The sequence below is a fragment of the Polyodon spathula genome, chromosome 13 (assembly GCF_017654505.1).
Source record: "Polyodon spathula isolate WHYD16114869_AA chromosome 13, ASM1765450v1, whole genome shotgun sequence".
Classification (NCBI taxonomy): domain Eukaryota; kingdom Metazoa; phylum Chordata; class Actinopteri; order Acipenseriformes; family Polyodontidae; genus Polyodon; species Polyodon spathula.
The window spans coordinates 7,995,790-8,133,061 of record NC_054546.1 but is presented as its reverse complement, the minus strand read 5'-3'; the positions used below and the strand labels follow the sequence as shown (position 1 = coordinate 8,133,061).

Sequence of the window (137,272 nt, the reverse complement as noted above, 5' to 3'; positions counted from 1 at the left end):
TGCCAAGGTGCAGGATAGGGGTGAGAAACACAGATTACTTTACTGGTTTTGATCTTCTTGTTGCTTTTACTGTCCAGGGTGGCCCATGTGACAATTCACCATGATTAGGCCCATATTTTCAGTGTGTTCCCTCAAGTCTGTAATTAGCTCCTGTTTTGCCTGTGAATTTTACAAAACTAGAACCAAACTACTAAGTTATATTTTTCAAGTTCTCTTAAGCACTCTCATTGTGTTTGGTGTCTCGTTTTGTAACAGTGACTTAAAAAGTGAATTAAAGACTGGAGTAAACACTTTTATAAAAAGGCCCTTAGCTTTAACCGAGGGAATAGAGGTAGAAGTGAACTAACAGAGGCTTGAACAGAGACCTGTTTACACACTGCAGACAGGAGGGGATCTGCACCACTGCGCTACACTGATGGGCGTTACAGGGTTAAAACATTGGGATATTTCTAAAACATCAGGAAGAGTGCTGTAAAGCACAGAGAAGCATGCTAGAGCGCACGGTGAAGCATGGTGACACACAGCGTGAACGGAGGAGCGACCTCTAAACTGTGTAATGCACTTGGGGGTTAGCGAGCTCTGGCAGCAGCAGATTGTTGTTTGCAGTGCTGCTCCAGCCTTGAGAAACACGCTGGCAAATCATTAACCTGCAAAAACTCTGACAGGCCGGGGAGATAACAGGAGCCGCGCAACAATCACATGATTTAAACAGCATGTGTGGGGAGCAAATGTGCCTCAGGAGACTAACCAACAGCAGCTTTAAATAGAAGCTGTCTCTGTGCTCTCCACGTCACAGTGATACTGTACTCCTTCCTATCTCCGGGTGGTCATTGTGGAGGTTTCTCCCATGGTTCCAGTTTGCATTTCCATGGTTTACCATGTTTTTAACATGCTTTATCGTACCTCTCTAGCTGTGCTTTTACTGTGAGAAACATTTAGAAGGGATCTGTCATTGGGAATGTCACAAAGACTGATTGCTGCACCTTAAAAGGCCCAAACTGACTTTCAGATTGAGGGAGAAGCGAGGGCTCGTTTTATTAGCCAGTGAGAGATCGGATCAGGAGGTTTATTCAAAGACCTAATTATCGTCTGGGTTGCTCTTTGCTAGTTTCTGTCTGTAGCCATGCACAGCGAGGAGCAGTTATGTACACAGGACTCCCTCGATAATTCATTAATTCCTTAATTCCAGGTTAAACCACATTCACAGTATTGTACAAGTACTGTGGAACGTCATCTGTAGATGCTGTGGAGACTGTGTTGAAGATGCAACTGTGAGAGCAAAGAAATACACAGAAGTCTTTGAATGTCTGCCTGACAGTGCTTTCTCTCACCCCTCTCCCACCCCCTCTCTCCCTCTTTCCTCTCTCCAGCTGCAGTCTCGATGGCGGCACGGGGGCGTCGCCTCTCAGATACCTCCCTGATGGAGGGCTGGCCCGACCCCTGCTCTGTCTCCGGCTGTGTCTGCAGCTTTTTCCCTTTGTCCAAGAGCTCCTCGGCCATGTTGCAGGGCCCTGCGAGCTCAGAGCGGCTCCTGGGAACCAGGGCCACCCTGCAAAAGAGCCAGAGCTGCACGGTGTGCCACCAGCAAGGAGTGCTAGAGAGCAGCAGAGAGTTAACAGCAGCAGCACTGCTTCACCAGCAGAGGCAGCTGGAGAGCAAACAGCAACAACAACAACACTCTACACCTCGTTATAAGCAGGGGAGCGGTTCAGTAACTGTGAAGCACCAGCATCCCAGTGGTGTGAACTCGACTCCCCCTACAGTGCGGGAGGAGGTATCACAGGCCAGCCTCAGTGATCCCAGGGAGCTGGGGGGTGATCTCCTGAGACTGCCCCCCAAACTCACAGTGCAGAGGAGATGCTCTGACAGCCTGGGCACAGCAAGGGAGAGGCACCAGCAGTGGGGGCCGGCAAGCCGCAGCCAGACCAGTCACACCTGCCTGGGCCTGGGGCCCTGTCTTCGGAAAGGCTCAGGCTGCTCCACCGTGCTGTGCATGGACTCCGGCCTGCTTCAGCGACAGGACAGTGCTGACCCCACCTGTAGGGGGGGCCCTGACAGTACCCCCCTCTCACAGACCCCGATAATCTGTGTGGACAGCAGGGACAGCGAGGGCCTGGGACAAGCGGACAGGGGTGTTCACACTCACAGCCACACCCGCTGCAGGGACTCGATCCTGGGTAACAGGTTCCAGGACCCCTTACCTGCCTGCTGCCACCCCTTGCCTCTGCCCAGCCCAGCCCAGCTGCTCCCACATGTGCTCAGCTTGGACAGGGGGTGCTGCCCCCCTCACTTATCCCCCAGCTCCCTGCCCTTCCCACGACTCATCTCAGCTATCAGCGAGATGGGGCTTGACGCCCAAAGGCTGCAGCAGTGCTGCCTGGACCTTGGAGCCTCTAATCAGGAGACTCCTCTCCCCTACCCCCCCCCCCCCATCTTCTGGGGTACCCCCTCCATCCCCTGCCCCTTCCCTACCCCCTCCTCCTCCTACCACTACTTCTGCCCCCTTCAAGAGGGAGGGTGCCACTATAAGGCTATGGGCCAGAGCACCAGGGACGTAGGGACCATGACCTCACCAAAGGACCTGCCGTCTCCGTGGCAAAGGGAAATCGGGGTGCAGACTGTGGAATCAGACTCTACTTACCCCTCTCATGCCTCTCACAGGGATCATGTGTACCCCCAGGTCAGCCTCAACCAGCATCAGGGCTCAGTGAAAGGAAGATCCCTGGCGACTGAGGGACAGAGAGAGGGAGGGGGGGGAACAGTAAAGGATGGTGGAAGAAAGAGAGAGGAGAAAGGGAGTAGAGCAAAGGGCATAGAGAAGGAGGGAGGGAGGGGAGGGGACAGACCAAAGATGCAGGGAAGCAGGCAGGATCAGGGCTCAGGGCAGGACTCGGGGCAGAGCTCCCCAGTGAAGGAGGTGGCTTGGGATGCCGAGGGGATGACCTGGGAGGTGTATGGGGCCTCCCTGGAGCCCGAGATCCTGGGACTCGCCATCCAGAAGCACCTGGAGCTGCAAATCCAGGAGGCAGCCGGGCGAACCAGCAGACTGTCCCAGCAAAACACACAGGCCTCCCAGTGCTCCCAGCACTCCCAGCAAAGGCGGAAGTGGGGGAGCAGCCAGGGGGGCAGGGGGGTGATGGCCTCGCTTCGGAATCCAGGCTGCTGCATTTACTCCAACACAGCTGCAGACTGAGAGACACACACTGAAATACCGCCGCCTACAGTACAGACACACTCACTACAACTTACAGCAACCAGCTTGTACTCAGGACAAGAGTACTTTACTGCACTCCTGCCTGCAATGCTAACACTGAGCTGAGCTCAGACTGCCCCCTACCGGACATGCGCACTCCAGCACTGACAGAGACACAGGGAAACAAATTAGAAACATTGGCCATAACACTGTGAATCACATGTGGGGCCCAGGTGTTCCTGAGAGATGCCTGACTATTCCTCGGTGATCACCAGCCTCTAGTTCCTTCAGGGAAGTTGTATCGCACTGTTTCGGGGCTGCTGAATGGCCAATTTTGGGAGACATCAGTAATTTGTGCAGTCCTGGAGACAGAAGCCAGCTGACAGTTAGTGAGAGAACCCCGAAGATGTGCAAACTGAGCTGCGGTTTTTCTACAGCATGTCGCGGATGCTGCGAGGGACAGTCCGTCTACAAACACACAAAAGGGTGTGCTACATATGAGAACCGGTCAGGGTTGGGGGATTCATTTATCCAGGGCACAGTTTGATTGACCTGTACTGGTATTGTCAAAGGAGTGTTAATCAAGGTTTTGAAATCCATGCCCATTCCTCTTATTAGCACTCGCAATACCAGCACTAGCTTCCCTTTCTTCTGCTGAAAAACTTTAGTTTATTTGCTTGTGTTTTACAGTTCAGTTTGAAATATGCAAACAACACTACAGATGCTGCTTCCTGGTACCTAGCCACTTCCTGTTGTGTTGTAGTTCAAACTCCAGCCATAAACTGACCATGTGACCCACAGTAAAGTTACCAGGATGCAGTAGTGTATCTGTTAGCTGAATCATGAATAAACATGCAAAGAGCTAAAAGATTCTTAGCACAATAAAAAGGGGAAGGGCAATAAGAACGTTAGCCCAGCAAATAAGAGGTAAGAAAGGTGTCAACAGGGTCTTTAATGTTGTGTGAGCGGACAGCACCCTGTCCGCTCTGCATCACAGCGCCCCACGTGTGTCCGGAGGCTCAGAGCTGGCTCAGAGACTCTTGAAATGCAATAACACCCCCAGTCTCCACCAAAACACTGTCAACACGGCTGTGCTGTCTGCAGTCCTTCGCGGCTGGGTGACCCTTTAAAATGATGCTGTGTGATGCTGCTTAATTCTGGACCTCAGTAACAATTTTAATATGTGCGTTTAAACCAGAGAGTCTGAGGCAAGCCTTTCAAGAGCACGTCTGCTAGATTCATTCATTAGATCTTAGTCTTTTAGTTTCCAGTTTAACTGGGAATTATTAGCACAGCCAGTACAGTTAAACTGGGAATTATTAATACAGCCAGTACAGTTAAACTGGGAATTATTAACACAACCAGTACAGTTAAACTGGGAATTATTAACACAGCCAGTACAGTTAAACTGGGAATTATTAACACAACCAGTACAGTTAAACTGGGAATTATTAACACAGCCAGTACAGTTAAACTGGGAATTATTAACACGACCAGTACAGTTAAACTGGGAATTATTAACGCAGTCACTACAGGTTAACTGGGAATTATTAACACAGTCACTACAGGTTAACTGGGAATTATTAACACAACCAGTACAGTTCAACTGGTGAGCCACACAGCATTTCTAAACTTTTGAGACGGTATTCCTGTGAATTTGCTGCCAAACCTCCCTCTAAGCCAGCACTGGTTTTGTGTTCATATATCCAGGTATTTTACTATGTTTCTAGTTATTTTGTATGTATTTTTGAACTACAATTAGTACAAACTCACAGTGAACTCAATGTCTTGTCACTGAAGTGTGGACTGTCTTCACACAAAGGTCTTTTTCGTGCTGTCTGTTTGTGCCTAGCAGGGAGAATGTGGGTTCATGCTCAGGCTATGCTAAAACAAACCAAGTCCTAATCTTAACCCTTGCTTATCCCTTCCCAGAGGCAGCCTGAGTGAATTTCAGCCCTGCTGAGAATCACTTGCTTTTCCCTTTGACTCCAATGAAGTGTACTCATCCTACCACAACACCATCATTTCACTTCCTGTGTTACTAGCAAAGTGACCCGGTGTTGCACTCGCTGTACCTGGGGTTCTAATTCCTGTAACACAGGAAGGAAGTGAAGGAGGAGGACAACAGTGCTGTGAAATAGCCTTCCCACTCTGCCAAAGCGCTGTCCTGTACAAGACAATAAATACAAGCATTTTTTCGGAGTCACATGCAGGGTGTAACATCTCTTATAAAAGTTTGCTTGATAATTAATTTAGCAGTTTTCCCATTTACAGAATTTCCTTTGGTTATACTTTGGATTTTGTTTTCCAAGATATTTTTTATTATGCTCTGCCACACCCCTCTGGGCTTTACCATGCTTTCACAATGATTTATTACACTTTGCTGTGCTTTTACTGTGAGACACATTTATAAGGGGAGTGTTGTACATTGTGGGAATGATTTATAATAATCAGGTGATGTTTTGTGTGTGTAGGTGGGGGGGGGGGGTCCCCACTATCTAGCAAATGTAAACTCTCTGTTACTCAAGTTATTTGAATGCTGGTTTGCAGTGCTACAGGGAAGGGATATCAAGGCAGATTCCCTCACTGTACAGATTGCAAGCCTGCACACCTCACCCCTCACTTACTTTGCATTCCTCATGTATTGGACCAAAAGTAACAATGAAACTGCAGACACTGTTATTTAGTTCTTTAATGATATGCCTGCCGGACACTGTGTCGCACACCCAGAAGCCATGTTGGTAAGGGCAAGGCTCTGCATTGTCCAGTGACACTGCCTGCATGAGCTGCTGATTGCCACTGACTGTATTATACCACAAAGCCACATGCTTTGAAATTACAGTTTCTATTTTATTTCTACAGTATTCAACTTATGTCTGTCAATATACAGTATATATTAGATTTTTGTCAAAGCTGGTGTTAAGAATAAGCTATACGACTTGACTTTGGCGTGCTGTAGTTCTATTTTGTAGTGGTGTCAATCATGTGAGCATTGCTCTTTGTAAAGCATCGTTCTGTTTGCAGATGACAATGGGAAAGTTGGGACTGTCAGGAACCAAATGTAATGAGTCTCCATGCATTATATATCGTATAGAAGCACAATTCATTTGCTCAGCTCCGAAATACAGCCTCTCTCTCTCTCTCCAGTAAATCAAACAACCTGTATTCTCCGTTTCAGCTCATGCATTTTAATTCACATTGCAGAGTGATTTATTGGTATTACATCTGCCTCACGGATTCCATGTCAAACAGAGGGAGATTTTCTACAGTTTAAATAGACCTGGAATAAGTAAGTGAGTCAGTCTGCCCCCATGCTTTCTCCATGGTTATACTATGCATATACCATAGCTGTTGCCATGGTTTGGCATGTTTTTTAGTGTGCGTCACCATTACTACATGGACTTTACAATGCTTACATATGGCACGTGTTCACTGTGCTTTATTACACTTCACTGTGCTGTTCCTGTAGGGACTTTTATCAGGGCAATAAAGATTAAAAGAGTGGCACTGTTGAGATCATGAAAATCGACCCCTAAATGAACAGTTATATGTTATAAAATGCCTTGAAGTCAATGTATAAACCATAGAAATCTATATAAGTATATGTATGTATGATCCAAGATCTCTGTTCAGTCTGGCACAGGCAGAGTTGCAGCCAACGAGCTCCTTTGCAGCCTCAGTCTGTGGGTTGTTATTAATGTTGTTTGTCACAAAGTATAATTTACAGTGTTGGATCTAAAAAGGGAAACTCTATCTCAAGTGCTTTTTCATCGTGATGCATCAGGGAATCTGTGTGTGAGCAGCTCTGGTGTTACTCTGTGCGTGCGTGTGTGTGTGCGTGTGTGTGTGCACGTGCGTGTGTGTGTGTGCGTGTGTGTGCGTCGGAAGGGGGGACTGCCCAGTGTAGACGTTTGGATTCATTAATTACTCGTCTCAGACTGGTTCAATCAGGGTGAAACTGACTCAGTCCTTCGTAGTGATCTGAACTTCACAGAAATGTATAGCGTGGGGGTCGAGTCACATTTCCAGTCCGCCCAGTTGTCCAGCTCAGTCTAGCTGGCCTCTATTTGCAGAGTTTGGCAGATAAAACACTTTGAAAAGTTTACCACGGTAAACACTTTATCCCATTCTTTTCCCATGGTTATACAATGCTTTTACCAAGATTTGCCATGTTTTTAATGTTTTACTATCCCTCTCTGTGCTTTCCAATGCTTCTCTCTGCTTTACCATGCTCTCACTGTGCTTGTCACTGCACTGTGCTATAGGACACTTTTTGAAGAGTAAACCATGTCAGTGTGTTCGGTTGTCATTTCAGAGGAGTCAGCACATTGCTCAGTATTTGCTACAGGAAGCATCTGCTCTGACTGAGTTATTGTGATCTTTCAAAAACCGCACACACCACCAGGCAGCGGCATTGTTATTTTTAAATTCTTAAAGCCTTTTCCTCCAAACTCTTCACATCAATACCAGTTCCAGTAAGAAATAACTAAGCCTCGCTATGAACTGTGTGGGTCGTGCTGCTGTGAACTGTTAAACACATAGTATAACCATGGGAAAAGCGGAAGAAAACTGCACAGCTACTTTCACTGTCGTTGACCATGGCAACGGTTTGTAAGGGAAAGGCAAATATTCCTTGGTGGCACTGTGTGTGTGTGTGTCTGTGTGTGCGTGTGTCTGTGTGCGTGTCTCAGTGTGTGTGTCTCTGTGTGTGTGCGTGTCTCGTGTGTGTGACTTCACCATGCCAGAGAAGGGAAGGCATGTTTTGTGTGCATGTTGGGATCCCAAGCCAAAATATGATCCATCTGCTTGGGATTGGGGTTAGGGTTAGGGTTAGAGTGAGGGTTAGAGTGAGGGTTAGGGTTAGACCATTTAAATGATCTGCTATGAACCCCAAGTCAATATAGTTGTGTTTCTACCTGGGATCCTAACAGACACATCTGTATTGAGGCAGTGTGAGGATTACAATGATCTGATTTGAGTAAGAACTCAGGAGTTGTGTTTGTGAGTGTGTGTGTTTGAGTGTGCGTGTTTGAGTGTGCGTGTGTCTCCTTGTGTCCTGTGAGAGCGCTTGTGACCCCTGGGAGAGCACTAGTGACCCCTGTGAGAAGCCTCATGACCCCTGTGAGAGCCCTCGTGACCCCTGTGAGAAGCCTCATGACCCCTGTGAGAGCCCTCGTGACCCCTGTGAGAAGCCTTGTGACCCCTGTGAGAGTGCTCGTGACCCCTGTGAGAGTGCTAGTGACCCCTGTGAGAGTGCTTGTGACCCCTGTGAGAGCCCTCGTGACCCCTGTGAGAGCGCTCATGACCCCTGTGAGAGCCCTCGTGACCCCTGTGAGAGCCCTTGTGACCCCTGTGAGAAGCCTCATGACCCCTGTGAGAGCCCTCGTGACCCCTGTGAGAGTGCTCGTGACCCCTGTGAGAAGCCTTGTGACCCCTGTGAGAGTGCTCGTGACCCCTGTGAGAGCCCTCGTGACCCCTGTGAGAGTGCTCGTGACCCCTGTGAGAGCCCTCGTGACCCCTGTGAGAGTGCTCGTGACCCCTGTGAGAGCCCTCGTGACCCCTGTGAGAGTGCTCTTGACCCCTGTGAGAGCCCTCGTGACCCCTGTGAGAGTGCTCGTGACCCCTGTGAGAGCCCTCGTGACCCCTGTGAGAGTGCTCGTGACCCCTGTGAGAGCCCTCGTGACCCCTGTGAGAGCCCTCGTGACCCCTGTGAGAGCGCTCTTGACCCCTGTGAGAGCCCTCGTGACCCCTGTGAGAAGCCTTGTGACCCCTGTGAGAGTGCTCGTGACCCCTGTGAGAGTGCTCGTGACCCCTGTGAGAGCCCTCGTGACCCCTGTGAGAGCCCTCGTGACCCCTGTGAGAGTGCTCGTGACCCCTGTGAGAGCCCTCGTGACCCCTGTGAGAGTGCTCTTGACCCCTGTGAGAGCCCTCGTGACCCCTGTGAGAGTGCTCGTGACCCCTGTGAGAAGCCTCGTGACCCCTGTGAGAGCCCTCGTGACCCCTGTGAGAGCCCTCGTGACCCCTGCCCGCACCTGTTCCCTTCTGTCTGAATGTTTCGAGCGACGGATTGGCCAGCTAGCTGCTCGCGTGGTCACCTTCTTTTTAGCGTTTTTAGAAGAAGAAAAAAATCCAGTTGTGAAAAAATGTATTTTGGAATTTGTTTGGTTGATTGTCTATTTTAAATGAAAATTAAATAAACTTATTACAAACAGATCCTAACGGAGGCTGGCTGGTCTTTTATTTATTCATCAAATAACAGGAGAGTTAAGAAAGTGCGCTACAAAATATTGCTGACCACCAGGCCTGACCCTGCTGCTGCTGCTTAGCTTTCTGGTTCTGAGCAGATCCACAATCCCTGTGGCAGTACTGCCTAAGGCCTGACCTCACAGCGTCCAGCACTGACCTCTCCCTTACCCTGACCCTGGCCTCTCTCTGGCCACACTCACGAGCCGGATTGAAACTGCTGATTAGACTTTCAGCTGCTCGGTGTGCCAGTGGCAACCCCTCCTGCTGCCTCTCCAGCCTCCTAGAACAATCCAGCGCTCTGTGTGTTTGTGTGGCTGCTCTTTGTCAGCACTGGCACGCTTTGAGAGAACAAAGGCTGGCCCCCGACCCCCTGCCCACCTCAGTATAAATAGCGGCTGTGCTCCGGGGCAGTCCGCCACACTGAAAATGAACATCAAGAGACTGCCTGTGCTGCTGCTGCTGCTGCTGCCCACCCTGGCTCTGCTGCTCTCAATCTCGCCCACACGCCACCGCCAGCACAGAGTCCAGCACCTGGGTGAGTGAGTCTCCATCCCTCCCTCTCACTGCACCAGCGCCGGTGCAGTGAGATTTAACTTCACTTAAACAGACGCAGAGGAGAACAGGTTAAAAATGCGAAAGCCGTAGATTTAAAAAAGTTACTGTAGCTGTAATAGCCACTATGGTTGCTTTGACAATGGTGTGGAAAATTGTATTTTGTATTTTGTGAGGGAGGCAGTGTGGTCTAGTGGTTAGAGCTGGGAGGGAGGCAGCGTGGTTCAAGTGGTTATAGGTGAGTGACTGGGAGGGCGGGAGAGAGCTATTGTGGTCTAGTCGTTGGAGCTAAGGGACTGAGATTCAAGTGGTTCAAGTGGTTAGAGGTTTGGAGGGATTGGGAGGGAGGGAGGGAGGTGTTGTGGTCTAGTGATTAGAGGTGAGATTACAGGTTTGCTGTCTGCTAGAGTCTTGTAGTCTTGTTGTGTCTCCCCCAGATTGGCCAAAGGACTGTGGGATCCCTCACTTCCAGCCCAACACCGCGGAGAGGATCATATCGGGTAACGAGGCGCGGCCACACTCCTGGCCATGGCAGGTCTCACTGCAGGTACCCCGAATTACAGCGACCCCTCACTGCACACTGGCTCCTCCCCTACACAAGTTTACAACAGTAAAATCATAGCAACGTGTAATAAAGAACAGCGATAGCATGGTAATGCTAAGTAAGCATTACAAAGCCCAGCGAGGTATAACAAAGCAAATGAAAAAGCATGGCAAAATCGTGGTAAACGATAGTAAATCCATATTTTAACCATGGGAAAAGCTACACAACGACTGTGGTGAACGCTTCGAAAGACTCCTCTCTGATACTGCAGACTACCCCCTCGCTCAGTTTCTTCCTTGCTTGATGAGTCTGTCGTTCTTTGCAGGTCCGTCCTCGCGGCGCTAAGAAATACATCCATGTGTGTGGAGGGACTCTGATCCACAGGAACTGGATCCTGACTGCAGCACACTGCTTCCAGAAGTAAGAGCACTCATAATACGACAGATGGAGGAAGAGAGAGAAGGGGAGAGAGGGGGGAGGGGGAGGAGAGAGAGTGAGGGGTTGTTTGTTTGTTTCTCTTGGTTCAGGGGCAAGGCAGAGGAGGGAGTCAGAGGGTGTGTAGAGAGAGAGTAGGGGAGGATGTGTAGGGTCAGTAGGGGAGAGGTGTGCAGAGAGTGGGCGGGTGTAGGCAGAGCGAGCCCCGATGCTGTGCGTGTGTTTCAGGGGCAAGGCGGAGGATGCCGCTAGCTGGCGCATCGTTCTCGGGAAGCACCGGCTGAAGCGCTCGGAGACAGCGGAGAGGGTGTTCGGTGTGCAGAGGATCTACCGGCATGAGTGGTTCCGTTACCCGTTGCTCAACGAACTCGACTACGATATCGCCCTCGTCAAGGCAACCCGCGACATCCCCACCAGCCAGGAGATCCGATATGCCTGCCTGCCACGCAGAGAGAGCGCGCTCCGGCCAGGACACTACTGCTGGGTGACCGGCTGGGGGGACACGAGAGGTGATACACTGTCCATACACTAACCCCTAACCATAACCCTGACCATGACCCCTAACTATACAGTGAGAGGGACAGGAGGGAGCGGTATGGTACAGTAACTGTATTCTCTGCTGTTTCCTCTCAGGAGGGAAGGAGAACGTCTCTCTGGCTGAATCTCTCAACCAGGCTCGTCTCCCCATCATTGACTTCAACACCTGCCGGCAGAAGAAGTTCTGGGGGAACCGTGTCCGGGACTCCATGATCTGTGCGGGCTTCAGAGACACAGAGGGACCCCCTGCAGCCTGCCAGGTGAGGGGAGGGGAAGGTGGAGCCACAAGTTCCACGTTTAATCCATTTCTTTCACCTGTCTCTCTCAGGGATCCAGTTTGGTAGCGATCGCTGGGAGGGACACAGTTCTAACTTGTCTCTCTCTTCTCTCCCTCAGGGTGACTCTGGCGGGCCCCTCCTGTGCCAGCTCAGTAGAGATCGCTGGGAGGTGCACGGCGTGGTGAGTTTCGGTCCGATCGGCTGCACAGTGGAGAACAAGCCTAGCGTGTTCACCAGGACCTCCACCTACATCCCCTGGATCGAGGCCACGAGAATCCGGGACTTCTTCTTGCACTGACACCCAGAACCAGAACAAGACACCAGAACTGGACCTGGAAATCAAACTCAGATCGGCCATCTGGAACGAGAGGCTTCTTCCAGAACTGACACCACATGTGGACTCTGATACCAGAACCAGACCTTTATGGAGGCTTTGAGCACCAGTGGGGTCTTCTGACAGCAGTACCAGAACGCCCTGATCACACTGACAACAGGACCGGGTTGAGTTCTTTCTACACTCAATCCAGAACCTCATGGTGAAACCAGTCCCAGTGGGTTCACCAGAACCACTGCGAGACGGAATCCGTGACTTCTCTTTACACACTGCCTCCAGAACCGGACTGTGGAATCACACACCCTAGGGAGAGGAACAGAGACCCAGTCCACATAGAACCACAGCAAACCCACACGGATCAGAACCACACTGTCAATAGAGCCAGGATTAAACCCAGTTTGTCCACAGCCTCTGTACAAGCAATAGATTGTAGCATTATACAGTAGTGACCTGATCACTATACATTACTATAGTATTCAAACTGATATACTGCACTAAACTATAGCATTTGGTCACAACTATAGAATACTGTAGTATTTTTTTTATAGGTGGGGAAACAGTTGCATTTACGTTGGGGATGCAGTGACTTCTTCTCTGCTGCTGTGCACATGAATACAGAGCCACAATCAGGAAGCTTTAACTCCAGAGCAGTTTAATAAATGATTTTGTTTCTGCTTAAAGACGCCAACGACATTCTGTAACACTTTCATAAATATCAAACTTTATTCAATTAATAAAAAACAGGCTTTGTTTGAAATTCCCATCTTGTGCTAATTCTGATTGCGCTCAACAGTCAATGTGACACTTTGATCACAACTGCATAATTTTACACACACACACACACACACACACGTGGGGTAACTGTCTGAATCTGTATTAAGCATTGTAAATAAAATTAAGATAAAATGGAATTCATCAATGTTTTAGTTAAAGGGTTTGAAGAGAGTGTCCGCAGTTTGAAGAAGACCTTTGGTTTGATCAGATTTGCAAACGATGCTGGTTTAGCCAGATGGTTCTCAGTTTACATGTTGAATACATCCGCTGTGCAGGAGTTTCCAGAAATCAAAACAGATTACCGCAATGCGCTCGTTGACCACTGGAGGGAGACACAGCCCAGCTCATAAACCATGTACAGTAAAACCTGTATTAATAAAACTAATTGGGATAATTCTGGGTGTAGATCTGTTTTTTGTTTGTTTTTGTTTTTTTAATGAAATCTTAATCATTTGGATGTTCTGAAAAACATGTTTTATTTTATTTATTTATGTATTTTGTTCTGTATCAACCAATTCAAATAAACCTCTCCATGTGGTAGTATTTCGGCTAGGGTTCTTTCTAGGATGTTTCTTGATTGAGGAAAGTCATTTTCACAGTTCAAAATAGTATCCAGTTATCCGAACACCCCCCAATTAGTTTTGTTAACAGCGGTTCCACTGTGCAGTTACATGGTTTATACCCCCTATTGAATAAACCCGGGTTCAACTCCAGCGCACCGGGATCCTGCACCGCCGCGTCACGCGAGACCTGCTCGCGGAGTTCCACTCATGCCCTTGGTAGCGTGGCCTTTTGTCTTCTCGCGAGATCTCACCGTGGGTGGCCGGGTCGCTTCACAGACGAAACTTTCACAGGAAAAAAAATTAAAACATCGTTAAAATACACAACCAGACCCGGGACCGTGAGATACCCGCCACCCACCGGTCTGAAACCACTGGGAGAACTGCGACCGTCCAGGTAATGTCGTTACAAACTCACTGAACTGGGGGGGGGGGGTCCGTGTTTTAAAATGGTTTAAAATGGTTTAAAATGGTTCGTTATCTGTGTGGTTAATCCGACAGCATGTATTTACGAAATTAAAGGGCTTGTGCTGATAATTAATCGCTGTGACTGGACACTGTTTTGCTTTTAGTTCACATTTAAAGGCAGTCTGGGGACTCTGCACTGCCGCTGTCTGAGAGAATCCAGTCGGAATTGTACTGATGTATTGAACGTGGCTGATTCCATGTGAATCCTGGAGATCTGATAGGAAACAGTAAAGGGACGCGTATCTAATTTAGCCTTCTGTCTCCAGGCTATAGTAAACAAACCCATTGACATGCTCCTGGCACTACAGTTGGGAGAAAATGAATTAATTGAAGTAACACATGTTATACAGAGAGATAAAGAGAGCATAGAGCAGTATGGGTTAGATACTCAAAGCTATTTTCTACTGTAAAATCTTTTTGTTTTTTAAATGTAAAACTCCCAAGTGTGTAACTGGTTAATTTACAGCTCCAGCTCATACTTGGGTAATGCTAAAATAAGCAGCACATTATACCAGCTGTAGCTAGAAAGTAATTTGGTATACTGTGCATGCATATAATTATGAAAATCCCTACATTTTTTCTCTGAGTACCTGAACAAGCATGTTGAGTTGGGGTGCACCAGCTCTGTCTGTCTGCTAAACACTCCTGCTGTTCATGCTCCTGCAAAGAGCAAGAATCACTGTCATTAAAACAGTCCTGTTGGATTATGTGGTTATCATCATTATAATAAACTTGTGTTTGTGTTTGACATGTGCAGTCCTGCAGCCTTGCTAATGTTGCATTCCCCAAAATGCAGATCAGCAGTGTGGGTGATCCTGTACCTGAGCTAGTGCAGAGCATCTCTCAGAAATAGGTTACAAAATTAGACAAAAGCTTTGAGACGTTTGTAATAACCGTCAGTGTCTTTTAGTCCTACAGTCCGCACAACCATCTAACACTGGGCTTGAGCTGAATGGTTTGAAAGCCGTCCGGTTCCTTTACATTGGCAGCAGACAGACCGACCAGCTCTTAGTGGGACTCTCTGGCTTGGCCTCACTCATGATTGCAGATTTGTCCTCAGCGCTCCCGCTCTCTGACAGGGAGGAGATGAGTGTGCGAGAAGGACAGGCTAGAGGGGGCTGGTGTCAAACGTCTAACAGCAGAAAAGAACATCTGTAGGCCAAAGGAGAGCTGTCAAGCAATTATACTGACAGGCACGTACAGTAGGTCGTGACAGGTGATTTTAAAAGTTACAATTCTACAAAAAAACAAACCTACAGCATAATTTTTGTGTAACATCTGGGTGCAGATTGTATTGTATCATATTGTAGGCTGCAGTGAACAGTTTGAGACCCACTCCAGTGTTCCCTGAGAGCCTTCGTTGTACGTACCCTGTACAGGCTGTGTGCGGTGTGTCTCATTAAGCGTGCACTAGAAGCTGGACTGGCTCAAACTGCTTTGCAATGGGAGTCTTTAATAACAATCTGTTAGGCAGGCAGGCAGATCCAGTTTTATATAGGGAATGCAGTGAGATTGGGTTTGTGGCGCCGATGGAAATATCCAGTGGATAGACTGACAGACAGGTCTAGCTCGTGAAAGCCAGATTTTACAAACAGGTGTGATCTTTATTCCATTGCTTCCTCTCGTCTGTCAGTGACTGATGAGAAAAATGCCAGAGAGGAGTGTGTGCTGCCAGTATAACAGGTACTCATGACGCAGAGCTGAATTGTATTGTATTGTACTGTATTGTCGGCCTCCCCTTCAATGTGCTGTAACAGCCGGAAGAGCTCTTCTATGGAAGAGGGTTAGATGAAGGGCAGTGAAGTGACGCAGCAGCAAGCACCTGGCTGCACAGCCTTTCCAGAGCTCCACCATTCAGAGAGGAGTAGTGCCTTGTGTAACTCAGGGACAGGCTGAGGTTCTGTTTCAAGGAACTCATCATGTAGGCGGGGGGGGGCATTTACACTGAACTCAGATCTACTGAGGCTGCTGTTTTTTTTTGTTTTTGTTTTTTTTTTAAATTTGGAATCACCAATTATTTAAGACTGCTATACTGAGGTCATTTGACTTGGCTGTATTCTATGATTCTTCCCATCAAGTTTCATTACTGGAGCTGACAAATAAAAAAATGACATTTCACTGCCAAATTGTTTTAAGCTTTTGCAATATAAGTAACGCAGACCATTTTGTACACTGCTGTATTTTAGGATTCTCTTTATCAAGCTTTGTAATGGCCATTAACCAGTTAAACAAACCATTGTGCTGCATTCCTATCTGAGATATAGACTCTTTCTTTATAATACAGTATAATAGCCCATTATACTGTTTGTTTCACATTACAGCCACACACGTTGTTACCTGAATCTTTTCAAACCAGTTTCCCTGTATTAAAGTGGCTGTCTAATCTCAATACAGCAGACAAGTTCGTATCTCGGATTCTACCCTTGCCTTTTCTTAGCCACAAACATTCATGGCATCTGCGAGTGTTTGAAAGGAGGAGTCAGTGTCGAGGAAATCGTTCTCGTTTTCACTTCAAAATGAAACCCAGCGTTTCTGGAAACTAGTGCCTTATATAGTCCAGTGGCATGTGCTGAACTGAGCTGTTTCTGGGCTCAAGTTGTTTTTTCTGTAAGTTCCGTATTCTGTGATGCAGTTTCAATTCCTAATAGCGGTTGTTCATGTGTTTATGGTTGTGTAGTATTTGGTACCGCTGCGCGCAGACCCCCTTCGCAGCCCCCTTTCACCGGTGTGTACGTGCAGAACGCACAGCTGCTTGTGGCGGACCGGGACGTAGGTAATGACGTCAGAATATTCCGAGATAGAGAGGAGGGAACAGTGCGGCAGAGACACTGACACAAACCAGGACACAGTGCCGCGTTTATCTGTGCCTTAAGAGAGACCTGTCCTACTGGAAATAAGGTACGGGAAATATATAACAAGAAAACTGGTACTGTCGCAAAGCTGTGAACCGTGTTAATGTGTTATATGTGTGTGTGCCGCTTCACAAAAAGAAACCCGGCGTCCGCATGCTATGCAGACTCTGCAGGGGGAAGTGCGGTCGTGATGTGTGTTGTTGTTACACTTTATTTACTAAGTCTGTTTTAAATGTTGAACTGAAACGTCTGTTTTATTCTAGTACGTTATTATTAATTATTTAACAGCTACCGTATTGTCTGTATGTTAGATAGCAGAATCGCGTACAATATTTCGTTTTTTCCCGCACAGATGACTGCCTCTTAAAATGCTCTGAAATGCATATAACTAGTGTTGTCAGTACAATAATTGAAAAGTTATGACGTGTTAATATGCATTCATGCTTTATTGGGGTGATGCACACTATATTACAATCTGTGGATTTGCTGCGAGAGTTTCTGCAGATCGGAACTTGAAGTGTAGCCTGTGAGTGAGGGACTAAAGCACTTGTGTGGTGCTTGGCATGTGGAAGGCGCTGTATATGGAAGTGTATTGCAGTGTTAGTGTGAGGTGCTGGATGATAAAGGGGCGTTTGTCACAGGGTTCAGATGGGTGGAGATAAGGAGCTGGAGAAGGCGTTTTCAAGATAGCTGTGAATACCCTACAGGGGCTATTACCAGACTTGGTAATATGTTTTGAAAATAATAATACAAACAGGAAAAGACGAATACATTTTGTACATGTCTCAACAGCATCGCTAAACAGAGCAGAATATATATAGTTATTGTTAAAATAAACATCATAGCTGATTTAGGACTAAAAAGTTAGTACCTGTTTTTCTTGAGGCATTTTATTGTCGATTTTTAAAACTTCTCTTCCTGCTACTGATTTTTCTCTCCTGCCTGGACGTTTCCCTTGCTGGTGCAGCATCTAACACAAATCGCCCAGTGTGTGGACAGGAGCTAGAAACTTACTGTATGAAAAGTCTTCAGCTTTTCTGTGTCAGTTTGGATGAGATGGAACAGAACTGTTTCTCTTAAGTTACTCCTCCTTGGGTTCCCCCTTCCCTAAAATACTCTCGCTGCAAAGCGCACTTGAAATATACACTGCAGGGATGGAAATACAAGTCCCATTTAGACACGGAGGTATCTGGAACATCCTGCGAGCCCCACGTTTTACTTACTGTGCACCCCAGGTATTTCACAACTCCTCCTCCGTGTATTGGTCTGTTTATTTATGGCGAAGGGGGTCGGTAAATGTCCTCAATCGGTTTTCTGGAGATTGGAGGGTCAGTCATTATTTGGGCACAACAATTAAACTCTGAAACCTTGTGTGTTTTGTTTTTAATTACGGTTTTATGTTTACCAGGCAAGGGAGCAGCAGCACAAAAATGTTGAAACAAAATGTCTAAAAACTCAAGACAGTCTCAGTCAATGCACAATAAATGTACAGTACCTGAAAGGTGAAAATACTTTAACAAAGTTGAGAGTTTATCGGTTTTTAAACTAAGAGACTAGGAGTATAGTTTGCTGACCATCCCCACTAAAAGGGTCTCCATTGTTTGAACAAGGACTCCCAACTAGACAGTTAGAAATAACCATGCATGGTTTCTTTTCTTAAACTAATTCTGGTAATAATATTACAAAACCAAAAAGCAACCAAGTAAGGTGCTTGTAGGTGTGCAGAGCATAGCACAGAATATGATAACCCCAGTGCCTATCTGAAGTGTCTGAGGCTGGCTGTGAGCTGTGCCTGCTGGAAAGCAGTTTAACCCTGTGCTAATAGCAGCTGCCTGTCACCCCAGTAGATTTACAAGATGGAATGATTACTAGTCAATTGAATTACTAGAAATGCTACCTGGTTGTTTATCAGTTAATAACTTGGACAAGAAGCCAGTTTCTTGGTAGCTGATGAAGAGTTAAGATTCGGGTCAGACAACAGTCTTTGCTGTAGTAATGTTTTTTTTTTATCTTTAAATCCACACGTAATGACCGATTCAATCAAGTAAAATCTAAAAAAAGTCCCTGCAATGGAAGTATTTTAGACAATATTTCCGTGTGTGTATGGTTTTGTGTGAGCTGTGAGATCATAGTTTGCTCATAATTGGAGAACAGCAAGTTAATGTGTTTTGAACAGCAGAACTTGACTCACACAGGTGAGTCCGTGGTTCATGCTAATCCAGCCCTTGTTATTCCCTGTGTAGAAACAGTGATGTGTTTGCAGATTTTTAGCTGAGGGCTGCTATCCATAATCACAGGTTTATTTTCACCAGTGAAGCCACAGTGCTACAAAAGAGCCTGATCCTGTCCTCTTCACCACCGGTGATGACAGAGCCACTGAACTCTAGGAGGGTGTCATTATCTCCTCCCGCTCTGCAAAGTACTGGAACAAAGACCAGTTTGAGCTGAAATCACAGGAAATCATGGTCATTTAATTGGGAGGTGCATGTAACCAACCACAGAGTACTATGAAAACAGTATTTCATTATTAACCTTCTTTAAATCCAGAAGGGACCGGGCTGGTGTGGTGAGGTGATGACACATGGGGTATTTTTAGGAAACCTTACAAGCACTTTTGTTTCCAGAAATAAGTAGTAAGAATACCAGTGACCCTTCTTGTTTGGAATATCTTTGAATGTGGTTTGAATGTTCTGCTTTCACACATCAACTGGGTGATCACCTGCTTCATTGATGAGCTGAACTATTGGTGTGAAAACACAGATCGTTAATAGGAATTTTTTTTTTATAAATTTAAAAATTTAAAAATAAATACATACTTTTTAAAAGGTAAATTTAGTAGACCTGAGAAAGTTGACAAGGTGAGTCTCAAGCCTGCATGTGTAAACATGTTTACAGTACATGCAATCAAAGTGATTCATGATAAAAAATATGTTGATTGTCTCAGTGTTAGAAAATATTGTTTTAATGCAAATGTAGAATTACGCTAACCAACTACACAGGTAGTAACTGGCCAGAATGGTGGGTTATTCTGATTCTAGAATAGCCTCAATGAAACTTAAGGAATACTAAGATAAAAGCTTCCTGTTGTGAGTAACAGCAGTGCTGCCCTTCCACTTGACTATACTCTGCAAGCATGTGAGTGACTCCCTGTCTTCTGTTTCTGTGTGAAAGAGTGGGGTCTTGATGAAATACTGGCCTCTGCTCTCTATTCTCAAAGCGCTTATTTTTTGTGTGCAGGTGGGTGTACGTTGGTCTGTGTCGTTCATGACTCTGACTGCTGTCTGTGTTTGTCCCTGCAGTTACAGAATGGCGCCCCCTGTAGATGAGTGTGAGAAGAACACCCTGAGGCAGTGCCTGCTGGCACGCTCCCAGCTGGAGACAGCCATCGCGGAGGTGACCAGGGCGGAGCTACAGCTGCGCGACAATGCCAGAGAGGTGAGGGATGGGTTCCAGGGTAAAGGGTGTGTATGTGAACTCCCAGGAAACGAGATTGCATAAAAATATCAAGATAAAACTCATGCAGCCCCACGTGATGGGGTAAACAGCTTTGTGTGTGAGGAGGGAGGGGGGGGGATTGGGGTTTTCATTTTTAAAGTGTGTTTTTTGGGGATTTTTTTAAAACCTGAAGGTAATGAATACGCACACACAATAACAGTCTGTTGTATATAAAAACTCTGATGCATAGAAATGTGGTTGGAAATCTGTTTCTGGGAGGATAGTGCAGTATTGAGAGGGGTCTGTCTGTGCATGTGTAAACACACTGAGCCTGAGCCCTTGCCCTGCTCAGTACAAGCTCAGTCATTTTGTGGATAGCCACTTTATGGTCAGGCTCAATAAGTTGTTGTAGTGGGTTTTGGCTGTGGTGTTTTTGTGTGAGTTAATCCCAGTTTATCCCTGCCTGAGCTCTGTGTGAAAGGAGTGTTTCCTCAGTGAAGATGAGGGTTTGTTAGTAATCTGAGAAACATCCCTCTGCCTTCTGTGTGTGTTCGTGTAATCACAAACATCCCTGAACAGGAGAGGGGGGGTCCTGTGGCCTGGAAAAATCCATGTTGGTAATCCCCCCCATCAGTAAGGAGGGGTAGGGGCTGAGCTGAGCCAGTTATCTGTCTGGAGGTGTGGCTCTGGCCCTTTTTATGTACCAGCTCATAGTGAGCAGTCAGACACAGCACTGCAAACAGAGGAATATCTATCACAGGAGACTGCTTTCTGTTACGAGGCTGCAAACTTCATTCAATACTGGCTCTGCAAACAGCTGCATACAGCACTGTTGGTAGGTGAAGGCTCAGCTGTGTGTGTGTGTGTGTGTGTGTGTGTGTGTGTGTGTGTCTAATTTAAGTCATTTAATATGTCTAGTTGACCCTGTCTCTTATGGTTTGAAATATTGTAAGCATGTTTGGAGACCGAGGCACATACAAACTCTCAGAGTGTTCTCTTTGCTCGGGGTTCTCCTGTCGGGCAGAGCGGGAGGAATCCCAGCACCTCACTGGGATCTGTGGGGGATTTTGATCTGAGAGGAGCAACATTACTTCTGGGTAGCGTGTTTCTGTTTTGTTTCTGGTGAATGATAAAGCACCTGGAGGCACAGCTTTGATTGGTGTTTGTGTATGTGTGTGTGTTGGGGGGTGAGGGAGTGAGTGGAGCTTTATGTTTTGACTCCCAGCCGTATATTGACGGTGCATTATTTCCCTATGTGCAGGTGAAGTCCCAGCTCCACAGCTGTATCAGCAGGCACCTGGAGTTCCTGCGCTCTCGTGAGGTCTGGCTGCTCGAGCAAATTGAGATTATCCAGCACCTCAAAGAGGAGTCCCTGCAGCAGCAGCTACAGCAGCTCCACAGGGTGAGTGAGTCTCAATAAACTGATCTACACTGTACAGCTAGAGAAGCTCCACTGGGTAAGAGAGTCTCACTAATCTGATCTATACTGTACTGTACAGCTAGAGCTGCTCCACTGGGTGAGCCCTGTACTGATCCATACTGTACTTTAGTTGCATCTGTCTGTTGAGATCAGACTGTCCACTGTGTCTCTGTTTCAGTAAATATCTAATTGTCCTCTGTCTCTGTCTGTTTCAGCTCCTGGGTCAGTTCAACATTGTGGTTCAGCAGCTGGAGAGTTCTAACAGCAACAGCAACAGCCTGGCCAACCAGATCACCAGCTGCCTGGAGAAGTAAGTGTTGCTTGCTTGCTGGCTCTGGCTGGCTCTCTCTGTGTGGTTCTTACAAAGACCAAACATTGGAAAAAGGCATAATAATGTTTTTTAGTTTTTTTTTTTTTTTTTTTTTTTTTTTTTTTTTATATAAAGTTAAATGAAGCTCTTAATGCAGCCAGTGGAGTTTAGCACAGTAAACCTGCAGTTAATGAGAGTCACTGAAAGGCCTGCAGAGTGATAGCCCCTGTCTCCCTCCACAGATTGTCCAGTCTGAGCCTGAACCCCGAGGAGACCCCTGAGATGAGTTTCCAGGCTGACTCCCGCTCCCTGCGCCAGGCCATCACCTCCTTCGGGACCATCGCCACTGAGGTACGACGCACTGAACCAGGATGGCCCAAGTGGTGACACGGTGCACATCACAATGTGCAGGTCGAGATGCGACATGCATCTCCATACATGTGATAGTCCTGTCGGGGCTACTTGTGTGATGCATAGTAACATAAAATGATCCTTTAATGATGGAATATTTTCTTAAGACAGATTAAATAAGACAGGGAGAGTATGTATTTATACCAACTATGAAATCCTCTGCTAAGGGGATATAGTGGAGGCAGTCTTATGTATGTACATGCGTATGTCACATGTCATTCTTCCATATAGTTGGAGAACCACGTTAACATTATTTAGATGATTATTGAGAATATTACCTCAACTAACACTCACCCACACTGTCAACCTCTCCCTCTGAATCTAGTGACTTAGAAAAAAGTTAAGATCTACCTACATTCCAACAAGAAGTCTTTGTTTATTGTAAGTCTTTTGTCAGAAGCACTCCCCTGATCCCTGATAATGCCCTCTGCTTGTGATTGTGTGTGGTCTTGGTAAGCATGGTTCCCATGAGAACATGTATTTCTGTGTTTACATTTATTAAACACAGAAAGATGAAACAACTCCTCCAAACTTATTTTTGTATTGTAATCTAGTTTATAGTTTTTGTTCAGCCGAACTCTGTGTAGGGATGTAGGACATGTAGCCTGTAGCAGTGTGTCTTCTGTGCTTCTGAACCCTGTTTTATATTTTGTGGCTTCAGGAGATGGAGTGCCTGCCAGAGGCTCACAGTCCTCCAAAGAGTTCCAGACCTTTCCTGAATGCCTGGCTTCTGCAGAACTGCCCTTTGGCCCCACAGCAGCAGAGCGAGGTAATAACACTGTTCTGTTTACATCGTCAGAGCAGTACCAGCCTTGCAAACACACAAACACACAGACATGGTTTACAGCATCACAGCACTCTCTCACACACACACACTCTCTTGGTGTAGATCCTCACAGCAGTGCTCCCTCTCCTATCTATGTCCTGCAGAGAGCCGAGCCGCTTGCAGATTGGCTGCTGGGGAGCCGTCCTGTGACAGTGTGCCCTGCTGGTTACCAGTCAAGCACTGACCCCCAGGACTGGCTGCTGAGAGAGGGGGAGAGGGGTCAGGTGAGCTGGGGAAATAATGCAGAGGGAGGGGGAATGTGTGAAACTGTAGACAGGGGGGGGGGGTGATTGGTGGGAATAGTGGGGATTGTCTAGTTGTAAGCAAACTTGGTAAGGACATTCTTTATACAAGTTATTAAGAGTATCTAAATTGTTTTACTGTCCCTGACTGACTTCCCCCAGGTTCCCCCACCTTTGGCCCACTTCGATTTAGAGGCAGCCTGGGGCCAGCTCTGTGACCTGGAGGCCTGGCTGCTGCCGGACAGAGCACCCCTTAGGAACCGCACCCTGAGTGATGTCAGCAGCAGCAGCTCTGCACTGTCCATAGAGAAGATAGAAGAGTCAGAGCTGAATTACAGCGAAGAGGGAGAGGAGGAGGGAGAGGGGAGCAGCTGCAGCAACAGTGTGGACCTGAGTGACTGGCTCATCACCCCCACTGCAGGAGACATGGGAAACTGCACACCCAGCAGCAGCACCCCCACTAGAGAAACTGAGAACGGCAGCAAGAAGAACCAATACACGCTCATCAGCGACCTCTTCAGACCTTTCCACGAGACCTTCTCCTCCAGTGATTGGCTGCCCAAGACTGAAGGGGGGTGTGGCTCCTGCTGCGTCACCAAGACCGTAGCAATCGAGATCGAGAACCTTGGGAACCTCAAGTGTCTGAAGCAGAGCCCCTCCTCTCCCACTCTGGGCTCAGCTGGCGAGGCCTGGCTCCTGCAGCAGCAGCAGCAGGCTCCTCCTCCAATCAGAGTGGAGCAGGTGTGCAAGGCCAACGAGCCGTGCAAGAGCTTCTCGGAGTGTGTGTGCGAGGAGAACTGCAGCAAGGAGGCTCTGCGGTCCTGGCTGCTCAAGCAGGAGGGGCGAGATAAGAACGGGGTGCCTGCCGCTGCTGACAAAAACGGGGGCAGACCCAACCGTGTGGGGGCCCTGCTGGACAGCTGGCTACACCCCAGCAGGAAGGAGGCTCCCTTCCCTTCCTCCCCTCTCTCTATCTGGGTCTGCCCCTCCGCACAGGGCCAGGAGAAAGCCAGTCGAGAGGAGCAGAGCTTGGAGTCCAAGAGCCCCTTCCACAGCCCCCTGAGCTCCCAGTGCTGGGTACAGCACCTCTCCCAGCCCCAGTCTACCCTCCCCGTAGAGCAGAGCCCCTTCCACACACCCCTGCATCCAGAGAGTTGGGTCCTACCCCAGTCACACTCCCTCTCCCAGCCCCAGCCTGAGAAGCACAGCCACTCTGACACAGCAGCTCCGGAGGAGGACAAGTGGCTGCTCCGTAAGAGAGCTCATGTGAGTGCACAGTTTGTCCATCTTTGAGTCTGACTGTCTGTCTTAAATTAGTTATTTAGTTTGTGTGTTTATTTTTGTGCTTTTAATGAATCAGGTGAGGGAGAATTGCAAGCAGGTTCACAGAGACTGACACAGCTCTGCAAGAGAGAGTGAGTGAGAGAAAGAAAGAAAAAGAGAGCGCACATCGTTGTGTCCGCCTGCCATTCAGTCCTGGGCCAGTCCTTAACCCTTTGCGGTCCTATATCGGACCAGGTCCGACATTACAATTTTCCCTTTCCAGTCCGATGTCAAACCCTGTCCGACATCATCAAAAAGACGTAAAGCACAGGTCTATGGTCATTCTCCGGAAAAAGCCAAGAAAACCTGTCAATGGCCGAGTGAGACCGATAGGAACCGACTGAAGCCGGAAAAAAAAAGGGGGCGTATCTGATAGCCCCACGCACCAGAGAGATAATACGGACATAAACAAAGGAGATAGCTGCTTCTGCATCCAGCACTCAAAGAATATTAGACATTTGCAGAGCTTTTTGAGATGTTATAATAGTAATATAATGACTTGGATTGCATTATTGAGGAGTGTGGTGATAAAACGAGTGAGCAGGAGAGGATTTATCAGTATGCACCTCTATAAAGAGGTATGTGAAATACAGTGAACAAAGGGTGGGACTTGGCTGGAGATACAGTACTGAGTGTCCTTTTGTGATTCAATGCCTTTTAAACCTGTTTTCCTCTGAAAAGAAATTTAAACGGCGCATGTAAAATAAACAAGCATGTGAAAATAAATTGGACCTGACAAGCGCTGAATAAATGGAACGCTAAGGGTTAATACTTTGTGGTGTTTTTTTTTTTTTTTTTTGTGAATTACAGTGATATATAAGATGCAAACCCCCCCCCCCCCCCCCCCCCAACATTTTCTTACTTGTGACTTCTGGGAAACTCAGTCCTCCAGAGCTGAAAGCTTGATTTTGCCGGCTGCTATCTAGCCCCTTAATTAACTTGTTTAGTTGTGTGCTTTTTAAGTTTGTGCTTCTGTTTTGAAGTTCATCCTGTTTCTCTGCTAGTAACAGTGCCATCTGTGTTTGATTTCAGGAGCGATATGGACTGCCTTCGGTCTGCGACCTGTTTGCCTGCATGAAACTCAACGTGGACAAAGAGCAGTGGCTGTACAGCACACCTATACAGGTGAGGGGGTACACTGGTCCTTCAGTGGCAGTCTGAAATACAGAATCAAGCTGCAGCTTCATCTGAACATGAGAAAGTAACGTGCTGCTTAGCTTTGAATGGTTTATATAGTTAGGCTTCAAACTGTTTGCAGTGAGTGGAGATAACTTTAACATAAAAATAACTCAATCAGTAAAAAACCCTGTTTGATTAGTTCTGATTCACTTGAACTTTGTGTTTGTAGGTTGTTTTTTTGTTTTTTTTAATATAAACTGAAAAAGTAGTTTTTTAAACTTTTGAAAATAAAATGTCAGACTGACTGTTCCTCTGTGTTGCACTGCAGATGTGAGGTGCCCCAGAAAACCATTCTGCCAAGATTTGGGGAGATCTGTGCGTGCCACCTCCTAATCAAGAGCCATTCGGTCGCTGCTCGACGCACACTTTTATTTATGGCCTTCTCCTTCTCTGTCGAACTTGTCTTTTTCCTCCTCCTCCTCTCTGTATCTGTCTGTCTCTCTGGGCAGGAGGAATAGGAACGACCCTGCTGCATTGCGTTCCCAAACCAAGGGTCCAAGTCCAGATAACAAAGGGGGGGTGGGGGATTTAACCAGAAGGGGAGCACAGTGGTGTTTGACTCCAGTCTTGCAGTATCACCTCCAACCCAGGGCTTTGTTTCAACCGTAAACTGAATGTTGTGAGTGCGTCCTATCTTGTCGCTGTGGACAAATTGCACATGTAATGTGGAGGGGTTAATTTGCCCACAGTGGGAATGTAGGCCTCTGTCTTATTTATCTATGACAAACTTCTAGTATGTGGACTGGAAAACATGCAGACCTGAGAATCTAAGTCATCAGGCTATAAATGTGTACACCAGGCTGCTAGATCGGTTTTAATTAGAAACTGGTTGGAACAAAAATTGAGGAAAGACCATTTGGGAGGAGTGGGGTTGAGAACCACAACTCAATGAAACCGAAGGGCAGCCAGCCCCAGCTTGTACACAAAGGAGTAAGTCCAGTCCAGGTTTTGTGGTGTAAACTGTGCTTTTGTCTTTTCTCTGGTACCACAGATGATTATAATTAACAGCCACCGTGGGCTCTAAAACAAAAAAACAAAATATTGTTTTAGGGCCTATAGTACTGGAATGACCCTCTTGAGATTTGGGACTAGGCTGTAATAGGATATTTTTTATACATAAAATCATTTTCAGTTTTTCTTTTTAATTTGTAAGAAGTCAGACTTGTTTCAGGTTGATGCTGTGACTTTTTAATTTTGCTTTTAATTCTGGTTGAATTTCCAGCTGATGCCATCAGACTGCTGCTGTGGTTGTTGGTTCAGTAGGGCTGTGAAACTGGCATGCATTCACTGTTCTCTTTGCAATCACAGAGTGGACCAGTCTAACTGCACTGATATCCCATGTGGCAAGACTGCTGTATAACTGACCATGGAAAGCAGGTCGGTTACCTTGCAGGTAAAGCCATCTGCAAGCATATCGGTGCATTAATGAAATGAGGAACAACATGTCTTTGAGTAAGAAGACCATTTTAAATGAGTGTTTCGGATGCTGTGTTGTGGACGTTTGGCATAGCAAACCTCCAGAGAGCAGCTCTCTGCAGGTGCATACTGTAGGGGGATTACTGCTCTCCTGATTAAGAACCTGATTGACGAGCTCCCTCACGGTCAAGGATTATTATAACTTGCCGATACAATGCAATGTTGAAATTGTGACCACTGGTGTGTTTTCCCAGTTTAATTCACTGAAGCGTTTTGTTTCAGTATTATCTGTTGCCACAGTATATGGTGCTAATCTACCCAGCAGATGGGTATTCTGTGTAATCTTTGTCCTGTTGTGTTTAAACAGTCTAGTCATTCTCCCTGCTGTGACCCACACACTTTGTGGTGAGAACAAGATCTGCAGTACCCAGTGTAAAGTCGCTACAGCTCAACACTTTGCTGCAGTCAGTTTTAGATGAATGGATACTTCTGGTCTTCTTCTAACAGGTAAATCTGTTCATTGAGGTGTAGGAGCAGCATTTTTGCCTTAATTTTTTTATTTTTGAGGGGTAAATCCCTCCTTACTCCATGTTTCTTTATTGGTGTAAAGCGAGCAGCGAAGTGTTGAGCTGCCAACTCCTCCTTTCCTCTAAAACCTGCTATCCCATAAAAGGGGGCTCATCATGATGATACATGTCCTTTATCATCCTATATAGAATAAAACCTTATACATAATATTGTATATTCATGTTTTAACAGCTGTGACCTAGGCATATATATTAAACTTAATAAAACACTGAACTGAATCAATACCTGCATGCTTTTCTTGTCTGTTTCTTGAGAAAAAATAAAAACAACCTCAATCTCAGATCTTATAAAATACAGCTATTTTGAAGAATGCTGGTAATGTTGTTTATTTTTGCAAGAGCTAGCGGTTATGGCAGCAGAGATCAGTCCAATCTTGAGTTAACACACAGCACTTTGACACAGACTCCCCCCTATTCTCCAGTTCATTTCAGCAATAGAGGACGTTGTGAGGGTGCTACACTTCAGCCCTAGATATTTTCACAGGCACTCCACACTATATGGGAGTCAATGCAGAGTCCTGCTAAACACCACATAGTAGGTTTCAGTAGACCAATTCTGAAATGAATTAAAACACAGAAAAAAAAAAGTTTATTTTGTTTCCTACCGGGGGAGTCGTGTCTGTTTCACAGTTAGATACAGTTCCTCCTCTATAAAAAGAAGGCCAACGCAAGCAAGCCAGTGTGGTACAGAAATGTGACTGAACACTAAAGGGGGGGGGGGGGATTCTAAAAACACACAATCACAGCCACAACCATGTGTTTTTAGACCATTCTTTTGGAACACAGGCAGTTCTCCACTTAAACAGTCAAAGTCCAGGTTTAATAAGTTTCTTTTTGAATGATAACAGGAGGAGAAGAGGCTGTGACACAGATAGACTGCTCCACAAGCCTCGTTCATACCATTACAGCTCCTCTGTCTGTTTACTGCAGCAGCAGCACTTGTGTCCCGATATTTACACCGTCATCACAAAGTCCAGAGCTGGAATGGGAATGAACACAGACACCCCTCTTCTGAGGTGAGAGATGGTACACCCTGGCCAGTTAACGGGCATGCATGTGGAGAATGATCCATTCCGGTCACGATGGGGGGGTGCGAGAGGGTTCCAGCATCAGAGGGACTGGCGGGGGGAGCTGCCCCTCATGTGCTCCCAGTTGTTGTAGAGAGAGTAGAGTCCTGTAAGTGCCAGACCCATCAACCCCCCGCGGGCCATGCCTCGCAGACCACCTGACAGACAAACACACACACACACAGAGTTAATGAGCAGCAACAAAGTTGCATCCCCAATAGAATCTACTATGAAGAAATGCACTCGTAACTTTACCCACAGTGTAGATTTTGTTCTCTGACTTTTAGACTTTAAAACCACACACTTATCAGCATTTGTCTTTTTTTTAAGATAATGACTTACAAAGCATGGGTAACTCTAGTCATGTTGACAGTGTGTTTCATTCTCTTGCACTCTGTGTGACAGACCCCCAGACACAGCAGAGTGAAGAGAATGTAATTCAATAACACCTTGGACAGCTCATCACAAGACACTAAACCCTGTATAATAAGACCTTTGTACTCAGGAGTGCCAAAAAGAATGCCAGCTCTCAAATTAAAACGAGGGGAGTGAGAGAGCGATCATGTGTTTAACAGGCAAGGTCACCCTCGCTTGAGAGATGAGAGTTAAACATGTCACTGCACACTGCTGATAAGGGGAACAGAAAGACTGCACACTTGAGCCCAGGACACCTCACAGTAGGAATGAAGGTGTTCACAGCAGCTTTCATTCATTCCACTGAACTGAAGTATAATAATTATCCTGAGTCTCTGATTAAACACACGGAGGGCATGAGCAGGCAGGAAGCAGTTTAACATTGTATTGCTGTGCTGCTCAAAGCCAACAGTCACTGAGTAAGTGCAGAGCCATTAACTCAGCTCAAATCAAACTAAAGCATTTAATCGTGACAGAGTTTAAAGTCACAGATGACCCACTGACAGCCACACACTAACTAACAGGCACACACGCACACACACAGTAACAAAGACACAGTAAAATGATCACCTCCAGGCACACACTCGTGATTCACGCGCACACACACAGAGAAACAGACAGACATCACTCCCATCTTCACTTTATGACAGGACACTTCTGTAACTGCACTTCATCCTAAACCAAGCAGCAGGTGCTTTCCCATTCACTAGAAACGAAACAAACACTGCCCTGGAGTCACGCTGCTCCTCTCAGATCAAAATCCCCCACAGATACCAGTCAGGTGCTGTGAATCCTCCCACTCTCCCCGACTGGGGAACTCTGAGTAAAGAGAACAACTGAACATATTAAATTTAAATAAATCTAGTTTTTTTTATATATATATATATATATATATATATATATATATATATATATATATTTGTACTGCGAATTAGAAAAAACAATATATAGTTAATGCCATTAGAGATGACAAAATAAGATGTGCCATTTTGATTGGCTGAGAGTGGTTTCATGAGTCTGTAGCTCTCCAGGCCAGATACAGAACTAGGGATGCCAGTTCAACTAAGTTTCAAACATAAAACACACAAAGAAACAACTAAAGGCACATGGATCCATTTGTACTGCGATTCATTATGAATGACGTTTGAAACTTTGAGCAGTGAACACTGTCGCTCTCCTCAGTGGTGAAATCTGTATCATGTTAGTTTGTACAACCTGTCCCTGACTGGCCTGAAACACACCAGACCCCAAATACTGCAGTCCAGATCACACACAGCTGTGCAAACACACCTGCCACTGACTCCGAGATAGGGAGAGAAGAGTGGGGCTTGCTACCCTGCCTTGAACTTGCCTTCTTGTTACCAGCGATCAGCAGAAAAGGCAAAGACTACCTACTACAAACAAACACATCATGTGACTCGGCATCAGTCTTCAAGGTCTCTGCAGCGCAGTCTGTACCACTGTAAATGTTTGATTTCCCTTTCACCTAGCATTTCTTTCTCTGACCCTTCTCCCCCTCCCACCTGTGGATTTGTACAGCACTCCAGTCAGTGTCCCGGCTGCCACAGTGTTGAGATCATCCTCTGCTCCGCGCATCTTCTCAATGATCACCCCGAACGCACTGTACAGCAGAGCTGCAGAGAATATACAGGGACTGATCAACCACATTCAGAAAAGAACGAATCAGCATAACATACTACACACACACACACACACACACACACACACACACACGGTATGAAATAGAACAGGCATCACCCAAAACACACTGCAAAGACCTGCACACACTCACAGGTGTGTGGGACCAGAGACTCACCCAGCGATCCAAGGGTGTTGGCCCATGCTGCCCCCTGTCGTGTCACCAGGTTCAGGATCCTGAGGAACAAACACAGGCAGGATTTTTCAGACATGGAAATCAACGGCTCCCTGAGCAACACAAGAGAGACTGTCCTATCCAAGGAGGAGTATGGCCAGAAAATACAAGTCGCTTCTCCTAGGGTAGGGGGGCACCTTGAGACACAGCCCCAGTGAGGTGCACTTCTCGCGGGGTAGGTAAAGGACACAGCCCAGCGTTCTCAGCACTAATTCACTGCCTTCAATGTTTCACAACTTTTGTTATGTGCAAGTCTGACGGAGAAATAACAAGCTAGCACTGTATTTAACTGTGGACAAATGCAAGTATTCCGAATAAGGTGTTTACATAGCCTAATATTCCAGTAACAATCCAACAGATAGCTTACAATTCCACCTATCGTATTCGGAATACTCATTCGGAATACTGCCGATCATATTCGGCATAAGCTGTTTACATGATGTTTTTCGTATTTGGAATACTGAAGTATTCCGAATAATAACGGAATATTTGCTTGCAAATTAAAGTGGTGAGTGTTTCTGCTGATGACTGATTAAAATGTAGCGAGGACTGCAAACCAGCACCATCTGCTGGCGAGGGAATGGAACCAGAAGCACTCCGGCTCCCCCCAGCGGTGAATGAGAAAATAAAAATAGTAACACAAGACTGCCATCTGCTGGAAAAAAAAACGTGCAGACAGAGCAGGGGGTAAAATGCACAGTACCAACAGTAGGGGGTGGTGTTTCTTTTTGAGGGGATACTCACTGCACGTTGCGTGGTTTGGACCAGGCCATGTCTCGAGTCTCTGTCAGGCCGAGCCGGAGTCCGTTCACAGCTCCGAATGCAGCGCCTGCAGAGGCGTGGGCAGGGAGAGGAAGAAAGATTTTAAAAAAGAGAGATTGATAACATTATCCCAGTGGCTTTTATACTAAAATCCTTCTTTCGCGCCCTCCCAAACTTAATTAAAATAACAATGAGTACCCGGCTGTCCCATCTGTGATGAGCCCCCCTCCCCACCCCCAAAACAGACAGAGACAGTCAGAAGGTAAAGCAGTAGGAAGGTGGGTGCTGTGTGTGTGTGTTTGCTTGCTTGTCTGCCTGGTTACCCGTCATGCAGCAGCCCCCTATGGTGAAGAAGGCCAGCTCGAAGCGTCCTCGCATCTTATTAGCTCCCGTCGGCAGGATGAACTCCTCGCTGTCCTGAAACACCAATCTTATTATTGAAATATACAAGAAACTGAACTCACTCAATGCCAGACTTTTCTACCAGACGTCTTTCTCAATGTCTTCAACAGACTCAAAGTCAGGACTGAGGCCCCCCTGAATTCTTTCCACACAGGTCATGGTAAAATATCTCTACTCTGCTAGTGAAGGCGAATGACTTAATTAGTTATGGTAAGGAAGGCTTTTTGCAAAGCTACTTAGTGCTGCCTGTCCAGCCAGTTTTAAAACACAACGCCACACTGTAAAGTGCAGGGAGGAACATGGTTCTTTCAAAACGTAAACAAATATTCTTTCAATATGAATTATCTGGGGAAAAAATTATTTTGGAGCTTAAAAACATAGCAGGAGCTTATTGTGATATAATAATAATAATAATAATAATAATAATAATAATAAATAATAATAATAATAATACTAGCAATACTGCCGCTGCTGTCGAGGAAGGACACTGAGGGAGGGGTCTCCTTACCTGCACCAGGTAACGGGGGTCCACATTGAGGTAGGGGGAGAGGGGGCTCATTCCTGTCACTGCAGAGAGAAATTTACAAAACTAAAAGAAATTCTGACCATTACACAAGCATTCTTTTTAAATAGGATATTTCCGATTTTTAAAAGGTAGTTCTAAATACCTCTTTAAAGCATGTTGTGCATTTTTTGTAGAATGTTATCAGTATAACACACATACACATTTCAAATATAACCTCGGGTTACATTTCTGCTTTGCTTTACTGTTCAGAAAAACAACAGTGCCAGAAAGCAGCTAAAACGACCCCTGGACCATGTAAACAAACGGGTATCGTCTCTGCTTTGTGGCCCGGTGTCGCTGCTCGGAGAAGGCAGCAGCATTGACTCAGGAGTGAGTGGAAAGTGAAGAGCACCGAGCGGCACATTCCTGCCCGTTTAACTGCCTGCTGTCTGACTGTGTGCCCTCACTTCACCGTGCCCTCCCCACTGCCACTTACACGGCACCCCGGCTAGCTCCGTGTGTGAGTACTCTGGACTTCCCCCTCCAAAGAGACTCCCGAATCCGGCTCTGGACCCCGAACCGCCTGCTCCGGGTGTGTTATCCATCGCTGTGCTGACTGTGTATCAGAACCAATCGAACCGGAGAAAGATGAAGAATTGAGAATACTGTAGTGCGCCCAGATTTTCATAAAACTCGAGCTAATGTGTTCACCGGCGCATTGCCCCGCTTATATTACTCTTCTGAAAATATAATGTTATAATTGTATTATCTGATAACGGATCTCACGCCTCTGCCCTCCACTGTTCACACTGTCGTTAAGCAAAGTCACGTCATAGTCTCCGCAACAGACGTGAAAAGGGGGCAGGGATCGGCGCCATCTTGTGCACGGCACGTTTGTTCCAGTGGGAGAGATTCTTATTCGAGGTGCCGTTCATTATTAACACTACGCATGCCGTATCTGTTGTTGCTATTTGATTTTGTAAACGGTGTATTAATAGTCTCTTATAGAACAGTCTGGTAAGCTGAAGACTGCTGCGTCGCTTTGTTTTTTTTTGCCGTGTACAAGATGGCTGCTAAGTTAACTTTCTTTTTTCCGCTGTTAAGTCTTCGCGACGGCCTGCGCTTGCAGCTCCTTGTTTTACGGCTCAAGCGAGACGCTTTCAAAGAGCGTTGTGAAACGTGATTAGAAAACATTGCGTGTAATGTGTTTAATTGTAGTGCCATCACAATCTAAAATAAGATGAATGCCAGACACACGCAGGTATAAAAAATCTTTATTATGCACACCATTCAAAATGACATGAGCGATTAGATCCAAAAAACATTTTTAAAAAGCTGTGCGTGCTCTGCGCAATACCAATCAGAACACTGGGAGATATACTGGGAGTAGTGGGGAGGGGGGAGGTGGGGGTTAAATACATACTGGGCACTGCATTGTGTTTACTCTCAGTTCGCACCAGGGGGTGCTGTTTCCTCATCTTGCACCCCAGTCCGTGGACAGACAGCTTATTCAGATGGGGTCTGTGAAGAGAACAAAATAAAGCGCAGTGTTTTCTGTTTAAACCTTTTATTTTTGGATTATTTAAATAAACGGTGCGCAGCGTTTTTTGCAACTGCAGCTACTGTGTTTGTTTTGTTAAGCCCTTTCTAACATTCTAGATTAGTTTCCTGATTATAAAGATGATTTTAATATATAATAAAATGATACAAAAAAACATTCTATGTACGTTATATTTGAAGATCAGTTGCAGCATACCGAATAGAGTTTGAGCCTCTTGCTTCCGTTCAGCACAGTGCCACTGAAGATCGCAATTGCATTCTGCCCAAAGTGGATCAGCTCATTGGGGTCATCCGTTACACTAGAGCATGTTTACTGAACAAGATGTCTGCTGTCACAAATAAGGGAGTTCTCATTCAGGTCTCACCCTTGTTGTCCAGGATGTCTATGGTAGGTCCTTCGGCTTCCAGCAGGGGGCTCCACTCAGGGGCCTCGATAGCATCCAGAAGGATGGACACCTCTGTCTCCAACTGTCCCACCACCTCCTCCACACGCTGCCGGGGATGGGGGACACGGGGGACAAGGTTACAAATACAGCAAGGGACAAACAGGATCTTCCTCTGAACTGTGGCCTTATGTATTGTCCAGGTTCATGCAGCAGGCAGTGCAGTGTGTAGTGCGATGCCGTGCAGTGTAGTGTGATGCAGTGCAGTGTAATGCAGTATAGTGTGATGCAGTGCAGTGTAATTAAAAAGCTCTGTAAATCTAGAACTTGTTAGCGTAGCGGTTAAAAGGCTTGCACTTGCCCTGTTTTATTCCTCCCTTCTATCTCTGTCTGTCATCCCCTTCATTCTTCCCCTTCCCCTCCCTCTCTCTTCCTCCCTACATCTGTCTGTCGTACCAGCATGCTGTTCAATCAGATGAACATGTTGTATTATTATTATGATTGGTGTTTCTTTGCAGTTCATGGCTGCAGTACACTTCCTGTAATGTGTCTGACTGATTGGGGGGGGGGTCTTCTCCCAGTTACCTTCTCCACTGAGTCCAGTCTGTGGTGCAGGGCGCTGTTTTTCTGACAGGCAGTGCCATGGACAGCTCTGGGCAGTGTACCCACTCCAGGTCCTGCAGACAAGAACAGCACAGTCCTCAGTACTATACGCCACAATACTGTCTTAATTATTTTGATTTTCTTTATAGTATAACCAAGAGAAAAACACAGTTAAAACTGCAAAATACCACGCAAACTATTAGAATACTACTACACAGCACTGGCAGATACAAACACACTGAACATAAACTCAACCCGTCACGTTCATTGTGCATCACAGTGTTTCAATAAAAATCGAAACATTTCTGAACTCTTAAATACGTTGTTAAGCAGCTGAAATCCATCAGTAAACATAGACAATGCTTGCCTGTCCTGTCCACTGTGACCTCATTCGCTGAGGCATTATTTAGAAGGATAGACGCTGATAGTTTGACAGACCGTTGCTCTGCTGCCTGTCAAGGTGACCTGGAGGTGATCTCTGCCAGTGAGCCTCTCTGATATAATTCCAGGCAGTATCAGAACAGCCATAGCACATGTTTCCTATTAGACGCTCTGAGTTGAGAGAGCTGGCAAACAAGCAGGGAAAGGGCAGGGCACAGGCTTGCACAACAATGCATTCTGGAAAATAGTTGTGTTTTACCATAGAAGGATCATTTTTCCCTTTTATAGTAGTAAGGAAGTGGACAGAATTTGTTTTTTGTTTTTTTCATATGTGTTGCCTAATGGTCTAGTGGTTAGCGTTGAGGGACTGGGAGGGAGGCAGTGTGGTCTAGTGGTTAGAGCTGAGGGACTGGGAGGGAGGCAGTGTGGTCTAGTGGTTAGAGCTGAGGGACTGGGAGGGAGGCAGTGTGGTCTAGTGGTTAGAGCTGAGGGACTGGGAGGGAGGCAGTGTGGTCTAGTGGTTAGCGCTGAGGGACTGGGAGGGAGGCAGTGTGGTCTAGTGGTTAGTGCTGAGGGACTGGGAGGGAGGCAGTGTGGTCTAGTGGTTAGTGCTGAGGGACTGGGAGGGAGGCAGTGTGGTCTAGTGGTTAGAGCTGAGGGACTGGGAGGGAAGCAGTGTGGTCTAGTGGTTTGAGCTGAGGGAATGGGGGGTAGTGTGGTCTAGTGGAGCCAGATTGAAGAAGCTGGAAGGAGTTTGTGTTTGAGTCATGAGAACTCATTACACAATCTAGATCATCTTGATGAATTTCCTCCTATTGAGCCCTGTCTGGCAGAGCAGCTTTCACCCTCGTTACACAGCAGCGCCGTGGAGCCGGAGCAGCTTTCACCCTTGTTACACAGCAGCGCCGTGGAGCCGGAGCAGCTTTCACCCTCGTTACACAGCAGCGCCGTGGAGCCGGAGCAGCTTTCACCCTCGTTACACAGCAGCGTTGGAGCCGGAGCAGCTTTCACCCTCGTTACACAGCAGCGCCGTGGAGCCGGAGCAGCTTTCACCCTCGTTACACAGCAGCGCTGGAGCCGGAGCAGCTTTCACCCTCGTTACACAGCAGCGCCGTGGAGCCGGAGCAGCTTTCACCCTCGTTACACAGCAGCGCCGTGGAGCCGGAGCAGCTTTCACCCTCGTTACACAGCAGCGTCGTGGAGCCGGAGCAGCTTTCACCCTCGTTACACAGCAGCGCCGTGGAGCCGGAGCAGCTTTCACCCTCGTTACACAGCAGCGCCGTGGAGCCGGAGCAGCTTTCACCCTCGTTACACAGCAGCGCCGTGGAGCCGGAGCAGCTTTCACCCTCGTTACACAGCAGCGCCGTGGAGCCGGAGCAGCTTTCACCCTCGTTACACAGCAGCGCCGTGGAGCCGGAGCAGCTTTCACCCTCGTTACACAGCAGCGCCGTGGAGCCGGAGCAGCTTTCACCCTCGTTACACAGCAGCGTCGTGGAGTTCCCTGACAGGATCAGGGCTTACTGTTCACAGGATGGTTTTCCTATAAGATGCAGGACTACCAGAATGCACTGCGGTGTGAGGTGTGAAGCCTGTATCCCTGTGAACCAAGAGCCATGTGGGTAGCTAGCGAAGAGGCATTCAGGGAGCAGGGACGTGTGACTGTATGAAATATGCTGTAACACCTACAGCTGTAGCATGTGGATTCTTTAGTATCTGTTTTTTACATCATATATGCCATAGTAGCTTAGTCCTCTGTCCACGCTCCTATATCAGATTGTTTACTAAGACAGAATTGATCTTTTTTTTTAAAGCTGGCCGTTCCCAGTGACAGGCACAATCCAATCAGTAAGCTATACTGCTAAACCTGAACACTTCCCACTTTCATTATTTCGGCTTAATTTACAGAGTCAATATTGAATACACCTTTTGTCTTACACATGCTCAATAGAAAAGGAAGCACCCTGTATTTCTGCTCTACTCTTTTGTTTTAAGCAGTATTTCAAACTTTCTATTCATTTTCACATACGGTACTAAAGTGTACTGCTGTGCATCAAGATGTTAAACAGTGGCTTACTATACTGTTTCAGATTTTATGTTTTGTTTACCTATACCGAATTTTAATATGAGTTCGTCAGGATCAGAAGGTGAAGATGAAGCTATGCTGGCCCTGTGACCCTGTAAGTAAGACACAAGCACATCCAAACCTATTATATCCTGAATAGTGTTACATTTACACATACTAAGAGAAACTGAATCAATTAAAGCCATTGAAATAGACTTCTAGTTGAAACATTTGTTAAGTGTATTTTGAAGATACAGGCACAGCAGATCTGTGTGGGCCTGTTTGTGAGTGTGTGTGGGTGTGGAGTCACATACCTGCAGCAGCCTGGTCCCTGAGAAGCAGCAGCAGGAACCCCAGTATTGAGGTGCGTTTCATGGTTCGGTTTGGGTGTCTGGGTCCAGATATCCTGGTTCTGAATCTCTACAGGTCCAAGTGTGTGAGGGAGAGAGAGTGAGTGCGACCCTGTCGCTCAGAGAGACTGAGAGAGAAAGGGTAGGAGAGAGAGAGAGAGAGAGAGGGGGGGGGGCTACAATGAGCCTCAGAGCAAGAGAGGAAATTCTTAAGAGCTGAGCCACGCCTGTCAGCCGCTTCCTCCCCTCTCCCTCTCCTTCTCTCACTCACTCAGTTTCCTATGAAAACAAATGATTCATATTATACTGAGAGAAGGGGGGAGAGAAACAAACAGGCATTCAAAAGTTCATATGTTGCAGTTGTGACAATCTGGAATGACAGCGATACTACAAACACACACAGTGTAATTAGCACAGAGATGTATAGGAACTCTCTTGCACACACACAAACACACAAACAGTGTAATTAGCACAGCTGTACAGGAGTTCTCTCACACACACAGTGTAATTAGTACAGGGGCTTTCACACACAAACACAGTGTAATTAGCAGATCTACAGGGGCTCTCTCTCATACACAAACGCACAGTGTAATTAGTACAGCATCTCTCTCTCACACACACACAGTAGGACGGGGTCTGGTCCTGTGGAACCACCTTACTGTTAATGAATATTTTTGGAGTGGTTTGGGTCGCGCTGCCTGCCTCAGCCTCTAGAGACAGGAGTGCAGCCGTAGCGCTCCCGAGACTAAGGGTCAGAGTGAGGGTGCATGCGTGTGCGTCTGCGTTACCGTGTATGCATGTGTGTCGGAATGGGAATGCGTATCTATGAAAGGGTGAATCGCAGTGGGGAATCTCAATAGATTTTCTATGGGAGGGAGATTTGAAGTGCTGAACAGAGGGCACACAGGAAGGCGGCTCCCACATGCTAACGCTCACTCTCAGTAGTGACACACAGTCTCACTCACTCAGAGGGGACGGGCTGTTCCAGGCAACATGTATTCATCTTCACCCGTCTTACAATTAAGCGTCTTTGACTCCTTGTACAAGATCACACTTTTAAGTATGTTTCAAAAGGCACAGGCCATATAAACCCCAATCCCCACTAATTTGTTTGTTTATACTATTTCATATCTAACAGTATGGCATGAGAATAACATTACAGGACTGATTCAGGGAGCTGTTTTCTCTATCATCCTCATTCCATCTAATATAATGTATAAATAATAGCTAACTGCAGGCTGTTGCAGGCGTATGCCTATTGTGTTGGTTGACATATTGCAAATATAGCAGGATTCCAAAGAAGGGGGTGTGATCCAACAGCTGGAACTAGCTTTGGAAACTGTAGACAAACTAGAACACCTGCGTCCTGGCTGATTAAGCAGAGTTCAGACACGGAATTCAAGGAATGCTATTTCAGAGTAGAACTGAGCAGTCCAGTGGTGCTCTCTCAAATCGTCTCTAGTTTTAAACAGAGGCATCTTTCCTGAAACTACCCTCATACAGTCAGTGCCCTGCACTAATCGCAGGCTGTCTGCTCCGGCTCTATCTGGATAGGTGCAGGAGTGCACAGGTGTAGGCAAGCTACCACCTCTCAGCCCTGTGATCTGCTGCACTCCCTCAGCCCCTCCAAGCTCCAAGAGCAGGGTCCTTAGAGAAACATTAATTCTCTAACCCTGTAATGTCTACTTTGCTGACATCAGAGAGGTTTAATCCAGGTCCTAAATAGCCAGGGGGCTGGCATGTGCATGTGGTAATCCACCTTTAAATAGCGCCTGTGTGAAAGAGAGGGTGCACAGAGGGAATCCTGTTCGCACACCTCCAGACAGAGAGCCCTCCTTTAGGATGAACTTTGCTGCCCAGTTCCTCTACTCTCACACCAAGAAGAACGACAACCCCAGAGAAACTTCAGACGATGAGTACGACCCCTTCTGGCAAAGGTCTGCTACTACACCTTCTCCCCCCTTCTGAGTGCTCCTTGAGACCAGAGGGTTTAGAGGGTCTATGATAAAGGACCCTCCTCCTCCTCCTCCACTCCCCGGGCCTCCCTCTCCCTTAGCCTCGGACTCCAGCCTGCCCCCAGGCCCTCCTCTGGTGCCTCCCTTCCAGACCGTAGTGGCACTCCTCCTTCGCCTCGCTCTCTCACTCGTCCTGCTCCTCTTCTTTAGGTAAATAAAGGCCCCAGCCTCTCTCCCCTCCCTTCTCATTCCCCTTTCCCTCAGCTCGAGTGTGGGGTGTAAAGGGAGTGAGAGGGAGAGCTGGAAAGTTTGTAAAAGTGAGAGAAAAACATTGAAGTTGGACAGAGCAAGAAGAGGGGAGGGGAGAGAGAAAGGTGAAGGAAAAGACAGATGTATAAAGAATAAGGGAGGAGGGGTTGAGCCAAGCTGAGGTCAGGGTGCGCAGTTCTACACACTTTGCGTGGCACCAGCGGCTGGGTAGATACTGTAGTACAGTGCTGCTGTTATTAAAGATTAGTCAAGTGAACAAGCCTGCCAGGGAACTGCAGCCACTGATTTCGAGACAGTTGTGGAATTCACTGTGAAGGAATCCTAGGATTTCAGCATTAACACATGGCAAGCCCTTTTCACTCAGTTTTAACTCAGGAGGTGTTTGTTAGAAGAAGGTTTTGATCAAATTAAGTTTGATATTCTGAAAACTTTGCCTGCGTTTTGTAAATATCAAACCTTATTAAATTATTTTAACAGAATTTCATGTTCTGAACAGGTTATGATGTTTGGGTCTTGTGATCTGTATTGTCATTCTGTAGTCTGCGTGGCTTAGGGTTATTTATATAAAGTGTTTACTTCCGTCTTTAACTCCTTTTTTAAATAAACAAACAGTCATACCTTTGATTTTAATACTTTGGTTTATTTTGCAAAATGAACGAGTGTTGTGTTAATGAGATCGCTGAGTCTCCTGGTTTGCCTGGGCAGTGATTTCTACCTCACTGTGGCTGGTGTCCCCTTTATTTTCAGTTTTTTTCTGTACTTTTCAGTCTGAATCTCTTTTTTCATGTTGTAAATGAAGAAGGCACGACCCAAAATGTTTTTCTACTTACAGAAAAAGGGAGCAAACTGTACTTTTTTTCTTAACCACTCCATCTCCCTGTCACTCCCCTCTGTCTCTCATCCCATCTCCCTGTCACTCCCCTCTGTCTCTCATCCCATCTCCCTGTCACTCCCCTCTGTCTCACATCCCATCTCCCTGTCACTCCCCTCTGTCTCTCATCCCATCTCCCTGTCACTCCCCTCTGTCTCACACCCCATCTCCCTGTCACTCCCCTCTGTCTCTCATCCCATCTCCCTGTCACTCCCCTCTGTCTCTCATCCCATCTCCCTGTCACTCCCCTCTGTCTCTCATACCATCTCCCTGTCACTCTCCTCTGTCTCTCATCCCATCTCCCTGTCACTCCCCTCTGTCTCACACCCCATCTCCCTGTCACTCCCCTCTGTCTCACACCCCATCTCCCTGTCACTCCCCTCTGTGTCACACCCCATCTCCCTGTCACTCCCCTCTGTCTCTCATCCCATCTCCCTGTCACTCCTCTCTGTCTCATCCCATCTCCCTGTCACTCCCCTCTGTCTCTCATCCCATCTCCCTGTCACTCCCCTCTGTGTCACACCCCATCTCCCTGTCACTCCCCTCTGTCTCACACCCCATCTCCCTGTCACTCCCCTCTGTCTCACACCCCATCTCCCTGTCACTCCCCTCTGTGTCACACCCCATCTCCCTGTCACTCCCCTCTGTGTCACACCCCATCTCCCTGTCACTCCCCTCTGTCTCACCCCCCCCCACCCCACCGTCTTTCTCAGTAATGAGGAGCGCATTGCAGGAAGTAAGCAAGGCCCTCGTGCTGTGAGGGGCAGCACCAGAAGGATGATCCAATCAAGAATGGCCACACACCCCATCGCTCTGCATCCATTGCCCCTGAGAGGCTGGAGGATTTTGGGGAGGAGGAGTGCCTGAACGGGGACGTGAAGACCTGGGAGATGAAGATCGTGGGGCGCCCCGAGTGCCTGCTTGGGGACGCTGCAGAACGCCAGAAACCAGCTGAGCCCCGTACCACTAGTGCACAGAACCCTCCCGCCTTCATCCGCTTCGAGGACATCAGTGCAGCAGCCTTCAAGATCCAGTGAGGGGTTCAGAAAACACCCTGAACGGTAACACAGCTCCCACACCTCTCCCTCCCTCACAGCCACTCTCTGCCTCCCTTTATACAGCACTACAAGATCCAGTGCGGGGTTCAGAAAAAAACCCTGCACTTTAATACAACTCCCTCCCACGCCTTGACACAGCCACTCTCAATCCCTAACCCTCTCTTCCCTCTCTCCCCCTCAGTACTCAGCTCTCATAGCAGTACAGATTTCAGATCTCTGGTTATACAGTGTGTGTGTTCCTCTCTCTCTCAGTACTCAGCTCTCGTAAGTACAGATTTCAGTACAGATTTCAGATCTCTGGTTATACAGTGTGTGCGTTCCTCTCTCTCTCAGTACTCAGCTCTCGTAGCAGTACAGATTTCAGATCTCTGGTTATACAGTGTGTGTGTTCCTCTCCCTCAGTACTCAGCTCTCATAGCAGTACAGATTTCAGATCTCTGGTTATACAGTGTGCGCGTTCCTCTCTCTCTCAGTACTCAGCTCTCGTAGCAGTACAGATTTCAGATCTCTGGTTATACAGTGTGTGTGTTCCTCTCCCTCAGTACTCAGCTCTCATAGCAGTACAGATTTCAGATCTCTGGTTATACAGTGTGTGCGTTCCTCTCTCTCTCAGTACTCAGCTCTCGTAGCAGTACAGATTTCAGATCTCTGGTTATACAGTGTGTGTGTTCCTCTCTCTCTCAGTACTCAGCTCTCATGGCAGTACAGATTTCAGATCTCTGGTTATACAGTGTGTGTGTTCCTCTCTCCCTCAGTACTCAGCTCTCGTAGCAGTACAGATTTCAGATCTCTGGTTATACAGTGTGTGTGTTCCTCTCCCTCAGTACTCAGCTCTCATAGCAGTACAGATTTCAGATCTCTGGTTATACAGTGTGTGTGTCCCTCTCTCTCCGTCAGTACTCACGGCTCTCAAAGCAATATAGTGTTGAGATCTTCCTGAAGAAGGAGCACTTGCACTACACATGCTCAGTGAAGGAGCGTGGCATGCTCTACGTGCTGACATCACTGCGCCAGTACGGAGCACACAGACTAGCATCACGGGTACAGATCTGCCACAATCTGACCTGACAACACTTCAGCTTCTCGTCACAGTTCTGTCGTCCGAAATGGCATCCCTTATGCAGGAGGCACCTTACAGACAACTAACGTAGAAATTATTTTTAAAGGAATAGATACCTAGAGCAATAGGCAGCATACTAATGCATGTGTTTTAAACTCTACAAGGTGCTCAGTATAGCTTTAACTAACCACACAGGATTCACACCTGTTTCTCATCAGTGGCAATTCTGAAAACAACTTTTTATTGGAAAGCTGTCTAGCAGCTGCTCAATTATTCCATGAGGACATCCACCTGGGACCTATAGAGATTAGGAGGGGCTATGGTGGGTAACATCATGTCTCAATTATTGTTAAGCCTTAAGGTGACGTATAGAAATAAATAACAAAAATAAGCACTCTTTTTTTGCACTGCTGCTGTGTTTCAATTGCAAGGCATTCTGCCAGGAAATACAGCCAGTAATGTTGACGTCTATTCTCCAGCGGACAGCATTTTGTAACCATGAACAGAGCTGTTCAAAAGTCTAAATGTGACTCAGTCTTACGCAGTGGGACTCTTATTAAGGGTTTTATGTGAAAGTGCAGTCTGAACCATTTTCTTGTGAAAGGAAAATAAAAATGTTCGTGTTACAAAACTAGCAAAAATACAACTCGGGACTTTGAGCTGCCATAGCAACCCTGCAGGAGATCCTTGTAACACTGACAGCTGGATTCTCCTTTCTCCAAAAAAAATTCACAAAGAGCCTTTGATAAACCTGGCCCACTATCCACATGGCCTTCATCAAGTCTGTATGAACTTCCAAGGAAGTTTGGAGTTGGTTAACCTTCCTTATTTTCTTCCCCCTCCTTCTCCCTCTCTCCCTCTCCCCCACCTCCTCTCTCTTGCCCCCTCTGCATTTCTTCCCCTCCTCCTCTCCCACTGCCCTGCCCCTCTCAGGACCAGCAGAAGAAGGGTGTGATCGTGGCCTCAGACAGTAACTTCTCCATGCCGGTGGCGCACCACGCCTCAGAGCTGCGCATCCCCGTCTTCGTCATCATGGCAACCAACACGCCTCCCTCACGCCCCAAGACCTGCCGTGAGTACGGAGCCACGGTGATCTCATACGGGAGCACCCCGCGAGACTCACAGAGCCACGCACAGCGCCTCGCTCGGGAGAACGGCTACCTGTACCTGGAGGAGTGAGTACAATGTGCATTTCACTAACACTGTGATAGTTAACTTGCACTGTCACACTGCACACCATATACTGCACTAACACTGTCAAAGTTAACTATATTAACATTGTACACTGCTCTAACACTGTCACACTCCACACTATATTTACACAGTCACAATCCACTGAAACGGTGCACTGCCACTAGTGTCCAACGCCTCTCCCTCAGGGAGGATAATGCTGTGTACCTGGCAGGCCTGGGCACTGTGGGGCTGGAGATCTATGAGCACGTGCCCAAGCTGGACGCAGTGATCCTGCCAACAGGGGGGCACTGCGGGCTACTGGCCGGGACGGCAGCCACACTCAAACACCTGAACCCCCGAATCACCATCATCGTAACACACACACACTCACGCTCACATTGTCACACTTCAATGTGTGTGGATGGGGGTGTGCTGGGGAGTGTAGTTTGTATGGGGAGTTAAAGTGGGTTTTTTTTCAGGGGGGTATAATGAGTGGGGGGCGTGTAGGGATGCAGTGAATGTTTTGTGACGTGTACCCACACTCTCTCTCTCCCTCCTGTTTGCTCTCAGGGGGTGGAGCCAGAGGATTGCCCTCTCCTGCAGCAGTCTCTGAAGCTTGGCTACCCCATCAAGGAGCTCCACAGCACTGCCAACAGGAAGCTCTATGGAGGTAACTCCCTCTGCCTGTCTACTGGCCAAAGAGCTGGTGGACAAAGTCATCACAGTCGAGTAGGGAGAACCACCACAGAGCAGGGGAGTAACACAGGGCTGTTTCTATTCAACTCACCCCTACTCTCCTCTCTCCCGCTCTCCCATCAACACATAAAACAAAACAATAGTTCTCCTAACACGGACTGTATTAGATTTGCATTTTCTTCAATATACACAGTCTCTTATATTTATAGCCCCTCTTCCCTCTCTCACCCAAGGAGGAGGACGTGCTGGTCTCAATGCTGCGGTTCCAGGAGTGAGAGCCACCATCGACGGCCAGGGAGCCATCATGCTAGCAGCCATCCTCGCAGGGAAACTGCCAGAGCTGCAGGGCAAGAGGTGAGAGAGAGAGGGGGGAAGAGAAAGGAGTGTGGTGTGTCATTGACTCTATGCAGGACAGCTATTGCAGTGTGGCGCTCAGACAGTGTGTGTGTGTGTATCGTTGTGTAACGCAGTGTCTCCTCTCTGCAGGGTTGCTATCGCAGTGTGCAGTGTCAGTATGGAGCTGCCCCTGCTCAGACAGTGTGTGGACCGAGCTCTGGCTCTGGATGGCCGGGTCAGTAAGTTTGCTGTCCAGCTGGGGGAGTGGCCAGGAGACAAAGCCAAGCTACTGCACTTACTGGCCAGAGAGGGCGTGAGGTAGGCACCACTGGACACGGGTTCAAACACAGAACCAGACATTCATAAATTCAAACTGAAACCCACACACAGACACAGATTCAAACACACATAACAACGATAATGTAATCTTTATATCTCTGTAGCATTTATTATATCACACCTTTCACAGCAAACCAATCACAAGTACCAGTCCAATCAATGACTGGGGAGATGGAGAATCAGCTGAAGAAACAAATCAACAACAAAGAATCGAGTTTTAATTCAAATGAAGCTAAAAGGAATAACTCAGAGCCAGAGGAACGAAAGCAGGTTCGGCACTGAAACACATTTGGGTGCGGCTGGGGGCAGTTAGATCAGCCCTGGAAATCCGCTCTTGGAAAACTGGTCATGGAAAAGTGCTGATAGTTTTTGTTCTTCGCTTTAAGTTCTTTGGCAAGTACTGTATTGTACTGTATTTCTGAAAAGCAGACAACATCCTTCCCTTTTCCCTGTAACTGCTCTCACAAGCTCCCTCTCCCTTTCTCTCTCACCCCATCCCTATCTGTTTAATCCCCTCCCTCCTTCTCTTCCCCACGCTCTCTTGCACCACCTCTCATTCCCTCTCTGGCTCTCATTGAAGGCTGCTGGATATCAGTCACAAGAAGCAGTTTACCTCTTCCAGCGTGTCAATGTGCAGGTGAGGAGCCTTCTTCAGATCAGAGCCACCTTCCCACAGTGCTGTCTGGGCACCCCCTCATGACTACACAGCCCTCTGCGCCCAAACTGAAGAAACATTTCAAAGTAATGATCAATGGATTGAATTTCTCTATCTTACACTCCTCTCCCCAGGTCTCATGTGTAGTGGAGATGAGGGACTGGCAGCAGACAACTCAACTGTACAACGTATTGACAGAGCGATACACCACGCTGTGCTGGCATGAGCGGTGACCACCAGGGGAGCCAGAGAGACACACAGCAACACTGCACACTCAGAGTGACGCTACAAACACACACACACAGAGCAACACAACACACTACAGGTAGTAACATTACACACTCACAGAGTAACACACACACAGCAACACTACAGAGAGTAACACTAAGCATTAAGCTATTACAAACACACTTCAGAAGAGATTAAAAGACTGATGTACATGCATTTTGTGTGTCTGGAAGCATGAGAGGGAGAATGGAAATGCCTCACCTTTTGGACTGACTGTAAATTGAACTTTGAGCTGGAATATACTTGTTTTTGTTGCCCCACCCAGTCTCCTCTCTCTCTCTCTGAAGCAGTCTAATCAGAAATGAACCCCTCCACCACTAATCACCTATGATGAAGAGAATATGAGAGCGGAGAAAGAGAGAAGGGAGGGAGGATGAGTGTTACCTCACTGAGGAGAGCTTGGCTAACGAAAGGAGACGGCTCCTGCAGCACAGAGGGGGGGATTAGAGCTGGATAATTCTGATCCCATTAGTGAAGGGATCCCCAGCCAATTATCTGCTACAGACATTTATAGCATCGCCTTTCCAGACTATTAGGCAACACTGCTGGCACTGCCCCACACACACAGACACTCAGGTTTGTCTAATATAAGTTCATATGTAGTGATAAGCCTGTTTCTTGTAAGACTGTCTTCTCCTCGCTTTGGACTGCGAAGCGAGGCGTTGAACGAAAAGACGCTCTTACACCATCAGAGAGACAGGGTCGACTGGGCATATGCACAAACTGTCAATCATCTTGTAATGAGAACAGTCCACAGTTAATGTTGTTATCCAAGTCTTCAGATACGTGTTAGTTTATAGCACATCTTGCCTTGTGCACGCTAGGTTCTTGTCTTGTACACACTAGGTGACACAATGGATAACAGTATTAACTAGGTGGTTTTCTTTTCTTTTAATTAAAACAGGACTTGTAATAAGCTAACATGTCCAGTTTTGATTGACTCAAGAGTGGCTTCATGTCATGATTAATCATCTTTTCTGCAGACACACACCAGCAGCACAGGGTGCAGTGGGCAGGTTTTGGCAAAGTTTTTGCCGTTAGCAGATGGTATTTAAGTATCCCAAGCTCCTAGCTGGAGTCCTGTGACGTGAGTAAATAAATAAATAAATAAATAAATAGATTCAGCACAGATGCTTCCTGGTACTGCCATTATAGCCGAGGGGCAGGATGGCAGGCAGGGTATTAGCAAGCACACAACTAAAAACACACACAATCTCAAACACTATTTATTTCAAAATGAATACGAATGATCAGACTGTATTGTTGTTTTCTTTTATATAAAACAGCAGCAAAGTGAGCCACTGCACCCAGCCCGACTGGGAATGCTGAATCCTCACCCCACACAGCACAGCAGTGTCTGGAATGTGCAGAAAGACTAGAAGGAGTTTCCAAGAGAAGGACTTCTAGTCTGAGTTTCTTTTCAAAGCATGTATTCCTAAGAAGAGGGATTAACAGGCAACACTGGGATCGACTCTGCGCTGCAATGCATGAAATACAATATTACATTCATGTTAGTTTCACTATATTTGTAAATTCATATTTTTCATCTAATTAGTGACCCTGCCAGCAATGTCAAGGTGCAACACTGGAAAAAAATTTTTGGTCCACAATCCTGTCATAAAAATGAAAAGAATGAATAGTGGGACCCTTTTAGGCTGCTGAACCACAACACCCCAGCTAAGCAGTCACGTACACTGTGTGAAATCAGTTGCTTTATCAAGGTTAGAAGTGGGTTATGGTGGATGTGAGGGGGGTTTAGGGGTGTGTGGTGGCTGGGGGGGAGGTTGATGGTGGGAGTGGTGTGTTGTGAGGGGGGGGGGTGTGGTGGTGGGAAGGGAGTGATATGAACCACAACACCCCAGCTAAGCAGTCACGTACACTGTGTGAAATCAGTTGCTTTATCAAGGTAGAGGTGTGTACTGGTGGATGTGAGGGGGGTGTAGGGGTGTGTGGTGGTGGGTGGGAGGTGGAGGTGGGAGGGGTGTAGGGGTGTGTGGTGGTGGGAAGGGAGTGTAGGGGTTAGGGTTGGTGGGGAGAGGGTGTAGTGTCTGGGTCTCAGTGGCGTTTGGGTCGCGGGTCAGGTCGGTACTTCAGCAGCAGTGACAGAGATGCGATCCCAAACAGGAAGGTCTGCAAACACCACAGGAAGCGTGAGAACAGGCTGTCGATCCCCTTGTCACTGCGAAGAGAAAGAGAAAGAGACACACTGTCACTGCAATACAACTACACACAGCCACACTGTCACTGCAGCACAACTACACACAGCCACACTGTCACTGCAACACAACTACACACAGCCACACTGTCACTGCAACACAACTACACACAGCCACACTGTCACTGCAACACAACTACACACAGCCACACTGTCACTGCAACACAACTACACACAGCCACACTGTCACTGCAACACAACTACACACAGCCACACTGTCACTGCAACACAACTACACACTACATATATATATATATATACACATATTATATATATCCTAGTCCTAGTAGATGTATTGAAAGGTCTCTGCACTTCCAATAAGGTGGCTACAGGCTGCAATATATGGAGATCTATGCACCCCCCCCACCCCCCACCCCCCCCACCCCCACACCGAAGGCAGGGGGGTCAGCGCACGGCTCAGAAAGTGCCCCGGAGGGTTAGAGTGCCGGGGAAAGAGAGGCTAACGTGCCTCCCCATCAGGGATGACTACCCTTCTGGCCATTTTTAGTCAAAGGTCAGTCGCCTTTTACTAGAGTGGAGGAACGTTTCTCATGACTGTCTAGAGAGTCCGCGGAAATCTCGACTCACATTTTGTTACATTTTTTCACACTCTGACCATTGTTACAGCAAGCTACAGGTTTGATGGATTACCACCAGCGAAAAGGGCTGATCCATCAACATTTTGCTTTTTTGCTTGTAACTCGTTACCACAAAAGGTTTGAAGAGAGATTTAAACAGGATTTAAAAAAAAAAAAAAAAGTATGTTTGTTTAAAAGCAAGTCTTGTGAAAGGGTTTTCAACTTTAAACACAGTGCGTTGTGCCCTTAAACCTGGTACACACGTGTTCTGTGAGGAAAAACTATCCTCTAATGCCCTCTGCTGGCACTAGCATGGATAGCAGTTCCACACACAGTAAGTCAAGTAACAGTGCATCAGCGCATGGGCCATGAACAAAAATTCACTTTTTAAAGAACGCTTTAAAATATCTATGAATACTGCCTGTTTATATGACCCCCTATCCAACCCTACACACCCTACCTTCCCTCTCCCTCTAAGAGGAGCTGCAGCTCTGGAGTGGTGGAAGGGAGCTGGCGTTTACCTGCAGAGTTTGAGGCTGTAGACGGCTTCAGCCAAGTGGACAGACCAGGCAAACCACCAGCTGAAACAGAGAGAGATCAATCCCGAGTCAGAGAGAGAGATCAAAACTGAGACACACCTGAGGATACAGCTGACAAGTACAACTGAATATTTAAACTAAACTCTTGAGATATCTGGGTTGATTCCGAATGTTACTCGTTTGCTTAGCTGTTGCCTACAGTGTACAGTTTATTTTGTATTCTGTATTGCTCAATAAAAAGGGAGCTCTGCTTTAGCATCGTTGAGCTGAATTACACAATCTCTGCATGCTCTCACTGGGAGAGAGGCGTGCCCCCTACCCTGGGCTTCTCTTCTTGTGTCTCTGTGTACACAGCCCAGTTCAGGACACTGCAGGTAGTCAGTCCTTCAGATCAGTGAATTAAAATCACTGAACCCCGGGTGGCAGTCTGTCAATATGCGGCTGGTTTCACAACATTGGGACTACCTCATGTCACTTCAGGTAATGTAATCCAAGATGCTTATCAGGGTTTGTGAAACCAGCCGTTCAGATTGTAAACATTTAAAAGGCAGCGCAGTGTGTAACACGGACTGACCCGTAGTACAGCAGGGGGTAGTGATGCTCCACCATGTACTTGGAGAAAGCGCCGACCGGACCCAGCGCCTCATAGGGGACCTGATGTGGCCAGAACACTGTCCACTGAAACACAGACAGCACAGCACAGCAGGGGTTAACACAGAGACTGTCCCAGCCCATCTCCGCCCCATCCTCCTCAGCACTCTCTCTGTCTCACAGACACACAGGCCTCGCCCAGTACAGTCTCCCCCCCGTCCCCAATCAAACCGAAATTACCGTACTTGTGTCACTCCCTGACTGGAGCGTTCATCTCACACCCGGTGTGATCTGCCGAGGCACGGAGACTTCATCAACCCTCCCAGTCACATGCAGCTACCAGAGTGCAAGACAGTCATCAGATAAGACAGCTAACAAATAGGAGCTTTATTATTCTTGTGTATAAGGGTGATCTGCACTTAAACCATGTGATCACAGGCCACGGGGGGGGGGGGGAATCCTAGCTTTGTTGATCAGCCGGGGGGGAAAACTAGATTAAACAATGTCAATCACAGAGAGAGGCGGAACATACACACACACACATACATACACACACACATACACACACACACACACATACATACACACACACACACACACACACATACACACACACACACACATACATACTCATTCTCATTCTCTGCCTCTCTCGTGCAGTGTTGAACCCAGATCCCCTGCCCCGCAGTCCACTACTCACTGTCAGCATGCCACACAGGAAAGTGATCAGAACCATCCAGTGCAGTCGGGTCCACTGGAAAAACGCTCCCTCCCTGCGGGGCTCCATCACTGTGGTGTGTGTGTGTCCGGTGTGTGAGAGGGGCGCTACAGTACTCTCCTCCAGCTCAGGCAATATCTACTAAGGCAGGGCTCTGTGTTTCTGAACTACAGCTGCAGCAGGCTCTCTCTTTATAAAGGGGGAATGACGTGGGGGTGCGGGGTGGGCATCCCTCAGCCAGCCAGACACTATCACAAGGTGAGAGCACAAACACGCACACACCCAACCCAGACAGGCATACTGCCACAAACAAACACACACACAATCTCGAACAACACACATCAACCCAGACACACACGTCTGCCTATATGAACAGAAACACTGTCATCAGTCTGTCTGTCTGAAGTCTGTCTGGGTGTTTGTCAGTCAGTTTATCTGACTGTGTGTCTGTCTGATTGTGTGTGTGTGTCTGACTGTCTGTCTGTCTGTCAGTGTGTCTGTCTGCCTGTGTCTGTGTGTGTCTGTGTGTCTGACTGTCTGTCTGTCAGTGTGTCTGTCAGTCTGGCTCAATTGAAACGCTGGGTTCTATTCACAAAGCTTTAACTCCTGAGTTGTTTAAAGAATATTTTTCTTTTCTTTCAAAACCTGTTTTTCTGAATAAAATCAAAAGGCAAGATGCTCTAGGCTACTGCTGGTTTCAACGACAACAGGGAAGCACAGTGTCAGTGAATGTCAATCTCTGTGCCCCATTCACTGAACCAGGAGGACTCATCACAAGGGAGGTTTTTTATCACTTTTTTAAAAGCCTGTTTTGATCAATTAAAATCAAGTTCTCAGTTCTGTAATAAAACTTTTTCAACAGCCCTTACAGTTCTGTGAACACACTCATTGTCTGCTAGTCTTAACTGAAGGCAAACACTGCAGATTAATTATATACCTGTGTCCATCAAATTGCCTGTCTGTCAAACATGTCTCTCCCTCCCTCTAAAGAGCCATTCCACCCTTCTTTTTCTATTTGTTTACTTTCAATCAAACAAACAACTAATCACAATAATTACAAATGACATGTTCAATATCATTTCAATAGTAACACATACAACACCATGAAATCTAATATAAGAAAGCTATTAACACACGACTAAGCAACCAAAAGCACAAACGGATATATTTCTATCGACTGCCAGGGGTTTGGATCGCTCATGTAAAAGGTGAATCAATACAGACTCAGAGGAACGTGCTTCTAACCGGATAACTTCAAACGGGTTTCTTTCACTTGCATATTGTATGTACATGATAATTCCCAAGAACAACAAACACATTCATAATATACTGCCTTTTTATATCTTCCTAATAATCATTTTGGTGCTGTAAAACGATATGTTTATTTATTTTATTTTAACTTTTCTACTAATAAATCTTTCCACATCCAAAGAAAAAAGCTTAGTGTACAAGCGGTGTGAGGCTTGGGGTTACAAGAAGTTCAACTACGTATTGGTAGCTACCTCAGTGGGGTTCATTTGAACCAGTCCAGAAATAATGCATTTAAAATGAAAAGCTTAGACATACTGTTTTGAGACACTGCTTACCAGGAATACGTAACGTATACTGTTGAAATTCGACATATCAATTCATAATATATGGCAGATAATAAACGGGACCTAACAAAAACGAATTAAAATCCCTTATACCCGATTAGTAACTGATACACTAATATATAAAATAAAAGTTGAACGACATGCAATGACAGCAGTTCTCAATGAACTTAACTGAATGCTTCATGCAAGCATTACGAATCCATATGAAACATCGCCATTGTGGCTCTATCATGGAGCAGTACCGCGTATTGAACTACACAGTCCCGGACAGTTTTTACTGCAACACCAGCCCCTCTTTGCCTCGCTGTTTTTAAACAATAATAACGTAAACAAACACAGCACAATAGCTGGCAGATTTCAGATGGTAACTTACTGTAAAGTACCCAAAGGAAACGGAGATCGCTGCCATCCAGAACAGACTGGATCTCCTAAAGTATTCGCCGCTCGCAGCCCGTGCCATGCTCTCCGCAGCCTGTACCCTCTACCGACTGTCACTCCGCACCGAGCGGATCTCCGAAGACTTATGCGGGGTAGATCCAGAGGTCGGGCCGCGCCGCCAACATCACTTCCACCGGGGACAAAGGGCAGCGGCGCGACCTCGTTCCGAGTGACAGCTGCTGGGCATTGCAAGAACTGCGTCTTTGTTTTCTTTTGTTTTTGCAGGTGGCACTGAAGCATATTTAATCATTGCAGAAACTGTATAGAAATACAAAGTTCCATATACAGTACAACGGTTATTACATCGTTAATTATATTCTACACGAGTACTTCTTCAGCAGCCAGCCTGCCCGAACAGTGGTCTATACTGGTCAGAGCTGGTCCTGTGTGGGACATTTAACTGGTCGTACTGGTTTAAGAAAACTAACAGCATATCAGTTCGTCACTTCCAGGTCTGCATTTAACAGTGTAAGCTACCGACTGGATCATGGACAGAGTAATCATCGTTTGTGATCATAAATCAAATGTGTTTAAAGATGCATCACAAAAAAATGAATCCGAAGTAAAGGAAACACCATTGTGCGTTAACAAAATTAACGCAATAAAAGCGCTTTGAGGTGTTTCACGTCTTTTGGAGGGGGAAACAATACCCCCCCCTTGTCCTCGTGTGTAAACCCGAAGTTCTTGCAGTGTTTTAATTGAGTTTAATGAGCTCTTAGAGCCCCATTGTTGCCGTTCGTGTAGCGGTGCTCTGAACTGTGAATTGCGGGTATGTGTATTGGAGGGGTGATAATTCTAAAGTTCAACAGCCTATTACCTATAGAGTACTTATAGAGTAAGTATTCATATATTACTATTAAGCTATCCTGCTTCACAAGCATACAATTATATTACCCATATTTATTTTTTCTTAATTTTCTTTGTGACGATTCCTCTTTTTTTAGTATGAGCTCACATATATACCTATAAATAAAAAACAATGCCTAGAAAAGACTAAAATGATTTTTTTTAACCACATTTAATTGATGTATTTTAGTGTTTGTATAGATACAACAAGTTTCATACAAATATCTGCACTTTAATACAATTAACATATGAGTTACACCATAGGACCAAAGCAGCTTACCCCAGAAGACTTCTGATTGTTATACTCACACCATGGCCTATTTCATTAAAATACAGACCAAAATGATGTGTTTATAATCTTAAAGGAAAACACATTAGTAGTGAATAACTGTTTAACTTTATTAGTCATTTGTATTTTTTTTTTTATTATTATTACTATAAATCAACATTAGTGAACAGAGGAACAGAACAGATATTTAACATAATATGAGAAAAACATCAATAACATTTTGCATTAGGCACTTTGAAAGCCTCGCACTGCTGATACTGGAAAGTCAACAGCTGCCAGGCTTCATCCAGTCGGCACGGCACAGTTTGGAACATCTGGAAGTGGAAGGCTGTGGCTCTGTAATTACTGCAACAATATCTGACTTGAAATAAAACATTACATGAGAAACTCTAGGCCAGAGAAATGAATTCTTCTCATTTAACTGACTCATGCAGTTTACTTCAGCTTCTCTTTCTACCTCCTTAACAGCTTGGCCAGTGTGACCTTCAGCTGGTAAATTGCTCTTATGCTGTTCACAAGATGGCAACTACAGGTGGTCTCTAGAGGGCATTGATCAATTGTCATGAAGAAAGTGTTCAGATCCTCAAGCTGTATGCACATTTGAAAAATGTGCAGTCTTGCCTATTTGTTGTGCTTATTAGCTGGACTATAATGTGTTGTCAGATTCTGTATCATATTAGATTCTGTATTATAAAGTGAAAAACATGAAAAAGCACCTTGATTGTCTTTTGGAAAGGTAGGTTGCTCTTGGTATAGGGTCTTCATTAACACAGGCTCTATATTGAGCTACCTTTTCCCCGCCTCTGAAAATGAAGACAAATGAGTGTGTCATTTTAAACTTGACTATTAATAAAAAAAAAATGTTTATTGGCTCTTCATAATAAGTAATCAATAAATCTGTTAAACTGAGAGATCATGCCTCAAGTCATATGGTGCAACCCCCAGAACATTTTTCTTGTAACCTAATTCTGTTTACACGGAAAAGACATTTTCCATCTAATGCTAATGTAACAGGCAAGTATTAGGCCACCTATACAAAGCAATGACATTGAAGAAACTCTGTAACAATCAAATATCTAGAGAGATGTTGATTTTTAAACTATTTCTTTGTTATCACCTTATTCTATGAGTTACATTGAATGACATGTGATTATGTCCTATAAGGAGCCATGAATATGCACTTTTCTAACGTTTATGAGAGATATACTGACCTTGCTCCACATGTGCTGGGTCTCTTTGTGACTCCCTCCTATACTGAGGGCACCGGTCACCTCACGTGGAATCTTCAGGCAATGGCTGTTCAGTGCTGGGTACATCGTAGACCTTTGAGGACATCAATTTCTCGAGCAAAAGTATTTCTCGCAAAAAGCTCACTGTGAATTTAAATAATCAGACAGCATTTCTCCTTATAACAAAAGACCCTCAAAGAATCATGCCGATGTATTTCATGAATTGTTTTATTCTGCGTTTCATCATTTTTTTTTAAGTTTATGAAAATGCAGAAGCTTTCAGACAGTAACACCGAAGGGCACCTTTACACTTTCAATGCTGAAAAACCATAAGTATGATAATAATTCAAGATAAATACACTAGTTGCTTCATAAATAAAATATAGTACATTTATTTTATATATAGATTTTTATATTAATGTATTTTATAGATATAATAATCATCGGACAGCAATATTGACACGTCAAGTCATCTGCCCTGGTGTCTATAGATAATATGGACATTTGGCCGATAGGTAAGGGGTGATGTTTAATTCGGGATCAATAAACGCGTTCCCACCTTGCCAACTTCAAAAAACCAGGGAGTGAGCCGCACCGTTTAATATCGTTTAATTCATTAACGGCTACTGCAAATTAATTAAAAACCCCAACAGCGTTCCTTTTTTATGATGTTCTTAAGACGTTTAGGTAAGGCGAGTCACACCTTTTCCTAGTACACTTTGCACTGGGGTTAAGTTAGCAGACTCACAGCACGGCGGTGTTAAGGCGCGGCACGGCATTTCAAAGGTCTTGCAGACTTGTCAAGTCAAAATAACGCTGGAACAAAGCAGCACGCTGCCAGGATTATAAAGCCTTGTTCTCATCAAGTCGATCTGAGATGGAGTACTTGGTCTCTACTGTAAGGTCTGGTGGATTCAGTGGGAATAGTTTCCTGAGTTTTGCATAATGCTTTCTATGAGCGTTTTGAGCGAAGTTGATGAATAATTCTAGCATTAAACAAATTCGGACATTATAGTACGATTCATTGACGGGTTTTAGTAACGGTGCCATTTCATGCATTACTTTTAAAAGTAATTAAGTAATCAAGCGGTCACGGTTAAGGATTTGTTATAATAATAATAATAAGAAGAAGAAGAAGAAGAAGAAGAAGAAGAAGAAGAAGAAGAAGAAACAATAATAATAATAATAATAATAATGCAACTTTTAGTTCACCGAGTCCCTGAGTAAATATTTATTAATTAAAAAAAAAAAAAAATTAGGAATCGGTCCAGCTCTGCGCAACATGTTCGAGTTGCAAAACCTGTCTCGATTCTTCTCATTTCTCACTTCAGTGAAATTGCTCGTCGTTCGCATCTTTTCGTGTCTCAAACAATTCTCCTTAAAACACGAGGGAGGAATAAATGCGACACGAGACGCAATTCACAATCGCGAGCAGTTACACACAAATAGATTTGAGTGAGCTTCACGAAGACACAATACTAATATTCAAATGAATATTATTTTTGTGTGTGTTGCGTATAGAGGTTTACGTTGCGTTTGCACTTTAATTCCATTTTTTGCAATGCTTACCCCTGCTTTGTTGCGCTCTATTCCTCTCCGGTGCTTACTGAGGAACCCTTTGATAAGGGGTTTTAAGGATAATGTTTTTTGCCCTGGACAGACATCAATATTCACAGTGTCCTTTTTTCTATTAAAAATAACAGCGTTGAATTCATTCAATAATTCACACAATACATTCTCACCCCACACTGTTGGTAAAACAGGACCGTGTTAAGTTCCCTATCGCTCCTGTACTTTAAAATGCAGAGATGTTTTTCAAAGTCGTAGAAACTTCTCGTATCAAAAAAAGTTTAAAAACAATCTAAAAATCACATTTAAAAAATGAAGGAATGATGTGAAAGATACATTTCTGGAAGGTTTTGTCTCAGAGGCCTGCTTTGAAGGTGAGCTCAGGTGTGGATTGGGCCAGGTGTGATCTCACCTCAAAGACCTGGCACAGACTCCCGGACCCACACCCCATTACAGGACATTAGAGGCACACCTCGCAATAAGCATTTAGGGGTGGGAGCAGGGTCTGGGAGCTGAGGGATATAAATGGAAGAGGCCCGGTGTCAGAGATCAGAACACACCAGAACCAACACCAGAGAACCAGCAGCCACAGCAGGGAAGGAAACCGAGGCCCTGGACCAGAGCGACTGACACCAGACTGAGAGACTCGACTGGGCAAGCATGTGGAAGGAGCAAGGCAGCGCCACTGCTGGTAAGTGTGACTCACTGCACCTCATTGCATTAAAGAAGGGGTGGAATAATATTACCCAAGTGGTCAGATGACCCTGGGAGAGACCCTGGGTGTGGGTCTCTCAGTTAACCACCAGCATCTGTTTTTATATCATATGTGGAGCACTGCTAAGCTATAACTAACACAATACTTAATGACAAGCAAAGTCTGCTGAGTTTTAAAGTGCACTTTTAAATCTTTGGGGGTAAAATGATTGCTAGATAACTTTCAAGCTGATGTTATCTGTGGACAGTAACACTACGTTTATTGTGAAATCTTAAGCAGTTTGTTTTTTATTTAGCGTTGATATCAATCCTATATTTCATCTGCATAGGAAAAGCATGGGGGAGGGGGAGACTGCAAAATTACTGTGGTAATCTTTTCTCAGGGGCATTTAGAAGTCCTTCTCTGCACTAGTCTGCCTGTGTGTATCAGGCAGGTCCTGTTCTGTGTTCTGGTCTCACCCCGGCCTCTCGTGTCTCCCCTCCCAGGTAGCGCAGTCCGGTCCCGGGGAGCGAGCAGGAGGAAGCGCACCTCCTTCTCCAAGGAGCACCTGGAGCTGCTGCGGAGAGCCTTCGACAAGGACGCCTACCCAGGCATCAGCCAGCGAGAGAGCCTGGCACAGGCCACTGGACTACCGGAGTCCCGCATACAGGTGAGAGTTCAACCAAACCCAAACCAACCCATCCAGCCTAGTCCAACTCGGCCGAGGCCAGTCAAACTCCCCCACTATCCACGCATCGCTCTTCCACCCCGCATAGAAGTGTATTGCATTATAGCAGGGTAAAGGCATGGGCACAGTGTACTACAGCATAGTGAAAGCATGGTACAGCACTCGATCTAGCTGTGTAGACTGGTGTTGTGTCGAAACCCGCAGAGAGACACCACAGCAATTTCCTAATGCACTTTGGTTTTCTCTTTTCTTTTCTATTTCTTTGCTACTATTTAGTCAACTTTTGAATTGCCTTTTTTGCTTGTAGGCTAGTCTTTAAGAATATCGGCTTGGCTATTTTATTCAAAAGTAGTGGCGTGCTGTGCTGTAATGTAACCTGGGAACAAAACAAAACAGCAGACAAGCCTTTCAAGAACACTATCTTATAATTTATTTATTTTTGTTTGTTTGACAGGTTTGGTTTCAGAACCGAAGAGCCAGGAACCTGAAGGACAGGAGCAGCAGCAGGAGCAGTAGTGGGGAGGCTGAGCCCAAGAACCCTAGCCCAGTTCAGTCCGAGCAGGGGAGCCTGGCCCTGTGGGGACCCCTGTGCCCCCCCTTCACTCTGAAGCAGAAGCACAGCGAAGGAGAGGAGGAAGAGGGGGAGTGCTCTCACACCTACCGCCCTGCAGACCCCTCACCGCATCCCAGACTCAGGCAGTGCATCACCTCCTTGGAGTCTCTGTGGAGCCCGTCTGCAGCAATGGGGGTTTATAATATAGGAATAATCAAACAGGAAGCCCAGAGCACAGCAGGTCTACAGGACTGTCCCTCTCTGCACAACCAGAGCATGACTGCAGCACCCACCGCATTGCCCCCTGCTGGTTCCTGGCTCACACAGCACTGTTACTTATCCCCTTCCCTCCCCAGAGGGGCATGGCCGCAGCAGAGGGGCCCCAGCCCCCCACCAGCCTGCCTCGCGGCCCTCTCACCCCAGCACTGCACCCCTCAGTGGAGCCTGTGGGCTCCTGAGCTTCCGGAACAGACCGCAGTTCCAGACTGGGTTCTAGATCATGTTTCGGTTCCGGAGCAGGCTCCTGGGCTCTCCTGCTGTGTGGTTTCAGATCAGGACCTGTGTTCTCTGCAGGATCTGTTAGAGGAGCTGCAGCCTCTGTGGCTGGAGATGAGCAGTGTGTTCAGAGCGGAAGAGCCAGAACTGGTCCTCTACTAAAAGAGAGAGAGAGAGAGAGAGAGAGACAGCGAGAGAGAGAGAGAGGCTGACGCAGCAGGGCCAGCGTGCACTTCAGGGATGGAAAGAAGACTCCCGTTGCATAGCAGTTTGATCCATTCTTGGTTGTACTATGACTTTCCTAGGACTCAACCTCATAACTTGGAAGGTGAAAGTGCTCTGCAATAAGAGGCTTATTTCCATCCCTGCACTCCCAGGAGAAATTAGGGAAACGTTATCAGCCTCTTACTGTTGCATTTTATACCTCACTTTTGTACAGTGCTGTGAGAGAAAAGACGCTATATATTTATATGTCAATGCAATGTAGGGGTTCCTTTATCAAAGGATTGATTTATTTTATTTTGTACATATAGACTCCGGCATGGAGTGCACCCTTCCTGATGTAAGTGTATTGAAGTGTCGGATTATTTTTGTGGAATAAAGTTTGCTTTTAACATGTTCTGCATGTTGCTGTTATTATTATGCCTGTTGTTTCTCTAATGCCGGTGGTTTGGGAAGCACAGGATAAACGCACATTAATTCACCCTTAAAAGTTTAACCCAGTATTTTTGCAGCTTTCCCATGAGAGTAAAGCATTTAAAAAAAAAAAAATGGAGAAATGTGGTAAACTACGGTAAATGGATCGAATGATCACGGGGAAAGCATGGGAGAAAACTGGAAAATTACCGTGATACACATTTATAACGTGTATCACATCATTGTTATACTGTAGTCACCTTGGATAAAGGCATCAGCCAAATAGGATAATAATAATAATAATAATAATAATAATAATAATAATAATAATAATAATAATAATCTGAAACATACATGTTCCTTAATATTTACATTTCACAGTTCTAAACACGGGCTGCAGGACTCTGTAGAGTCCCTATTCTAAACACGGGCTGCAGGACTCTGTAGAGTCCCTATTCTAAACACGGGCTGCAGGACTCTGTAGAGTCCCTATTCTAAACACGGGCTGCAGGACTCTGTAGAGTCCCTATTCTAAACACGGGCTGCAGGACTCTGTAGAGTCCCTTTTCTAAACTCTGGAGTAGGGGTGTGATAATGAAAGATTGTCATGAGTTGTCATGAAAAATAAATAGTGTTTTTTTTTTTTTTTTTCAATTATTCAGTGTGCCTTTCTGGTTTTCTAAGCTTTTCTCTCTGTTTCTCTTATTGAATTGATATGAAGTGTGTCTGAGTGTAGCCTCTATTCCCTAACCTATTCCCCTGCTACTCTGAAATCACCAAAAAAACACATAGCATAGGGTAGTGTGAGACAAAAGCTGATGTTCTCCCACTCAAGGTGTGTGTGTGTGTATAAATATGAATGAATATGACACACAGTGGCTGCAGTGACGCATTATTGCCTAACATTACCGGAGCGGGGCGAGTCTAGAAGCGTGTCAGACCAGCACAGGGCAGAACTTGAGCACCGTTTCCCTCGAAGCGGAGTTCTCAAAGAAAACCAGTAAACACCGGTGTAATCGGTGAGTGTTTGGTTTTTTTATTATTATTTTGGACGGGGTAGGTATTTAAAAAAAAGAGAACAAATATTATTTTCAAGTTTAATCAACATCGCAGAGCAATTCGCAGTAGTGACTGTTCTGTGTGTTTGTAAACTGTTTAATTTATGCCAGCGTGCGAGAGGTGAGAAGGAGAGACTTTACCTTCGCTTTTCTCCTCCCCACTGTTCATATATTCAACTACGGTTTCTGGTTTACTTGCTCTGCAGTTTCCCAGATCCGCTGGTGCTGGTGTATTTATAATATCGTCTTGTTTTTTTTGTAGTTCTGTGTTTTTATAGCAGACTCGGTTTCGTCTTTGTTGACGTGTTGCCTGGATGTTTGAACACATTTGGCTGGTTTCACAGAGCCTGATTAGTACTGTCCCGGACTACCCAGTGTTCATTTAGGTAAAGTAAACCAAGATTAGTGATAATCTGGGTCCGTGAAAGCAGCCAGTAGAATTGTTGTTATCAGAATTCTGTTTTATACTTCTGAGTTTCGTATATCAGCGAACACGTGCAGTGGCACTGTGCTGAAACTGTGTGTGTATTGTTTATTTATTTAAACGGTTGGTTTTTTTGTCTTAAATTATTATACAAAGTTTGTGAAGTGTTAGTTGTCATTTCTTTTCTATCCAGAAAATTACGTCTACAAATAATACATCTGCTATGAAACGATTGTTGTTATTAATAACACCACTACTACTAATAATAATAATAATAATAAAAATAAGGCGTCCTGATCTGAGAGCATGTAACACACACAGCTCATATGTGTGGAGTCCTGATCTGAGAGCATGTAACACACACAGCTCATATGTGTGGAGTCCTGATCTGAGAGCATGTAACACACACAGCTCATATGTGTGGAGTCCTGATCTGAGAGCATGTAACACACACAGCTCATATGTGTGGAGTCCTGATCTGAGAGCATCACACACAGCTCGGATTCCTGATCTAGAGCATGTAACACACACAGCTCATATGTGTGGAGTCCTGATCTGAGAGCATGTAACACACAGCTCATGTTTACATGTTAGTTTATTTTTTATAAATTTAAGTTTCATTGAGTTTGTTGTGTATTTATTATATTAAATACACTACAGCAAACATATTGTAGATATTTCCAAACCATTATTTTTCATTACCACAATCTGAGCTAATTTTAGAAATGCTGCTGTCAGCATACTTTAGTACAAAACTCACGCTACTGTATTTCATGATGGAAGAGTCTTAAATTACTCTGCTTCTTTGGCTAAAGAGATATCAGCTCATCATTTTACTGGGGAAGCTGCTGCACAATGAAATAATCATCAAACATAAAAAACTGGGGCTGTGTGTGAATATTACGAGATTCCTGCAATCACGCACTGAAATGCTTAGCATACCGTTTATGGAAAGGTAAGTTTGGGTCCACAGTGAAGTTTAGCTATTGTGATACTCTCTTTAGCTAAAGGACACGTCCAAAACAAGTTTCGCCATAATCCAATAAGCGCTTCTGTAGATGACGAAACACAAGTGTGATGTTACCAGCGGGGTTGTTGAAACACATGATCTGAGAAGTAATCGGGTATCTGTGGCTGCACATTCTCATGGAAGTACTGATTACCACAGTATTATGTGGTGCTCCCGCAGAATTGCACAATGCCATCATTCCTTGCTCGACCATGCTGAACCTGTGAAAGCCCTGTATTGAATGTTTCTGAGTGTTCAGTGGCTCCCTCGAATCCCGCTGAGAGTGTACAGGTATTTCATTCTCTTGTTGGGGGCGGGGCTGATTAGAGGCAGCCACCCAGCACTTGTAAACCACCATAGCTAAGTACGTAGACAGGAGCTGATATCAACGTGTTGAATCTGTTTATGCACACACATGGTAGAAATGTTTAGAATTCTTTGTCCCTGACGTTGTGGGGGCGAGATCTACACGCTCCAGGAAATTCAAAGTGTAATTTCTCCCCCTCTCTCCCAGTGTCCCCAGGGGAAGATGCGTTACCAGTATAAGAATGCTGAGGTGAGCTGCTGCTACAAGTACCTGATGTTCAGCTACAACATCATGTTCTGGGTGAGTGCCAAGAGCCAGCACAGTAACGGTTTTATTATTTTTTTTAATGTTTAACCGTTGTCAGGGATATGCATCAGTGATGGTTCAATGAAGCAGAGAGATTACCAGTAGAGAGGTTTGTGTTCCTGTCCAGCTTTCAGCTGTAAAGGGTTAATGGACAGAATGAAAGGGGGAACCGGGCTGATTTATTTTGCCATGAGGTTTATTTATTTTAACCCTTTGCTATTGTACTCTTGGGTAGGGTAAAACGTAGAACTACTTCAAGAAAATGTAACGGATATTGCAAGACCTCTAATCAACATTTTGTCGCTACTTTTCTGAAGTGTCTTTGTGTTTCTAAATACCTTTTTATAGGAACAAATCCTTTGAACCACAAGTAAGAGTTTTTTGCTTCCTCCTTGTTCTGTTTGTGGTTATTGGAAACTGCACTGTTACAATGACAGGACACGGCGAGGCAGCATGTTGTTTACACTCTGTCTGCCTGCCTGCCTGTGCGCAGTCTCCTGTGCCTGACACTCAGGGAGTCGATTCGTCAGGAAAGCCTGCGCAATTCCAGGAGGGTCGAGTCTGTCTCTGTCTGATAGCAGACAGGAAACGCCGCTCGGCTTGTGACATCTGTCACACAAAATGAATTTTTACTGGTCCTTAGAAGCGCACCACTTTTAGCCTGGCCAGGCATTCGAAATTCGTTGTTTTAAAATAAATAAACAACAGTTAAAAGTATGTTTGCTGTTCCCCCTTTAAGAGCTGGTAGGTTTTAGGAACCGTTGCCCCTTTAAATGTGTTGGGGGACCTTGACCTTTTTAAACCCTGCTCTGTGGGACAGCACCTTCTCCTTTTGGGAGTTCTTTCTGCTTGTGTTGATGCTGAAGGTTTGCCACGGGATAGTTAAAATGTGTACAGGTTTGCTAAGCAGATTATGTGCTAATGTAAAACTGCATTAAGTTAGAAGTATGCCACGTTTATCTAGCTTTTGTTTTGTTTGTAACATTTTTTCTTCTATTAGCAAACTATGCTGGTACTTGCAATTTCCTGGAGAGAAAAAAAAAAAGCCATTCTGTTTTGATTTGACTTGCATGTTTTTTTGGGAACTCTTTGCTGCTACACGGGACCTGTGTTTTTCTTTAACTGGAGCGCCTGCGAACAACTACACAAACTAGTGAGAAAAAACTGCAGTCAATGAACCTAGCAATCCTATTTTCGCTGTCAATCTGCCTTTCTACCTTTTTAAAATATTTAATGGGTTTTTGGTAGTAACCTATTCTGAATCTGGGAATATTTTGTTGGCCTGTTGGTCAAAGGTTGATTGTTACAAGCGTGCTGTGTCAACAGGAAGTGGAAACCACTTGGCGTGACTACTGAGAAATTCTGGTGTCTACCAAATGCTATGAAAACACCCTGCCCCTTCAAGGAAAGTTTACCTAGCAGGAATCTCTCCACAGGCCTCGTACCGCACCATCACGCAGGTGGGTGCAGGGTGCAGGGTGCGCACGGTCTTCTGTGAAAATACACTCCTGTGGTTTTAGAAGCAGGCCGGCTTTGTAGTTCTTGCAACATTGCTGTTTTGCGTTGTTTTCAGTTCAACTTAAATGTCAACATTATTGAACCACCACCTCGCTAAACAAATCGTCACAGAGTGTCCCTGTCACTCTTCCTTTGCCTTTCATCCTGCATGTACGTTACACAGCAGGTATCAGGACCCCACCTGAAACAAACTACCTGTACTCAAAATAGATGCTCTTCATTGTTCGCTCTCCAGCACTGTCATTACCCTGCACCTTAATAATAATGAGCACTAGTCTAAACACTCCCTTTGTGGCTCTCAAGCACTGTCATTACCACACCTTAATAATAATGAGCACTATAAACACATGGCTAATTATTTGTGTATATATATTCTTTTCTTTTGGTTTGCAGTTGGTTGGAGCTGCTTTCCTAGGCATCGGGTTTTGGGCGTGGAGTGAGAAGGTAAGTGCTGATTACAATTTTTTTTGTGTAATGTTGCTGAGGGTGGAGTATCAACACTTCCTTATAGATTTCAGCTCCCAGACCAATTCAGACACTGCCCCAGTATCCAGACCTGCTTTTTGTATCCTGGTTTTGACCCGGTGTGGGTGGTTCTGTTCTGGTGCTAATCCCTCCCTCTGTCCCTCTCTCAGGGCGTGCTGTCGGACCTGTCCCAGGTGACCCGGCAGAACGGTTTCGACCCGGTGTGGGTAGTTCTGGTGGTCGGCACAGTGACCTTTGTCCTGGGGTTCGCGGGCTGCGTGGGAGCGCTGAGAGAGAACATCTGCATGCTCAAGTTTGTGAGTCCTGGCTTCCAGTCGCATGCTCATTCGTACCTGACGAGCCTGACTCTGTCTGGGTTGCATTAGAGACAAGGGGCTCCCATTGGCATGCTTGTCAAACCTGCTGTCAGTGAATGAAAACAATTGAACACATTGGCTTTGTAGAAATGTATGGATTAACTTTTCCAGCGCTGTTGTGGTGTTTAACCCTTGCAGTTCAGTAGTGTGTGTGTTTAACACTTTCCTCGCTGTGTGTTTGACCCCTGCAGTTCTGCGGGGTGATTGGAGTGATCTTCTTCCTGGAGCTGACGGCAGGGGTGCTGTCCTTCTTGTTCCAGGACACACTGAGGGAGTGGATTAGCGACTTCTTCCTGACCAATGTGAAGGGCTACCGTCGAAGAACCTCATCGACTCGCAGAGGACGGTGAGGCCGGGACGACATCGACCTGCAGAACCTCATCGACTCGCTGCAGAGGACGGTGAGGCACTGACTCATACTCACTCTCACACACCGCTAGGGCATCGACCTGCAGAACCTCATCGACTCTCTGCAGAGAACGGTGAGGCACTGACTCAGACTCACTCTCACACACCGCTAGGGCATCGACTCACTCTCACACACCGCTCATCGACCTGCACCTCATCGACTCTCTGCAGAGAACTGACTCATACTCACTCTCACACACCGCTAGGACATCGACCTGCAGAACCTCATCGACTCTCTGCAGAGAACAGTGAGGCACTGACTCATCTCACTCTCACACACCGCTAGGACATCGACCTGCAGAACCTCATCGACTCTCTGACTCTCATACTCACTCTCACACACCGCTAGGGCTGCAGAGAACGGTGAGGCACTGACTCATACTCACTCTCACACACCGCTAGGGCATCGACCTGCAGAACCTCATCGAATCTCTGCAGAGAACGGTGAGGCACTGACTCAGACTCACTCTCACACACCGCTAGGGCATCGACCTGCAGAACCTAATTGACTCGCTGCAGAGAACGGTGAGGCACTGACTCAGACTCACTCTCACACACCGCTAGGGTATCGACCTGCAGAACCTCATCGACTCTCTGCAGAGAACGGTGAGGCACTGACTCAGACTCACTCTCACACACCGCTAGGGCATCGACCTGCAGAACCTCATCAATCCTCACTGCAGAATGCATTGTCTGAATGTGTCCTTTACCTGCAGCAACCTGAGCCCCTCTTTCTCCCTCTCTCCTGTTGCAGAATCAGTGCTGTGGGGCTCAAAACCCTAATGACTGGAACAGAAACAATTATTTCAACTGCACTGACGACAACCCCAGCAGGGAGCGCTGTGGAGTGCCCTTCTCCTGCTGCCTGGCCGACCCTGCTGTGAGTCTCTGTCTATGCATGCCTGTCTGTCTCCTGCCTGTCTCTCTGTCTATGCATGCCTGTCTGTCTGTCTGTCTGTGCATGCCTGTCTGTCTCCTGCCTGTCTCTGAGCGATTGTGATTCAGTCATTGATGTCACTCCATCTTAACAATGAATTGGTTGTATAGATGAAGGCTCCTCTGAAATCCTACTGGCTTTTTCTGCAGACACCCCTTACCATACAGGATTGTGCTTCATTTTACTACCCACTGAATGGAAATCAGGAAATCACAATGGAAATTGAATTGTGTTCTTGTTAATGGGCTCTCTCTCTTTCTCTCTGCAGCAAGCAGTTGTGAACACACAGTGTGGATATGACATCAGAGCCAGGCCGGTAAGTCTTATGTGCTGACTGAGTTCTCTTCCTTATTGATCCTCTATACAACGCTGCGTGTGTTAACCCGTTCCTGCCCTGCAGGAACGGGAATGGAACAATGTGATCCATGTTAAGGGGTGCATCCCTGCGCTGGAAGCCTGGTTACCCCGAAACCTCTACATCGTGGCCGGAGTCTTCATCATCATCTCACTGCTGCAGGTGGGGCCTCGTTCCGCAACTTCACAATAAAATAATCGCTTGAACTTTTTTTTTTTGTTTTTTGTTTGAAGACCATTTTAATTCAATCTTTGCATGTGAAAACTCCTTTTCATATGTTTGACAGAGGGCTGGAAGTTTGCACCGCCCCAGCAGAACTGCATTTCTGACTGCTTAACTCCTCTTTGTGTTTTTGTTTTTTAATCCAGATGTTGGGCATCTTCCTGGCCCGTACTCTGATTGGGGATATTGAGGCGGTGAACTCCCGCTTCTGATACCGAGGCGCTGACTGACGCAGCATGTGCGTGTGTACGTGTGCGTGTCCCACACTGCAACACACGTGTGCTGGGGTTCACATTCCCAGCTAGTGCACAGCTCTAGCCACAGTGTAGAGGTATCGAATTCAGATGTGTCTTATTAAACTCATAAGAAAACCAGGAAGGGATCAAACTGCTATGCAACGGGAGTCTTATTTCCATCCCTGAATGGTTGTTACCTGTACACTGTGGCTAATCAAGCTCGTAGTAAAGCCTGGAGTGGGTGGCACTGCCATGCAACAAGAGTCTTGTTAACATTCATGTAATATAAGGGGTTGCCTTTTTATTTTGTTTCCAAATCTCTCAGCCTTGCACTGATCAGCTTTCCACTCCACTGAGCCAGCCCTCACTGGAGCTCGAAGTTCACATCCACACGTTACTCAGTTAAATTAATACAACTGCACGCAGCTTCAGCTGAACAGCCGTTTTATTATTTTTATACCACCTACACACATCCACCGACAGGACTAAAAGTAATGTCAACTTTTCAGGATTGAAAGTTGGCCTCTATTTTTCTAAAATGAAAACACCAAAAAGTGATAGTGTGAGTTTTCTGAACGGTCTGTTAAAGGAGTGAGTCTTCAGCTTGTTTCGCATGACGAGGTGTGATCCGTGTTAAAGATGATGTTTGAAGATGGCGCTCATGTTAAAGAGCAGATGCAAAGTTTGGAAAAATGACCTTAAAAATTGCAGAACTGCACATTTGGGCCTACATAGCATTTCTGCAAATATATACCCATGGGAATTAAAGGCAAAGCTAGTCCCATAGTAAATATCTGATTTTGGGTCATCACTTAAAGGCAGAATTCCTATCATATAGAGCCCTGTCCTTAACAAGAACAAACATCGCTGTATTTGCTTCTTTGTTAGTCTTATTTTCCGCTATTTAAATAAATGGTGGATAATTTTGCATTTCAAATCCGAGCCCACTTTGTTTAATGCTGCTTCTTCTGCTAACTAATTGCCCTACAGGATTAGCAAACTACTTCCAAAACCTGAACGCTCGTGTTTTAGACCGAGAAGAATTGGGGTTCTGTTTTTTTTTTTTGTTTGTTTGTTTTTTTGGGGGGGTTTTGTACATTAACAAAACCAAACATGATAGCTTCAATTCTTTTGGTTTTGTTGGCCTGAGAACATTGCTTTAGCAGTGTACAAAGATGCTTGCACTATTGTAAGTGATCTGCAGCACAGATCAGATCTCTACATGTAGCTTTTATTACTGTTCATTGTATTGCTTCTCAAAATGCACGTGTGCTTGAATTGGGATGTAATCCACTGGAGGTGTATTAGGAGCCGGCTGTGAGAGAAACGCTCCCATTCTGGGGTTGATGTTGTCCGATTCTTTCTGTGATGTGGCAGCAGCATAGACCAGCCCTCTCAGTCACCATTTTTTAATGAATTCTTCTTTGTCAGATTTATTTTATTTATGTAAATGTTTTTGTTTTTTTGCATTAAAGGGAATATAACAATCTAAAAAGCATGAACTGTGTATAATGTTATAAAGTGTTCTAAAAGCCCAATCACCTCGTCCTGCTGTGTGGGATTCCTATGTGAACAGGCTGCTGGTGGAGTGTGTGTTTGTGTGAGAGTTGGGTTAGTGGTTCTGTAGGTAAAGGGTCAGGCTGGTATTGATTAGAATGCTCCATTCTGGGGTTCTGTTCCAGATGCTGTCGGGTCAGGTTCTGTTGGGAGAATGTCTGGTCACTGTTCAGGTTGCCGGTGTTGGATCTCGGTAGTTCTCGGGTCTGTGTTGGTCTGACTCTGCTAGTGCTGTGGTTCTGCCTGGAGGGTAATGGGTCAGGGATTGTGAGGTCTCTGGGGGGTGGAGTCTGTTCCAGGGGGTAGCAGGTGTCATTATGAGTTGGGTTGCTGGTTCTGTTCTTGGGTTGGGCTGGTTTTGGAGGGGTTCTGGGGTGGGGTGGGCTGGGTCTGCTGGCAGGGTACTGGGTCGCTGTTTCTGTTCAGCTGGTCTCGGCGAGGATGCTCAGAGCTGTGTCAGCCTGTGATGCCAGCTTGGTGTTGCCATGGTTACTTAGCTTCCCCAGAGTCTCCCTCAGAGCCAGAGCGTCCATCTGAGACCTCAACTCCACTGAGAGGAGGAGGGCGGAGGGGGCAAGGAAGGAAGGGGAGGGGGGTTATTAACACTAATCAGATGCTATGATATAGCTCGGCTTGCTTTAAAAAAAAAAAAAAACTATAATTTTATTATTGTTTTGCCAGAACAAGCCTGCAGTGTATTGCCAATTTTCATATAATTTTACAAGTATTGTCTTTTGTTGAGTAATAACTATTTTATGACATCCTTTAGAACACATTGATGTTTTGTGGATGATTTGTAACAGGTTACCGCTGTGTTGAGATTACCTCTAAACACTACATGTATGTGGGAAGCCAGGGATGGAAATAAGACTCCTAATTGCACAGCAGTTTGATCCATTCCTGGTTTTGGTAGGAGTTTAATAACAGGATCCTGAGATTGTAACATATCGACTGGGGAGAATCAAGCTTGTAGTAAAACCTGGAATGGATGAAACCACTAGGAGTCTTATTTTCACCCCTGGAAGCTGTTACTGGTGCACGCTGTTTGCTGTGGGGGTTGTACAGTATTGTAGTTGAGTTGTGGTTCATACCTGAGTTGGCCAGGCTGCACACCAGCCCCACTGTACTGAACTTCACCTCCACCGCAGCCACAGGGTCCTCCAGCATCTGCTGCAGCGTGGAGAGCAGACCGGCTGACATGAAGGGCTCCTCCACCGCGTCTAGAGAGCAAGAGAGTGAATGTAAGCGAGTGTGTAAATGTGAGTGTGCGTCAGCATAAGGGTGTGTGTTTCTCACCGATGTCAATGGTGGAGGCGATGGCCAGTGCCACCAGCGCTTCATTCTGCATGATCACATGCTCGTTCATCGCCATGGTGATGAGGTGCTGCACCCCCTCTGCCCGGGTCACTGCTTTAACCACTTCCTGTTTGGACACAAGGGTCAGGGTTAGGGGCCTGTCTGTCAACAGTGTGTGTGTGTGTGTGTGTGTGTGTGTGTGTGTGTGTGTGTGTGTGTGTGTGTGTGTGTGTGTGTGTGTGTGTGTGTGTGTGTGTGTGTGTGCCTGTCTCTGTGCATGTCTCTGGCAGTCTTCTACTTACAGGTGCCCGGCTGTGTCTGATCAGGGCTGCCAGCAGTCTGTTGGCCTCTCCACGCACCCCGACGTGATCCCGGGCATCGCACCACTGCATCACCCTGGATAGGAGAGCTTCATCCTGCCCCAGCACTGCTGCTGCCTCCTCTAGAGAGAGAGAGAGAGAGAGACACCACTGCATCACCCTGGAGAGGAGAGCTTCATCCTGCCCCAGCACTGCTGCTGCCTCCTCTAGAGAGTGAGAGAGAGAGAGAGAGAGAGAGAGAGAGAGAGAGAGAGAGAGAGAGAGAGAGAGAGAGAGAGAGTGTCCACTGCATCACCCTGGAGAGGAGAGCTTCATCTTGCCCTAGCACTGCCGATGCCTCCTCTAGAGAGAGAGAGAGAGAGAGATAGAGTGAGACACACCGCTGCATCACCCTGGAGAGGAGAGCTTCATCCTGCCCTAGCACTGCCACCGCCTCCTGTAGAGAGTGAGAGAGAGAATGAGACACACCACTGCTTCACCCTGGAGAGGAGAGCTTCATCCTGCCCTAGCACTGCCGATGCCTCCTCTAGAGAGAGAGAGAGATAGAGTGAGACACACCACTGCATCACCCTGGAGAGGAGAGCTTCATCCTGCCCTAGCACTGCCGATGCCTCCTCTAGAGAGAGAGAGTGAGACACACCGCTGCATCACCCTGGAGAGGAGAGTGTGGGGGAAGCAGTGAGAGAGAGAGAGACACAGAATTTCAGAGAGAAGGGTTTGGGTTGTTACCTTGTCCGTCCACCATCATGCGCAGCGTCCCCAGCAGTTTGAACTGGACCGGGGGCATCTCAGAGCGCAGCAGCTTCCGAATCCTTTCTGAGACCCCGTCATGCAGCATCCGCACCTTATTGACCGCTGGGAGACACGGGTACAGAGAGACAGAGGCGGTTAGAGCGATGCAGTACAGGCACTATCAACCCGAGCGGCCAGCGCATGTCAGTGCATTGCGCCAGGCACGCTGTTTGTTTTGCACACATCGCTGTCCTCACCAGGGATGGCCAGGTTTCTGAGTGCGCTCAGTGCAGCATGTTGGACAGACACATCCCCTTCGTCCACGTGGCGCTCCAGCAGGTCCAGAATCGGAGAGACAACCCCTGAGTCAACCATCCGGATACAGTTACCATCTGGGAGAGGAGAGGCGAGGGAGAGAAAAACAAGAGCAGTTAAATTAGAGAATGTTGGTCTTTTCTGTATGTCAGTCTGTCTGTGTATATAGTGTGTCAATTTGTATGTGTCAGTGTGGATGTGTGTGCGTGTGCGTGTCTCTGCTCCTCACCGTTCCTGGCGAAGTTGGCGATAGCGAGCGCCCCGGAGAGCTGCAATTGGATGTTGGGGGACTGCAGCCAGGACAAGATGTCCCGATACACCGTCGCTGAGCCATCCCCAAAACACTTCTGCATCGCCTCATCTGGGACAGAGAGACAGAGTCAGGGGGGTTAAAACCTCTGTGAGACAGAGAAAGAACTGTGAGAGAGATGGGGAGCACTTCCAGCAGCAGGGACACAGGGAGAGGGTGAGAGAGAGAGACAGGGAGATGGGGTTCAGCAGCACTTCCTCCCAGCAGCAGGGACACGGAGAGAGGGAGTGGGAGGATGTATAGAGCTGCACTCACCCCCCAGCAACAGGGACACGATGAGGCTGGATGCGATCTTGATGCTGCAGAGGTCGGGGAGGTCCGTGCCATCCTGCAGCTCCTTAATCATCTCCGAGAGAGCCTCTGGGACCTCCAAGTCTACAAACTGCAGCTTCAGAGAGTCTGAGAGCCCAAAGAGAGAGACACACTGTACCACAATGTGACCCAGTCGCTCCACCGCTCCACACAGAGAAACACACACTACCCCCTCACTCCGCTGCTCAACACAGAAACACACACTACCCCCTCACTCCACCCCTCCACACAGAGAAACACACACTACCCCCTCACTCCGCCACTCCACACAGAGAAACACACACTACCCCGTCACTCCGCCGCTCCACACAGCGAGACATGCCCTGCAACCCTCAACCACAGGGTGACCACTCAAACACCACTCTCTCTCTCTTTATTCCCCTCTCTCACCGCTCTCTCCCAGTGCTCCCAGCACCTCCAGTATGACGTGTCTTCTCTCTGCATTGGGAGCGCGGCGCAGCTGCACTGTCAGCACCTCAGCCACGTGCATATTGATGAGAGCTTCCCTCGCAGAGTCTGGAAAAAAAACTGGGACCAGTCACCACTGAACTGGGGAGGCCTGGAGCAGCACATCACAATACACGGTGTGTGTATGTGTGGCTGTGTGTTGGTGTGAGTGTTTGTGTGTCTCGTGTCAGTGTCTCTGTGGCTCACCCAGGTCAGCCAAGTTGCAGAGTGCCAGCAGACACACGTTGACCAGGACATCATTCTCAGGAAACTGCTTCATGATCCCAACCAGCCGAGGAATCACCCCACACTGCACCAGAGCCTCCTGCTGAGAGCCTAGGAGAGGAGAGCAGAGACCAGAATCACCCACACTGCACCAGGGCCTGGGGGGAGGAGAGAGTGAGAGACGACAATCACCCCACACTGCACCAGAGCCTCCTGCTGAGAGACAAGAATCACCCCACACTGCACCAGGGCCTGGGGGAGGAGAGAGTGAGAGAGAGACGAGAATCACCCCACACTGCGCTAGAGTCTGGGTGAGGAGAGAATGAGAGAGAGACGAGAATCACCCCACACTGCACCAGGGCCAGGGGGAGGAGAGAGTGAGAGAGAGACGACAATCACCCCACACTGCACTAGAGTCTGGGTGAGGAGAGAATGAGAGAGAGACGAGAATCACCCCACACTGCACCAGAGCCTCCTGCTGAGAGCCTAGGAGAGGAGAGCAGAGACCAGAATCGTCCACACTGCACCAGGGCCTGGGGGAGGAGAGAATGAGAGAGAGAGAGAGACGAGAATCACCCCACACTGCACCAGAGCCTGGGTGAGGAGAGAATGAGAGAGAGACGAGAATCACCCACACTGCACCAGAGCCTGGGGGAGGGGAGAGAGAGAGAGAGAGAGAGAGAGAGAGAGAGAGAGACTGCAGAGAGCCTGGGAGAGGAGAGAATGAGAGAGAGACGAGAATCACCCCACACTGCACTAGAGCCTGGGGGAGGAGAGAGAGAGAGAGAGAGAGACACGAAAATCACCCACACTGCAGAGCCTGGGTGAGGAGAGAGTGAGAGACATTAATCACCCCACACTGCACCAGGGCCTCGGGGGGGGGGGGTTTGAGAGTGCAGAGAGAGACCAGAATTGCCCCTCACGTACTGTTGTCAAAGCAGATTCTTCCGATGGCCCGGCCTGTGTGCAGCAGCAGTTCCTGGTCTGACGTCTCCAGCAGGGGAACCAGAGCCGAGACGAACCCAGCCTCAATACAGGGCTCCCGCACGTCCGCTGAAACACACGGCACACAAACGAACCTCAGAGAAGATCACTATAGTGAAAGCTTAGTAAAACAGGAGGTATGATAAAGCATATTTAAAAAAAACTACATGGTAAATGTATAATAAAGCCATGCATGGAAAACAGCAGAGAAAATGACCATGGTAAACATTCATAAGGGCTTATGTACTTGGTATGCCCCATATGACACTTCTTCAGAGTGGTGAGGGGGAGGAATGGGCTACCTAGTTATGTTGTTGATGCTGAATCACTGGGATCTTTTAAGACCCAACTTGACAAAGTTCTGAGATCATTCAACTACTCAAACCCAGACTAGCTTATATGGGCCAAATCATGGTCTCCTCTCGTTTGTAAATGTTCTTATATTCTTGTAGGGAATTTGTATTTGTCAATTTATGTTTACATTATATGAAATGCCATTTCAATTTCCCGTGCTCTGTGGTTTCTAACAACATTTCAAATTCTCATCTCTGCCTCACAGCTTGGACATTGTAAGATGGGATGTAGTTGCTCTTTGTGCTGTAGTCCCTCCCAGTCCTCACCGTGTTTGGCCAGCTCCGCAGTCACCAGTGTGGCCTGGGCAGTGAGGGATGTGTCCCTGCGCAGGATTGCAGCCAGCGAAGGGAGAATACTGCTCGCCACGATCTGCTCAGCAGCACCCTCTCCTGGGGGCAGACACAAACACAATGATACTGCATCCCGAACTCACAGAGAGACACACACAGTGATACTGCATCCCGAACTCAGAGAGACAAAAAGTGATACTGAACCCTGAACTCAGAGAGAGACAAAAAGTGATACTGAACCCGAACTCAGAGAGACAAACACAGTGATACTGCACCCCGAACTCAGAGAGAGACACACACAGTGATACTGCACCCCGAACTCAGAGAGAGACACACAAACACACAGACAGACACTGGTGTATGCTGGTCAGAGATGGTGGTTTGACTGTCCAGTAGGAAGCCAGTGAAGATTTGTCCTCAGCTTGCCACAAGCCTACAGGCAGTTACTGGGATCCTTTATAAACCCAGACAGCACTGGGAGGGTTTTGATGACAGCTTAGACAGGAGAGCTCCAGAAAACACTGTGATTATTGTTAGTGTTGCTGGGTATGGGAGGAGGACAGTGCTTGGAGGAGCGCTCGGCGAGGGCAGGAGGCAGGCTGCACTTGTTAGTGTCGCACGTGTTGCCGTGGATACAGACGGCCTCCCGTCAGGAGAGACAATGGCTGCTAGAGCGCTGTGACACATGGGATAACAGCCTTTCTTTGGGCTAAAGGATGGCTAGGACTTTCTCTGTAACACACACACACACAGAAACACACACACACTGACTGACATGCAAACACACAGAAGCACAACACTGACTGAAACTGACATGCACACCCTCACACAGAAACACAACACTGACATGCACACCCTCACACAGAAACACAACACTGACATTGACATGCGCACACACAGAAACACAACAATGACTGACACGCACACACAGAAACACACTGATTGACACTGGCACATACAGAAACACTGGCACGCACACAGAGAAACACACACTCTGACTGGCACTGGCACACACACACAGAAACACACTGATTGACACTGGCACGCACACACAGAAACACACACTGACTGGCACTGGCACGCACACACAGAAAGACTGACTGGCACTGGCACGCACACACAGAAACACACTAATTGACGCTGGCATGCACACACAGAAACACACTGACTGGCACTAGCACGCACACACAGAAACACACTAATTGACACTGGCACGCACACACAGAAACAACACTGACACGCACACAGACTCACTTACAAACAGACTCCCACATATTGTTGACACACGTTTCATACACACTGTTCACACGCACAGACTCACAAACAAGCTATATCTCAGTTAAATGCACACACACGCACTGATACACACTTCTGTGTCCTCGTGAAGCTGGGATAAAGAGGTTAATCTCTTCTGAGCAATCAATACTGATTTAGAGAGACTGAGATAGTACTGGGGAGTATTACTGAGTAAGTCACAGAAAGCTCTGTATGTGTGTTTGTGTGTGTAGCTGTGCATCTCACTGTTCTCCTCCAGTGCTCTCAGCAGGGTGTCGAGGTGTGTTCGGAGCTCCTCCTCTTCCTCTATCCCCCCACTCGCCTTCATCTGCTCCAGCGCAGCGCTCAGAGAGTCTGGAACAAGAGGCAGAGTCACACAACAGCACACAACACCACACAGGCCAACACAGCGCTCAGAGAGTCTGGAACAAGAGGCAGAGTCACACAACAGCACGGCACAACACAACAACACCACACTACACCACACAGGCCAACACAGTGTTCAGAGAGTCTGGAACAAGAGGCAGAGTCACACCAACATAACACCACACAGGCCAACACAGCGTTCAGAGAGTCTGGAACAAGAGGCAGAGTCACATCAACATAACACCACACAGGCCAGAGCAGTGCCCAGAAGGTCTGGAACAAGAGTCAGAGTCACACAACACCACACAGGCCAGTGCTCAGAGTCTGGAAACAAGTCGTAGCATCACACAAGACTACACTATCCTGCACTAGACTCACAGCACAGGGATGCAGAGTCACACAACAATGCAACCCCACAATGTCTAGCGAAGCATGTCAAAAACAGTAATATATCTGTCCTGCCTGTCACCTCTGGATGGGGGGGTAGGTGACAGAGACAGACAGACAACTGGCTAATTCAGTAGCCTCTCATTATTTTTAGGATGACAGAGGCTGACAGCTACCTATGGTACACTGTTAGACAGGTAAGCCCTAGCTCAGACCATGCACACTGCGCTCTGAACACACAGAATTGAATCACAAGTGACACAACACCACAGTTATATAAGACAGCTTGAGCCCTGCACTATACAACTGTGCTGCAGTGAGCAGCACAATGCTGAGGATGGCACAGGGTCCTCCGCAAGGACAGGCAAGGTGCTTCCTGCTCATGGTGAAATGGAAACACACAGAAACAATGAGGAATCTCTTCTCTCACTCACCCATCACAGCAGCTCTGCAGTGATCCGCAGGCAAGTAGGCAGGCAGGCTCTCTGTGTCTCCCTCTCTCGTTGTGTCTGTCACGTTCTCTTTCTCTCTTACTGTGTCACCCTCCTCCCTCCTCTCTGCACTAATTCTTGTTATTCTCTTAAAGCTCTTGAAATCCCATTAGCAGTCTGCTAGGCTCTCGAGACCCCACACAACATGCCCTGATGAGAGTCAGAGAGAGTTGAATGGTGGTGTGTGTGTAGATGTTTGTCACTCCCACGCATTTCCAAGCCTTGGTTAGCACTAAAGCTAATTCATTGTCCTGGGCTGCTGTTCCACCCTGCACCAGCAGGTGGCAGTGTGACAGTAGAGAGGAGGTAACAGTGCTGAAGTAAGTAAGGTTTGTGACATCATAGGGACGTGTATATTTCGGTGGGGTTTGGCCCTGTCATTCACAGAGCACACACTGACTGACTAACACGATCCCTGATTTGCTGCATTGCACCACAGTATGAGCTCAAAATAATTAGAAAATATGTCAACAGACATAAACAGATTATAGTCCCAATACATTTATTTTTATTTTTTTATAAAACATAAATCGGATTTTCAACATTATGCATGATTAGAGTAATTTTGAGTAATTTCATCTTATTGAAATCTATGAACTGAAGAACACCTGTGCAGACAGCACAATCAAACTCAGTGAATCTGCCTGCAGGTCCACCCTGTAACCACAAGGTGGCGCACAACATGCTTTTTATTTGCTTTTCAAGTCAGTGGGCTGAGATGCCCATTCATTGCAGCGCACTGAACAATCTCTTCACTTACAGAACGAGTGAAAGTGCTTCAGCTTGTCGGCTGGATGTTACAGTGGCGGGATCTGTGTGTGTTTGTGTGAGTGAGTCAGTTTACCTACTTCTCATTTACTCCCTCCTGCTCCGCCGTATTAAGAAAATCCTGGCTATACCAGGGGCTAAAGCTGTGGGACATTCCAGTGTATTATACAAAGCTCCTCGGTGCATTTGCTTATGGGCAAAATCTCTTCCGATTAACCTGTAACCCACAATTTTGCACAACCACCACAACTGACATGCGTGTAATCTCGTGTGCGTGTGTGTCTGCGTGCATGTGTGTGCGTGTATGTGTCTGTGTGTATGTGCGTGTGTGTCTACGTACATGTGTGTGTGTCTGCATGCATGTGTCTGTGCATGTGTGTTAGTAACTCATCAGTAGAGCTGGTGTGCAGTGTACCTGAGAGCAGGCGTAGTTTTAGTCGGTTCTTAGTTTTGAGACCCAGGGTTTGTTTCTCAGTGTGCTGTGGTGAGTTTCTCCAGCAGGTGCACACAGAGGGTTAAGCGATGATGCAGCAGTGAGTCATAATGATGGATGTGCTCATTAAACTTTCAGAGTTATCGGAGTGAGTGAGTGTGTGTGTCTGTGTGTGTGTGTGTGTGTATTTGTGTCTGTGTATCTGTGTCTATGTTTGTGTCCTCACTTACCTTTTCTTTGTTCCTAAAAAATATCAGCATTGATTAAGAAGAAAACTAAGTGCAAAAAAGTTTTGTTTCCCCTCCACCTTCACCCTGTGTGTGAAGTCTGTCTCTTGATACTGCCAGATTCTCTCTCTCTCTCTTCAGTCTTCAGTCTTCAGCGAGGGCTGACATGTTGGCACAGAAACTGATTAATTTCTCCTGTAACTATAATTCATTCATAAAGTGTTTCAGTGTCCTCTTCCTCTGCACAAAGTCACACCATAGCTCTCCCTGTCTCCTTCCTGGACACCCAGGACTCTGCTAGGAACAGAACTAATCAAGGCTTTAAAAGCCACTGTATTGCCTCTTATCAGCACTAATAAAAGGTGAAAATTGATTTGAAACTCCAGTGACAATGTTGCTAGCTCTGAGAGTGATTCCCGCTGCCTTGTCTAGTTAGTGCCTCTCAGTTAGAACATAAGAACATAAGAAAGTTTACAAACGAGAGGAGGCCATTCGGCCCATCTTGCTCGTTTGGTTGTTAGTAGCTTATTGATCCTAAAATCTCATCAAGCAGCTTCTTGAAGGATCCCAGGGTGTCAGCTTCAACAACATTACTGGGGAGTTGATTCCATACCCTCACAATTCTCTGTGTAAAAAAGTGTCTCCTATTTTCTGTTCTGAATGCCCCTTTTTCTAAACTCCATTTGTGACCTCTGGTCCTTGTTTCTTTTTTCAGGCTGAAAAAGTCCCTTGGGTCGACACTGTCAATACCTTTTAGAATTTTGAATGCTTGAATTAGGTCGCCACGTAGTCTTCTTTGTTCAAGACTGAACAGATTCAATTCTTTTAGCCTGTCTGCATATGACATGCCTTTTAAGCCCGGAATAATTCTGGTCGCTCTTCTTTGCACTCTTTCTAGAGCAGCAATATCTTTTTTATAGCGAGGTGACCAGAACTGCACACAATATTCAAGATGAGGTCTTACAAGTGCATTGTACAGTTTTAACATTACTTCCCTTGATTTAAATTCAACACTTTTCACAATGTATCCGAGCATCTTGTTAGCCTTTTTTATAGCTTCCCCACATTGTCTAGATGAAGACATTTCTGAGTCAACAAAAACTCCTAGGTCTTTTTCATAGATTCCTTCTCCAATTTCAATATCTCCCATATGATATTTATAATGTACATTTTTATTTCCTGCGTGCAGTACCTTACACTTTTCTCTATTAAATGTCATTTGCCATGTGTCTCCCAGTTCTGAATCTTGTCTAGATCATTTTGAATGACCTTTGCTGCTGCAACAGTGTTTGCCACTCCTCCTACTTTTGTGTCGTCTGCAAATTTAACAAGTTTGCTTACTATACCAGAATCTAAATCATTAATGTAGATTAGGAATAGCAGAGGACCTAATACTGATCCCTGTGGTACACCGCTGGTTACCACACTCCATTCTGAGGTTTTTCCTCTAATCAGTACTTTCTGTTTTCTACATGTTAACCACTCCCTAATCCATGTACATGTGTTTCCTTGAATCCCAACTGCGTTCAGTTTGAGAATTAATCTTTTGTGCGGGACTTTGTCAAAAGCTTTCTGGAAATCTAAATAAACCATGTCATATGCTTTGCAATTATCCATTATCGATGTTGCATCCTCAAAAAAATCAAGCAAGTTAGTTAGGCACGATCTCCCTTTCCTAAAACCATGTTGACTGTCTCCCAGTACCCTGTTACCATATAGGTAGTTTTCCATTTTGGATCTTATTATAGTTTCCATAAGTTTGCATATAATAGAAGTCAGGCTTACTGGTCTGTAGTTACCTGGTTCAGTTTTGTTTCCCTTTTTGTGGATCGGTATTACGTTTGCAATTTTCCAGTCTGTCGGTACCACCCCTGTGTCAAGAGACTGCTGCATGATCTTGGTTAGCGGTTTGTAAATTACTTCTTTCATTTCTTTGAGTACTACTGGGAGGATCTCATCCGGCCCAGGGGATTTGTTTATTTTAAGAGCTCCTAGTCCCTTTAACACTTCTGCCTCAGTTATGCTAAAGTTATTTAAAACTGGATAGGAACTGGATGACATGTGGGGCATGTTGTCAGTATCTTCCTTTGTAAAAACTTGTGAAAAGTAATCATTTAACATATTTGCTATTTTTTTTTCTTCCTCTATGATTTTGCCATTTGTATCTCTTAAACATTTAATCTCCTCTTTGAATGTTCTCTTGCTGTTGTAATATTGGAAAATATTCTTTTCTATCCTCAGAGTTCTTTTCTCTGAGGATAGCAGCGTCGTCACGGAGTTCAGAGAAACGTGCTGTTAGTGTTTAAAAGGATTTCAGTGAATTATTTAAAACCTCGTTTAAAATACACAGCGTGCTTCCAGAGGCTCCCTGCATCTCCGTGTTCACCCTCGCTGCGCTCTGCCGTGAAATATTTATTACAGCGTGCTCTTCAGAGGACACAGCAGCTAAATAAGAACAAACAGAAACGCACACGCAGAGTGTGGACCTGAGAGATGGATTATCTGTTATATAAATCAGTAAAAGCCCTGACAAGAAACCCGCTACAATTTCAGACTAATCTTTTAAGGTTTTCATTACTGTGTCAGAGATTTATTGTGTTTGTTTTTACCAGTGTGTGTGGCTGTGGCTGTGTGTGTCTCAGTGTGTGTCCAGTGTATATGTGTCTCAGTGTGTTTTACTCAGGGTGTGTTTTACTCCGTGTGTGTCTCAGTGTGTGTGTCTCAGTATGTGTGACTCAGGGTGTGTTTTACTCAGTGTGTGTGACTCAGGGTGTGTTTTATTCCGTGTGTGTCTCAGTGTGTGTGACTCAGGGTGTATTTTACTCCATGTGTGTCTCAGTGTGTGTGTCTCAGTGTGTGTGACTCAGGGTGTGTGACTCAGGGTGTATTTTACTCCATGTGTGTCTCAGTGTGTGTGACTCAGAGTGTGTTTTACTCAGTGTGTGTGTCTCAGTGTGTGTGACTCAGGGTGTGTTTTACTCAGTGTGTGTGACTCGGTGTGTTTTACTCAGTGTGTGTGACTCAGGGTGTGTTTTACTCAGTGTGTGTGACTCAGGGTGTGTTTTACTCAGTGTGTGTGTCTCAGGGTGTGTGTGTTTTACTCAGTGTGTGTGACTCGGTGTGTTTTACTCAGGGTGTGTGTCTCAGGGTGTGTTTTACTCAGTGTGTGTGTCTCAGGGTGTGTTTTACTCAGTGTGTGTGACTCGGTGTGTTTTAGTCAGTGTGTGTGTTACTCAAGGTGTGTTTTACAGAGTGTGTGTCTCAGTGTGTGTGTGTGTGTGTGTGTGTGTGTGTGTGTGCTTGCAGTCCTCCTGTCAGTCATGCAGATATCAGGGTCACTCCTATGCCGAGGACCCCCAGCTCTACTTAAAACCCGACCCTGGTAATGTTTTGGTAGACTTAATTAAACTAAGATGTATCTATTTTTCCTGAACGTTTTTCGTTTTTGTTTTTGTTTGGTTTTTTGCGCCCAGGGGAAAATACGGCAGGCTTTGATGTTCTTTTAGAGCTAATTTAAGCAAAGTGTGAAGACAATGCTTCCAAACGAACTCGGTGACGCAGGGTTGAAGTAGGGACACTGTAAGACCTGTCTGCTGGGTTACATTAACATGCGACTGTAGTTGGGGTGGACGCACGAAGCACTGTAATGCCTGGCTTCAACCATCAAAGCCGTGTGTTAAAATGCATGAATGCATTGTGGGTGCCTTTCTTAAGGGCTGACTCTGCTGCTGTACAAACTAACAGGTCCGACTGTGCCAAACATCACCGACTGACTGACTGTCCTCTGTTTTTACGACACTCCCTGTTTGCCAAGATAACGTTAGGCACCTTTACGGTCCAACATGGCGGCCCCCGTGTGCTGAGAGGTCGCTACAGCTCGATGTTACGCTGTTACTCTTTCTATTATAGTTTGTCACCTCATTTTCCGTTAATTTTTGGTGTGCGATGGCGACAAAGGGGAGCGGGCTGCAAGCCAAGGTGAGCCGCATGCTGAGCAAGGAGTTCGGGAAGCCTATTCTGAAACCTAACAAGCCGCTGGCGCTGCGGAACGAGGTGGCGAATAGGAAACTGCGACAGGGAGGTAATTCAAACTTCAATAGATAAATAATGCAAAAACATGCATGGAAATAACACTCCCATTGCATAGCAGTTTGATCCAGATCTGGTTTTACTATGAGTTTAATGAGACAGACCTAAGTTTGTTCCCATATATACCAGGGCCAATGAAGCTCGTAGTCAAACCTGGAGAGGGTGAAAGGAGTCGTGTTGGCATCTCTGGTTAAAACATCGACATTGATACAGTAATTCAGATTTTGTTTTTAAGTCTGGTTGTTAAAGTGGGGGATCTGTCACCTCGAGTGACGGGAAAAAGGGAGGTAGATTGTTGTAATATGTAGCTGCTTTTAAAAGCACCGCACTTAGAAACAACGACGGTTTTAAATGCCAGGAGCAGTCGACACAGTAAAGCTGTCCGATGTTGGCCTCACACGCCCCGCTGACGTTTCCCCTTCCGCCCTGTTGCAGAGGCCTCCTGCCTGACGGAGATGTCTGTGATGATGGCGTGCTGGAAGCAGAGCGAGTTCAACCACGCTGCCTGTGCCCAGGAGGTGCAGGCCTTTCAAAGGTGCACGGCCCTAGCGCAGGTAACCACACTGGGGGCTTGGGAAACATTCAAAAAAAAAAAAAAAAAAAAAACTAGACAAGGAATGCTTTAGTGTAGCACAGATCCAGACAGCACTCTGGACACATCGCTAATCTGAAGAGGGTCTGGTCCTAGCTGATTTCAGGGTCTCCTGTAAAATATTTTAGGGGACCACCTTAAGATACTACGTGCCCCAAAAACTGTAAATGGCCGCCGCTGGCAGAAGTCCTGGGGTCTAGACCCAAAGCATTAAGGTCATAGTTTAGTAGTGATTTGGCCCTGCTATGGAGCAATATAAAAATATTGGCAATCAGCAAATGAACTTTTAGTAAGTAGATACCACGTTGTTGTAACCTGAACCGTGTGTGTGCCTGCCTGTGCGTGAGCGTTTGTGTGTGTGCCTCTGTGTGTGTGTCCAGCATTATCAGTGATCTGAGTCGAGGGATTGCACAAATGTTGTTTATTGCAATTGTGATTCACTAAGTGCAGTTTAACCACAGTTGGCTCTGACTGGACAGCTGTGTAGTCTGCTTCACACTGCTTGTGTCAATAACTGTCTCTCTCCCTGTCTTTCTCCCTGGCAGGCAGAGAGGAAAGCTCGGATGGGCCAGGAGGACAGTGGGCAAGGGGGCCGCCTACACCCCAAGCAAGCCAACATCCTGCTGAAGCGACACCCCAACCTGTACCGTGAGATCTAGGGGACCTCCTGTCTACAGGGAGGCAGGCAGACCTCCCCTCACAGCTCTGCAAGCAAATGACAGAATCATACCAGAATTGTGAGGTGGTGTAGTTGAGACTATTGACCAGCCTCATTTGACCTGGAACTTGAGCCAACCTGGATTCGAACCCAGTCCTCCAGAGGTGACAGGCAGGAGAACGAGAGGCTAGTGAATTAGTAGAACTGTCACAGGACAGTTTAGAAGGGAAGTACAAAAACATAGGAGTGAATGTTTTTCTTCTTTTTTTTTTTTCTTTTTTGTTGCTGGTCCTGATTGAATTTCTGTACACATCTGCTATTTAATACATCATTTCAATTGGAACATTGTTTTTCTTGTTATTTCTGGTTTATAATGTATAGATCATCTCTAGGCTTTTTAGTCATTTAGTGTTGAGCAGTCATGGAAACAGTATAGACTTACAGAATGTATTTCTGAGGTTGAGACAATGGAAATGCAGCTATGTTGGATTTGAACCCAGGTCTCTGGAGCTGAGAAGTGTGGCGGATGTGTCACCCTCCTAGCCCCTCCCTTAATTGATTAAACCAACCAATAATAACAGCTGCCTTTACATCATGTTGCACTGCCAGGAATTGAATTTGTGTGAGCTAATTGTATTATGGAAGCAGAGAGAAAGCCCAGTTTCCAAAAGCCAAGTTGTTTTTTTTTTACTAGGGAAATTACTTCATCGGATTATTAATCTTGCCTACCAGGAAAGCAGCCATTTCTATTGGTAATTATTTCATTAAACAAAAAAACTCAACTACATTAAGTGAATTAGGCATTTGACCATCTGCTAATGGAGTGCATATCTCAATGACTCGAGTTTAACAAGACATGTTCGCCCCACCCCCTTCCCCCAATCTAAATATATACATAATGACGTTAGAGAGCGAAGATGTTGTGTCTAGATGGTGTGTATGTATATAAACTAATCTAACAACAGTTGTCAACTGTTCTTTGTAGTGTGCAAGTCTTTCCTGATATAGCTGCTCCCGGGCGGTCCCTGGCTGTCACTTCCCCGGTTTTCCTGCTGTGTTTGTGTTCAGCTGGGTCTCCGTTCTGAATCCGGGGGTCGCGGCAGGGCTGGGAGAGGAAGCGACATCGCCCAGCCAACTCCTTCCGCCACCTGTCCGGCCTGCTAATTATCGCTCTGATTACAGATGGGATAATAGCCCTAAGTGAAAACATGGCTAGCAGTGTAGGCAATACAGTGGACAAACAAACCACCAACGCTGTACATGGTAATAATTTCACACAGTGAACCAGTAGAACATCTACTGACAGCAGCTGGTTTGTGTGTTCTTCATACCAATACAAACTACTGCCATTAAGAAACCCCCAAAAAGACTGCTGCTGGTAGATTAACATCGGGGCAGAAGAAGGAGGAACATTTAGGAAATGACCAGTTAGTTATATTAAGAAATCAGTTGCCTTGGTGCCAGTAATAATTTCCTGCTAGTATTAACATAGCATGCCTCAATATTAATGTAGCCTAACCACTAACTGCGTACCACAGATATTATAAAATGAAACACAATTAAGCTGTTAGCTTGCATTAGAGGTAGATGGTTTAGAATGTGCAAATTAAAAAAAAATGTATCAAAAATGTGCAGGTTAATGAGAAGTGTTTATTTAATTGATTCATACCAGGTTGTGGTTTGAACAGATACCTGCGCCAGTGGAATTGCCCTAGAGCTGCATACTGTACCGTATGTGTGTGCGGCACTCTGCTCTTTCAGGCCTATACAGGAATGCAGGTCTCTCAAAACTCCAGCTTTATTTGGAAAAAGAGATAAGGGTCTGTGCTTGTAGTGTTTGCTTTGCTTTAATTAACCTAGAATAACCTGCATCTACAGGCTGGGTCGAGCAAAATGCCCCTGGGGCAATGGGGATATGTGGAATGATGAGGCACTACATGAAACTTAGAAGTTATATATATATATATATATATATATATATATATATATATATATATATATATATATATATATATATATATATATATATATATACACACATTTTATATATATATATATATATGTATATGTATATACACACACAATGACTGAGATCTTGTTTACAGGCTGGTCCGTTCCTGTCCTAGAGCCATTACCATAATTCTGGGTTCAGATGTTTAGTGATCTTCAGAACTCTGTGATGGGAGTGTTTAATAATGGTTCTTTTTTGGAATTTCAAACCCATGAAGGGTTCCAGAGAAACCCGAAGGTTGTACATAGAGCGGCCTCTGAGTGACAAGTTCAGTTATCATAATAGGAAACAATCTAGACCTAGACTGTGTCACTTTTTTTTACAAATGTATATTGTTATGCCTTAGCCAGAAATGAATACCACTACCCCCTGATCGAAATTGCGATGTGCTTTTGACCTCGGACGCCATGGAGGGACAGCACTTGTTAATTTTAAAAATACACATTAATGCAGATCTGGCAACTCTTATTTGCCAGGACTCTTGCGTTTTTTGGACAGGTTCTCCCGTATTTTGCTCAAAACTACTGTGAAACCCTTTTATGTCAGTAAATCTTTACTTTTTGCAAAAGGCATATACTGGCTGTGGTTACTGCAATCCCCACCTTTACCTAGCAGGGTTTAGGACGCAGGGGAGGCCCATGGCAGGTGGGACGTGGGAGTGATGTTTGTGGTAAGAATGCAGTTTACGCACTTCTGCACGGTTCTCCTATAACAAATAATCCGTAAGATTGATATTTAATTTTTGAATGGCGCCAACACGCAACCTAATACATTAGTCTGCTATTAACTTGAGCACGCTGATACATGTTTGTACTTTATTTTATTTTTTGATATTTAGTGTGAGAGGTCCCGGATTCGCGCCCGCCCTCCGCCTGTGGGTGGGTTGTCTTGCTGTGTGTGATGCGCCTGTCTGCCGGAACCGAGTTCGCTACAGTACAATACAATACAATAGCAAAACCCGGACGATTAACAATTTTATTAAGGCTGAAAACTGACAATCTCAATTTCCCCAGTACGTCTGGTAACCCTAGTGCGTTTCTCCGAGACGCTGTTTGTTTACTTCCAGGTTATCTTATACGGTTCGTTTCCCAAACGGACTTTGTTCACAATTCACACCAGACTTACCGAACCGGTATGAACCAAACCCTCCAAACGGACCCAGTGTGAACATAGCCTAAAAGTCACACTAATAGTGAAGGTATTTCAATTACAATTCCAGCATCAACATCGCTGTAGAAATTCAGCTTCATTGATAATATGTGTTTATATACAGCATTCTCGTCGGCGTGCTGTGGAGCTCTGTGTCCCGTGTCTGGTTCACGGTATGCGCCCCACGACTGATACAGCGAGCTATTCTGAGCAGCAGCTCCACTAGAGACCATCTCCCTCCCACAACACATCCTTAGAACCGTGACAATCGGGGCTGCGTCCGGAGATAAACCTTATCAGCCTTGACGTTTACTTTCACAAACGAGTTCAAAACAAGGCTAGGTTTATTTAGGAAAGTTACACACACCCGCCCCCCGGTCGGGACCCGACACGTCACTGGGTTAACCTTTTAGTTTCTGTTTTTCCAGTATGCTAATAATATTCAGATAATGCACAAATGTAGTGCCATATTAAGAATAAATAATAATAATAATGAAGCGCATCTGGTATTAGGAGTAATCGAGCTGCTTTCGGCTCCGCCCCTTTGGAACGGCTGCAGCTGTACAACATTCCATTCCACCTGCAGCGCCGTCAAAACCCGTCCCCGGGGATTCCCGTGCTGCTCCAGAGCCGCTGTTGTTTTTTTTAGGCGACGCTGTTAATAAAATCTCCACGTCCCCCAACGATTATCCAGTCAAGGGCGAATTCATTAGCAAATTGCTGCCTTCAGGGTTATGTCTTGTTGACTCTGCGCCAAAACAAAACAGTGCGCGCAGCAGCTCCAGCCCCAGCCAGCACAAACCGGGACTGTCACTCAAACACACACGCATAGGATACGCAAGCATGCATGCATGCAAACACACACGCGTGCATACCACACACAGTGACACAGGCATGCATACATACACAGACGCGTGCATACCAAACACAGTGACACATGCATGCATGCATACATACACACACGCGTGCATACCAGCACACAGTGACACAAACTCGCATGCAGAACTGTCCATAAACACACAGACGTGACACAAACTCGCATGCAGAACTGTCCACACAGTGACACAAACTCGCATGCAGAACTGTCCACAAACACAGTGACACAAACACGCATGAATAACAATACTCTCTGTACTATTGCTTGGCGAAGTAAAGGAAAGGGGGGGTTCTGTCATAGAAAGATCCACCCATTATGTTTTTCCCGTTCCCCTCCACCAATCCGGCTCCAATTTAACATCTCAAACTGTAATATATCTTCAGCGCTGCTAGCTGCAGCAGCGCCTGGGCTGTACAGACAGAGCTGAGGGGTACGTCGAGCTGCACTTCGCTTGCAGACACTGCACCGTTCGGCACTGTCACTGCCTTATGCAGTAGCAGTATATAACATATATTCCATTATACTAACTTCTACACAGTAGACCCCAGTGCACTTTTTTTTTCATTGACGTGCCAGAGGTGAGATTTCTTATTAGCGTATTTATAATTACATCAAGCGGCTGGCGGCGGCATTCTGTTTACCGCGGTGTTCTGTTACAAATAACACTTCAACTGCGTGAGGGAAAAGATATCTGATATAGAGAAGAGAGTGACAGGGGGAGGCAGAGAAGACTGCGGCGTGCTGGTGTTGTAAGTATGGAACGTTTTTCTTTTAAGAATGGAATACTACGGCCAGCAGCCGGTTCTGGCGCTCTTTACCAGCTCTGAGAGCTGCGTTCTGTCTTTGCGTTTAACGCACACGCCCGTGTCCTTACAGACTGTGTCTGACAAGATTACAGATCTTCAGATTTAGCACTTTGACTCCAGACCGCTTTCACCGCGCACGGCTATGGGCGAGCAGCAGAGCGAGGAGCGCCGTGGATAATGACTCCACCATCACCCAGCGAGGATGGATGCAACGCGGGGAGTCTCTGCTCTGCTTATCGCAAGCTGCTGCTGCTGGTTGATGTCCGTGCAAGCTGAGGTATGTAAGCACAGGAATGTGCCTGCGCGGGTTATGTTCAATTTGTTTTGGATCATATACTATATATCTTATAAATAGCGATGCATAGGGATCGCATTGTATCGGACTACAGCGTATGAAATCTGTCCACCTCATACTTCAAATCAACAATTAAGAACAATACATTAAATATAATTGAACACAGAATTGTTTTCATTTTTAAAACTGGCTAACTCGACGACACACAATTACATTTAACCTATATAAAAGCACGCATTTCCCGGTTCATGCGCCCCGTGGCACCGGTAAAACTGCACTGGTGTTAAACCTTCGCCAGTCAAATATACTGTGTCATTGTTTGCAAACCGTGCTGAATAAAAAAACATGCAATCACACTTTAGCCTAAATCAGTTGCATACACACGTATCTTTACATAGAAATAGTGTAAAAATACTGTACACATAGGCTACTGGAGTCTCTTGAAATTATTATTATTTTTCTTCCCTGCATGGAGTTCTATACAATAACAGTATTGTCAAAATACTTGATTTGTTAGGCGCTGTAGGCTACTTTTGGGTGGGACCCCACACACACCCACACACTCACCCACACAGACAGACAGACAGACAGAGCCCTGCTTGCTCGGTGTATTTAATTAACCGGACCATCATGGACTGCATCTGGAGCCCGCAAGGGTAGGAAAACAGAACACTAAACCAGAAACTTCTCACCTCAATGAATAATAGTGCTACTACTGCTACTACTACTCGTCTTTCAACACGCTAATGTTAGCGAGCAAACCTTTATCTAACCAGGTTAAATAAGACGGCAGTGTGGTCCAGTGGTCAAAGTCCAGGGTTTGTAATGAGGTCACTAGTTCAAATCCCACCTCTGCCACTGACTGACGCATGGTGTGACCCTGAGTAAGTCACCTAAGCTCCTTTGTGTCTAGCTCTTTCCTCTCTGTTCAACTCAATGACGCTAATTTATTTGTTGATTACTCTGAGTTGCATAACTAAAGGCTCAGAAAAACAGCTGTGTGATCTGAATGTATTAAATCAATGAATGGATGGATGTGTTGACAGGTGCTTGCTGATGGAGGGAGCTACCTGAACACAGTGCAGAATACAGGTAAGAGCACCCTTTCATTTCAACATTTAGAAAGATCTCGGAACATGTCGCTCAGGGCGTTGCCAAGTGATCCAGCGATGTCCTTGAATTCAACCTCTTTCTAATATTGGACTGTCACGCTCACACACTCCCACTGTGTCTCACACTCACTCAGACTAACTTTCATCCTCACAGTCACTCTCACTCCTTTCTAGGCTTTCCTTCACTGCGTCTCTTAATCTCCCTCTCTTCCCCTCGCTCCATCCCTCTCATTCTCTCCCTCCCTCCCCTCACTGAGTCACTCCCTCAGTCAGTCAAGCTCAGGCAGGGCTAAGCTCTAAATACCAGATCAAGCCACTACAGATTCAGAGGAGAGTCTCTAAGAGAACAGGCCCAGTGTTCTTGCAGTTAATCACGTCATGGAGAACAGTGAGGAGAGACGCAGGACTGGAGACAGATAGAACAGATAGCTTCTTAATTTATAAAGAAGAAAGTTTGTCTGTCTGTTCCTTTATGCATTCGGACCCCGCAGGAGCCAGAGCAACAAGACTTTGCATGACCTCCTCTTTCATCCAGGGGAAGGTCGAGGGCTATGTTTGGATCCAGAATTTTTTGACCCCCGGGGTACTTTATTTAGTAACTCCATTGCTGGATCACTACAGTAGCCGTGTATCTCAAATTAAACAAACCCACAAAATAAAAAATAAATAAAAATAAATAAAAATGGCAAAATCCCAAAAAAATAAAGTAAAAAAAAAGGAAAGGGGTTCGAGCGCATTGACGACACCCAAGATCTGTAACTTCTAGAAACCATAAGGCTACCGTTCCCCAATTTGTCATGCATGAAATATATATATACAGTGCCTATAGAAAGTCTACACCCCCTTGAACTTTTTTCACATTTTGTTGTGTCAGTGCCTCAGAGTTTCATGCATTTAAATTAGCATTTTTTTCCCACTTATCTACACACCATACTCCACACTGTTAAGGGAAAAAAAAAAATTTATTCAGAAAAAAATTATATATTAAAAATACAAAACTGAAAGATCATAATTGGATAAGTCTCCACCTCCCTGAGTTAATACTTGGTAGAAGCACCTTTGGCAGCAATTACAGCTGTGAGTGTGTTGGGATGGGTCTCTACCAACTTTGCACACCTAGATTTGGCAATATTTGACCATTCTTCATTACAAAACTGTTCAAGTTCTGTCAAGTTCCTTGGGGAGCGTTGATGGACAGCAATCTTCAAGTCATGCCATAAATTTTCAATTGGATTTAGGTCGGGGCTCTGACTGGGCCACTCAAGGACATTTACCTTTTTGTTCCTTAGCCACTCCAGTGTAGCTTTGGCTGTGTGCTTTGGGTCGTTGTCACGCTGAAAGGTGAACTTCCGTCCCAGTTTCAGTTTTCTTGTAGAGGGCAGCAGGTTTTCCTCAAGGACTTCTCTGTACTTTGCTCCATTCATTTTCCCTTCTATCCTGACAAGTGCCCCAGTCCCTGCCAATGAGAAACATCCCCATAACATGATGCTGCACCACCACTGCTCTCTCACCCTGTTGCTCTCTCCCCCTGTCCTTCCCTCTGTCTCACCCTGTTGCTCTCTCCCCCTGTCCTTCCCTCTGTCTCACCCTGTTGCTCTCTCCCCCTGTCCTTCCCTCTGTCTCACCCTGTTGCTCTCTCCCCGTCCTTCCCTCTGTCTCACCCTGTTGCTCTCTCCCCCTCTCCTTCCCTCTGTCTCATCCTCTCCTTCCCTCTATCTCACCCTGTTGCTCTCTCCGCCTCTCCTTCCCTCTGTCTCACCCTGTTACTCTCTGTCCCTCTCCTTCCCTCTGTCTCACCCTCTCCTTCCCTCTATCTCACCCTGTTGCTCTCTCCCCCTCTCCTTCCCTCTGTCTCACGCTGTTGCTCTCTCTCCCTCTCTTTCTCTCAGACCCTCTCTCCTGCACCGATGGCTTCACAGAGCTGGGCTATTACAATGGCTCAGTCTCTGAGACTGACTCTGGCGCTCCCTGTCTGCCCTGGACGGAGTTCCCTGACTACCTCCTGCAATACCCTGGGCGAGGGCTGGGGGCGCACAACTACTGCCGCAACCCAGACAGAGAGGCCAACCCCTGGTGCTTCTACCGGCTGAGCTCTGGAGCTATTGGCTGGGCTTACTGCGACTGCAACCAGGGTGAGGTGGGGGAGAGGTGGGGGGAGGAGAAGGGGATAGAGGGTCAAGGGAAGGGATGGGAGTAGCTAGAGGGTGATGAAGGGTTGTTGTAACCATGTTGTTTTTGTTTTAACCCCCCCACCCCCTCAGGTGCTGTGCGCTTAGCTGGCAGCTCCTCCTCATCTCAGAGCGGCCTGGTTGAAGTGTATCTGAACGGCCACTGGGGGGCAGTGTGTGACTCTCACTGGACCGAGCGAGACGCCAGTGTGATCTGTAGACAGCTGGGGCTGGGGTGAGTAGGAGCCTGAGATATACAGACCCATCCTGAAAGCTAATGACCCCGCCCAGGGTTCTAAATACTCCACCAGTGGTTGTAATGATCCAGTCAAGGGTTCTGTTGACGCCACCAGGATTATAATGACTCAACCTAGGGTTCCACTGATGCCACCTATGGTTCTAATGACCTAGTGCTGGCTTCTTATGACCCTGCGTAAAGTTCTTAAGACCTTTCCCAGGGATCTAATGACCCAGCTGAAGGTTCAAATGAGTCAGTTTTTTGTAATAATATACACTGTATATCAGTCCCTATGTTACGTAGTGTAGAGAGACGTTTTGGTTCCATACGGAGGACGCTAGCATTAGTAGAGCTCAATATCACGATAATATGTGCTGTATTATGAAGTGTTAAGGCAATTCTGCAATCCCACAGTGAGATCGGCACACCTCTCAGACACGCCCACTTTGGACCTAGCTCTGGAATCTTCCACTTCCAGCGACTGGGCTGCCATGGCGATGAAGACTTCCTGCTAAAGTGCAAGAACAGGAAGTTCATGACCAATGACTGTAATCATGGAAACGAAGCAGGGGTGGTGTGTGAGCCTCCTGAAGGTGAGAGAGAGGGAGAGGGAGGGAAAACATACTATCAAATATGGAGAGGAAGAGAGGGAAGAGGAGAGAAGTGAGGGGAGGGGTGAGGACCAGGGGGACAGAGAAAGAAGAGGGAAGAGGAGAGGGGGAGCAGACACACAGCTGCACGCACACTCGCTGTGAGCTGGAGAAGTGGTGGGGTCACCTGGCTGGGTGCATGTAACATTAGAACAGCTGTGAATAAGTCAGAGGAAGCTTTAACTGGAAGAGCTGGGAGAGCAGGCAGGAGAGGAGTGTTAGTGATGTGTGCGTGGTTGCCTGTGTACCTGTGTGTGTTACTTCATGTGTGCCTGCGTGTGTTTTCTTTTCTCAGACCCTGGCGCCCCCTTGAGGCTGGTGGGCGGTACTGAGGATTTCGAGGGGCGTGTAGAGGTGTATCACAATGGGAGGTGGGGCACGATCTGCGACGACCAATGGGACGACACAGACGCTGAGGTGGTCTGTAGGCAGCTGGGCCTCAGGTGATTGACAGGCAGCCCTGTTAGCTTTTAACCGGGGTTCAGATCTGATTTAGTGAAGGAGATATTTACTTTAAAAACCTGAGAGCTGTGTAAGAAACTGTCATCTCTCCCTCCCTCTCTCCCCGCTCTCAGTGGCACTCCGAAGGCCTGGTCCTGGGCTCAGTTTGGCTCTGGCTCGGGGCCGATCCTGCTGGATGAGGTGCACTGCTCTGGGAATGAGCTGTCCCTGGAGGAGTGTGCGCACAGCGGCTGGGGGGAGCACAACTGTGACCACATCGAGGACGCGGCCGTGTCCTGCAATCCCTATTCCGGTGAGACACTCCCCCCTCCCACTCATTCTCACACTGTCCCACACACTCACACACTCCTCTCTCTCCCCTGTCAGACGGAGTGGTGAGGCTGGTGGATGGGGACAGACCCTCTGAAGGGCGGGTGGAGATATATTACGATGGTGCCTGGGGCTCGGTGTGTGACGACAGCTGGACTGAAATCAACGCGCAGGTGGTGTGTCGACAGCTCAGGTTCAGGTGAGGTAGTGAGGGGGCGTCTGTGTGTGTCTGTGTGTGTGAGTAACTCCCTATCGCCTCTTCTCTGCCTCTCTCTACCGTAAGAGGCCCAAGTGTCTGCTGGCTTGGGGATGATCCTGCTGTAACCCTGTCTTTCTTTCCCTCTCTCTCTCGCCCTTTCCCCCCTCTCCTGTAGGGGGCGCGCGCGTGTCTCTGCTCAGGGTCGGTACGGCACTGGCTCGGGGTTGATCCTTCTGGACGAGGTGCAGTGCAAGGGGGGAGAGCGCTCCCTGCTGGGCTGTGCACACGCTGCCTGGGGGAGACATGACTGCGCGCACAGCGAGGACGTGGGAGTGCAGTGCGAGGGAGAGGGAGAGACCAACGAGATACCTCAACCATCGTATCAGACAGGTAAACACTGAGAGGGGGGAGGGTCGGAGCTGCTAAACAGCTGAAACCGTGTTAAACTATTATAGTGGCATCTGTTGGTGGAAGATGGTATTGCACTTGAGATGGTTATTTTTGTAATCTTTTGCAACATGTGCTTCTGTCTACAACTGGTGGTGTTTAGCATTCCTGTCTATATAATGCATATGTCCTTCACAGGTGTGTGAATTGACAGGCCAGTGTGTGTGCATTGACAGGTGTATGTGTGCACTGACAGGAGCTCCAGTGAGGCTGGTGGACGGGGAGAGCCCGCGGGAGGGCAGGGTGGAGGTGTTGCTCGGTGGGGAGTGGGGTAGCGTGTGTGACGACGGGTGGACTGACGACCATGCTGCTGTGGTGTGCAAACAGCTCGGCTACATGTGAGGAGGAACACACTCTTTAATACTGACATTAACATGATCATTAACAGTGTGATCAATCAATATCATTAACATGATCATTAACAGTGTGATCAATCAATATCATTAACATGATCATTACAAGTATGATCGATCAATATCATTAACATGATCATTAACAGTGTGATCAATTAATATCATTAACATGATCATTAACAGTGTGACCAATCAATATCATTAACATGATCATTAACAGTGTGACCAATCAATATCATTAACATGATCATTAACAGTGTGACCAATCAATATCATTAACATGATCATTAACAGTGTGACCAATCAATATCATTAACATGATCATTACCAGTGTGATCAATCAATATCGTTAACATGATCATTACCAGTGTGATCAATCAATATCATCAACATGATCATTACCAGTGTGATCAATCATTAACATGATCATTACCAGTGTGATCGATCAATATCATTAAAATGATCATTACCAGTGTGATCGATCAATATCATTAACATGATCATTACCAGTGTGATCGATCAATATCATTAACATGATCATTAACAGTGTGATCAATCAATATCATCAACATGATCATTAACAGTGTGATCAATCAATATCATTAACATGATCATTAACAGTGTGATCAATCAATATCATTAACATGATCATTAACAGTGTGATCAATCAATATCATCAACATGACCATTAACAGTGTGATCAATCAATATCATTAACATGATCATTATTAACAGGTGTGATCAATCAGCATCATTAACAGTGTGATTAATCAGCTTCATTAACATTATCATTAATATTGTTAGCATCAATAGTAGTGCCATCATTAACATTGTTATCAATATTCTTATCATTATTTGTACTGTTATTAACCTCCCCACTCTCCCCCTCTCTCTCTCAGGGGTGAGGCGAAGGCGCGCTCCATGGCCTATTTCGGCGAGGGGGATGGTCCGATCCACCTGGATGACGTGCGCTGCTCAGGGCAGGAGAGCAGCCTGTCCGAGTGCGAGGCTCGCAGGGGCGGGCAGCACAACTGCAGGCACAGCGAGGATGCGGGTGTGATCTGCCAGTACAGTAAGAAGCCAGCGGAGGGCACCACGGACACAGCACATGCCTGCGGGCTGAAACCCAGTGCACAGGGCAGGAGCAAGAGGATCATCGGAGGGGTCAAATCACTCCGGTCAGCTTTACTAAGACAAGAAACCTTCTCCCTCTCCTCTGCTCTCCCTCCCCTCTTCCCTCTTTCTTGCTCCCTTCCCTCCTTCCTATAGTAAAAACACAGCAAAGTGTAATGACAACTGAAAGCATGGTAAATCATAGATAGGCATTGTAAGGCTCAGAGAGGTACAGTAAAGCATATTAAAAACCATGCAAACCATGGTACACTACAGTAATACATATTATAATCATGGGAAAAGCATGGGTGAATTTTTAAAAAGCTCCCTCTTCCTCATCTCTCGCTCTTCTCTGCTCCCTCTCCTCTGTCCTATCTCCTCCCTCTCTCACTCCTCTTCCCCTGTCTTACTCTTTCTCTCTTTGTAGAGGTGGCTGGCCCTGGCAGGCCTCTCTCCGTTTGAAGTCTCACTGGAGTGCCGCACGGCCGCTGTGTGGAGCCACGCTGATCAGCACCTGCTGGGCCCTGACTGCAGCTCACTGCTTCAAGAGGTGAGGAGCGCTGGGGAGGTTGTACACTGCTTCAAGAGGTGTCTGTTGTGGACCTTTCTCCCTTTCACTGGAAATAAGACTCCCATTCCAGGTTTTACTGCAAGCTTGACTAACCACAGTGGAGCAAATTGCTATGCCATTGAAGCCTTATTTCAGTCCTGAATTACAACACTGTCTCTGCCCCCACTGTCTCTCAGGTTTGGCTCGGACCCCTCTCGCTATGCCCTGTGGTTGGATGATTACTGCACTATCTCGCCCTCCCTCTCTCTTGCTCCCTCTCCCCCTCTCTCAGGTTTGGCTCAGACCCCCTCTCCCTATGTCCTGCGGCTGGATGATTACTACACTGTCTCTTCCCCTCTGTCTCAGGTTTGGCTCGGACCCCTCTCGCTATGTCCTGCGGCTGGGTGATTACCACACCGCAGAGAAGGATGAATTTGAGAAGGACCTGCCAGTGTACAGTGTGCTGCTTCATGAGAAGTACCGGCCGGAGAGCAGTGACTATGACATCGCACTGGTCCGGGTTCGAGGGGCAGAGAGCCGCTGCATCTCCTTCAACCCCCACGTTGTCCCAGCCTGCCTCCCCCCACCCCACCGGGGCAAGAAGTGGAACAAGGGCCGGGGCAACAAGCGAGCAGCGACCTGCGTCATCACAGGCTGGGGCGACACAGGTGTGAGAGTGAGAGCGAGTCTCAGTGTCTGTGTGAGAGAGAGTGAGTCTCATTGTCTGTGTGAGGGTGAGAGTGAGTCTCAGTGTCTGTGTGAGAGTGAGAGCGAGTCTCAGTGTCTGTATGAGAGAGAGTGAGTCTCAGTGTCTGTGTGAGAGTGAGAGTGAGTCTCAGTGTCTGTGTGAGAGAGAGTGAGTCTCAGTGTCTGTGTGAGAGTGAGTCTCAGTGTCTGTGTGAGACTGAGAGTGAGTCTCAGTGTCTGTGTGAGAGTGAGAGTGAGTCTCTGTCTGTGTGAGAGTGAGCCTCAGTGTTTGTGTGAGAGAGAGTGAGTCTCTGTCTGTGTGAGAGTGAGAGTGAGTCTCAGTGTCTGTGAGTGAGAGTGAGTCTGTCTGTGTGAGAGTGAGAGAGTCTCAGTGTCTGTGTGAGACTGAGTGAGTCTCAGTGTCTGTGTGAGAGTGAGAGTGAGTCTCAGTGTCTGTGTGAGAGAGAGTGAGTCTCAGTGTCTGTGTGAGAGTGAGTCTCAGTGTCTGTGTGAGACTGAGAGTGAGTCTCAGTGTCTGTGTGAGAGTGAGAGCGAGTCTCAGTGTCTGTATGAGAGAGAGTGAGTCTCAGTGTCTGTGTGAGAGTGAGAGTGAGTCTCAGTGTCTGTGAGACTGAGAGTGAGTCTCAGTGTCTGTGTGAGAGTGAGTCTCAGTGTCAGTGTCTGTGTGAGAGTGAGTCTCAGTGTCTGTGTGAGAGTGAGAGCGAGTGGAAAATTACCTATATGGTAACGGTACTGGGAGACAGTCAACATGGTTTTAGGAAAGGGAGATCGTGCCTAACTAACTTGCTTGATTTTTTTGAAGATGCAACATCGATAATGGATAATTGCAAAGCATATGACATGGTTTATTTAGATTTCCAGAAAGCTTTTGACAAAGTCCCGCACAAAAGATTAATTCTCAAACTGAACGCAGTTGGGATTCAAGGAAACACATGTACATGGATTAGGGAGTGGTTAACATGTAGAAAACAGAAAGTACTGATTAGAGGAAAAACCTCAGAATGGAGTGTGGTAACCAGCGGTGTACCACAGGGATCAGTATTAGGTCCTCTGCTATTCCTAATCTACATTAATGATTTAGATTCTGGTATAGTAAGCAAACTTGTTAAATTTGCAGACGACACAAAAGTAGGAGGAGTGGCAAACACTGTTGCAGCAGCAAAGGTCATTCAAAATGATCTAGACAAGATTCAGAACTGGGCAGACACATGGCAAATGACATTTAATAGAGAAAAGTGTAAGGTACTGCACGCAGGAAATAAAAATGTACATTATAAATATCATATGCGAGATATTGAAATTGGAGAAGGAATCTATGAAAAAGACCTAGGAGTTTTTGTTGACTCAGAAATGTCTTCATCTAGGCAATGTGGGGAAGCTATAAAAAAGGCTAACAAGATGCTCGGATACATTGTGAAAAGTGTTGAATTTAAATCAAGGGAAGTAATGTTAAAACTGTACAATGCACTTGTAAGACCTCATCTTGAATATTGTGTGCAGTTCTGGTCACCTCGCTATAAAAAAGATATTGCTGCTCTAGAAAGAGTGCAAAGAAGAGCGACCAGAATTATTCCGGGCTTAAAAGGCATGTCATATGCAGACAGGCTAAAAGAATTGAATCTGTTCAGTCTTGAACAAAGAAGACTACGTGGCGACCTAATTCAAGCATTCAAAATTCTAAAAGGTATTGACAGTGTCGACCCAAGGGACTTTTTCAGCCTGAAAAAAGAAACAAGGACCAGGGGTCACAAATGGAGTTTAGAAAAAGGGGCATTCAGAACAGAAAATAGGAGACACTTTTTTACACAGAGAATTGTGAGGGTCTGGAATCAACTCCCCAGTAATGTTGTTGAAGCTGACACCCTGGGATCCTTCAAGAAGCTGCTTGATGAGATTTTGGGATCAATAAGCTACTAACAACCAAACGAGCAAGATGGGCCGAATGGCCTCCTCTCGTTTGTAAACTTTCTTATGTTCTTATGTTCTCAGTGTCTGTGTGAGAGAGAGTGAGTCTCAGTGTCTGCGTGAGAGTCTCAGTGTCTGTGTGAGACTGAGAGTGAGTTTCAGTGTCTGTGTGAGAGTGAGTCTCAGTGTCAGTGTCTGTGTGAGAGTGAGTGAGTCTCAAATGTCTGGGTGAGAGTAAGAGTGTGTCTCGTGTCTGTGAGTGTGACAATGAGAGTGTGTTTCAGTGGCTGTGAGAGTGAGTCTCAATGTCTGTGTGAGAGTAAGTCTCAATGTCTGTGTGAGAGTAAGTGTGTGTGAGTGTGACAGTGAGAGTGTTTCAGTGTCTGTGTGAGAGTGAGTCTCAATGTCTGTGTGAGAGTAAGTCTCAGTGTCTGTGTGAGAGTAAGAGTGTGTCTTGTGTCTGTGAGTGTGACAGTGAGAGTGTTTCAGTGTCTGTGTGAGAGTGAGTCTCAATGTCTGTGAGAGTAAGTCTCAGTGTCTGTGTGAGAGTAAGTGTGTCTCTTGTCTGTGAGTGTGACAATGAGAGTGTGTTTCAGTGTCTGTGTGAGAGTGAGTCTCAGTGTCTGTGTGAGAGTAAGTCTCAGTGTCTGTGTGAGAGTAAGTGTGTCTTGTGTCTGTGAGTGTGACAGTGAGAGTGTTTCAGTGTCTGTGTGAGAGTGAGTCTCAATGTCTGTGTGAGAGTAAGTCTCAGTGTCTGTGTGAGAGTAAGAGTGTGTCTTGTGTCTGTGAGTGTGACAGTGAGAGTGTGTTTCAGTGTCTGTGTGAGAGTGAGTCTCAATGTCTGTGTGAGAGTAAGTCTCAGTGTCTGTGTGAGAGTAAGAGTGTGTCTCGTGTCTGAGTGTGACAATGAGAGTGTGTTTCAGTGTCTGTGTGAGAGTGAGTCTCAATGTCTGTGTGAGAGTAAGAGTGTGTCTCGTGTCTGTGAGTGTGACAGTGAGAGTGTTTCAGTGGCTGTGAGAGTGATTGTGTTAGAATTGTGGGTATATCTTTCCGTTTGTATGTCACATCTCACCCCCTTTCTCCTCACTTTCACCCCCTCTCTTATTTCTCTCCCCAGGCTCCTCGTACTCTCGCACTTTGCTCCAGGGCTGGGTCCCTGTCCTGCCCGGTCGGGTGTGTCGCTCTCGCTACGGTCCTCGTTTCTCTCCCAGGATGCTTTGTGCCGGCAGCCTCTCTCATAGTAAGCGGGTGGACAGTTGCCAGGGTGACAGTGGGGGTCCCCTGGTGTGCCCCGGGGTCGGGGGTCGCTGGGTCCTCACCGGAATCACTTCCTGGGGTCACGGCTGTGGGCGACCTGATTCCCCGGGAGTGTATACGCGGGTCGACAAGTTCCTGCGCTGGATAGAGGACGGCATGCGCGCCACACAGAGGGGCTGAACAGCCACGAGCAACACGCAACCAAACATGCTACTAAACATGAAGCAAGCACACAATCAAACACGCAGCAAGACACTAGGGAGTCCAGGGATGGAAATAAGACTCCCACTGCATAGCAGTTTCATCCAGTCCTGGTTTTACTAAGCTTAATAAGACACAACTGAGCTTGTTACCTACACACTGAGGCTAATCAAGCACATAGTAAAGCCTGGAATAGGTGAGGCTCCTATGCAATAGGAGTCATATTTCCATCCCTGCAATCATGCAGACAAACACGCATCCACACATGCAGCCAAGCCCCAAGGCTGGATGTGACTATTATTGCAGTTACTAAAGAAATCTAAATGCTGTTGCTTTTCTCAGATCTCTCCTCCTCCTGCCCCCAGGATTACTCCAGCTCCTGCCCAGTAACTCCCATCTCCAATGCAGTACAATACGTACTGCTCAGAGCTGTCCAAGCACTTTGGCTAACAGACCACAACACAGCCCTAGACTGGGGGCTGCATGTTCTGATACAGACAACCCACAACACAGCCCTAGACTGGGGGCTGCATGTTCTGATACAGACAGCTCGCAACACAGCCCTAGACTGGGGGCTGCATGTTCTGATACAGACAGCTCGCAACACAGCCCTAGACTGGGGGCTGCATGTTCTGATGTCATCGAGAGTGAAGCTGACGAAGCTGGATTTGATTTTTACAGTATTCACAATCGGGAATTACAATGCAGAATTACTGCTGCTCCTTTTGATAGTGCTGAGCTGGGTTTGCCGAGGCTATCCATACAGTATCATCCAACACAATGTAATGGATCTCCTCCAATAATACTGACATAAACGGAAGAGCAGTACTTGCCTCTCCACTCCAGAGATTGCTGATTAGTTGGATGGTAAGACGTTGGTCTGAACTGAATGGTGTTGCTGTTTGCCTACTGCTCTTGCCTTGCCATTCCATTCAATGGGCTGGGATGCCAATTCATTACAACGGCTGCCTTGAAGGAATCAGAGGCTGGTATTATTCAGTAAGGAAAGGTCTCGGTTCCAGAAGGATGTAAACACCTTGCAGACTCGCTACCTGCCACGGTGCAGCTTCTCTATATCCAGCATGTCGGACAAGTTCATGTGTAAGCTACTCTACATGAAGTGCACTTTACACTTTACACACTTTTAGAATCAAAATAGATTTTTTTTTTTTTTTTTTTGGCAAGCATTCATTAAGAAAAAATGTGATTATTTTTTATTATTATTCTATTTAAAAAAAAAACATAGATTGGTAATTTGTTTTGTATTGTACTGCAATTCAATAAACATTCATTCAAGCTAATTTGCCTGTTTGCCTGCGCGCATTCTGAATGCCAAAAGAATCCTTCAGGCATCCACTTTGAATCCAGAGTGATCTGTAGTGAATGCCTTTTGAATCTCCTGCTAGTTTCATTCGTAAACCGAAGGACCACGACACAGAAACACATGAAGAGATACTGGGCATGCCCCTGACAGTGCACACAGCAACCTGGGAGGGGAGTACTCAGAGGAGACACCCTGAACATTCAGAGTGCTGCAGTGAGTCCACGGCTGACAACGTGGCTGGATAACTAGACAAGTCCCAGAAAGGGTTGGAATAGACCCAAGTAGTGTCTCTTGACAGGTGTGTGAGATACATCCTGGATTGTCTTTTGACAGGTGTGTGAGATACACCCTGCAGTGTCTCCTGACAGGTGAGTGAGATACACCCTGCAGTGTCTCTTGACAGGTGTGTGAGATGCACCCTGCAGTGTTTCTTGACAGGTGTGTGAGATACACCCTGCAGTGTCGCTTGACAGGATGCTATGAGGGGTCTTTCAGGGTCTGCACTGCTTTCCACAACCCGTCATGAGCTGGCTGGTTTGCACTCCCTGAAATCACAGACTGTATAAAGTGCTTTGAAATGCTTCTGTGTATAACAAATACAACGTGCTAAATAAATAAATACCTGACTTCAACCCTCAGTGAGTCCAGTGTTAACTACAGCACCTCTCTGAAAGACTCCAGGAGAGCGCCAACCAGATTGGTCTTTCTATTTTTAAGGTCTTTGTGTCAGCATCAGTGTCAGTGTGTTTGTGTCAATATACCTGTCTCAGTGTATCTGTCAGTGTGTGTGTCTGTCTCAGTGTATCTGTGTCAGTGTATCTGTGTCAGTGTGTATGTGTCTGTCTCAGTGTATGTGTCAGTGTGTATGTGTCTGTCTCAGTGTATCTGTCAGTGTGTATGTGTCTGTCTCAGTGTATCTGTGTCAGTGTGTATGTGTCTGTCTCAGTGTATCTGTGTCAGTGTGTATGTGTCTGTCTCAGTGTATCTGTCAGTGTGTGTGTCTGTCTCAGTGTATCTGTCTCAGTGTGTATGTGTCTGTCTCAGTGTATCTGTCAGTGTGTGTGTCTGTCTCAGTGTATCTGTGTCAGTGTGTATGTGTCTCTCAGTGTATCTGTCAGTGTGTGTGTCTGTCTCAGTGTATCTGTGTCAGTGTGTGTGTGTCTGTCTCAGTGTATCTGTCAGTGTGTATGTGTCTCTCAGTGTATCTGTCAGTGTGTGTGTCTGTCTCAGTGTATCTGTCAGTGTGTATGTGTCTCTCAGTGTATCTGTCAGTGTGTGTGTCTGTCTCAGTGTATCTGTCAGTGTGTATGTGTCTCTCAGTGTATCTGTCAGTGTGTGTGTCTGTCTCAGTGTATCTGTGTCAGTGTATCTGTCAGTGTGTGTGTGTGTCTGTCTCAGTGTATCTGTGTGTGTCTGTCTCAGTGTATCTGTCTCAGTATATCTGTGTTATGTTTAAAAGACCATATTATATCTACAGATTGTAGGTCAAGTTACATTCAAATGATTACAGATAAAAAGACAAACATCTGACCAGAATTTCTTGGTAAAAGAGCAAAATGGAAAATGTTTCCCCATTACAAAAGCTACACAAGGCTGATACATCAAAGTTACATTTAGTAATTGTCTCTTTCATAGGGTAAATCTTATGTAAAATATTAAAACTAACTTATTTAATGTTATTCTTAATATAGTATTTAAGAGGGAGGGACCAAGTTAACTGCCAATTAATATTATTTAAAATGCTATTCCAAAATGAAGTTCCTTTATATAGTGTATAATCTTCATTAGCAAAAGTGTTTCTAATATAAGTATTGGAACAAGTGGGATCTATAAGAAGTTTAAATCTACTCTTTAATTCAGGAAATAGTTATTATTACTATAAGCATAGTGACCACATTCCTGGAGGAATAGTACTTACGGCATAACAAAAATATTTGAAATTATTCAAAACAGCTTCATATGATAGAACATTTCCATTATCATCAAATAAATCTGAGATAAACAAAATATTGTTTTTCTTCCATAACTGAATAAAATTATCCAGGGAATAATTGCATGCTAACAGAAATTTTAGACCTCCCAGTTTATGGTAAATTAAGTTTGTAATTAAAAACCAAACAAAGTTATCACGGAGCAAGCATTGTTGGAACCATTTACTTTTAAAGGTATTATTGAGATGATTCAAGTATAGAGTAAATCATTTTAAATCACCAATTTGGGGATTAGAAATAATAAGTTTTTTTTTTTATTTCATGGGGTTTGTTCTTCCAAATACATTTTAATAATACATCATTAATATTTGTAATTTCTTTTACATTAATTTTAGATACATACAATGGGAATGCAGGGGGATACCATTCTAGAGATGCCTTCAACTTTAGATAATAAAGATCTACCAAAAAATAGATAAATCTCTCTGTAACCAGAGATTAAAAATGTATTTATTTATTTTTTTTTTTTTTTGTATCTTAGGACATTTTTTTCTCTTTCAATGCTATTCTTAGAAATAAAAATTCCAATATATGTAACAGTTTTTAACTGAAATGTTTTCTACACTTGTGACAAGTGAATCTTGAATAAATAAAACCTAATTTAGCTAAATGTAAGCCTAACCCAGAGGCATAAGAAAAAAGATTATTTTGATCAATGGCTTTCTATACCTGATCCATGTTACTTAAAAATAAAATAGTATCATCTGCTAATTGAGTCATTTTAATTTCTCTTGAATATATGTTTATACCAGTAATGTCTTTGCTATTTTAATACAGTTTGATAATAATTCTGCTACAAGTAAAAACAAGCAAGGTGATATGGGGCATCCTTGTCTAATGCCTCTTTCCAGCAGAAAGCTTGGTGAGGTACCAGAGACTAAAAAAAACAGAGCTATTTATTCCTTTCTGTAAAGTATGTATTACATTAGTAAAGTGGTTCCCAAATCCAAAAAGTTCAGAAATAATAACAGGGCATTTTTATCAACTTTATCCTTAGAATCCAATAAATCTAAATTGAATCGAATGTTGTTAATGTGGCAGTTTTTCATTAATGACACGATTTAAAACTTATTTTAACCTGTTGGCATAGAAAAGGGCAAGAATTTTATAATCTACGTTTAAAAGTGTTATGGGTCGCCAGTTATCTAACAATAATTGAATCACATATTTCCCCTCTATTGCTACTTTCCTTTAACATAAACAATAGTGGAGACCTAAGATCCTCCCAAGTGTGTCTGTATACCTCAGTTGTGATACCGTCAGGACCAAGAGATTTATCTATGGCAAACTTAGAACTGTAGTTACATTCGGTTCTTTCAAAGATAAATCTCTGTCACAAGAATCAATCATTTCTCTATCAAGCTTGGGAATTTACTTGGGAATCAATTATGTAAAAAAAAAAAAAAAAAGCTCAATCTCGTTATTCTTGAAATTAGAATTATATAAATTACGGTAAAATGTTTCTACATATTGTGCAATATCGATTTGATTATTGGTTGCTTTACCATTAATATTTAAAGAGATAAATGCGTCTTTAAAGTGCAAAAAAAAAAAAAAAAAAAAACTAGAATTGTTCTTACCATTTTCCAACCATTTACCACGTGAACGAACGAAGGTGCCGTTAGTTAGTTCAATAAAATAATTATCAAGTGCTAAATTTCGGTTTTGCCATTCTAAAGATTCATCATCAGACTATAGACCTTTACTGATCAAAGAGGATAATTTATTTTAAAGAAACAATACTTATTTTTTCCTGTTGTTTAATTTGACTAAATTCCACAGCCATTTTTTTCTGAATTGAAATTTAAAAAGCTCCCATCTACTAATGTCTGATTTATTAAAATCGTCATATAGTGTATTAATGATCAAGATTTTCTAAAGCCTGTCATTCAAACTGCCGTCCCCTAAACCGGTGACGTCATCTTCCACATGCGTGCGCGTATCGGGTTACCTCATAGCAACAGCGATTAGAGGGAGTTCGGGTCGTGAGGGATTTAAAAAAAAAAAGATTTAAAAAGAAAAATAGAAACCGAGAGCAATCTCGGTGAATATATCCGAAGTGTAAAAGACGTTCCCGTTGTATAAAGAGGCCCGGGTGTTATCACACTGCACAGTTACTACAAAATCTGAGTTTGAATGAGTGTGAGGCGGAAGTTGGGATCAGCTGATCGTGGAGAGCCATCTTCGTTAGCGGAGAAAGAGCTGGGGGGCGACCGGGAAGAAACGGCAGAAGACGGGGGGGGGTTGTCCTGGGAATATACAGGAGACCGAGACACCCGCAGCCTTTTTTTTTTTTTAGCAAGTAGACAGGGCTTTTGAACACGGCGTCCGGAGGGCCAGTGAAACCGGCAACCGGGGCCGCCGAGTGAGCTCCCAGCGACCGTCTGAGGCTTTAAACAGCACCGGAGTAGCTGTTTTGTTTTGTTTTAGAAAGAAAGAAAAAAAGAAAGAAAGAAATAGACTGTGGACGGCCGGATGCCACCCCCCCCCCCCCAAAAAAAAAAAAACAACAACATATGAAATACAATGTGTTAGTATTGTTTTGATAGTACAAATATAAATCAGCGTTTGTACTCATTTCAGATTATTATTATTATTATTATTATTATTATTATTATTAACAAGCGTACAGTAAGAGCGCCTCGGACTAGAAGAAGAGACTGAGACGGTGTTTTCCTGTGCCGTGTTGCATAACAATACTACCGGCATCGGTGTGTGTCTGTGTGTGTTTTGTTTTTAATACAAAACAGCGAAAGAGAACCGAAATATGTAAAAGTGACCCTAACCATTTCTTCGGACAACACACAGAATAATAAGCGGTTTGGCGGATTAGAGGATGCTGGTGGTTTATGTGTCGGGTTTGGCAGTGTGTTTCACCCTGAGGATTTACTGAAAACGGGAGCGCATTTTCAGGGATAAAACCCAATACAAGCGCGGAACTGCTTAACAACAACACTGCAGAATAAAACGAGAGAACTTTTCAACTGAACGACCGAGTCGGACTCGGTACCAGTAAGATAGGCTACAGGCAGCGGTCATTGTGGGTGTCTCTGAAGGCTGACGTAGTTTCTAGATAGGGTTTACAGATTGTATCTATTTTTCTAAAATTTATAACGAGTTTGAAAGAGATGTGAAATTATTAGTTTGGTATAACGCTAAACTTTTTTTTTTTTGTAATGAAACTAAACAATTATACTAAACTGAAACCTCTTGCTGTATGTGACGAGCACACCCACAGCCCCCCGCTCTAGTGTTACTCGTCACGTCTGTTTTTTTTTTTTTTTTTTGTATAAAAAGAAAATCATTTAGCGCGGTGTATTTGTTTTCTTCCAGAGTGACAGTCGCTAAGACACAAGTTTAAATAATACTACGTTTTCTTTTCACAGTTCGTGTTAAACGAAAATATATATTTTCTGTTTCTGCATATTCGTAATATATCTTTTTTTAATATATAGTTTGAGTATTCAATTGCACAGCGATTATTTGTTTCAGAAGTAAGTCAGTATATGTAAATATAGTATTAGCAACTTGTGGGGAATAAAGATCGCGTTTAATTAATTCACCGCTAACGGTGTTATTGCCACTGCTGGCAGTCTTTTTTTTGTTTAGTTGAGTACATGTCAAAGTGTTGGAAGTGTACAAAAAGCAATATATATGAATACAAACACGAACGAGAAGTGCTGCGATTGAAGTATGAAGCTGCACCGTTGATATAACTTTTATTTTTTCAGCTAAAGGAAGGAAATACATAGATCGGAATCAGTAGTACTGTTTTGCTGCGAGCGAGGAAAGCCTTTTGGTTGTTGTCTTGCCTTTCGTTTGCTCGACACCCTCCCCCACTTTTATTCTTCGGAAAGCCCAGCCTTGGTGTGTGCAGCGCCGTTGGCGTGTCACCCGCTCTCGGTGAGCCCCGCAGCTGTGATGGAGCTCATGTTCGCGGAGTGGGAGGACGGGGAAAGGTTTTCCTTCGAAGACTCGGACCGGTTCGAGGAGGACTCGCTGTGCTCCTTCATCTCCGAGGCGGAGAGCCTGTGTCAAAACTGGCGAGGATGGAGAAAACAGTCGGCAGGACCCAACTCTCCCACTGTCAAAATAAAAGGTAAAAAACAAACTGTATTAGTGTATCAGTAGCTCTGCCTGCTTTTGTTATTTGTTCAATGAATGACAGGCTCGACCCACTAGACCACACCGCCTCCCTCCCAGTCTCTCGGCTCTAATCAGTAGACCACACTGTCTCCCTCACTCCCAGTCTCTTCTCCGCTCTAACCACTGGAACATGCTGTCTCTCTCCCAGTCCCTCGGCTCTAACCACTAGACCACAGTACCTCCCTCCTTCCCAGTCTCCCAGCTCTAAACACTAGACCTCACTACCTCCCGTGTCAGTGTCTTATCGTGCAGTGGCCTTGGTAGTATTGTTAAAGTCAGATGTGTGCAGTGTAAGGTTATCAATTTAATATTTCCAATAAGCACATTCATGTTGCCATGCATCAAAAAACTGTAACAGCACTCGAATAGAGGGCTTCCCATAATAGCTTTTCTGAGTGGTTACAAACACTCCCAATATGGTAATGTTTAAACTTTTAGGAAATCAATTGGAATGGAATCCCCTCTACTTTGCCCCCAAGTCAGTATGTTCTCCACACAGCTCCCCTTACCCCATGCGATGCTCCCTGTGCAGTGAGGCCCCAGCTCTGCTTGTATCGGATTACAGGATGGAAATAAGACTGCATAGCATTTTTACCCATTGCGGGTTTTAGTATGAGCTTGATTAGCCCCAGTGTATAGGTAACAAGCTCAGGAGTATCTTATTGAACTCCTAGTAAAACCAGGAACGGATCACACTGCTGTGCAATGGGAGTCTTATTATTTCCATCCCTGGCTCATGTGTGTCGTGTTGCTCAGTTGTACTCACTACAGTTTGATGGAAAGTGTTTTTGCAAAGGGCATCGCAGCTGCTGCCAGCAGCATTACTGAGTGATTCATAGAAATCCACACTGATTCTGTGAATTTCATTTGAGCCTCCAGCCTGCTCCAAAGACAGGGAAGAACAAGCCAAAAGTGTGTGTGTCTTTGTTAGAGTCTCTGTGCTTGTATGTGTGTGTGTGTCTATGTAAGATTCTCTGGGGGGGTGTTTGTGTGTGTGTCTATATGTAAGATTCTTTGTGTGCGTGTGTTTGTGTGTGTGACACTCTATATGTAAGATTCTGTGTTTGTGTGTCTGGGTATTTCTGTGTGTGTGTGTGTGTGTCTTTGAGTGTGGTGGTTTTTCAAAAAACATGTAACATAAACAGTGTCTGTGACACCTTGACTATGTAAAATTTAAGACCCCACTGGGGTGGTTCTGGTGTGTGTGTGTGTGTGTGTGTATTTTGTGTGTGTGTGACTCTATGCAAGAGTCTGTGTGTTTGTGTCTCTGTATGTAAGATTGTGTGTGTGTCTGGGTGTTTCTCTGTGTGCGTGTGTCTCTCTCTCTCTTTGTGCGAGTGTATATAAGTCTCTTGTGCTTGTGGTTCTTTCCTCCCTGCAGTTTGTTTGTGTTTTGTCATTCTAATGATCAGTGTTCCTGGACTCTTCCTTCTGGGTTCTCAAAGTGACTGGAGTTAGGCCAGGGCCAAAGCAAACGCTCCTCAAACAGTATGCAGCGTCGCTCTGAACATGCCATTACAGATTTAGGATTTTTGCTCAGTGTCTCAGTGCTCATGTCCTCAGTATAACAGAAACAGAATTTGAAGACCAAAATATATATATATATATATATATATATATATATATATATATATATATATATATATATATAATGTCACTTGTTTGTTTCCTGGTTTATGTTACAGCTTATATACATCACTAATAACCTTGGCTTAATCCAAAGGAGGTCATGATTCACATTGTGTTCTCTCTCTCTCGGTATTAACTTCCTTTCTCTTCCTCCCCTCTCAGATGGTCAGGTGATCCCTCTGGTGGAGCTCTCTGCTAAGCAGGTTGCGTTCCACATCCCCTTCGAGGTGGTGGAGAAGGTGTACCCCCCAGTCCCAGAGCAGCTGCAGCTCAGGATAGCCTACTGGAGCTTCCCAGAGAACGAGGAGGACATCAGGTACAGATTAGAGACTGCACACTGAGATGTGCAAGCGCTCTGGGAGACATACACTCACACAGAGCTGAGGGTAGCCTTCTGTGTTTCTGTGAGCGTCTCTCTCTTCCAGTTCACACTAACCCCTCTCCTTCCCTTTCTCTCTGCAGGCTGTATTCGTGTCTCGCTAACGGCAGTGCGGATGAGTTCCAGCGGGGGGAGCAGCTGTACAGGATGAAAGCTGTGAAGGACCCGCTGCAGATTGGTAAGAGCCTCAGAGCACCCCACCCCTAGACACTCACACTGTGAAGGACTCGCTGCAGATGATTGTGTCCATGCACTCCACCAGTACACACACTCGCACTCACACCCTCACCCTCCTCTTGTGCCGAACTCCAGGGATCTGAACCATTCGTTTTTGAGCAGGATGGTGCACGCTTCACTCAATCAGGTGGCGGTTAAGTGGTGTCTTTGAAATGGAAACGCAGGCTTCACTCTGAGTGTGAGCAGTTTGTTTCCCGGCACAGTCGTGTACTGCACAATCTCTACACATGCTGTGAGTCCTAGTTGCTTTAACCCTGCCCCCCACCCCCTCTCCCCCCAGGTTTCCACCTCAGTGCCACGGTGGTCTCTCCCCAGGTGGTTCAGGCGAAGGGTGCGTACAACGTGGCTGTGATGTTTGACCGCTGCCGCGTTTCTTCCTGCAGCTGCACCTGTGGAGCCGGAGCCAAGTGGTGCGCCCATGTGGTAGCTCTGTGCCTCTTCAGGATTCACAACGTGAGTGTCATATACAATCTACTGTTCAATATGCACAGCGTGAGTACGATATACAGCTTATACAATCTGCACGTTGTGAGTGTGATGTGCATGTGCGTTTGTTTGTGTCTGTGGGTTCCTTGCTTCTGTCCAGATTTAGGCTGCCCTTTGGTGCTGGCACAGTGGGTGTGCAGTGTGGTTTTCACAGGGAGTAGTATCTGAGTGATGATCTTCTCTGAAGCGCTCTGGGGAAATCCCTGGGGCTGCTGCTACTGCATATTGTACTCAGCATTAACTCCCACTTCAACTCCCCCCTCAACACCATCTGCACAGAGACACACTGACTCTCCTCTAACCACAAGAGATGCGAATCGACGTGGGTACAAATTGAAGAACTTGTTCTAAATGTACATCTAAGCTTATATTTCTCTGTACATGCATACAGAAATACATCCATGCATATATATATATTTGTATCTTATTAATTGTTTGTTTTTTTTTCTCTCCTCTTTTCCCCAGGCCTCGGCAGTGTGTCTGCGCGCCCCGGTCTCTGAGTCTCTGTCCCGGCTGCAGAGAGACCAGCTCCAGAAGTTTGCTCAGTACCTCATCAGTGAGCTACCACAGCAGGTGAGAGTCTGAATTTCAGTTTCAAACCCCTGTATGCTTCCACAGCCTTTTTATATGAGATGGTAGCTGGCTGTCTTGCAGGACTAATCTTGCGCCCTGTCTGTCTCCTGTCTTGTTTTCAGATCCTGCCCACAGCCCAGCGTCTCTTGGACGAGCTGCTCTCCTCGCAGTCCACTGCCATCAACACTGTATGCGGAGCACCAGGTGAGAGGGGGGAGGGGGGGTGTTAGGGTTGAAGAAGGGAGAGGGATAGGGTTAGAACAACACAGCGTCTCCTGATGAGCTGTTTCTGTCAGTCCACTGCCATCAACACTGTGTGCTGAGCCCCAGGAATAGAGGGGTGAGGGATAGCTGAGCCCAGCATCTTCTAGCTGAGTCCAAGGAGGAAGCAAGAGCGAGAGGGAGGGACATGCAGCTCAGCTCCGATCATCTTTTGATTGAAGTTATGTTTACCAAGCTAAACCTGCCTGTCTGTCTGTCTCTTTTTTTTTTCCTCCCAGACCCCACAGCCGGCCCTTCGGCCTCTGATCAGAGCACCTGGTACCTTGACGAGTCGACCTTGAGCGACAACATCAAGAAGACTCTGCACAAGTTTTGCGGGCCCTCGCCGGTGGTGTTCAGGTGAGCTGGGAGAACTGGGTGTAGGGGGGTAGAGAGAATGGGGAAGAAGGGGAAATAGACCAATTGACTAAGATGGTGAATTTTGGTGTACCTCTCTCCTCTCATGCTCCCTCTCTCACTCTGCAGTGATGTGAATTCCATGTACCTCTCCTCCACTGAGCCCCCTGCTGCTGCAGAGTGGGCCTGCCTGCTGAGGCCCCTGAGGGGCCGCGAGCCAGAGGGAATCTGGAACCTGCTCTCCATCGTGAGGGAGATGTTCAAGAGGAGAGACAGCAACGCCGCGCCCCTGCTGGAGATACTGACCCAGCAGTGCCTCACCTACGAGCAGGTAACTAATACACCTGGATAGTGCCTCACATACAAGCAGGTACACAGACACACCTGAGCAGGTAAACCTGATGCACTCGTCTACAAGCAGGAACTCCAGATACACCTGAGGCGGTAACACAATTAGCTGAGCAGGTGAACCTGACACACTCGCCCGAGCAGTGCCTCACCTGAGCAGGTAAACCAGACACACACACACCAGGTAACTAATTCCCCTGAGCAGTGTCTCTCCATGTCTGTTTAGGCTGCACAGTCTAGGATTATAACCTTCTCTCTCTCTCTCTCTCTCTCTCTCTCTTGCAGATAATCGGTTGGTGGTACAGTGTGCGCACCTCCGCCTCTCACAGCAGTGCCGGCGGGCACACCGGGCGCAGTAACGGCCAGTCTGAGGTGGCGGCTCACGCCTGCGCCAGCATGTGTGACGAGATGGTGGTGCTCTGGAGACTGGCGGTGCTGGACCCCACCATGAGCCCACAGAGGTAACACTGCTCTCCCCCCAGCACCCCAATTGCTCCCCATTGGCAGATAATGTAGTTGAGTTATTGCTACTTGCCTGTTAGCAGAAACAGCAGTAGAGAATCGTACCAAACACTTGCAGTAGAATGTTAAATAAGCTAGAAATTGTATGTAGTGTAAAATAGTGCTTTTCATGTAACTCCCAGCAGTAACCATCTTTTTGTTTCTCATCCTACCTCCCTTTTTCCCGGCTCTTGTCCTTCCACAAATCCCTCTCTCATTCTTCTCTCTCTCCCCAGACGAGGGGAGCTGTGCGCTCAGCTCAAGCAGTGGCACCTCAAGGTGATTGAGATCGTGAAGCGGGGGCAGCACCGCAAGTCCTTGGATAAACTTTTCCAGGGCTTCAAGCCAGCGGTGGAGTCCTGCTTCTTCAGCTGGGAGAGCGCCTACCCCCTGCCCGGCATCACCTACTGCAGCGCGGACAAGAAGAGTCTGGCCTTCTGCTGGGCCAGGACAGTGCAGCAGCAGAGGGCAGGCAGGGCAGGGGCAGTGGGGCCCCTGGAGCCAGGAGCTGGCAGGGCAAACGGGCAGGAGGGCTCAGCAGAGCACAGGGGCAGTGGAGGCAACTCACAGCTGGAGGTGGCAGTGCGCCCCAAAGAGATGGGAAAGCACAAAGGGGTCCCCAGCGGGAGAGGGCTAATGCTGGGGGGCCGGCTAGGAGGAGGGGGAGGAGGGTTCTTGCTGGCTGTGGAGGACGGTGGTGGAATTAAGGGTGTATACAAGGCTGAGGTCACAGGGTCTGCTTCTTCGTCTTCTGCTCTGGGGGGCAAAGTGAAGCTGGTTCAAGCAGGTAAGGCAAGTGGAGCCGGGAGTGTCAAGCACGGGTCCAGCAAGCGCAGGACCAGCAGCGAGGACAGCTCTCTGGAGCCGGACCTGGCTGAGCTCAGCATGGACGACGGGTCAAGCCTGGCACTGGGGGCCGAAGCCAGCAACACCTTTGACCTGCCTCCCCCCCCAGCATCAACCGTCCCCTCCCTGCCCACCCTGCACAGAGACGCACAGCGCAAGTACGGCCCCGTGACAGGGAGCGCCACGGGATACTACCCCAGCAAGACCTCGCCCGCAGGCACAGAGAGCAGGGGAGGGGAGGTGGAGGTGGAGGTGGAGGTGGAGGTGGAGGTGGAGGTGGAGGCGGAGGTGGAGGCTGAGATTGAGGAGCTGGAAGTGGGGGAGGACCCTGCCCCTGAGCCTGACTCTTCCTGGGATGGAGAGAGGGAGAGTGGGGAGGCAGAGCTGCTCTCTGCCCAGGCCCTGCATCCTCCAAGGGAGGATGATTACCAGGCATACTACCCTAGCGCTGCCTCTGAGGAGGGAGGGGGGGGGCAGCACTGCGCTAATGGAGAGGAGGAACCAGACATCTTCTCTGGGATCAAACCACTGGAGCAGGAGGAGCGGATAGAGGTGAGAGAGCGCTCTCGCTCACACACACAGCAACGGCAGCCCTGGAGTGCTGGAGCTCACTCCAGGATTGTGGTTTCTGAATGTGAATCTTTTTTTCCCATTTGTTCTCTTTCTAGTCTTTATTTTGGAGTTTGGAGTTTTTAGTGAACCCTGTTTTTCCCCAGGTACTGTTTGCATGTGCAGAGGCCCTGTATGCTCATGGTTACAGTAACGAGGCATGCCACCTGGCTGTGGAGCTGGCTGAGGATCTTCTATCCAACCCTCCTGACCTGAAGGTGGAGCAACCCCAGACCAAGGTACTGTCAGAGCAGGGGTACAGAGACAGGGCACCCCAGACCAAGGTACTGTCAGAGCAGGGGTACAGAGACATGGCACCCCAGACCAAGGTACTGTCAGAGCAGGGGTACAGAGACAGGGCACCCCAGACCAAGGTACTGTCAGAGCAGGGGTACAGAGACTGGGCACCCCAGACCAAGGTACTGTCAGAGCAGGGGTACAGAGACAGGGCACCCCAGACCAAGGTACTGTCAGAGCAGGGGCACAGAGACAGGGCACCCCAGACCAAGGTATGCAGGGTCACGGCTGTTGTCAGAAAGTCAAATTTGGCTTTTAGCTTTCCGACTTAATTGCCATCCTTGTCGCTTGTTCTCCTTCCTGCCCCCTGTCTCTCCAGGGTAAAAAGAGCAAGGTGTCGACGAGCTGGCAGACCCTGGTTGCCACGGGCACGCTGTGCAAGACTGCCTTCCTTCTGATTGTGCTGAGCGAGCGCCCCGAGCTGCACAACCTGGCCTTCAACACTGGCATGTTCTCCCTGGAGCTGCAGAGACCCCCCGCCTCCACCAAGGCACTCGAGGTAACTAGGCAGGGAGGCACTGGCTTTACTGAGGCAATGGTGCAAATAGGCACTTGATGTAATGAATGGAACCAAGGTTCTCAAGGTAATGATGCCAAGGGCGTAACTTTGGTGCAGCGCAGGGATGGTTGCTGTAGCTGGGGCCAGAGGATTAGTATTCTAAAACCAATCCCCTGTTACTGAAAAAGTGAATTACACCTATGAAATGAGGCCCTACCTGCACTGTGTGTGTATCTCTTTCTTTTTTTCTTTCTGTCTCTCTGTCTTTGTCTCTCTGTCTGTGTGTTGGTAGTGTGTATCAGTGACCCTGTTGCCCCGCCTCCCCGTCAGGTGAAGCTGGCGTATCAGGAGTCGGAGGTGGTGGCTCTGCTGAAGAAGCTGCCTCTGGGCCTGGTAGAGATGAGTTCTATCCGGGAGCGAGCCGAGCAGCTCCGTGATGGGAACTTCTGCGACTACCGACCTGTCCTGCCTCTCATGCTGGCCAGCTTCATCTTCGACGTGCTCTGCACCCCGGGTCAGTACCAGCAGTATGGTATGGGTCAGAATTCTCCAATGTTTCCACATAGTCAGGGTCAGTCAGGGTATGCTAGATATATATTCAATGTGCTCTGCACGCACAAAGTGGATCAGTAACCGGTCAGTAGACTCTGTTACTCAGAATCTGCAGCACTGATACTCTAATCTCTACCAGGTCTTATTGGACGTGCTCTGAGGCAGGATCAGCAACAAGCACCTAGGCCAGGAGCACATCATCAGTGTCTCTCTATAGGAATCTGAAGCCACAGTGTAGAACCAGCTTGTGTTTTCAATGAACCCAGTGTTTGAACTGTCCCTGCTTCACCAGCTAAACTACCCCATGCGTTTGGAACTCATTTACAAAGTGCCTCCTGCCTTCTGATCTGAACTTGTGAGTCAGACTTCTGATCTTGTGAGTCAGACTTCTGATCTGAACTTGTGAGTTATCTCTAACTGTGTCCCCCCCGTTTCTTCCACAGTGGTCTCCCCCACCGGCTCTCGTCCCCCGAGCCGAAATCGGAACAACGAGATGCCAGGAGACGAGGAGCTGGGGTTCGAGGCAGCCGTCGCAGCGCTTGGTGAGAGAGTGAGAGTGTGTAAGTGTGTACAGTGTCTCATGGAGTGTGTGTGTGTGAGCATACAGTGTTTCTAGTGTGTGTGAGTATACAGTGTCTCAAGGTGTGTGTATGAGTATACAGCATCTCATGGAGTGTGAGTGGCATAGTGTCTTAAGGAGTGTGTGAGTGATTATCTCTCTCTCTCTCTCCCCCTCCTCTCTCTCGCTCTCCCCCTCTCTCAGGTATGAAGACGACAGTGAGCGAGGCGGAGCACCCCCTGCTGTGTGAGGGGACGCGTCGGGAGAAGGGGGATCTGGCCCTGGCGCTCATGATCACTTACAAGGACGACCAGGGCAAGCTCAAGAAGGTACGACACGCAGACAGGCAGCTAGACAGGGGTGCAGACAAACACAGAGATAGTTATGAGGCTGAATGGTCGAGGCTACCTATTGCCCTGTAATGCCATTAGACCAGCTGTTTATTCTCGATAAAATGTGGGACACAAATAGCACAGTCTTGTAGCAATGGCACGTTACAAGGGGGAACTTTATTATTATTTTTATTATTATTATTATTATAATTATTATTATTATTGTTGTTGTTATTAACAGTAGTGTGTTGTGCTGTTTTGTATATTTAAGAGATACAAGTTGTGTTCTTTTCTGCCTGTAGATTCCAGATTTGGTAACAATAATAACAATCAATCAATCTTTATTTTATATAGCGCCTTTCATAGTGGACCACCGTCACAAAGTGCTTTACAAGATGCAGTAACAAGAAAATCCATAATACTTTAAATACAGAGAAAAGCATAATACATGATATACAGTAAAAAAGAAAAAAAATACCTGTGTATCATTAAGAGATATAAGTTGTGTTCTCTTCTACCTGTAAAGCCTAGATTGGTTAATAATATAATTATTAAGAAGCAGTGCTGTATTGTTCTTTTGGTCTCGTAGATCCTTGACAAGCTGCTAGACCGGGAGAGCCAGACTCACAAGCCCCAGACTCTGAGCTCTTTCTACTCCAGCAAGCCGGCTGCCAGCAGCCAGCGCTCCCCCTCCAAGCACGCGGCACACACTGGGGGCTTGGCCAAGCACACGGGACAGGCTGTCGGAGGTGGGTCTGGAGCCGCGCAGGGCGTCGCCAGTGGGGGGGCAGCCAATCAGCAAGCAGGGCTGACCAGCATGGTGCAGGGGCCTACCGGAGAGAACTACAGCAGCAGAGAGCAGCAGGGTGAGAGAGGGGAAGGGGGGAGAATGAGTATTACAAGAGAAGATAAATACTGTTTGAGAACGATGTTGGAGCATCGCAAAAACTGGAGGTTACTTGCAAAGGGATTATGACAGAGACGCTCAGCACTGTTTGGCCACCAGAGGGCTGTTCACTAATGTTTAAGTAGAATTGAAAATGGTGCAGAATTATGAATACTGTATATTTTGGAAGTTCAGTGTGATTTTAGGCGTGGCCAAGTCTGGCACCGAAATTCAATTCCAGTCATGTATATTTTTGTTCTATTCATTCCGTGAATAGTTATACCTAAAGAACATGAGCTAATGACCACAATCACTGAAATGCAATAGAAACGACACAGATTCGTTAGGGACATTAGGGATCTGGGCTGGAATGGGATGTTGGTGCCAGATTTTCCCATCTCTCGAAAATCTCCAACACAGAAAAACAGGTTTATTTATACACACGAGACAGAGTGTGTAAGCAGAGGACAGTTAATGTCCTGTGTGTAATTGTTTGTTTGCCTCCCGCCAGATGGCGTGCCCCTGTCCTCCGTTGAGCTGCAGAGCGAGGCACCTCTCTTCAAGCCTGAGGGCCGGGTCCCCAGCCGATTGGCCCTTGGGACTCGAGGGGCATACAGTGGCCGCTGCTGGGGCTCCCCTGTTCGACAGAAGAAGAAGCACACAGGTAACGAGCACGCCAAAACACACACAGGTAATGAGCACCCCAAAACACACATCAATACAAATAAAGACTCACACAGTCGCACACAAATAACTTGCACCCCATAACAGACACGCACAGCACCCCAAGGATTTCTCATGTTTCACTTATAGTTTCTTCTAGCTTGGCTACAGATTCACTTTGACCCCCCCCCCCTTCAGGCATGGCTAGTATCGACAGCAGCGCCCCCGAAACCACCTCCGACAGCTCCCCCACTCTCAGCCGACGCCCCCTGCGAGGGGGTTGGGCAGCAGCCTCCTGGGGACGAGGCCAGGACAGTGACAGCATCAGCAGCTCCTCGTCCGATTCGCTGGGTTCCTCCTCTTCCAGCGGGTCACGCAGGGCAGGGGGTGGGGCCAGAGCCAAGAGCGCCGACAGCAGCAGGTGAGCGTGATGGAACAAGCAAACTGAAAACGGAGCAGGATCTTTCCAGTAGTGTAGTCGAGGATAAACGCAGATAAACTGAGTTTACCCACTTGATGAATAAAACGTTTTCTCACTTGTACTAAACAAAGGCTGGCTATATCAAGGGTTAAAGCCAAGGCATGATCCAATTTGTTGTGTAAAGTGACTCTCTCGTCACACTTATTAACTTAGTATTTGAGGGCCTGATTGGGACCAGTCCTTGGCTGGGATCCTAACGAAGGTCTGTCTGGTTTTGCAGGTACAAGGGGCGTCGGCCAGAGTGCCACGTTCCGCACGTCCCTAACCAGCCCTCGGAGGCTGCAGCGCACTTCTACTTTGAGCTGGCCAAGACGGTGTTGATCAAGGCCGGCGGCAACAGCTCCACCTCCATCTTCACACACCCCTCCGCCAGCGGGGGCCACCAGGGGCCACACCGCAACCTGCACCTGTGTGCCTTCGAGATCGGCCTGTACGCCCTGGGCCTGCACAACTTTGTCTCACCAAACTGGCTCTCCAGGACCTACTCCTCTCATGTCTCCTGGATCACTGGTGAGTAAGTCTGTGTTGACTGTCAGTCTGTATGTAACGCAGTCTCTCTCTGTTTCTGCTTCTCTCTGTGTGTGCAAGTCAGTCTGTCTGTGACTCTGTCTGTGTGTGTGTGTGTGCTTCTCTCTCTCTCATTTTCTCTCTGTCTCTCTTCCCTTCCCCCCCCCCCCCAGGCCAGGCGATGGAGATCGGCAGCGCTGCTCTCAATATCCTGGTGGAGTGCTGGGACGGCCACCTCACCCCCCCCGAGGTAGCCTCTCTAGCGGACCGGGCCTCGCGGGCACGTGACCTCAACATGGTGCGGGCCGCGGCGGAGCTGGCTCTGAGCTGCCTGCCTCACGCACACGCACTGAACCCCAACGAGATCCAAAGGGCACTGGTGCAGTGCAAGGAGCAGGTAGGGACTGGGAGGGGGGTGTAGGGGAGCGTGAGGGACTCAAGGTGTAGAGTATAGATCAGTGTGTCTGCCTGCCTTATGCACTTGCAGAGCAAGAAGCAGGTAAGGACTAGGCGAAGGGGGTGGAGGGTGGCTACTTACCTCTAAGATAAGATAGAGTTCCCTAGTTTACATTTAGGTATTACAAACAGCCGAGGTCTTTAAATAAAGCTCAAGATGATAATGTTGTATTAACCATGGCCTTTAACATTTTGTCTCTCCTCCCCCTCTCTCAGGACAACGTGATGCTGGAGAAGGCATGCATGGCGGTGGAGGAGGCTGCGAAGGGAGGAGGGGTGTACCCCGAGGTCCTTTTCGAAGTCGCTCACCAGTGGTACTGGCTGTATGAGCAGACCATGGTGGGCGGGGCGGGGGCCCAGCGTGAGGGTCAGGGGGGATGTGGGGCCAACGGTTGGGCCGGCCGTCCCCGGGCCGCTCTCGGCGAGACCTGGACCAGCGGAGCGCCTCTGGAGGGACCCCCGGGGCCACGGCGGTGACAGTGAGCACTGCGGCTGTGGTCCCTGTGATATCGGTGGGCTCCACGCTGTACCAGCAGCACGCCATCGCGGGGTCTGCCATGGGGCACCCCCACACACAGGGGCTGCACCCCTACACCACCATCCAGACACACCTGTCCTCCATCTGCACCCCACAGTATCTGGGGCACCCCCTGCAGCACGTCCCCCGGCCAGCTGTGTTCCCCGTGTCAGGGGGAGCGTACCCGCAGGTAAGGAGAGAGAGGGACTGTGTGTTTCTGTCTGTCTCTGTTGGTTGATAGCAGAATCACATGGAAGTGTGGAGTTTCTGTGTGTGTTGGTTGTGGGGGTCTTGTGTGTGTCTTTTATAGATGTAAACTCTATCACTGACTGTCTGCAAGTGTACACGCTGGTGTGGTTGCAGTGTGAGTAGCATGGCTGCCCCGATCACTATCTAACTGACTTCAGTGTGTTTGTGTCCCCTCCCAGGTAGTGCACCCGGCCTTCATGGGGGCCCAGTACCCCTTTTCCGTGGCGACGGGCCCCCACCCGCACCCCCCCATGGCAGCCACCACCGTCAGCTTCCCAGGTGTGCCCGTCCCGTCCATGACACAGATTGCTGTGCACCCCTACCACTCTGAAGCAGGACTGCCCCTCAGCACCACTGTGGCAGGTCAGTGCAGAGAATGCAAAACCTGGGCTGGATCTGCAACGGGAGTCCATTCTTGTTGTTTTTTTTGTTGTTATTATTATTATTATTATTATTATTATTATTCTGACAGGATTAATGTGAAACCTGGATTGGCTCTCGCACTGCAGTTGGGTTGTTATTAATATCTCCTGTGTTTGTTTGTCTCCAGTAGGTGGCATACACGCAGGCTCCTCTCTGCCTGGCCTTGCCCCCCAGCCGGCCCCCTTCCCCTCCGAGGAGGAGCAGCACAACCAGCCAGTCAGCCAGCAGGGCCTGCACTACCTGCACTCTGCCTACAGAGTTGGTCAGCACATAGACTCCGTGCTCCTCTTACTCGCTGCTTACTGCACGCTGTGTATTAGTGTCTGTGTGTTTGTATTACAGAGTGTCTGTGTGTGTGTTCAGTTTTGCTCACGCTGTGTGTTTGTTCAGTTTTGCTCATGCTGTGTGGTATTCAGTCTCGATCACGTGTGTGTGTGTGTGTGGTGTTCAGTTTTGATCGTTTCTGTGTGAGTTCATTTTCGATCATGTGTGTGTGTGTGTGTGGGTGGCGTTCAGTTTTGATCACGTGTGTCTGTGTCTGTGTGTATTGTTCAGGTTTAATCACACTGTGTGCATTGTCTCCTGTCCTCACAGGGATGCTGGCTCTGGAGATGCTGGGGCGCAGGGCTCACAATGATCACCCCAATAACTTCTCCCGCAGCCCCCCCTACACTGAAGATGTCAAGTGGCTGCTGGGGCTGGCCGCGCGCCTGGGTAAGGGACGAGAGAGAGAGAGAGAGAGGAGGTCATGATTACATAATTACAGACAGACATACTGCTTAGAGCTGAAGAATCACGAGCATGCATTAGCAGTAAAATCATATACGTTCAAAATTAGGAGACCTACATATTAGTGTACCTAATATTTACTGTCTGTCTGTCTGTTTGTCTGTCTGCAGTATGAGGATATATTCACTCTGTGTCTGTGTAGTATGGGAAAGTATTCACTCTCTCTGTCTCTGTCTTTGCAGGAGTGAACTATGTGTACCAGTTCTGTGTGGGGGCTGCGAAGGGTGTGCTCAGCCCTTTCGTGCTGCAGGAGATCATCATGGAGGCGCTGCAGCGGCTGAATCCCGCGCACATCCATGCACACCTGCGCATGCCTGCCTTCCACCAGCTTGTGCAGCGCTGCCAGCAGGCATATCTGCAGGTGAGGTGGTTATACATAACGACACACAACCAGACACATGCTATAAACACACACACACACACTATAGACATACACTGACACATGCTGTAGACACACACACTGACAAACGCTGTAGACACATACACACACTACACAGGAGCTATAGACACACAGGTGCAAGACTGCACACACTAACAGTCTATAGATAAGCACACAGGCATACCTGCAGATGAGAGGGGCTGTTCACCTCTCCATCCTTCTGTCATCTTTCCACTCACCCTCTGTCTCTCTCTCTGTCTCTAGTATATCCATCACCGGCTGATTCACCTGACCCTGGCGGACTACGATGACTTTGTGAATATCATCCGCAGCGCGCGCAGTGCGTTCTGCCTCACCCCCGTCGGCATGATGCAGTTCAACGACGTGCTGCAGAACCTCAAGAGGGGCAAGCAGACCAAAGAGCTGTGGCAGCGCATCTCCCTCGAGATGGCAACCTTCACCCCCTGAGCAGAGAGAGAGACCCAGAGACAACCGTACAAACATACTGAGACCCAGAGACTAATAACCAGGGAGCAGAGAGACAGAGACAATACTGAGACCCAGTGACAAGTATACACACACACTCGCACAGTGAGACCCAATGACAGCTATACACACTCGCACAGACAGAGGGCAACACATCTCCCCCTGAGCAGAGAGAGAAGGAGAGACCTAGACTGAGACCTGGTCCCACACATACCCTAGACACAGACACAGAGACCGACTGAAACACAGACGCACACCTGAGATGGCAACCTTGTGAGACACACTGCCTCCTAGAACTCTGTCTGTCTCGCTGTCACCCACACAAACACCCAGCCAGGATATTGCCTCACTCTCTCGCCCCAGTCTAGGGGCTTTAGACACACGAGTCTCTCACAAGGGCAGACCTCCTCTCATCTCCTGTTGGCTCCCTTAGTTTGTTTACATTTGTATTGTTTATTTAGCCTCAGATAGTAATGATGATGATATTAATGATGACAGCTGATCTATACTGCAACATTCCTCTGCCAGGGAGGCCTTTGTTTTGTCGTTTTGGTGTTACGTTTTTTGTGGGTTTTTTTTTTTGTTTGTTTTTTTGTGATAACTAAAATAAAAATAATAAAGTGTGTTTATAAAAATAATAAAATGTCTTGTCTGGAGAATTCTAACTGCCATGCACTGAACAGACTTACTTTCTAATTTCAGGCCAATCATGACAATGTGACCTTTCAACTCTTGTACAATATCACCTTGAACATAAAATCACATTTAAGTCTGCATTTTTTTTTATATTTGGGAGCAAGATATGTGAAAACAGAAATGCCGTGAGCAGGTTGATTGATCCCTCTTGTTCCCAGCTGTAGGCAGTAGACAGCTAATCAGGTAAGTTATGTGTTGCACAGTGCAGTACACCATAGAACACACGAGAGGGCGTCCTGTTACCAAGGTGGATTAATTACGAACAAAGACGACTCCTGGAATAAAGTATGATAAAAAAAAATAAAATAAATAAAAACAATTACTTGCCACTAGGTGGTGCCAAGTAATTATACAAATTGCAGTATTTCCCAACGATCTCCCAAATTCCTTCAGGGAAGCTGTGTTCTGTTGAATTGTATTGAGGGTGGAAATCTGTAAAGTCTGCCTTCCTGATTGGAAGCACCTGACAACCAAGTTCCTCCAATTAGTCCTCTGTCCGAGTCTGTCTGTATCTACCGTGTTGCCTGTTGTTACTGAGACTGACACACACAGTAAGTCTTTTACATATTCCAGAATGCTGTCAGTAAACCTTCCTAAGCCCTGTTTTGACGCCAATGCCTTTTACTACAGTAGTACTATGGCGTAATAATCTTATGAAACAAACTTTTCACTTGCTGCAAAAATATGGCTGAATGACTTCAATACAAAACCACACCGCAATGAACTTCATCCCAAGAAGCGCCGGTAATCCTCGAATGAACAACTAATACGAAGGGATTCTCTAAGTGCGTCGCGTCCTACACGCCAACACCTGATAACGGGACTCAGCCTCGACATTCACATGAACTAAGAACTGGGCAAACTGCAGCTGCACGCAGTATCCGTCTGCATGACGAGTTATAACAAATAAAGTGTATTCTTGTGAGTTTACCACGGTATCTGTTGAGTTTTATTACACTTTTCCCATAGCTTACCCTGGTTTATTAGTATGTTTTACCATCTCTTTGCATTGCAATGCTGTGCTTCTCTGTACTTTATTACACTTTGCTGTGCTTTTATTAGGACAGGGATGCATCCAGCAGCACTAAGCTGGCATACAGTGTGTTATGTGCATGAATGCATGTATGTTTTCAGACATGTGCTCTGTGTGACAGACTTTGTATGTATGTCTATGTACAGTATTTGTAGCAAGATAGCTGACCTGCTGGAAATCCCAGCAGCTGCCAAACAAAAAACAAAAAAACAAACAAACAAACAAAAAAACCTAACAAAAAACAAAACAAAAACAAAAACAATACTGATCAAGAGCTTTGAAATGTATATATTTAAACCGCGAGACCTCGGATTGGACGAATCTCTGCGTATATCCCACTTCTAACAAATCCTTTATTCAGGGTTTAAAAGGCAAGTCATATGCAGACAGGCTAAAAGAATTGAATCTGTTCAGTCTTGAACAAAGAAGACTACGCGGCGACCTAATTCAAGCATTCAATATTCTAAAAGGTATTGACAGTGTCGACCCAAGGGACTTTTTCGACCTGAAAAAGGAAACAAGGACTAGGGGTCACAAATGGAGATTAGACAAAGGGGCATTCAGAACAGAAAATAGGGGGCACTTTTTTACACAGAGAATTGTGAGGGTCTGGAATCAACTCCCCAGTAATGTTGTTGAAGCTGACACCCTGGGATCCTTCAGAAGCTGCTTGATGAGATTTTGGGATCATTAAGCTACTGACAACCAAACAAGCAAGATGGGCCGAGCGGCCTCCTCTCGTTTGAAAACTTTCCTATGTTCTTATGTTCTATAACTGAATTATTTACGGTTAGTAATAAATGCCAATACATTGCTAATATATATATCTAGCTATTATATAATTATCACTATATTATTATATCTGCGCTATATATATTATACTATATTGTTAAGCATATATAGTATAATGGTGACCGGTTATTGGCGTAAAACGGCGCTATTATGTTTAACTGCCGTATTATTATTAATTGACGGCATAATAAACTTATCTAGCACGTATATTTACTGGATCGTGCTTAGAGACATTGAGCGAAAACTGTAACGCTAACTTTAGTACTTATGTCACTCTATTGTACAGTGAGATAACACCTTAACGGTATTAAAACACACACACACACACACACACACACACACACACACATATATATATATATATATATATATATATATAATATATATATATATATATATATATATATAGTTCCATTCTGTTTCTGTTCGGGTCGAAATCCCTGAAAGGGGTTGCAGCGACCAGATTCGTTTTGAGAGTGTAAACCAGCAGTCAGTTAGCATGGTAATTATACACTAAAAGTGAGTGACTTCAGTATAATTATTTGTTAATTATATCAACATAACTGTATTTTGAACTGTTATGCTCAGCCCCGTTGTCATGCCTGCATGCATGTTAGTATAATGCAGAATAGACCCCTCCTATGCCCCTCACCTGACTGAACACCAAGGTGTTCTTCTTTAGAACGCAGCATCAATTATTTAATAGGGGGGATTCGATACAAGGAGTATCTATGTATTATTTCCTCGAGTTATCACCGAAGATAAAAAAAAATCTACATAACAAAACTGTAACATGTCTTATTCGGGCAACCCTAAGCTTACGCCGAGTTTAGTTTTTTCTTCTTCTTTCTATCCCGCGAAGCAGCCCTCCCCCTATGTCGTGGGAGTGGTTCGATCCTCCGACAGTCTCTAGTAAATGAATCGCCGAATGAAGATGGCGGAACTGTGAGCTCTGGTATCTGTGTGCTTTTAAACTTCGTTTGTTTGTTTGGGTTTTTTTTTTAAACATAATTTGGAAGCTTGGATATTTTTCGGTGGGTGGATGTTTTGTTTGTTGGTTTGTTTTTAAACAAGACGATCGGTGAGTTATTTATTTATTTACTTCTGTATTTGTATTGTTAAAACACCGCCGGTTTTGGTGCTGTAATGATGTTGAGAGAGGGAGAGGGAGAGGGCGAGGGATTGATTCATTGATTGATTGACTGATTGATTGTGTGGCTGTCTGACTGAATATACATCATGATTTTAGGAATTTAGGATTGAGAGAGAGATACACTGCCAGTAAAAAAAAAAAAAAAACGGTGCGAGGGAGGCAGCAGAAAATGTGAAAGGGGTTGTTGGTTTTTAGAGGGTTCGCTAAATGCAAAAGTTACCATTTCTCGTTGAACGGTTGAATAATAATAATAATAATAATAATAATAATAATAATAAAAAACAACTCACGTAAACTACTATTTTCTAAGAACATTTTGAAACCCGTCTTCTGATACATTTGTAGTTTGCGAATAGTCAGTAGTGATGGCGATGGTATGTAATGGAGAATAATTGCACACTTAATCTGTGTTAAAAAAAAAAGCATCGCTGGATTGAGTGTTTTGGATTTATCAAAACAAGTTACTCGCAGTCCAAAAGAAACACAGCAACCGCCGCAGACAGTGCGGATCATTGCTGTGTTTTGCAAATTGCAGTTGTCGGGGGATGTTAGTGGTGTGGCGGAATGTGGGAACTGAACTAAGCGGAATCTGAATAATCGCAGAAGAGGCTTTGGTGATGGTAAAAAGATCAAAGACGAGAGGCGGCAAGCTTCAACAGTAATGGAACAGTGTACCACTGCAGCGCTTTGATGTTATACCATCATTATAATAGCGTGTTACCCAAACACAATGGACACAGTAAACGGCACCAGACCTGTAACGCCATGTGTTGACAATGATGTGTACCCTACGAGATTATCTGTCTATCTAGCTAACTATCTTATATATATACACACACACACAGGCATATCTGTTTGTCTAGTTCACTTCCAGAAAGCTTCCAAGAGGAACTCCTGTAGTCTGCCTGCTTGTAACTACTTAAACTGCTGATCTCCGTGGATTTGTGGTGATTGCTGCTTCTCTTGGACTCTGGAGAACAGCAACCCACACAAGCTCACGCTGTTGGAAAGTCAGCCAGATCCCCATGCCCGTCCCCTGTGGAGAGCGCTGAAGAATTGGATCCTGCGTTTTGTGCAGCACTGCCAGTCTGTTTACAGTCAGGTACTTTTAGTTGCAGGCATGAAGGCACACTGCAGGCTTCCGCTACGTGAAGTTTTCTGTCATGCAGTGCTGTAGTCGAGGGTATACGCTGGTAAATGGCGTCTACCCACTTTTAATTTGGGCAATATAGCATTTACCCAGTTCTCATATAAGGGATAAAGAGAGTTTACCCGCTTCTGTGATGTGCAAATCCTGAGTTAAAGACAAGATATTTTAACAGTGAGCATCTGTGTTGTGTTGCTAGTGCCAGACTGACAGCTGAGAGAGCTCTGTCAGAACTGTGGCTTGAGCAGGGGGCGTGGCCACTGGACTGTGTGTTCTGTGATTGGCTGTTTATGTTCTGTTAGACACACTGGACCTGTGCAAGTTGCCTCCATCCTAGCCTGCGTAAGGACACCTGCAGAACTGTCCACGTGAAGCGCACCGTCGGGTCTGTGGTTGTACAGATGTGAACAGCACCTGAGAGGGAAAATAACTGTATGGCAGGGCTGTGGTTGGCTAAGGGGCAATAGCAGTGTATCTGTTCATGTTTATCTGTTCCACTTCACCAAACAGATGAGTTTGCCCTCTTTTTTATTTACCACTACAGCACTGCTGTCATGCATTAGACAGACAGACCCAACCTGTCGCAGCAGGGGGGTGATAGGAGCACCACGTGTTAGCTCTGCTTCAACTCAGGAAAACAAACAAACAAACATGGAAACAAAGGATAGGCAGCTTGGTGGGTTTGCATGACTCTTAAGTTTTGTAAAAGTTATTTTAAAACCTTTGGTTCTCCCTTCTCACTGTTGAGTGTTCAGGCATCCAGTGAGTAGTGTGTGAATTGTTTTCAGTGGCCAACATTTTGTATTCATTCCTGTAACAGATAGGGGTGTAATGATTCTGTGTGTCAGTGCTCCGTTGTACTTCCTTACCAGTGGATTCTGCATTGTAATAGAGGTGTGTTTCGTTTGGTTTGTGGTACAAGATCAAAAGCACAACTCCTTTCAGTTCTCCAGATGGTTCTTGAGTGAAGAATATGCATGTGTTTTATAGTTCGTATGGATACATACTCTCCCAGTCTCATTTCTTGTCTTTTATTAAAATATTCCATCATTAAATGGATCCTGTTATGCAACATAGACGCAGTATTAGATGTGTATTGCGACCTGTAGGTCGTGATGCGTATCATATCGTGATATTTCTGTACTGCTGCATCCCCAGGAATGGAAATAAGACCCCTATTGCATATCTGCTTCACCCATTCCAGGTTTTATTACGAGCTTGATTAGCACGTCACATCCATGTAACTAATAACTTGAACGTCATTCTGGTCAGGTCTGAAACGTCACCCCAGAAATAAAGGTAGGGACGTAGGGTCCATTGTCCTAACTATTCTGACGTCGGCGATACTTCCCGGAAGGTGCGTGTGTCTCTCCAACAAAGACAGGCCCGTCTCCCCGAAACACACTACACAAAGTAACATGTGAACCCACTTCTATACACCGACTAGCCGAAAAAAAAGTCGACGCAATTCACGTATACGACAGTCCGCGTAACGATCTCTGTCTTGCCCAAATAACTTCGAAGGGTCCCAAAACAAACGCGTCGTAATGTTGCTTCCCCCTCGCTCCTCTCGTATCTTATTCTTCTTCTCGTGAAGTGGTCCTCACTCATACAGCGTATAAACGGGTGTGAGAGAGGGTGGGCTACCAGAAATAACACACCAGGGTGGGAAATAAGACTCCTACTGCACAGCAGTTTCACCCACTCCAGGTTTTACTGTGAGCTTGATCAGCCCCAGTGTATAACTAACAAACTCAGGTGTGTCCCAGTAAAACCAGGTATGGATCAAACTGCTGTGCAATGGGAGTCAGATTTCCATCCCTGCAAACATTCAGCAACCCTGCCGCTGGAATTGAGGAAGGCACTGTTTATAATAACAGCCCAGTCAGGCTAGAAGGGCAGCACTGAACTGTGTTTTCCTGAGCAGAGTTACTGTTCTAGCGATCCAGACAGCGGCAGAACTTAATACTGTCATAATAACCTGTAACCCTGTTCTGTCTCAGACCTCTTCCACCCAGGGGGGTGTCTGTAAATCACAGCTGGGGTCTCCGCTAGGGCTGTGAAGACCCACTACATCAATGCTTTGTCATCTTTTTTTTTTATATGTTGATTCAAGACAGACACAGGTTTAAAGGCTCAGAGTTCAAACACTAGCCACTTGTTATACTTGTATTATTTTGTCTAGACTGGAGTGCTCTATTGCTCATTTTATACAGTTACTTAAACGCTAATGATAAAATGAGTTACTTCTGCATGTTAACGTGGAACATATCAATCACTGCGTTTTAAAATTCCTGTGCGTTGCATTGCAAAAGTAAATGCAAATAATATTAGTTGCTGCTTTTGCACATCACCATATAACTGATGTGTCGGTTTAAAATCTCAGTACAGAGTTTAAAAAAAAAAAAAATTCTAGTTGTTAACCAACAATCTGATAATCTGGAGTAAAATAATCTGTAGGAGAATTTGACTGTGTAAATGTCTCCGTAGTGCTGTTCCAGGCTTGGGGGAAGTGTTCAGTGTCAGCGAGTGGAGGGGCTGTGTTTGTCTGTTTGACTTTGGGTTTACCACTCATTGAGGGTTCAAAGACCACCCAGGTATGTTGGTCCCTGAGACTGGCTTGTTTCCAATACTCGCTAGCACTGTGTCTGTCTCAGTCAGGCTTGTGAAGACACGCTGTGCAGCAGGCAAATGCAATACAGGACCTGCTTCTGCAGCAGCACTGAAACAGTGCAGTGATTACATTCTGTACCTGCTGATCAGAACACACCCGAACCTGTGGCCAAAGCACGAGAAAGCAGCTGGCCTCGAGCAGGGAGTATTGTATTCAAGGGCTTTGTGTTCTTTTTTTTCACCTGAAATGTAGCGCTAGTTATGGATTAGTTTCAGTACAGTAGGAGGCTGCATGTTTCTTATACTCGAACTGATTAAAATCGCCAGCTTTGCATGCGTCTGTCACTGTGTGTGTGTGTGGGCAGGTATTTCTGTCAATGAGCGGACAGCATTTGAAAATTTCCTCACAAAGATAGTAACTCCTGAAAAAACAACAGTTTGGGGACATCCCCACTTTGTAAAACACGTTTTGAAGAACTAAATATGCCTTTAAAAAAAAAAAGTGCCAAAATATTTAGTTTGTTGTCGAGTTTCTCCCTGTATGGAGTTTTGTCTGACTGGAGTTAGAAATAGTAAATAAAAATATAGTGAGAGTCAGTGAGAAGTCCCCACAAATATAGGTGTGTGTGTGTGTGTGTGTGTGTGTACGCGGTCTGTCTGTCTGTATCAGTGTGTACATCACTGTGGTGCTGTGAGCTGTGTTGGTAATATGGAATGGCCTCTCCTGTCGCAGGCAGGTTTGTGTGTGTGTGTGTGTGTGTGTGTGGTTTGGAGAGAGGGGAGGAGGGGGAGAAAAGGAGAAAACAGACTACAGCCTGTACGACAGTGGAGCCTGTGTGTAACTTGGATACAGGGAAAAGATGTGTGGGATTAATACAGAGCTACTGCAGAGGGTGGGGGTGTGAAGAGCGCTTTAGACAGTGATGGGTGTGCTGGAGGCTGAGGTTCTTGCCTGTGGATTGCAATTGTACGTTTGCATTGAATGAAAAACAGGTGGCGGTGCACAGTAGTATGGAAATTTCCACTGCCACTGACGAGAGGGAGCCGTCTGCGTGGTCTCGCCTGCTTTTAACAGCTCTGTTTGAAACATTCATTCCCACTCTGGACAAAGACACACAGAGTCTCACTCATACTCAGACATGTACACAGAGGCATACATACACTGTTTGATTTACAACAAAGCAACCGAAAGACTTAAGTAGCAGGGTTCCAGAATAGAGCAGAGGAGTTCCGAGCCCCAGGACTGGATGCGGCAGGGCTAGTGTAACCCAGGTAGGGTTATGTACAGTTAATGGGACTGTCATAGTCGTATCATTGCGTTTCCCATACATCCACTTAGAGTAGTATCTAGAGAGGGTTTTTTTTTTTTTTTTTTTTGCTGCAATGTGCATGCTGAGGATGGATAAATATTTCCAGCTGATAAGATTCTGCTGACCAAATATTTACAGGAAGACTTTTATATTTTTCTGGTGTTTGAGTTCAGGGACCCTGTAGATTGCAAAGAACACAGAGAGATATTCAAATTAAAGTGCAGTCAAATACCTAATGCATTCTTTTGTAGACTGGAGTCAAAAATCAATTTTGTGTGATATTGTGGATACACAGTGATCAGTATGCATTGGTTTCCTTTTCCAGTCATGTGTGAATTTTGTTATATGGACGAATACAAGCATGGTCATTTGTCACCCGATACCTTTCAAGCAGCGTTTGTTCAAATATTCGCATTGGTCCCAGCATTACTTTTTAGGTGTTTGAATTGAGACAAAAAACCATGTGCAGTTTTACAGAGCTTTTATCTCTTGTGTTCAGGAAGCTTGTTAATGTGGTGAATATTGACTGCTGCTGAGCCTGCACAAGGATAAACATGGTGTGTATATCAGGGATGGAAATAAGACTCCTCTTGCATAGCAGTTCCAGGTTTTCTGCAGTGTGTAGGTGACAAGCTCAGGTGTGCATTGTTAAACTCAATGAGGATTGGATCAAACCACTACTGTGAGCAATCGGAGTGGTCTTATCCTCCCTGTATAACAGAACTAGGGACAGTGTTCTATACGTCCAATCAAAGTTAATGTCTCCTGAATGCTTGGAATGCACTTAGACCTTCATAGTCTGTACGCTAAGTGATCGGTTTAAATGGAGTTCCTGGTGGGGCTTGTGATTCTGACAGACCATCATGTGTGATTAGAGGGCTGTCATTCATGCCCCGGGGTGAATTGGAACAGATTGCCCCTGTGCAGCAGGTGGAGAGGTCCCTGGGAGTTGCTGATGCTGTAATTGAAGTTTCTCACGTAGATTTCTTTTTCTTGGCTCGTGGAAACCAGCACTTATTGCCTCTGATTGAGACTGAGCATGCTGTGGAGCAGTGTGGGGGGAGTGTATGCATCTGTATTGGCTTGTCTGCCTGTTTTAAACTTTATCATAACAGTGTTAGTCAATCAGGCAAGCTCATTATGACAGTCCTGCATGGGCAGCATTAATGTGAATTCATGGATTGGTTTAAAAATGTTTTAAGCTAGAAACCAACACTCCCTATTTTAATGTGCACCCTACCCTACCTTTTTGAGACGTGCCCATTTTACATGCATTCCTTCCTCTGCAGGTTTTCGCTTTGATATAAAGTCAAACAAAGGAATATGTCGTCTTTGTCGGTCTCTGTGCTCTACCAGGAAATACGTTGGCAAAGACTTCAGTAGTCACAGTTTGGGGTTCTTTTGTGTGTTTTTGCTTTCAAACGTTTGACTCATTGATTTCACTATGTAACACAATTTTTGTTCCTGGGTAGTAAGTGTTATTTCCTAATTGCTTATGCCTCAAAAGTATAGAAAATGGCTATTATTCCACACAAACTTTGCTTTTGTGACCAGGACAGTGATGTTTCAAAATAACACTATTTCCAATGGGAAAACAGGCAAATGTGTGTCTTTTCGTTCACATAAAGTCAGAAAAAAACAACATATGAATCCAAATTAACATGTATTTATACTAAAGTAATACAAAGATGACTACAAAAGATTTAGAAGTGAGTAGTTTTTCGAGATTTACGATTATACTGTGGGGAATAATAGCAATTTTCTATACTTTTGAGGCATAAGCAATTAGGAAATAACACTTACTACCCAGGAACAAAAAAAAAAAAAAAAAATTGTTACAGTGTTTTCATTTTATTCCACATCTTCAAATTCAAACATTTTCCAGCTCCTAAGACTGTAGCAAATTGTTTACTTTGTCTGCTGTCCACAGTGCAGTTCACCCTGCTAGCCATGCTAGAGAGGATGTGTTGCTCTTTCACACAGATCAGATCAGATTCTGCGGTACAGTCCCAGACTGACAGACAGGAAGAAAGGAAGCTTGTTTTCATGTTGCTGCTCATGTTTACCTGTTGACCTGACTGCAACCCTGCTGTCTCCATGGAAACCATCACAAGCCGTGTGTCATACGTGTGTAGGGACTCGAACACCTCTTAAAGCGTTTCTTATGTCTGTGCATTATGTCAGTACTTCACCATTTTTCATTTTCATGAAAACCCAAATTCATACTCCTTTCCATTTAAAAACTCACAAAAGCAGGCCTTGTTAGCAGTTCACCTGGTGTACATTGGCAGGTGTAACAAGCTTAACCCCTCCCCTTTTAAACTCCTAATTGTAAAAAAAAACAAAAAAAAAAAAACATTGCAATCCATTACTGATTGAAAGCTGCTTTTGAACTACACATCCCAGGGTGCTCAGCAGAGCTAAACTTGGGATATCTCCTCCATTTAACCTCTCTTTCCCATGGAAACATTAAACCATGCATTCCTTTTCTCAGGCCCGAGTTAACCCTTTCCCCATCAAGCTCTCCACTGAAGTAGACAGTGCCTGCCGGGCTGGGTGGAAAGGGTTAAATAAACAGCGGGTTAAATAAACAGCGAGGTATTGTTGCAATGTTGAATCTCACCCTGGGGCTGTCAGTCCCGACTCCTCTGTGTGTTTGTAGTCTGCGAGGCCAGTAAGTTATGTAAAGGGGCTTCCGATCGGCTCCATTTAGCACAGAGACAGGGCTGTGAGAGAGGGTAAATATTTGGGTCATGCTTCTGTGTGTGGATAGCGCTCGCTTGATTACGGCTCTTGTTCTCTCTTTCGATAGCTTCGGGCTGTGGGAATTAACCCAAAAATGGTTAACAATGAGCGTCTAATGCTACCGGGGGTGTCTGGGTCAGTGGTTTCCAAACATGAGGAGGGGGAGGGGGGGGGTGAAATGGTGGTGCCCTGTGAGAGAGCTACAGCTCTACTCCATGATACAAATGAATGTCAAAGCAGTAAACACCCCACCCTTCATAGAAATGGTGCTTTCCTCAAGTGTTCACTGTTTATCTCTACTCTGCTCTGCCAGCTGCTTTACTAATTAACTGAATCCAGTGCTGCTTAGTAACTGCAGTGCTGTCTTATTTATTTATTTATTTTTAATGTAAATATTTCTCAGAGGATTGGACTAATGACTTTCCTCTTAGTACTCTGTGAAGGAAAGGCCTGGCAGCACTGCTTCCTGTAGAGAGAGCACTGGGCTGGATTTGAAGCGGAGCAGGGCTGGAGGGAAGTTGGGACAGGGTTCAGTTTCACAGTATTTCAACACTGCAGGTCTACTTGAAAGAGCACTCCACTCAGCACTGCACAGCTGTGTAGAGGTTTTATGGGAGCGAGCACTCCACTCAGCACTGCACAGCTGTGTAGAGGTTTTATGGGAGCGAGCACTCCACTCAGCACTGCACAGCTGTGTAGAGGTTTTATGGGAGCGAGCACTCCACTCAGCACTGCACAGCTGTGTAGAGGTTTTATGGGAGCGAGCACTCCACTCAGCACTGCACAGCTGTGTAGAGGTTTTATGGGAGCGAGCACTCCACTCAGCACTGCACAGCTGTGTAGAGGTTTTATGGGAGCGAGCACTCCACTCAGCACTGCACAGCTGTGTAGAGGTTTTATGGGAGCGAGCACTCCACTCAGCACTGCACAGCTGTGTAGAGGTTTTATGGGAGCGAGCACTCCACTCAGCACTGCACAGCTGAGTAGAGGTCTAATGGAAAGAGCACTGCACAGCTGTGTTCAAACTGCTAAGCAACGTACATTAAGACCCATAGGACTGCAGGGGAACGCTTCTCCTGCCTGAATTTGTTGCTGGCTGTGTGGACTGTTTCAGAGAGGCTGTATTAACCCTATTTAAAAATAAATAAATACTGTATTACTTCAATTTGGCGCCACAGCGTTTATTTTAAATTGATCAGAATGACTGCGGCTCTTAAACGAGGATGGCCTTTATTAATAATACAATTTTCAAACACTGCAATATTTTATTACATGAATTATGACATTTTAGAAGTATCGTGGTTTCTTATTTTCTGTAATACAGTAGCCTACCTGTATGTAGCAGCGTGTGTGGCTAACCTACTTTAACTACAGCACATTTATCGGTGACAGTTACCAAGAGCCTATTAGGTGGGAGTTGGAAGGTCAGGGGAGTACTGTACCAGCGAATCAGGAGTGTGTATTGGTTATTAAGGGGCGGGACAATGCTGGTGTGGCAGTTAAATCCAAGAGTGGGACGTAGTTGTTTTTCTGCACCAAAAATTACCTCAGAATATCGGCTTGATTTCTGTAAAAAAAACTACAGTATATCCTAGTTGGTTATTTTTTTTCTCACTGTAACTTGCTTGTTTGTAATTTCTCTGCAAGAGAAACCGAAGAAAAAATCTTCTCGTAGATAGTAAGCACATTGTTTTTATTTGTACAGGAATTACAATTGAACTAAAAACAAAACCACCTTTAAGAACTTCAGAAGGGCTACTGTTCTGTACAGAGTTTATTTTGCATTTTCTTTCAGTACTGTACTACCGTAAAGTAAAATGTGCTTATTATGTGTGTGTGTGTGTGTACATTAGTTTGTAATTTACGTGCCAGATTGAGTCTCCTGTCTCTTCGGGGGCGTTACATGTACATAGTCAATATTGTGTGTTTTTGTTTACTGTGTGTGTTTTTTTTAGTAGGGATAGAAAAAATACCTTAATGTTTCTTTGATAGCGGCGTTTATTCGAGTGTGGCCTCTATTATAAAGCTGATATGACTGTGGCGTCAATACAAGGGACGTATTCGAAGGCGGCGCCAATTTGAAGTAATACGGTAAATATTGTAATGGTAATAATAGTAATATTTTACTTTTTGAAGGAACATGTATAGATTGCACTCACCATAGACTTTTTTGTGTGTTTTAAACCAAACTGAAGAATCAGTGTTTATTAATAAAGTATGTGTTTGTGTGCCCATGACAACGCATCGCTCTCCTCCCCTCTAAGGCAGTTCTGTTCAGTTTGTGTTTGGAGGGAAACATGAGTGAAAGAAAAAAATGTGAAATATTCACTGAGCTGGAGGGGGGTGAGCTGCAGCTGTGGGATGGGGGGGCAGAGGGGAGAAGCAGCCTTTTTTTTTTCTCTTCTGTGACCTTTAACCTACAAAAGGATACTGTGACGAATTATGGTGTTTTTAATTTTTTATCCAAAACACTTTAGCTTTACAATTATTTGTTTTTTTCTCG

The 137,272-nt window shown here is 46.1% G+C and overlaps 11 protein-coding genes across 15 annotated transcripts in view; 8 read left to right on the top strand and 3 right to left on the bottom strand.

Annotated features, from left to right (window-relative positions):
• LOC121325871 overlaps positions 1-3,193 on the top strand; it is an 8,442-nt gene extending 5,249 nt beyond the window's left edge. Inside the window, exon 3 of the mRNA XM_041268956.1 lies at positions 1,371-3,193. Coding sequence (XP_041124890.1) covers positions 1,382-3,193 — 1,812 coding nt within the window. The 5' untranslated portion in view covers positions 1,371-1,381. The remainder of the gene's footprint in view (positions 1-1,370) is intronic.
• Positions 3,194-9,847: 6,654 nt separating this feature from the next.
• On the top strand, positions 9,848-13,274 carry zgc:112285 (uncharacterized protein LOC561476 homolog). Its single transcript, XM_041269453.1, has 6 exons — positions 9,848-9,974; positions 10,429-10,538; positions 10,861-10,955; positions 11,199-11,479; positions 11,604-11,767; positions 11,904-13,274. The coding sequence occupies exons 1-6, from the start codon at positions 9,866-9,868 to the stop codon at positions 12,081-12,083; spliced, it is 939 nt and encodes a 312-aa protein (XP_041125387.1). The 5' UTR covers positions 9,848-9,865; the 3' UTR covers positions 12,084-13,274.
• Positions 13,275-16,718: 3,444 nt separating this feature from the next.
• On the top strand, positions 16,719-26,846 carry LOC121326225 (nuclear receptor coactivator 4-like). The gene is made up of 10 exons (XM_041269452.1): positions 16,719-16,819; positions 20,073-20,208; positions 21,470-21,610; positions 21,844-21,938; positions 22,181-22,289; positions 23,011-23,118; positions 23,280-23,399; positions 23,580-24,683; positions 25,773-25,865; positions 26,188-26,846. Exons 2-10 carry the CDS (start codon positions 20,080-20,082, stop codon positions 26,191-26,193), a joined length of 1,905 nt encoding a protein of 634 aa, XP_041125386.1. The 5' UTR covers positions 16,719-16,819; positions 20,073-20,079; the 3' UTR covers positions 26,194-26,846.
• A 1,645-nt stretch (positions 26,847-28,491) lies between these two features.
• Positions 28,492-34,100, bottom strand: LOC121326228 (mitochondrial import inner membrane translocase subunit Tim23-like). 2 transcript variants are annotated; one of them, XM_041269454.1, is made up of 7 exons: positions 33,442-34,046; positions 32,949-33,007; positions 32,362-32,455; positions 32,021-32,105; positions 31,220-31,278; positions 30,927-31,037; positions 28,492-29,147 (listed from the first exon to the last, which is right to left on the bottom strand). In XM_041269454.1, the coding sequence occupies exons 1-7, from the start codon at positions 33,548-33,550 to the stop codon at positions 29,032-29,034; spliced, it is 633 nt and encodes a 210-aa protein (XP_041125388.1). In that variant the 5' UTR covers positions 33,551-34,046; the 3' UTR covers positions 28,492-29,031. The 2 variants fall into 2 exon arrangements, with proteins under 2 accessions (XP_041125388.1, XP_041125389.1); XM_041269455.1 differs by lacking the exon at positions 30,927-31,037 and having other exon boundaries at positions 33,442-34,100.
• A 14,735-nt stretch (positions 34,101-48,835) lies between these two features.
• tmem254 (transmembrane protein 254) lies at positions 48,836-53,977 on the bottom strand. 2 transcript variants are annotated; one of them, XM_041269108.1, is made up of 4 exons: positions 53,595-53,760; positions 50,892-50,995; positions 50,300-50,359; positions 48,836-49,164 (listed from the first exon to the last, which is right to left on the bottom strand). In XM_041269108.1, exons 1-4 carry the CDS (start codon positions 53,679-53,681, stop codon positions 49,041-49,043), a joined length of 375 nt encoding a protein of 124 aa, XP_041125042.1. In that variant the 5' UTR covers positions 53,682-53,760; the 3' UTR covers positions 48,836-49,040. The 2 variants fall into 2 exon arrangements, with proteins under 2 accessions (XP_041125042.1, XP_041125041.1); XM_041269107.1 differs by lacking the exon at positions 50,892-50,995 and having other exon boundaries at positions 53,595-53,977.
• A 7,591-nt stretch (positions 53,978-61,568) lies between these two features.
• LOC121325759 (tetraspanin-14-like) lies at positions 61,569-69,031 on the top strand. 2 transcript variants are annotated; one of them, XM_041268707.1, is made up of 10 exons: positions 61,569-61,677; positions 63,664-63,756; positions 65,674-65,724; positions 65,916-66,062; positions 66,383-66,435; positions 66,475-66,523; positions 67,285-67,410; positions 67,736-67,783; positions 67,868-67,984; positions 68,191-69,031. In XM_041268707.1, the coding sequence occupies exons 2-10, from the start codon at positions 63,679-63,681 to the stop codon at positions 68,254-68,256; spliced, it is 735 nt and encodes a 244-aa protein (XP_041124641.1). In that variant the 5' UTR covers positions 61,569-61,677; positions 63,664-63,678; the 3' UTR covers positions 68,257-69,031. The 2 variants fall into 2 exon arrangements, with proteins under 2 accessions (XP_041124641.1, XP_041124640.1); XM_041268706.1 differs by having other exon boundaries at positions 61,570-61,677; positions 66,314-66,435.
• Positions 69,032-69,497: 466 nt separating this feature from the next.
• On the bottom strand, positions 69,498-78,357 carry si:dkey-191g9.5 (rap1 GTPase-GDP dissociation stimulator 1). 2 transcript variants are annotated; one of them, XM_041268704.1, is made up of 14 exons: positions 77,885-78,235; positions 76,944-77,051; positions 75,399-75,521; positions 74,722-74,847; positions 73,777-73,905; positions 73,513-73,638; positions 73,066-73,209; positions 72,730-72,861; positions 72,443-72,577; positions 72,183-72,308; positions 71,436-71,575; positions 71,134-71,260; positions 70,929-71,057; positions 69,498-70,387 (listed from the first exon to the last, which is right to left on the bottom strand). In XM_041268704.1, the coding sequence occupies exons 1-14, from the start codon at positions 77,886-77,888 to the stop codon at positions 70,260-70,262; spliced, it is 1,677 nt and encodes a 558-aa protein (XP_041124638.1). In that variant the 5' UTR covers positions 77,889-78,235; the 3' UTR covers positions 69,498-70,259. The 2 variants fall into 2 exon arrangements, with proteins under 2 accessions (XP_041124638.1, XP_041124639.1); XM_041268705.1 differs by lacking the exons at positions 69,498-70,387; positions 70,929-71,057; positions 71,134-71,260; positions 71,436-71,575 and adding an exon at positions 71,584-72,069 and having other exon boundaries at positions 77,885-78,357.
• Positions 78,358-83,191: 4,834 nt separating this feature from the next.
• LOC121325143 (coiled-coil-helix-coiled-coil-helix domain-containing protein 1-like) lies at positions 83,192-85,051 on the top strand. The gene is made up of 3 exons (XM_041267453.1): positions 83,192-83,450; positions 83,894-84,012; positions 84,596-85,051. The coding sequence occupies exons 1-3, from the start codon at positions 83,315-83,317 to the stop codon at positions 84,707-84,709; spliced, it is 369 nt and encodes a 122-aa protein (XP_041123387.1). The 5' UTR covers positions 83,192-83,314; the 3' UTR covers positions 84,710-85,051.
• Positions 85,052-88,277: 3,226 nt separating this feature from the next.
• Positions 88,278-103,474, top strand: LOC121326087 (neurotrypsin-like). The gene is made up of 15 exons (XM_041269248.1): positions 88,278-89,494; positions 89,622-89,828; positions 90,893-90,938; positions 92,848-93,090; positions 93,220-93,361; positions 93,779-93,957; positions 94,310-94,457; positions 94,590-94,768; positions 94,843-94,984; positions 95,160-95,374; positions 95,628-95,769; positions 96,684-96,962; positions 97,325-97,447; positions 97,814-98,115; positions 101,178-103,474. Exons 2-15 carry the CDS (start codon positions 89,754-89,756, stop codon positions 101,495-101,497), a joined length of 2,535 nt encoding a protein of 844 aa, XP_041125182.1. The 5' UTR covers positions 88,278-89,494; positions 89,622-89,753; the 3' UTR covers positions 101,498-103,474.
• Positions 103,475-107,361: 3,887 nt separating this feature from the next.
• LOC121325687 (zinc finger SWIM domain-containing protein 8-like) lies at positions 107,362-123,866 on the top strand. Its single transcript, XM_041268544.1, is given in 27 exon segments — positions 107,362-108,932; positions 110,771-110,924; positions 111,071-111,165; positions 111,505-111,677; positions 112,176-112,283; positions 112,406-112,487; positions 112,784-112,904; positions 113,031-113,232; positions 113,535-113,710; positions 113,987-115,148; positions 115,313-115,444; positions 115,822-116,001; positions 116,332-116,515; positions 116,997-117,095; positions 117,317-117,441; positions 118,034-118,310; positions 118,842-118,994; positions 119,192-119,414; positions 119,695-119,984; positions 120,155-120,378; positions 120,654-120,890; positions 120,893-121,144; positions 121,383-121,566; positions 121,754-121,888; positions 122,221-122,340; positions 122,598-122,776; positions 123,059-123,866. Coding segments are annotated over 27 exon segments (5,649 nt in total). The 5' UTR covers positions 107,362-108,754; the 3' UTR covers positions 123,263-123,866.
• Positions 123,867-126,727: 2,861 nt separating this feature from the next.
• The window catches only part of LOC121325535 (bifunctional heparan sulfate N-deacetylase/N-sulfotransferase 2-like), a 44,394-nt gene continuing 33,849 nt past the window's right edge, over positions 126,728-137,272 (top strand). The window contains exon 1 of the mRNA XM_041268166.1: positions 126,728-126,882. The gene's annotated coding sequence lies outside the window, so the exon portion shown is untranslated. The remainder of the gene's footprint in view (positions 126,883-137,272) is intronic.

Bases quoted from the DNA above. Each gene is read 5' to 3' on its own strand.
- zgc:112285 (XM_041269453.1), top strand. From the start codon at position 9,866: ATGAACATCAAGAGACTGCCTGTGCTGCTGCTGCTGCTGCTGCCCACC. The intron at 9,975-10,428 runs GTGAGTGAGTCT...TGTCTCCCCCAG, and splicing joins GCACAGAGTCCAGCACCTGG to ATTGGCCAAAGGACTGTGGG. The intron at 11,480-11,603 runs GTGATACACTGT...GTTTCCTCTCAG, and splicing joins CGGCTGGGGGGACACGAGAG to GAGGGAAGGAGAACGTCTCT.
- LOC121326225 (XM_041269452.1), top strand. From the start codon at position 20,080: ATGGCGCCCCCTGTAGATGAGTGTGAGAAGAACACCCTGAGGCAGTGC. The intron at 23,119-23,279 runs GTAATAACACTG...TATGTCCTGCAG, and splicing joins CCCCACAGCAGCAGAGCGAG to AGAGCCGAGCCGCTTGCAGA. The intron at 23,400-23,579 runs GTGAGCTGGGGA...GACTTCCCCCAG, and splicing joins GAGAGGGGGAGAGGGGTCAG to GTTCCCCCACCTTTGGCCCA.
- LOC121326228 (XM_041269454.1), bottom strand. From the start codon at position 33,550: ATGGATAACACACCCGGAGCAGGCGGTTCGGGGTCCAGAGCCGGATTC. The intron at 33,008-33,441 runs GTAAGTGGCAGT...TTCTCTCTGCAG, and splicing joins GGAGCTAGCCGGGGTGCCGT to TGACAGGAATGAGCCCCCTC. The intron at 29,148-30,926 runs GTGGGAGGGGGA...TTTGTCTGTCAG, and splicing joins AGTGCTGTACAAATCCACAG to GTGGTCTGCGAGGCATGGCC.
- tmem254 (XM_041269107.1), bottom strand. From the start codon at position 53,899: ATGCTTCAGTGCCACCTGCAAAAACAAAAGAAAACAAAGACGCAGTTC. The intron at 50,360-53,594 runs GTAAGTTACCAT...TCTCTGTTTCAG, and splicing joins TTTCCTTTGGGTACTTTACA to CTGGTGGTTTGCCTGGTCTG. The intron at 49,165-50,299 runs GTAAACGCCAGC...TTCTCTTCGCAG, and splicing joins TACAGCCTCAAACTCTGCAG to TGACAAGGGGATCGACAGCC.
- LOC121325759 (XM_041268706.1), top strand. From the start codon at position 63,679: ATGCGTTACCAGTATAAGAATGCTGAGGTGAGCTGCTGCTACAAGTAC. The intron at 66,524-67,284 runs GTGAGGCACTGA...CTCCTGTTGCAG, and splicing joins TCGACTCGCTGCAGAGGACG to AATCAGTGCTGTGGGGCTCA. The intron at 67,784-67,867 runs GTAAGTCTTATG...CCTGCCCTGCAG, and splicing joins ATGACATCAGAGCCAGGCCG to GAACGGGAATGGAACAATGT.
- si:dkey-191g9.5 (XM_041268704.1), bottom strand. The intron at 73,639-73,776 runs GTGAGCCACAGA...TTTTTTTTCCAG, and splicing joins CTGCAACTTGGCTGACCTGG to ACTCTGCGAGGGAAGCTCTC. The intron at 70,388-70,928 runs GTATGAACCACA...TCCTCCTCTCAG, and splicing joins GTGCAGCCTGGCCAACTCAG to TGGAGTTGAGGTCTCAGATG.
- LOC121325143 (XM_041267453.1), top strand. From the start codon at position 83,315: ATGGCGACAAAGGGGAGCGGGCTGCAAGCCAAGGTGAGCCGCATGCTG. The intron at 83,451-83,893 runs GTAATTCAAACT...GCCCTGTTGCAG, and splicing joins TAGGAAACTGCGACAGGGAG to AGGCCTCCTGCCTGACGGAG. The intron at 84,013-84,595 runs GTAACCACACTG...TCTCCCTGGCAG, and splicing joins GGTGCACGGCCCTAGCGCAG to GCAGAGAGGAAAGCTCGGAT.
- LOC121326087 (XM_041269248.1), top strand. From the start codon at position 89,754: ATGGATGCAACGCGGGGAGTCTCTGCTCTGCTTATCGCAAGCTGCTGC. The intron at 93,091-93,219 runs GTGAGGTGGGGG...CCACCCCCTCAG, and splicing joins TTACTGCGACTGCAACCAGG to GTGCTGTGCGCTTAGCTGGC. The intron at 95,770-96,683 runs GTGAGGAGGAAC...TCTCTCTCTCAG, and splicing joins TGCAAACAGCTCGGCTACAT to GGGTGAGGCGAAGGCGCGCT.